Source organism: Manacus candei, unplaced genomic scaffold (assembly GCF_025592945.1).
Source record: "Manacus candei isolate 608988 ecotype Guabito, Panama unplaced genomic scaffold, ASM2559294v1 h1tg000008l, whole genome shotgun sequence".
In the NCBI taxonomy this organism is placed as follows: Eukaryota; Metazoa; Chordata; class Aves; order Passeriformes; family Pipridae; genus Manacus; species Manacus candei.
The window spans coordinates 6,488,223-6,626,048 of NW_026138056.1; the positions used below are offsets into that span (position 1 = coordinate 6,488,223).

The following is a 137,826-nucleotide window of genomic DNA, read 5'->3' on the forward strand; positions in this document are numbered from 1 at the left end:
CTCCCACTTTTGCCTTCAGAGAGTTGCTCCATAGGAAGCATCACTTTTTTCAGGTCAGCTTCAGGATGAGAGGCTGCATCGGCCTTGCTGAAAAGCCCATTGATCCCTCCTTCACTGGCAAGATGCTGCTGAGATCACCAAGTGTTCCCAGGATTTCTCACTTTTTTTTTTTCAGAGGATGCCAAGAGTGGCACCCAAAAATTGTTGGTACACCAAGAAAAAACTCAACAATGAAAGAAGTCCTAAATCTGCCCTGAGAGCAAAAAAAGAAAAAGGTGTTTTTTCAGAAACAAATGCTAGTTTTTTATTCTAGAGACATGTCTCACCCAAACCTGAGGGCAGAATGTCTTATATCCTGCAAGGTGGATAAGAAGATGATATGAAGGGAAGGGAAGCAGACTTTGCTTAAAGCCATTAAACCTCTCTGCAAAGCAGGCTGGGCTCCATGGGGACCGAAAACATTACCTGTCATTTGTATGAAAATTATATGTACTCAGCAGCCTAATAATACTCTAACATGTTGCAATGATTTACATAAAGAGTAGTCAAAACAGGGGAAGAGGGAGTGAGCAAGAAATGGGGCACCTCCAAAGAAAGTGTAGGGGAGCTTGATGGTTCAGGTACTCAGGAAAGGAAGGGATTGGGAGAAGATGCATGTCTTGGGGTAGCCTATGTTTACAGAGAATTCCTCTGTGCAGAGAGGAACATGAGGGGAACATATGAGAAAGGGTGGGGAAGGATGGTCCAAGCCTGGTCCTTGTCCAGGCACTGAAACACAACACAGATGTAGTGTTGCCATGTTGTCCTATTTTGGGTATTCCCTTGTGGGCTTGGATAGGTGAGTTAAGAGGCTGTATACCATTACCAGTGGTATGTATCCATGTCCCCCTGTTGTGTAAAGGAGAGGACAGCATGTTGGGGTCAGATGACTGTGGAGAGACATAAAGTAAAGTCAGAGAAAGGGCTGAAATGGGAAAAAGAGGTGACTTTTCCTCCTCATAGTGCCCTCACATACACAGCAGTGTTGTGGCAAGAGGGGCACCCCAATACCCTGGGATGCTCCCTAAAAGCTATCTGGAGTGGGATGGATGCCACAGATCACAGTTCTGCTCCTGATCCCCTCTGTGTTGCAGGAGCAGGTAATATCCCAAGGCTGTTGTCTCCAGCACCACAAACCTCCGGGTGAAATCCAGTTATCTATTTCAGTCTTATCAGATGAGGCTGTGACAGATGTATTCATATCCCCTTACACTAACTTGTGTGGTAATCTGTGAGGCTTCCCCTGCCCTGATTATTCACGAGGCAATAATTCAGATACCCCACAGACACTGAGTGAGCTGCAGATCTTCTAAAAAGGCTTTTCATTTTCTCTCAGAAGCTTTTAAAAGAACCTTAGATAGACCTGAGACTTGTAATTTATTTTATAATTTAGATAAGTAATTATGGAGCACGATGGAATAACACGAGCGTCGGTAGGATTCTCCCAACCCCAACAGAAGCTATACCAGAAGAGAAAAGCCCTGTTGTTTCCAAGGAGCCAGTGATATTTCTTGATGTCACTATATTTACTAATTAGACTAGAAAGGAGATTATGTTTAATTAATGTGATTCTTTTTAAGATCATCCACAGAATTTCTATTTGTGCTTAACCTTCTTCTTGCTATTGCTAGCTCTCTTGCTTTTATTTCAGTGATTCTTGCTGTTTCAGAAGCACTTTACCTGTCAAGTCGCACACAGCTGCTTATCCTCACAGAGCTTAATATTTCAGGATGACCAGCAGCTAATTCTGCAAACTGACGTGTCCTTGACTTGAAAGGCAAATACCATTTCCCGGTATCAAAGCAACAGATTAGTCCCCTGAATTTTCTTCTGCATAATTAAAAAAAAATAATGGCTGCCACAAGAAAGAGAATATAATTTTTACTTGCCTGTCTTCAATATTTCTCATTCCTTTGTGACTTTAACTTGTTTTATCTAGGAGAAAGAGCTTTTAAGGAAGCAGCAACCTCCTCCTATCCCTGCAAAGCTACTACTGGTAATTTTTGAAAACAAATAAGGATTTTTCAGTTGTGGCCTAGTCTTTCTCAATAACCATTGTGACTCTTGTTTAACCTTCAAAATGCTTCTTGCATGTGCTACTCCTTCCACTCCCAAAATGAGATTAGTGCAACAATTCAGCAAAGTGTTGCGGAAACAAGGTTTTCAAGTGTGCAGGGTGGGCACCATAGACAATTTTAAGCATTCAGACTTTGGGATTATACTTAACTCTCATGTAAAACGCTATCAGTGAGGCTTTGACGCAGCTGGGAAAGCAGTTATCACTAATATGACTGTTGCTGGTCAGGACTGGCACTGAACAGCCCTTGTTTTGGCTGAGGCACCAGAGAGCTATTACAGTGCTTTTCAGTCACTGCCTGTCTTGGTAAGTGGTCATTTTTGTAATGATGACCCACAGGCAGACATTTTGACACCAGGTCATAAACCACAGCCCTCACTGATATGGTAGAAATCAGATCTCAATTGGCTGCTATTTGGGAGCTAGAGAGTTTGTTCTTATCCAACAGCTGAATTACACTTCCTAGAAAGCCAGCCTGATGCAGCAGGATGGGATATGAGGGGCTTACCCCTTGACAGAACCAACCAGGAAGGCTTCTAGGTATCGCAGATGGTGCTCTTCAACCAGTGAGCCTCAGAAAGCTTCAGTAAAGGAAATGGAACAGGAATGAGCCAGCTCAGCGATGGGATAACATGTCAGAGCAGTTCTGGGGCTCCAGAGAAAGCATGTGGCCAAACAGATGGTCCCAGGCAAAATAGCTTGAGAGGTTTCCACCTCTTGGAAGCATAAATTTATGGCTGCATTTGTTTCTCAGTGTTAGCCATTGGTTTTACAGAAAGTCCTGGTTTTATTGGTCTCTGTGTGTAATGCAGATGATCCATAAGCTTGGATTAATACTGGACATGCAATATTTTTGGTATTATGTTTAGCCAGCTGGTTTTCACTCCCATAAGCGACTGAAAGCAACAAGCCATACGGCCTCAGAGAAACTCAGGAGATGGGTCCCACTGTCTGCGCGAGCAGATATTTTGTGGAGTTCAGTGAGGGAATTTAGAAAACTTCTCATGGCCTTATCCAGTGTTCACAGGTGTATGTAGAGCACAGCATAATATTTGGCTTTGCCATGACTTATTTCACACAAGGAAGCATTCTGCTTCCCTTACGAGTAAAGGAGGAGTTTGAGGGTTTTTTTTCCTCCCAGTTAAATGAACCTGGGAAGTACCATCATAAAAAAACATCACAAAGCACTCGAGCAGCTTGTAAATACTGAGGGTTTTATTTTCACTTCACATGGTCTCCAGCAGACGCTTAAATAAGACCAGTTACAATTTAGTATGCCCATGGTTTTCCCAAAACAAAGGAAGTTCTCAGTAAACACTGTACATAGCCAGTTGAACTGCTAACAATAATTTAAAAACTCTTTTTGTATAGTCAATGCAAGAATACCAACAATAAAAGTACAGTACAGGTAAATTCACAACAATATTACAGTGAAACAGATTGACTCACATTTATGTGATGGTACAGTAGCAGTATGTACATGCACTAAAGTGCGAGGACCCAGAGGCATGCAAGTCAAGTATTGTAGGTGTATTTTACAGCTAACTCCGTAAGACTTTCTGAGGCATTCTTTTTTTTTTTTAACACATTTTTTTGTGTTTACCTGTATTCCGCTCCGTCTCAATTGATCACAAGTCTAGTGAACGAGCTTAATGGCTTTCTTCACTACTTAAAAGGTATCGCTTCAGACACTTGAAGCATCTTAAAGACCCTTACCTTTAAAAACTGATAACACTGACATTAAAATATAATAAAATTAACTTAAGACCCTAGTTTTACACGAAATTAAAAAAACCCCAACCCAGAAAAAAACCCCAAACCAAAACTGAAAATATAACAGTGCAAATGTAACCAAAAGGCAGTCAGTATTTGGAGAGAGCGCGAGCATGTATTCAAATTCCCTTAAAACTTATTTTACATTTTATTTTAAATCTTACTTTATATCATTTTAACCTTTTTTTTTGTTTTTGTTAATATACTGTATGTAGAAAAGATGGAGACAAAAATAGTTTTCTCAGCTATGAAAAAATTAAGTTATTACAGGCACATTAACTGTTTCATTCTAGAAACACCTCTGTTTCCCAGGTCGGACATTCAGCAGCTGTTTCTGAGAACATTCTTTGACCTTTCCAAGCGGATCTCCCTCCTTCGTGGCAGAGACGGCTGGCGGGTGACCTGGCGGAGGCGAGTTGCGGCCCCCTGTTCCCATGCGGAGTTAGGCCGGCTCGCCTCCCTGGCTGGGGGTCTCTGCCAGAAGCTCCTTGCTTCCGCACTCCTCTGAGGAAGTCAGGTCTCCGGTGGACTGCGACTGTGAGGCAGTAGGGGAATGTGAAGCCCATCGTGACGGTGGGCGCCGGTTCGCTGGTCTTTCTGGCCGGGAGAAGCAGGGTTGGAGGGACGGGGCTAGTGCAGAACAAGGTAGTTCCTTGGCAGCCAAGAGAGCAAAATAGCGGTTAGTGACTTGCATTAGAGGCTGTCTGGATGCGCAAAGAATTAAGGAACAAAAACTTCAAACTAAAGCTAAGCATCTGTCATGTGGCGGGACAAAAGCAAGCAGCAAACATCTGGCTGTGTGTGGGCCCCAGGAATCTGCATGTGTGTCCATGATTTATGGAACAGGTAAGGGAGAGAATGAAAGAGGTCTGAGATGAGTTGAAACAGCTGACAAACTTCCATTTGCTAATTCTCCTTGTGCTAGAAAGAGAAGAGCTGAAAAGTACATTTGCATGATAATTCAGGAAAATCCACTATTCATTCATTTTACTCTAAGTGCTGACCTGGCATAAAAGGGCTGGGTTCGGCATTTGCAAGAGGGGTGAAAATCAATGGCTGACTCCTTTTGTCTGCTTCAGAGTTCAGAGTGACATGCAGGAGACTTCTTAGCAGTGGAATAATGACTATAGGAGTAGTTATGATCTCCAGCTGGGTTAAAGATGAGGCTTACCGACAGATTTTGTCTTCTGGAACATCACTTCTTACTGCCAGCTGCTGAAGCCTGAATTACAGGATTCAGAGGTACTGAATGTTGAAGAGGACATTCACAGAAATGGAAGAAAATGGAAATTTTATTACTCCACCAACTTTCTACTGTTCAGGCTTGGTTAGCTTGCATTTGCGATTAGAAACTATCTACAGTTGTGATTTTTCACCCTAGCACTAAGTTGGTAATGCCTCTAATATTTATGGACTTTGCTCATAGTGCAGCTGGGCTTCCTGTCTCACTCTGAATGCTCCTTACACCAAGGTGAGTGACTGTGGGAGCAAGTCTGTCTCATAGTGCCAAAGCCAAACTTCTGAATCTCACTGCATACTTTGTGATTTATAAAAGCAAATCAGAGGAGTTTGTCAACCTATAGCAATGTGTACACTAAGCAGCAGTCACTGGAAAGGACAGAAGAGTTCAATAAAAAGAAGTCTCAAAGTCAGAATGCAAACTGGCAATAAATGAAGAGAGAGACCAAAAACAATACAGTGCAAAGGAAAAGCTCTGGTACAGTAAGGCACAGGGAAAACAAGGCAGCAGTAGAACAATGCAGTGGAGATACAAGGATTCAGCACACTGTTTCACATGGAGAAAGAGAAACACAACTAGGGATGGAGAATATTGGAGTAGGTAACATGATGTGATTGGCAGTGAACAAACAAGGTGATATGCCATTGAACCTCTCCATTGGAGTGGGAAGACCAAACACGAAGACAAAAACATGACAGAAAGATCAAATTTGAAGACACAGAGCTGAGGTATGAGAAACGGAGCTGGTGAGACGTTGTGGGGAGAGAGTGCATTTTCAGACTTGAGGAAGCCTCAGTGAAGGGTCAACCTTGGTGCCTTTGGGGCAATGCGCAGCCAACAGGGAGCTGTGCACCAGTGCTTGAGCCAGACCTATGTCCACCTGCTCTCAGCACTCACAGAGAGCGAGGCCAGTGACCCATTGCAGGAGATGGTCAGGGGGCTGTGAGTCCTCAGCCTGAACCACTTCCTACCTCTCTGTGTCCTCACCTCCCACTCCATCCCTGCACCATAAACTTCACGACCCTTGCTAAAACAAGAGTAAGGCTGAAATATAAATCAGTGTTAACAAAAAGATTGACTGTGTGTCCTTACTTCACCTTATGCCACAGTGCCTGGGGCAACATATGGTCTGTGAAAGCTACCAATAAACTCAGATTTGTTAAGAGAAATCTATCTGCACAGCAACACTCATGGGCAGCAGAACATGGAGAATTGAGGCTATGAGATTTGCCTGGTTTTGTCTTAGCCTCTTTCTAAACAGAGGCTTAAAATGATATCTTTATAGCATTGCTTGCTTCTGGCTGCTTTATCCTAGTTTCAGAGCAGTAAATCAGAGTTAGCATGGCGATAATGAAATTTATTTCCACTGCTGCCTCCCAGTTCAAAAGCCTCTCTCCAGCACACCCGCAGATGTTGGTCAGCTTTTACCGAACAGCAGGGTTAAGCTCATCTTATCTGTGATGTACACATGCCCAGCACCACACAAGGCTGTGCTGGTGGTGGCTCCAGGGCCAAAAGTGACTGGCAGCGTAATCTTATAATGTGCTGGCTGCTGAGTCAGTCACCCCCACCTGCTGTGTGGAAATCCAGCCATGACAAGGAAACTGCAGAATGGTTTGTGAAAACCCTTCCTCACCTTCCAAACGTAGCTGCCATAGCTAGAAATGTTTTAAAAAAATTATCCTGTGAGTAATTTAGTTTGGTTGTTCCTTGTGGGTGGACAGGCAGCACTTCTTAGTCTGAACACTGAAAATGGGAAAGATTATTTCAGCTTCAGTTTCCAGCTATTTCCTAAGCCAAGCTGTCAGCCATGGTGGCTATGCCTATACTAATAAAAAAACCCAAACAACAGTTTTCTCTTTTCTCTGAGGCAGAGTGAATGGTCACAGCTCATGTCTGCACAGCGTCATCCCTTCACTGTGGCAACTGCAGCCATTGGCCAAAACTAGGCCTGGAACAGCTTAATGAGCAAAAGTGACTATTAGCCACGGGGTGCTGGAGCACCCTTCCCAGCCCTCTCCACCTGCTGCTGTAGCCAGGGCTGGAGGGGAGGCACCCTGGGGCAGCCAGAAGCCCTGTGCAGTGCTGTATATTTGTCAAAAAAAAAAAGAAAAAAGGTTTGATATAATTCTGAATCCCTTCCCAACCCCTTTGCATACCCTTGTATTGGTTTTAAATTTTGCCTTAAGTGTGACCTCTTCATAGCCCGTGCTGCTGCAGGACACGGCAGATGAGCTCCTATCCTGAGCGCTTCCTGACTGTGACACACAAAGGACCCCACAGGGATATTGGGTGGGCACTGATACCTCTGGAGCTGTGATCATTTATTTCCCTTTGTTAACCCACATGTTCAAAGATGACCGCTTTCGGAAAGCTCTGGAAACAAGGTAGAAAGGACTTACAGCAGTGAGGCAGGCAGGGTTAGAGTCCCCAGGGGGCAGTTAATAAGACAGTTTGGTTCTGGACAGAACAGACAGAAAAGAAAAAGAAAGCAAGTAGTTGGAAATAACTGTTTTAATCGATTATTTTTTTAAAGTGAAGATTTCATGTCAGCAAGAAAGAAGTCTCCAGATGTTACTACTCATTCAGATCATGTTACCACTGCTATCACAGGGAAACTAATAATCAAAAATAAAAGATAAGCCGCTAGCAGAAAAAGATTCAGAAAGGAAGGAAGCAAACAAACCAATCTTTTACAATCCCAGCACAGTCTCAGAAGAGGAATAGCAGTAAACAAAACAAACATTTCTACTCAGCAGAAAGTTATCCTTTGCCAACCTTGATTAAGGTAAGGGAAAACCACATTACTATGAAAGAGGAATAAAGCTGTATTTTTCCCCTTTGTTTAATTTCAGGAGAGAATTTCCATTTATGAAATCTTTAACAATTGAAAAAGTGTCCAATATTTTGTGTTACTCATGCTTGTGTTGCTCAGGTTTCATGACAGCCCATTGCCTAACCATTTTCCCTTGTTTCTCTTTAACAGTGATGCTGGATGGAAGACTCAAACTAAAGCAAAAGCCCTTTAATTCTGACAACACCTTCCATAATTTTTCACATTCCTCCTTCCATGCTGAGCAGTTTAGTGGCAAACATGCAGCAACTTGGCAAGCAGAGGATGCAGCACCTGCCCTCTCCTCTGTGGGTTTGTGTGGATGGTCCTTTCACAGTGCTGTCTCCAGAAATGAGTCTGACCCTCAGTCCAGGACTGTTGTGTAACCTCCATGATCTACACCCCTGCTAGTCATGGAAGTAAAATGTTCATACAGCTCTTACGTTGTTGCTTAGGCAATGCTAATCTGCATTTTTAATAATATAAATCCTATGATATGCAAGTAAGATAGTGGTTTAATGAATTAGCAGGATAAGACACTAATAGGCCACACTAGGTGGAATAAATTTACTTGTAGGCAGCTCTGGGCGAGTTAGAAAATACAAAGTTATTGCTACTCTGTATGCATATACACTCCCATGCTCACATACTTATGTAAGTAAATACATGAATATATATATGAACTAGATTTCGTATTTGCAGCAGGAATATAAAAGGATATTATGTAACTAAACAACTCAGAAGCTCAAATTAAAGAAAAGTCACCAAGAGGTGTTGCATGCAAGTTTAAAAGTCATTTAATATACTGTGCCACGACTGCAGAAACCAGAAGGCCAGAAGGTGGTAAGAAGGTCACTTATCTTGGCCAGAAATCAACAGGTGAGGGGGAAGCAGAGCAAGGATCTACAGTAAGGTGGCAGCGTCTTGTCAATGCTTCCTCAAGAACAAACCTGCCTCCTTCATGATCATCATTCGCTGAACTGCTGCGCCTGGCTTTGTACAAAATGTACCAAATGGAATTTGTACAAAGTGTAATTTATGAAGTAGGCATAATCCACAAATAATCCAAGGCATCTGCAGAGTATAAACTTATTTGTGGTTTTGTTTTCAGCAGCAAACCCATGCTCCATTGAGTATATCTTTCACAGCACCACCCCACCTAGGAAAAGCTAAGCTTATCCTGTGAACGCCCACCACCTTCCTTTTCAATGCACAGTCCTGAGAAATGACAGGATCACCGAAGAACATAACCTGTGCATCTAGATAGCAGTCATAACAGCCAAGTAGGAGCTGCAAGGCAAAACAAGTCTTAGCTCTGAAGATCAGAAATCAAAAAAATCAGCAGAAGATACTGAGAATTCACAAAAAGGAGCAATTTTCTGCCAATTTGATAGTCAATGAGTTTTTGCTATATAGCATTGACCCAAATCTCTCTGTGCATCAAACTCAGGTACTGACGCTAGTTGCATTTTGCCAACAACAATTTATAATGATGCAGGATGACATCCGTTGATATATTTGAAATCTGCTGAGACATTTAGAAGATACAGGAGGGAATCAAGAGTTTCCAGGGATGCCTTGAAGGCAAAGCTGAGTTGAACCTGCTAGAGTTCAACACACTTTCTAAAAAGGACCAGTAATGTATTCTCAATATTTCAAACTAAGGAAAAAATAGAGATAACTAGAAAAAGTCAAATAAATGAGGCTACTTTCCACTTTTATTCACTCTGACGTATGTGCAAAAAGACCAGTTTCACTCACTAATATTTATAATGTGCATGTGGTTTCTTTTTTTTTTTTTATGTAAAAACTTCCCAACTTATATCTGTTTAAACTGCATATAGGGAATATACCCTCACCTTTGGATCCTCTGTTAAGCAAAAAAGATCACACCCTCAGAGCAGCACCTACAAAAGAGGAACTGACTGCATATTGACACTAGCACAAGGTAAACTGCAGACCAAAGGTTCCAGCACTCAGGTTCCCACAAATCCTTCAAGCCAAATGTTGAGTTAGGAAACAGGCTTTGAACCTTCCCTTCTGTGGCTATCTGAGACAGGAGGGCTAGGAGTCTGCCCATTGAAGGCAAGGTGGGATGTCCGGGGTGTACAGGGATCAAGAAGGAGCTGCTGCCCTGCAGCCAGGGCTCACCAAAATGATCAGGATGTCAAAGGGGCAGCACAGGGCAGAGAGGATGACAAGTGCCTGTCCCTGCTCTGGGCAATATAACCAACCAGCAGGGCACATGCCATTTCAGCGCTGCACCAGAAAGGCAACATATAGTGGTAAGAGCTGGGCATAATTCAGCTTTTCCAGGCCTTCTCAGAGTTACACTCTCAAGGGCATGTGGGTTCACCAGAAACAGGATGTTTATACACTCATAACTGAAAGCTTTCATCCATCATGACACACTCTTTTTTTGTTGATTGCTCTAGCACATAATTGTACCTGAGACTGACCCCTAACATCTGGGTACACTTGCTGAGACAGATGATGACTGTTACACTATTGATGACAAAATATCAATAAGGAGTTCTTAAACACTAAGTAGGTACGTGCTTAGACTAGTTGATTATATGTATATATTTTTTTCTTTTTCTTATTTTTGTAAGGCAGCAGCAGTTAGTAGCAAATTTCATGCCATTTAATCACATTCACAGACCTGAGCCAAACTTAATCAGATACATTCAGAAAACGTATGCTGAAGGCCCTGAAGCTTTGGTTCAGGGTATCGTAGAGACTGTTACTCACACAAACTTGTTAACACCTGTTCTTGTGTAGGAGAAAGCTACCTTTCCATCCAGCATAAAAGAGAAATTTACTCCAACCTGAAGTCCCTAGAGCATCTGTACCATGTAGTGTGTTTTGTGACAAAAAATCCTTACCCCAACCATTCAGAGCAGAACCATTTTTATCCTAGAAAGATAGAACTCTTCTGATGTTTTCAGGCCAAATAAGCTGCCAAGGTAGAAACTCAATTCTTTAGTGAGTCCTTCAGTGACTAATCCAATAGTTTCATGACTGGAACTCACTGGTGGTACCACGACAGAACTAAGATATTTATTGTAAATACTCACTAGGACTGCAAGAGATCTCATAATGCATTTGTTCAAAGAAGAGTGCACTTAGCTATAGGAGGAAAAACAAGCAAACTCATTACCTCTATGGACCCTGGATCTACTTTGACAATTTCTCCTGTGCTGTTGTCATTGCTAAGATTTGGTGGGCTGTGTGAAGGTAGCCTTCTGTCTTCCTTTAAGGCATGCTCCAAAAGTTTCTTATTCAAGATCCTGGCAGCATTTTCTGCAAGCGTGTACCCTGGAGGAGCAGATAAGTCCTGCCTGATACTTGTCACCTCAGTCCCTTCTTCCTTTTGCATCTCTGTCCCCAACCGGAGAGGACTGGGTGATCTGCCACGGGCATTTGTACATGACTCCTGCAATGGGCCCAGTTCTGGTCTGGGTTCTGCAGACCTGGACCGGCTGCTGGATCTGGGGCATTTTTGGAAGGTCTCATGAAATATGGGGCTGTGGTCAATAATGTTGAACAAACTGGAGAGTCCATCATTGATAGTGGTGTGGACAGGACTCTCCCGTGTAGTAGTTGATCTTGCCCAGGCGGATTCACTGAATCCTTTCTGAGGTGTGCCAGGTGTAGTCCGGTTATTTGGCTGGTCTGATTTGGGAAGGATTTTCCTTTGCAGCTTTGGAGAGCCATATTTGGGGGAACAGCACGTGCGTTCAAACTTAGCCTGGACCTTTTCAATGACGGGGGTCACCTGCCTGCTTCTTAGGCTCCTGGATGGTGAAGAAACAGGTGTGGACCCCCCCTTTGGTGTCAGACACTTGTGTGGGCTGCTGGTGATATTGCGCAGGGTTTCTGTTTGCAAGCCAACGCTGATGGTCTGGGTGGTCTGTGTCCCTGTCGTTCTCATACCATTGGTTTGACACGCAGTGTCCTTAAACTGAGGCTCCGTGGAGTTGGAGCGTATTGCGTTTCGGACAGAGAAAGCAACCTCCTTCATATCATCACTCATGTTTTTTGACATCTCCAAGCTGTGCAAGGGTGAGGCAAAGCCCACAGTAGTGCAAATAGGACGTTCAATGGGATGAAGGCCATTCTCCAGAAAATCTTTATGATGTTTGGCCAGGTCACAAGACCATCTTCCAAACATATCTGAGGAAGCACCTTTTGTCTCAGTGACATTCCCCATAGCTTTGGTCACAGAAAACAGGAAGTCTGGCTCAACCTGGTTTTTCCCTTCACTGCCAGCTATCACTGAGTTATCAAACCTACGGACAACCGGTGGGCTGTGAAACACCCGAACTCCCATTTTTTCGGTTACTCCGTGATTCCTAGTTGGCTGCTTTTGGCAGTGCTCTGGGCTGGTCATGGTGTTAGTTGTCATAGTGACACTGGTGGTGAGGTACCATGATGATGCCTGGAATGGATCTGAAGCAGGATCATTCCCAGCTTTCCCAATTTCTGTCCTTTCTGCCCAGCCTTCTGTAGGCTTCTCAGTGGCCCCGCCATGGTTCCTAGTGCTATTGTAATCCCAGTTTTTGTTGAACTCCTCGATGTATTTCAGATCATCGGGAGACAGGGGAGGGGTTATATCGTCTTTGCTGCTGGATGAAGGCAGGTTTTTTTCGGGTAGAAATGGAGAAATATCCATCAGGCGCTGAAATTCTGACATGGAAGAAACGGACATTGCCCTGGAGATGGGAACGCAAGAGAGTCACTCATAGGCTTGGAAATTGTCACAGACTGACTTTTTTTCACTAGCAAATTAACTCTGGAAACCCAGCTTTCACTATCTGCTTACATATAAAACCACTTCAATCATAGAATCATAGACTAACCTGACTTGGAAGGGACCCAAAGTCCAACTCCTGTCCTTGCACAGGATAACCTCAAAAATCACACCATGCATATAAGAACATTGACCAAACGCTTCTTGAAATCTAGCAGGCTTGGTACTATGACCACTTCCCTGGGGAGCAAGCTCCAGTGCCCAATCACCCCCCAGGTGAAAAAGCTTTTCCTAATTTTCCTTCCTTTGCCCTTTCTTTTATTGAAGTCCCCTTCTATTATCTTTAAAATAGCTGTGAATGCAAACATTGCTGATGTGTCAGTAAAGGTACCAAATGGTTTGTTAATGGTTCTTAATTTACTGCTTTCTCATGGATTACTGCTTGGCAAATGTCTGAATATGGAACAGTAGGATGCATTTAAGAATTATACCATTCATAGAAAATGAGTGTTAGTGACAATGCAAGGCAGACTTTTCAAACAAGTGTGGAGTATTTCTGACTTGCTGGGAAATCAGCAAATCCACTCCCACTTCTGAGACTGCCCAGGCTGCACAGCTGGTGCGTAGTGATGTGGGACCTCCAGCTGAGATGCTGTTACATTGAACTGGCTTGGTGAGTTGAGCTCATGCTGAAATTCAACCCAAGGGAATCTCCAAGTGATAATGCTGAATTCTTGGCTTTCCCGCATTTCACTCACTCATACAAATCACAGGCATTCAGATGAGTTGCCCTACTGCTTTGTTTAAAAAAAAAAAAATCACACAAAAAACCCCCTATCTGAACAGGACTACATAAAAATGCAAGTAAGTGTAGTTATCAGAATCATCTCAATGAGGTAACTCAAGCTATGTGAGAACTCAGCAAGTAGTAGTTTTCACGTATTAGTGATCTGGAGGACAGAGTAAAGTCACACTGTGAGTTTTTAATCAAGAGCTCCAGCTGCAGTTGGGGTGTTTCTGTTAGGCAGTCAGGTGAATACAGTTTTTAAGTGGATCTCCAAGTCAGAACCTCTGGTTTGCATTGGTGGCAATCTCAGAGAGCATGGGTTGGGTTTCAGGATCTACAGTTTTGCACTACTCACTAAGGTAGGCGTAGCCTTCCCTGTAAGCTGCAGCTTCATGTACTTTCCTACAGTGTGATCTTTGTGCACTACAGCTAAATATGGCCCAAGTTATTCAGAGTAGAACAGAAGCATATTGCGATAAATTAATCCCTGGGTAAATCCATTAATCTGGCTAGCAGGCCACTTAGGAGGCGGCACAGCTATGTCTCAGGTCTGCGGTTTGGGTGCAGAGAGCTATAGTTCTGGTACCTGAATATTTGCTGGGTTTTTCCCTGCAAGTTTTACTCACCTTTGAAGATTTCCTTTGTGTGTTTCTTCCTCCTGAGTAAAAACAGAAACAAAATAGAATAAGTTATTTCTGAACCATTAACTTATTCGCTTCCCATTAGTTGCACCAGGTGTGTTTTGTCTCTAAAAAGTATCTGATTTTCTCTCTCATAAATAATTTTAAATTGCCAGTGAAAATATTCTTCACTTTATACATAGGCAGTAGAATGGGCAATCCCATCGGGATAACACACTGCACAGGTAAAACCCACGTGGCAAATCTACAACAGCCTTGAACTTTTATATGCCCATGCAATCAAATGGAGGTAGCCTCCAAAAGGCTTTTTTCCACGATATAGTGTTTTGGACCATATATTTGTGAGTGAAAGTGTTCTGTGGAGGTAATCTATATTATATGAGAGACCTAGCTGTGCTGCAGTAAGAGATAAACCGAGGTGCTTTGACATAATATTTCATTATATGTTTCTCTAGGAATCAACAAGTGGCACCAGTCGATACTCATTAAACTCATCAAATCAATGCTTAGGAAGACTGTAGCTTCTTTCACAGGGGGAATACCTGCAGCTTGCTAATGGAATTAAGATGCTTTTATGGCAGTTATTTCCCTGTGACAATTCCCATCATGAGTTGAGGTTTTAAATAGATGCTTCTGAAGCAATTGCTTTACAGTGATTTTAACTGTTTGCTTATATTTCTAATAATCTATAGGGATTACAAAATATGATCAGGATAAAAAGAGTATTAATACCTCTTACTTTTATTTGATCTCATGACAGCAAGCACATTACCAGCACAGAAGTGCATTTCAAATTGGGACTATTCAGAAACAGCACTGCTTAACTCAGCAAATACCTTCTGGTATTTATCCAGAGTCAGGAAAAAAATAGTAGTAAACTGATCCTCCTTCCATTCACTGTGGTATAATTCTGGAATAACACTGGTGTCTTCAGTGGAGTTACTGCAGAGTAAATCTGATCTAAGTGAATGCATGATCAGGGTGAAGGCTGGATTGACTTCTGCAGTTAGTACCAAAGAGAAAATATAGTGGAGAGGTAGAGTCAAGCAGGCTGCAGTTGTCTCTGTGCATCCTCAGTTAAGCTATTCATTAAACTGCAATCAGTCTCACTTGAACAAACCCTCTGAGGGAAAATTACTTTGCCCAGGTTGCCCTAAAACATACTTTGAAGGAAAGAAGTTATGCAAATATCACTAAAGACCAAATTTTGCTGCCCACATTTTTGTTAATGACAGTAATGTCTGAAAAACAGAAAAGGGAAGAGAGAGGTCCCTTGTCTAAATATCAGACTTAATCTGAAAGAAAGGAAACAGCAATGAAAATTAAACACAAAACTTAGTTCCCTGACACTAGTACTGACATTCTTCACTGAGCACTTGGACATGCATGAAATAAAAGCTAAGAAAAAAATATGGGAGCCCACACTGCCAGCCATACATTTATGGCACTGAGGGAAGAAAATCTGGAATACATAGGTACCTACAGCTACTTAAAATGTAAGAAGGGCAGTCACATTTCTTGCCTCTCTTAGTATTTTTTGCTTTGCTTCCTCTCAAAAAACTTGATTTTGCAATCCTTTAGCTTTGTACAACATATGGGAATGGGAAACCTGGGTTTCATTCAGCAGCAATATAAACAGAGGACCTGGAAGTGGTGAAAATAAGCCTCCTGTGGTGCAGATTTTTGCAGGACACAGACTACATTCACTATGTCCCAATGGCATCTTTTAGTGCTGTGTTACACATGTTTATAGCTTTCTGGTATGATTTCAGGGTAGATATTCTTCTGATGAATAACTTTATTTTTTTAACATCTCATCTCACTTACTTATGCTAATCTGGTTAAAAGGCAACCACGGAAGAACAACAAGAAAGTGCCTCTCTACAGCACTTACTGCTTTACTAACAAAATAAAAGCCTGTGTTTCTTCATAAATACATACCTACTTACAACTGGAAGTGATTTAATGTTGTGTCAAATATAGTTATCATACATAATATGATGACAAAGTAATCTTGGGACCTTTAGGCTGGCTCCCACTTTCTTAGGTGATTGACATTGGTGTAATTGGCTCATAACAAGGAATGAAAACTTGTTCCCACTAAATCCACTACTGGGTGGATTTTACAGTGGATCCACCACTGTAAGTAGTGCCTGTGACACAATATCTCATTTCCTACAGCAGGGATGCTGTACCAATTTTGACACGAGAGATAACACGCCAGCATGATAAAATGTAGATGAGTGCATACTTCCGTTAATCCAGTCAAGAATTTCTCCCGCTCCAGCTGCCGAGGCCGATGCTCATCAGATTCGTCGGGGGAATCAAGAGACAGGGATTCCAGAAAGAGGTTTTCTGTGCCACTGCACCGATCACTCTCCTTCAGCTTCGACAGCGACCGATCGTCAAACTGAATGGTGTCTGAATCAGAGTAGGATCTGGATCCCATTGGACGAGGCATGTGAAGGTTCCCCTGGGTCGTAAACGGACGACGGCTACTCTCGTTCTGCTCACACAGCAAACCACCTCCTCTTCGTGGGCTCGCTTCTTTCTGAAGCTGGAGACAAGGCAAGTTAAAAGGAGCAGCAATTACTTCTGTAGTGTATGGCGTTTGGCAGAACTCATCCTTCCCCAGGAACAAGGCACCCACACCCTGGGGAGGCACCTGGAGATTGCTGCCTGGCTCCAGGAGTGCACCTCTGAGGGACACAGACCTTGCTTTACTGGTCCTTCCACAAAGGGAGATGCCTCTAGAACTTTGATGCTATTACTCATGGGATTTTGAGTGACTAGATGTGTGTATGTATAGTTTTGGTTGTTTACATGTATAGGTATACATATATACACACTGTATATATACACAAAATAATGCATCTGTCTGTAATTTGATTTTAAAGGAAACAAATCAACACAGACTGTTATTTAAAAGCAATCCTGATAGCAATACAAGTAGAGGCTCAAGGAAGGGTGAGTGATTTGGAGTCTCATCAAAACAAACACTTTTTTTTTCCTGGTCAGCAGTACAAAGGTTGGGCTTTTATGTACATCATTCATTTCCACAGGTGGATATTATGCTTAATAAAAGCCAAAAATTTTGTTTTATAAATGGTCTAGCCTTAATGCATGGCTAGAGAGTTGACTGTTTGTACAGAACAGCATCGTCAAAGGGATTAATTGTGCGTGGAAAACATCTTCGAAGAAAATGTGTATTTGTAGAAGGACCATCAAGGCTATTAACTCTACGCTCTGCAAAAGCTCGGTGAAGAGAGGATGATCCATCAGTGAAACTGCCAATATTAAAATTAGATTATCAACTTCTGATTTTTCTAAATTAGATGTTCAATTTTGCTTTTAATTGTAAATACAACAGGATGGCTAAAATAAGTGATATTTTCAATCATGATGAATGACAGCAGGAATCTGATAAGAACTCTGATGTTTTGCTAGAGTAGCATGCTAAGATTAGTGACAATAACCTAAAAATGCAAGTCATTCTTTAGAACTCTGACTGGAGACTGATAACCTACAAAACATATTAATCTTGTTACACAGGTTTGGAAAAATAAACAGACATTATGCTGCCTAATTTACATCAAACCATTTGAGGTCCCAAACAATTAAATTTGCACTTGAGCTAAAAACAGTGAGATTTTTTTATTGATTCAGGTCTACAAAAACACGAATGCATCTTCAGTGTTTTGCTCATGATATATAAAATCTGAAACAGTTTTATTAAAAGGAACTAAATTAGGGTGTCCTATAAACGCAGGATCTGGAAGGTATATCTCAAGAGATCCTGGAGTCCATTCTCCAGTATATGGGCAAGATCCAAAACAAGGAGAAATGGTAATTAATTACATGCTTTCTCTATAGATACTTTCGATTGCGAGCCCTTCAGATTTTCAGAGATCCTGTAAGAATAATGATCTAGAAACCTTTGTGAGAAAACAGTACGGATGCTGGCTCGCTCTCTGAGTAATAGACAGCTGACAGAAGAATTAAAGAGAGAAATACTGCCCTAACTTTTCAAGAGAGACTAATGATTTTGAGTCCCCATGTGTTTATACATTTAAACACACTTTTCATGCAGGTAATCTTGTGGGTTTAAGTATTTGTCAATGTGCTCTGTGTGCAATTAACTTTAGGAGCACAGGGGAGAGATATTCTCTAAGGGAAAACAAAGTGACAGAGTACTTAAAAGGAAAAAACAACAACTCTGAGCTCTGAAAAAAGTAGGTCATCATGGTTTTTATATGTGAGCAGTATTCCCATAACAATTCAGAGTAAAGTATTTTATATATTTTATACACTGGAGTGAGCTTCCCCCTTATCATACATGTATTATTCAGGAGCTGTGTGAAAGCGGACAGGCATAGAGCATTAGTATGAAATTTGACAAGCATGTTTCTGCTATCTCTTAGACTCTGTTTTTCAAACATACACACTGGTGTTGTCTCCTCATCCTCTACATATTGCCATACATGGAATACACACAGAAAACCCCATGGGAGAAGGACTTCAAAGATATACTAATTGTTTCCATATAAAGCAGGGTATGACTGCAATCTGAGAGGATATTCAACTAAACGCCTGCAAATATTTGGAAGCTTCCTGTCACAGAGGGAAATGTTTGATTATAAGCAAAGATGCAGTTATGAAGTCTTGTAGGCAGGTAGCCAAGATTTCAAATGTTATTTCTGGTCATCTAGTCCTCTGAAATTATCTTGATATAGTATTTTTTATTTCCCTTATTCGTTGCTAATTCTGTGTACAACTAAGTTGCACAGTAAATATATAGTTAAAGCCTAGAGGTTTCAGAATAGTAACAAAGAAATCAGTTCCAGGACTAGTTAAGAGCTATTTTGTAGGCTATCCCAAGATGACACTGAGAGGTTATGTCAGGCTGTAAGAGAATTAAAGGCTAGGTAACATTAATGGGGATTTCTCTGTGAGTCTTTAACCAGGTTAAGTCCCTCAAACTACTGAGGATGCATCAAAGAGATAATATTGAAAAAATACAATTTATAAGGATGGGAACATAAACCAAAGAGTTTCTGTCTACATCCCTAGTATACTGGAAAATTTTCTGAGGGTTACTTAATTCCCATTGTGCAAGAAGAATCTATAGCCATAGCTCAAAATCAAGGTTTAGTCTTGCACACATAATATCTGCGGCCTGTTTTCTTTAACTTCTTTTTGCAGGCCCAACATGGGAACATAAGACACAGACAATGAACCCTTTTCAAAAACTGATTATGAAGCTACACAGGGCTTTCATCAATTTAACCTGTGAAGCTACTCTCAAGTGTAGTGCTTGCCTCAAGTGTAATGCTCCCCAGACCGTGTGCAGGCATCTGGTGCGGTTCCATTTCTGATGTCCTAAGGACAGGAAGTATTCAGTTAATTGAAGACCCACAATTTCAGTTGTTTTTATTACTTTTCCTGGAATGTGTGACTCAGAGATGAACAATGTTCAGTCAAAAACTGTGTATTAACTCTCCCTCATTAAACTCTTTGTTTTTTGTGTGGCTTTCAGACAGGTAATAAATGAAGTATAATTTGTCTCTACTACTAAGTAGATGAAAGTATGGATAAGCATGAAAAACAAGGGGATAGGTATGCACTTCTCAGATTTGCAAATGACAGCAGAGTGTGCACAAAATTCATGTGACTGATACTCTTCTGAATATTTAGTATTGATAACTGTGCTATCAGTTAGGGCTCTTCATGTTAATTCCTGTGTTCTTTTGCTAGAGAAAAAAAATTCTGTTGAGACTGAATAGTTGCAGCAGCTGCATCTTTGGTGGCTAATTCACAGATGAACAGGCTCTTTGGCAGGAAGCTGTATACCAAATCTTGAACAACCCTGCATGTAGGCTGAGTGTTTTAGCACAAAGAGATGCACAAAAGCTCTCAAACAGAATGTGACCATGACTGTTCAGGTTAATTGAAATGAGGCAGGAAATGGCCTTTAACCTGGAGTTGATTTCTCATAAGTGGTCTTTTACAGGGATTATGAGCATTTTCCTTTTACTCCCTTGTGTATGTAAATAGATTTGTAGCATGAGAAACACTGATGTAGCCAAGGAACTCTAACTGTTCCTGCGCTGCTTTTTAATGCAGCCTCTTGACCTTGTCCTAAGTACAATAATGGTGCAATGTCTCATGCTTTCAAACAGCCACTGCTCACCAAAGATGACTCCTTACCTGCTCTATCCGCCTGAGCAGCTCCTTCTTTTGACGCTCCCATTCTCGCCGGTCTCTATCAAGCCTGTCCAAGAGCTCCACCTTTTCCCGATTCCAGTTCTTCTCACTGTGCTGGATTTGCCAGCGAAGGTCCATCACCACACTGTGACTGTCAGCCAAAAGCTTCTTGTGCTCCTCTCTTTCCCTTTTAAAAGCTCCCTTTGCATCAGAAGCGAGGCCTTTTTCTCCAGAGGTGTTCTCGCTCTTCCCTTCCAGCTGGCATTAAAGTCAAATGTTAGTAGGATGTTAAACTTTCTGATGGTAAAAGCCTGTGTCTGACAATGGATTTGAGTTAAAGACCTAACTCCACAAAGGAAATGGCAGAATTATGTCAATTCTTGGATCTTACGATCTCAGTAAACGATCAGATATGTTCAATGTGAGAAAAGTTTTAAAACCAAGACAGTGAAAACTACAGGGAATAATTTCCCAAGCTCTAAGAGTTCATGTTATTAAGGCATCATTTGTGGTCTTTCTGATGGGAATATGGGTACCACTGAAGAGACTTTTCCCAGAACAACCCTCAGCAATGGTCTTATTGTACAGCTCCTCCCACCTTCCAACAAGGGAGGGTGTTAGCAGCAGGAGATGTACGAAGATCATCTCCCCATCTCTGCAGGTTATGGTGCCTGAACTGGTCTCAAGGGCCACCTGATGCCACCTTTCCCTCCCTTCTTCAATTTCATGCTCAGGGGTCAGTTCAATCAAAACAGAAGAGCTGGGCAAAGGTAATAGATCTATAAGAAAACATAGGCTCGATCGGGTGTCAGAAGGTCTCTAGTCCAACCCCCTGCTTCCAGCAGGGTAAGTTCTAGGGTCAGACCAGGTTGTACAGGACTTTGTTCAGCTGGATCCTGACAAACCTCCAAGGACAGAGATTGCACAACCTCTCAGGTCAACCTGGGCCAGTGCTGGACTGTTGTTTGGGGGGAAAAAGTGCTCAATGGTTTTGTGTAAGTTCAAGTAAGTGAAGAATTTATCTCTGGAGCCAGACCTCTTGTTGACAACTCAGTAGATATGTGAGTGACTCAGAATGGGATGCATCTCCATCCCCTGGCTCTGCAAGTGAACTGGAGTGAAAAGAAGCGAAAATTCATTTCCTCCTCTGGAGTTAAAGTTGTCCTCAAAAAGGTGAGGCAGCAGGTTTGCTGGGAAACATATTCCTTTAGCAAGAGAGAAGGACAACACCTTCACCTTGCCCTATGTGAAAATTAAGCTCAAACTTTCTGAGCAAAGGGAAGTTCAGATTGGATTCAGGAGTGATACTTACTAGTCTCTGGAACAGCCTCCCCAAATAAATGACCAAGAGGTCATTGCTTGAGTCATTTAAAATTGCATTGAGCTGCAGAGAACATCCTGTTATAGCCACTTGCAATGACAGGGAAATCTTAAAACAGCTGTGCCCTCTACCACTAATATCCAAAGCCCAGTTGTTTTCAAATAACCGACCAAAAAAAAAATAATCAGTTCTAAAGGAGCAGCACTCTATTTTAACAAAATCGACATGACACTACTTTTCTCACGCTTTCCTATTTCTTCAGTGCAAATCTGTGGCACCCACAGTGGTGTGTGACAGGTTGTCCTGCACACAACTTCTTGGCTTGATGGCAGACCGGAGGTGCTGTGGGGCGAAAACACAGAACATTCCAGGAGAGGCAGCTCTGTGCTGAAGATCCATGATGGGAGACACCATCCTGGGAATTGTAGCTCCTCAGGAAGCTAGAAAGCTTTGCTGCCTTTCTACACACTGCTCACATGTTAGTTCAGCAATATGTAAAAATATCACTGCTAGTTTCCAAACTCACCGCTATCTCGAGGTAATGGCCTCTTGCCCCTTGCTACATCTTTCCTCTGCCTATTCACAAGTTCTCAACTCCATTTCATGGGGCTGCAGGAGCCAAAGTTGGCGCTGGAGCCAGGGTCAGCAACGTTGCCACCCACCCTTTTGTGTGCTTGTTTTAATTTTACTGTTCTGTGTGGCCCACCCCCTGTTGCTCTTGCAAGTTCCTGCTGGGTTTACTAAGTAACTGTGACAGTAAATAATCATGAATTTCAGGAGTGTCACTGCAGAGCTGAGATCAGCCAAAATAATAAGGGACTAATGAAGTAAACTCTCTACAGTTTCCCTACACCTAAGCCTGACAGAGGGCTGTTTAGGATTTGTTCTTTGTGATACATGTAAATCTTCTTTCAAGGACCTTTAATGCCCTTGCAGACTTCTCATCTTGCAATAGGAGCTCTTAAGGGAGGTTGCTGGAGTGTCTGGGGTAAATCCAAGTAGCCTGGAGTGCAGACGTAACCTTACCACTCTGCTACCCCCTGGAGAATGCTGGCACGTGCAGTAGTAGCTCTGGCTAGCGTGCTAAGTAGTGAAGACACACCAATGCCTGCGATAAATTCTTTAGCTGGTATGAAACATGAAAATGCTAAAAGCAACCTATAAGGCAAACAAATGCTCAGTTGCAATAAATACAGTGTGTATGATTATTCTATAAAACAAATTCCTTCCATTTTTTTGAATCTCAAAAAAATAGCAAAATCTTTGACCTCAACAAGACTCATTCTCTCTTTCCCCTTACATCACTGAGTTCTTCATTACCACTGGGCAAATTCTTAGCCTTTCAGTCAGCAAACAAAACCAGTGGTGGTGCTGCAAAAGGTAGGAAAACTGAGAGATGCAGTGGGAAGCAAGAACAGAATAGTGATATCCCAAGAATGTATGGCTGCCCTTCGAGGGCCATGCCCAAGCTGCCAAAATACGCTGTCATCCTGTGCTGGACCACAGGCTCACCCACACTAGAGTGCTGGACTGTGCCCCATTTAAGAAGTCTGTAAGTATAAAGATGATTTCAAAACCAAGGCAAGTATACAGTGATACACCTTCAGAGTAATTTCCTGGTGTTCAGTGATTTGGGACCTAAAACCCTTTCCAGTCAGAGGTGGTGTCTTTATACTCAGGAGGCAGTTCTTGGTGTCTATGAAAGAAGAACCAGGCTTCTGGCAAGTAGAGAGTACTTCTGCCTGTTTTGACAAAACAGTTCAAATCATGGAGGAAAGGTCATTTGATGGTTCCTTAGCATGAAAGTTTAGATGTGACTTTCTTAAACCTGATAATGGTGACCAGATGCCTCTCCATGTGTACCACAGCTTATATTCCCCCTAGACATCCTGAAGCTGGACAAGTCTTCCAAACTTTTCTCAGCTTCCAATTCCCAGAATATGGGGATTTTTCACTTGTCCAGTTGGAGGCTGAGGATTACTGTGATTGTTTATTGCCTCAGCATTATCACAATTCCATATTTTGGGAGAAATCTGATTATTTCTTATCTTAAAAACAATGTCTATGGATCCTTCTGCCAAATAAGATGTACATGCATTTCTGACATACAAGATTTTATTTTTAATGATCTTTGCAGTGCTAAAACACCAAAGCAGCAGGCAACAGTACACTGTCACCTCTGATATGCAGTGCTTTTATATCAAAAGAGTTTTCTTTCCTTTTTTTCCCTTTTTTTCCTATACAGAGAGAGTTGAGGCATCAAAATGCAAAACCATTGCCAGTGATTATTAACAAGGAGTTGACTCTCTTGAAGAAAAGGCTCTTATTAATTGACCTACTGCTTCATATAAGAGGTGGAAAACAGCAGCAGTGAAGACAACAGTGGAGACTAGACACACCTTGATCCTCTGTAGGCTTGTCAGGATGTTGGCAGCTCTACGCAAAACCTGTGGCAGGAGGTGGGTTCATCACCACCAATCAACACAACAAAATGGCATCATGAGAAGTCCTCCTACACGCACAAACCTGACAGACTTGACTATTATTTGGTTAAAGGTGTGCTATCTTTTTGCTACTGCATTAGAGACCTGCTTTTACTGTGAAATAGAAATTGTGGGGAATTGGCTAAGGAAGACAGTTTCATGTCTGAAATATTGACCAGTTTCATTCTTTTCATTTGCTTGGAAAAATGTAAAAAGCAACACCCATAGCTCAGTAGTTACCATATGTTATATATTATTACTAGTGGAGCAGTAGAGGTAGCAAAGAGCCTGGTAAAATCCCCAGAAAGAAGGGTTCAAATCTTCCTTCTCCCTGAGCTGTCCTGGTGCCAAACACCAGCCAAAGCAGCAGCCTGGAAATTTATTGCCCATACAAAGGCAAAGCACACTAGCTCTAAATCAGCAGTTCATGGTCAGACTTTCCCTAAGTTTTGTTCTTTGTTGCCATCTCGAGCTTAGGGTAAATCTATCATCGAGATATTTTGAAAGGAGTGAAAATGGGAACTGATTTTGTTTCCTTTCTCAAGTGATGCGTTGTTTGGAAATGTGTGTGCATTGAGAAGCAGCAGAACTGAGCATCTCAATCTGTTGAGAGGAGACTGCTAAAAATGAAAGCTTCTTCCTTCATTCCAGGAAAGCAGCCCACAGTACCTGAGCAGGAAAAGCAGCACTCACATCTCAATCCTGTGCGTCATAGTGAGCCTCTAATGTTCAGTAAATCCTTCTAAATGTACCACCCTCCCAACAGTGAATATTTTTATTATATTTTTCCTTCTGCTGAGAAGCTCTACAATTTTTCTCAAGATCTGAATGTACTAATTCTCCCGCCCCTCCACTCTTCAATGTGGAAAATAAGAGCTTTTATGTCATCAGCTTTGGAAATTAATTCTTGTGGGTTTTTTGCTGATTTGCTTTCATGCTGCTTCAGAAACAGTACATCTTCTGTGAACTGCTGTACGTGACATTGAAGCACCTGGTACCAGGTTTTATAGAAACACTTCTAACAGTATCGCAATGGCAAGTAGCTAGAGTTCTCTCTTCAGTGGGGTACCATCCATCTCTAACCAGGAGCTTTGAATAGCTAGTTTAATATTAATATATTGATCTATCACTTCAATATTACTAAATCACTCTGTTCTTTCCTATGCGTTACATATCGCAGCTGTTATGTGCCAAGGCACAGTGACAAGCTAATTGTTAGCATGCCAACATCAAGACATTTTTCTCTTCAATAGATACAGGCCTCTCTGCATGTCTCATTACCACAGCTGATACATTACCAGCCAACTCTTCTGAGAAAATACAGCAAGAGATTCAGTTCCTTTGTCCTCAGTGACATTACACAGTACCTACTACATGGGTACTTGTACTGGGACAACTGGAAATCCAAGAGGCAATTCAAGAGGCAAAGGTTTGCGCAGGCTTTGGGAGCAGGGACCTTTCAGGCACCAGGGTAAAATGCAAAAATATAGTCTCTTTCCTGTCTGTCACAGATTTCCTTATTCATTAGGCACTTCAGGCATTCTTTACAGGTGTGGGGCATAGGGGGTGTTACCTGTTCGAGGCGACACTTCAGTTCGGTCATTTCCACCTCCCAGGCTGCCTTGTGCAGGGCATACTGCTGCTGGAGCCCCTGGCGCTCGCGCTCCTCATCCCGCAACTCCGAGCGGAAGTCATCCAGCAAACCTTTCAGAGCATTCAGGAGCTTCCGATTTTCACTCGCCTGCCACAACAAAGCAAACAAAATGCTGACATTGGATGGTTTTAATCTCTAGTTTCATTTTTAGGAGGAAAAATGAGTGTGTGTCCACTGCATAGAAGAGAAAGTGCCTGGGCTAATTTTGCATGAGAAAACTAAGAATAGCAACGCCTTCTCTGTCTACAAGCAGCTCAGGGAAGTGGTTGAGTCACCATCCCTCGAGGTGTTTAAAAGATGTGTGGGTGTGACACTTTGGGACATGGTTTGGTGGGCAGTGTTGGGTTTAGGGTTGGACTCCATGATCTTAAGAGTCTTTTCCAACCTAAATGATTCTATGATTCTGCAATTCTGGGATTCTAGTTCTTGTTAGTCCTAGTCCTGATGCTTCATGAAAGTCAAAGATACTTAAGTCACCCTGAAAAAAGCACTAAGCATCTTTCTAGACTGAGGACATCTGTAATAATTTCTTTTTTAATACTGTAAATGAAAGCTAGAGTGTCATTCTTGAGGGTTTTTGGATAGCTAAATGTCTCATACATGCGGTCATTGCTCAGTATCAAATCCCAAATATTTGTAAACCACATATAAAGAAAAGGCATTAATTTTCAGTGCTTTTGCATTATAAGATAAAATCTTTTGGGAAATGAAGTGAGGTTCTGAGTATCTCTGCTAAGGTGTTTCATTAGTCTGTACTTCATACTTCTGCTCCACCCCAGGCAGTTGCACCCAGGTTAGCTTTGCAGCAGCACCCTTCTTGGTACCAAAGGCACAAATGCCAGGCAGGTCACTTTTCCTCTTGTAGATGGGATCAAAGAACAAACCCCTATCCACATCTTGTTGAGAGTTTCATGGTCATACTGAAAATGTTGTCTGTGCTCTTGTGCTAGCCAGAAGCCAAGAATGGAGTTAAATTAGAAGTCTAGCCCAGAGGTGACATCATGTATACTTATTCAAATCTCTAATTTCTTTTCTTAGTTTTGGCATTTACTTTCTGCACATTCTCTGAAGACTTGCATAACCTGCCATTTTTATGTTAAATATCAAAAAATGTTTTCTGCATCTTCATTCTAGATGAGTAAAAGAAAAGGTTTCCCATCATTTTTTGCAGTCATTGAATCAGGAAACAGAAACATATAACATGATTTATTTATCCAAAATTTAAATCAAATATTCCCAAAGAGCCTCTCAAAGACCAGAGGAGTAGCCAGAGATTGTATTTGACAAGTTATTCTGAATAGAAAATACTTTTAAGAAAATTATATTTGATTAGCAGACACAGCATGAGCAGAAAAGTGGGAAAGCTAACTCAATAAATTCAGCATTTAATCACCTGATTCTCATAAATGTGTTAACTTCCCTGGGAAGGCCTAACTCAAATTAGCTGTCTTGATTCTTGGATGATAGTCTAATTGATTTTATTTTTTATTTGTTTTCCCAAGTAAGGGCTTCCTGCAATTCCTCTTATCTGGTGTTTCACAAAGTAACTACACAGGGAACTTCTTTGATGACAAGTCAAGTAATAAGATGTATGCAAAGATCTAATAATTTTCTTGTGCTTTTTCCAATGACAATAATTACAAAATTTTATGTAGGCAACTAAGATGATTTCATATGTTCATCAGATTTTTGGCATCACTGAGCCCACTTCACCCACTTTTTGTAATTACTAATCATACATACCACGGTGCCTTTTTTCTTTAAAAAATAAAAAAATGTGGTCTACTTTTTCCAAGCTATTTGATACATCAGCACAAATATGCTAGATGGAGGGAAATAACTGCAGGTGCTCATTGACTGAGGTATAATCTGTTTGGGCTAATGAAATGTGATGGCGTACAACATAGGGTTTTGTAAGAAACGCACCCACAGAAGCAGAATTAATTCCATTAACATTTAATGCCAATTAGCAGCTTCCTACTATACAGCAGCAGTATCCATCGTGCATAGAAGATCACCTACTATTCAATATGCAATGAGATTTTATGTTTCCATCATGAATTTTCATTCTAATACCTAATTAAAGCTAAATTCTCCAAACATCTCAAGCCCCTTGTGTAATAATCAGAATAAGAACTCCTTTGAAGATTTGCCCTTAGTGTCACAACAGGAGCTGCTGGGTATTGAACACATCAAAATCTGGTCTCATCCTCTTTGAAAACCTCGACCCCAAATATCTGTGAAGTACTTTCATTCAAGAGCCATGTTCTTGGTTTTCTGGTGTGCTGCATAAACCTTTCTCTGGTAAAACAGTCTAAAGGCTCTGCGAGGGAAATGAGGCAGAAGAAAAATAAACCCAAATGACACTAAAGCAAGCTACATCTCTCATTCCTTTGCACACATTTGATAATTTTAGAGTCCTATAAAATTTGCTTTGCAAAGAAAGGAGTTCTGGGCTAGTACATAAAGGAACCAAACGAGCCTCATTGCAGGTTTGTAGCCTACTGGGATGAGGGCATGTCTTATTTCTGGAGGCATTACATCAATGTCACTGTTATGAGACAAGTACACCAGGTGCTCCCAGGCTTGCTGGGATTTTAAGTACCTTGCCAATATAAATCCAATTTTGGTTACATACTTTTTATTCCTGTGGAGAAGTCTCTTTTGCACAACTTTGTATTTACAGTCTGAAGTTGGAGAGGCCTGTGAGATTATTTTTTTCTGTTTTACCAAACTGGAGGGGTTTTGGAGAATAGACAAAGTACTTTTAAGAGAATATGCTCTGAAATACAAGATTAACATCTAGACATGCTTTAGATTTCTGTTGGTAAAATGGCCAAACAGCTTCTGCATAAGAATAAGTCCTGTAAATACACAACAAATATTGTTATAATCTTTCCCTTCCTTTCAGGCATGTTGTACAGCAGAAGAAATTTGGCATGTCTGTGATTCCCTGGACAGTCTCCCATGCAAGGAGATGGCTCTTTAGTACCTTAACAGTTTCCAAAATTTAAAGCTTGGAGAAATATGACTGATTCACAGCTGACCTAAGACAAGAGAATTACAAAAGCTTCTCAAAAGTTTAAAGTCTTGTATCCACAGCTCTGCAGCTGACAACAAGCCAAAACTTTGTGTAGTAAATCGCAATTAAATTCCAGGACTTTGGAGTATTTACTAAGTTGAGTTAATCACAGAAATGGGAGTCTCCAGCTCTAGAAAAGTTTTGGACCAGAGTAACTGCTTGCAGCTTGGTTATGCTTTTAATCAAATTGTTTTTTCTCTGAGAATTTCATTTGAGTATTTCACTTAAGAATTTAGCCACAGCCTGGTATTACAAGCAGTTTAATAGAGCAGTCAATTAAAAACACAAGGTCAGGAGCCTAAACAGCAAATGATAACTGTGTATTTTCTCTGTCCAGTCACAAATCTGGGCAAAAGGGAAGCTGGATCTTGGTGCAACTCACTGTAGTATATTTAGGGCTTAATGACTATTCCTTTGGGCTTTTCTCTTAGCTAAGCTTTGAAAACAAACATTGTATGATCACAAAGAGGTCTAACTGGGGATTTTCTTGACAGTCCTCCCAGCAACAACACTACTGTATTGTTTTTTAATGCTTTTTCCACTGGACAACAGATGTGTAAACTCTTTTATTCTTACTCCCCTGATCTTACAACATGTAACAGGCATTTCATCCTTTCTATTCAACTGAACCAAAGCTCGTCCTTTTTCCACAGGCTGTTCTCCCCGATCTCTTACTGTACACATAGGAGTACTGACTTAACAGCAAGCCCTTCTCTGCTGTGCCACCAACCCAACTTACCTGTTTATCTCCTGCCCATGACCAGACTTCCAGCTTGGCTCTTAACCTTACTAGTTCCTTGCCTGACCCTTTCTGCCATGTGCTCCAGCTACCAGCCAAGGAACAATGTCATGCAGAGAAAGATGAATTGACCCTTCTCAGAGACCCCATCTACTCTGCCTCTCATCAGCTAATCTTTTTTCTCACCTTTCCACTTTGCCATGACTTCATCCCTCCACACACTGGCCACATAAAAATCCCAGACAAGTCAGATGTGTACTTTCCATCCAGTTGAGTATCTCAAATCATAATAACATAAAATTAAAGGTTGCTTGTTGAAATTAAGGCCTCTAGGCTTATAATTTTTCTCATAACAATTCCACTTTCCAGTCAGTGTAAGAAAGTCAGCAGCAAGAGTGCTGGCTGAAAATACAAACCATTAAATATTAAAAGTAAATGTTAAAAATAAATGTGGGTAACCTCAAGTTACCATAAGCCCTTTCTTTTTTCTGACCTAGTTATCCCAGCCACTTCTAGACTATCTCAGAATTTCATTCCTGGTGTGAAACAAGTGCTGATGTATTTCATCTTGGAGCTTATAAGACAGAACCAGTAACTTTGGGTTCTCCTGGGCAGGTGCAAACCTTGGAGACTTTCAGCTGCACCCCTCACTCCAAATTCCCAGTAAAAGTGTTTTTTTCCCAGCTGTGGGCTTAAGGAACCTGCAGAAGATCCCCAAAACTCTGGGTGTTTTTCAGCACAGCAGTGCTTGTTAGAAGATGTACTTGCGTGAGCAGGCAAAACAAAAAATAGTGCTTAAAATGAGAAATATTTAGCAAACTCACTCATTCTTGCAGTGTTGAAATAACACTTTTTCCTGGTTGGAAAGCAAGAAATGTATTTTGCCTTCACAGGTTCATTTGTATATCATGCACTATTCACTATGAGGTGTACTAAGATGTGGTCTGTTCCTATGGATCATTTCTTTAAGCAAGATTAGCTGGAACTGCTACAATGTATATCAAAATGAATTATAAGCAATCTATTGCCCATTTCTGCTACCTTAATTGAGATTAATGCCTAAGCTCCGATTAATTCAAAGAGGACATAATTTATCTGAATATTCTTGGTCATTTTAAGAGATTTATATGGAAAGTAAGTACACGACAGAGTTTGTAAAGAGATAGCATTTTGGTTTATACTTATTTTACTAATTCTAGATTAAATCAGTCTACATATGGAATGCAAATAAATGATATGTTTCAACAGCATCTCTTCCATGGCCTTCTACAGCCTTTACAAAAGAAGAGCTTCCTGAGAGGAAGACAGTGATGGGGTCTGTGTGACCAGCAAGATAGAACCTTTCCAAACGCCAAACTGATCAAATGAATACTAACTTGGTAGTACACTTCACAGAAAATAATAGCTAGAGAATGGAGTTGTCAGCTAGTGCAATGAAAAAGGAAAGCAAAAATGTATATATATTTAAAATAGAATACGAAGCAGCATAAAGACCACAGGTCTCTACCGTTTTTATTCAAACAAAAATTCTAACTGAAGCTACATCTTAAACTATAGAGGAGGGTTGCAAAACAACCTGTGCATCTCCCAGCCTAACCTTATTATAGGATAGAGACTGTTGCCTGCTACAACATACAGAAAATAAACAAACAGATTGTACATAATCATGAGAGTGTGCGGAATTCAAGGTTAAGCACTGAAATGCAAAGACACACACAATCCCCAGGTCCTGCAGCAACTCCAGCAAAGTACTGGGGTCATGGAGAGTACATATTTGGTTGAGACCTGTCATTGTGGATCAGGCTCCCAAGCCGATGGCCCAAATAGAGATGGGACACAAGGCATAAAGATTCAAGACTTTTTTTTCATTGAATTTGTGTTTTACATAGAATTCTCACTCCATTCTATTTATTGTTGCAAATAATTCCATGTAACAGAATGATTTCATATGAACAGTTTCCATTTCAAAAATATAAGAGGTCTTTCTCTGAATATTTGCTATTACTATTGGTAGGACTGCTAGTATATTAAATGCACAAAGGAAAAAGCTAGGATATATGGCAGTGCTCTGACACACAGTCAGGGCACAGAAGATGCCAGGGAAAAGTTAGCGTGATTTTCTTTCAAGCTTTTAAACCCAAGCCCAGTGAGAGGAAGCAACTTTTACACTGTTTTCCCATCATCTCTAAGGGAAACATTAAATGCATGTGCTAGTTTCTTAAATTATTTAAAGGAAATAAAATCACATCTTGCTAAAAGCTTGACAGTAGAATACAATAGATATGTTCAGACAAGATGAGCATGTAAATTCTGCAAACCATCACATACTGATAGATGTTTCTGGGCAAACAGCCACAAGAGGAAATAGGATTTTTCACTGATAGCATCTGCCAACAGAACAGTAACCACGTGGCTTTTGATTAAATTTAAATATCAATATAATGTATGAAATCCACTGTAATTGCTGTGTAGCTAGAAGTATTTTTACAAGTATGATTTTAGGTGGTTTAACACAGGAGCACAGAAAAATGATCTCCCTTGGAAAATCTACAATATCCATTCCCAGGGCAAGATATATAAATGGTGTATTACCTGTTTCTGCTGCTGCAGTAATTCTGCAGTCTGCAGCGGTGGTCCACGATCAGTGCTCTCCATGGTGGGACGCTGGGAGAAATCTGTCAGTGGAAACACAACATCTTCTTCCTCCTCCTCTCGCTCTGCATCATTCACCTTCTGCTCAGACTGAATGCCAAAGTCTGGAAGGGCCTCAGGGTGCTCAATCTAAAATGCAAGAGAGGGGACACGTGAACATTCTTTCGCCATTTACCTTTGGGGACATAAATCTACTGAAGGACTAAAGGAAGGGACTCTCTTCCCGTGCATCTCCATGGTGGGATACATTGACTTCAACTCTATAAGCTACAGAATTAATCTTTGGGTGATATGATCAAAGAAATGATCTTTGGGTGATATATGACATGTTGCATATGTGAACACAACGCTATGCAGGCCTGCTAAATAGGAGATCTATGTAGCTGAGAAGATGGGTCTTATGCAGCATGATGGATATAATCCATCATACATTAATGAAAAACTATACAAGACGTTGGTGTATTTTCTGATAAAGATATGGAGATTGGGGGATATCCAAATCTATCACTTTATTTTCTGTAGTAGTGTGTTAGCAAAACACAACTCCGATAATGACTAGAGTTGGACTGATTATAAATTTACCAGTCAAAAAATCCAAACAGCCAAAAAAGGAAAGCTCTTTTTGTATTAGAAGATGAGCTAGTTTACACAGAAACAAATTAGTACTGCAGAAGTAAAGTAGAAGCAAATTATTTCTAAATAGCTACTCATCTCTTGTTTCTGACTCATATTAACAGCAGACAAATGCAAAGATGTTCATCTACCCTTACCTAAGAATACAAAATATTGAGTATTCAACTTAAGCATACTCCTACCAGACCTGAAATGGTACTTGTACAGCCAAATGCAGCAAACACTGAAAACCAGTAGATACAAAAGGATCAGAGATACTGAGTAAAACTACTTAATTGCTTAGCAAATGGTTTCAGAATTGTATGAACCTGCAAAACAGATCTATTGTTCTCAAGAATTTGTATAAAATGTCAGAATGGGCAAACACTTCCAACATACTTTTTTTTCTTTGGGTGAGATTTCCAGATCAAATGGTAATTCTGGGTGTGCAACTCAACACATTTGAGCAGCACCTTTCTTCACAGTGCAGGTTGGTGGGCAATCACACCCCTGCTAAGGTATGTCAGCCTGGGGATTCCAGGTTGTTAAGTACTTCTGAAATTCCTGATCTTGATTTAGTCTCTGCTTGGAAAATTATCATGATGGCGACTGGTGTACTGCTGCTGACAGTGATAGACGTGTATGAAGAAGAGGAACAAATAAGAATGATTCATTCTAAGTTCCCACAAGAAGCTGCATAATTCTGCTGCCAACATGAAAACAGAGCTTCCCTCCATCTGTTTTGCTGAATGCTTTGTAAGGAACACACTGTGCACATGATGAGAGAAACAACAGCACTCAACCCATCTAAACAGATTTGACTCCCTCAGCTTGCTAACATGTTTTTTTCTTTCAAAAAATTATTCAGGAGTCATATCTTTGAGATCCAATTGAATTTTCATTTACTACGAGAGAGTTTCAGGGCCACATGTTTGTACTAGTTAAGGGTTTCAATTTAAAGATGGGTGATCTGTAACATCTCATGCAGGACACACTTTAGCACAAGCCAGCTTAAGAAAAGCTTTGTGTTTAACTTGAATCCCCTTTCAATCTATGTGCAATTATAAAGTTGCTGATGCCACCTCGTATTTAAAGTCTACACTTAAAGAAGGGTCATCCCAGTACTCCACCGGTTGTAACTCATTTGGGTTATTCAGGTGGGACAGTTACCTCTAATGTGTCCTCCCCTTCCTCCTCCATCCGCTTGCCTCGCCGCCAGTGTTTCAGCAGCCACTTCAGTTTGACATACAAGAGAAAGGTGTCCTGCTTGAAATGCCTGAGTTCTTGCTGCAGTAGACTTTTCTCCTGACTCCAGGTCTTCTCTTCCAGTTTGTTCTGCAAAGTCAAGCTCTGCACTTCCAAGTCTTTCCTCCGCAGGGTCTGCATGTGCTCCTCCTCCAGCTTTAATGGAATGACAGACACCACGTCAATGGGGTGGTGTCCCAGGGCAGTCTCCAGGACTTGTACTTCATTGGGTGAGACTGAAATCTCTAATTTTTATCAGTAGTGAGTAGCTATTGAGTTTGGCTCAATAAGTTCCTCAGCAGTTAGGACTGCTGAGGAAATTAGAGGATAACAGATGATAAAACTTTGCTTAGACACCCGTATGCAAATAACCTGCTGTGGAATTGGATATTTACTTTAAAGATGCACAATAGCTCTGATGCTGGTTAAAAAGTTTATACCACTCATATTTTCCTCCCTCTCTTGACTGTATCTCTGTAGTAGGTTCCCAGCATAGCTACCACCCCACATAGCTGCACATACCACACCTACTAAATGCATTTGCAGACATTCACTGGAGGTGGGACCACAGCTGCCCTTCAGACAACCTGAAATATTAGTTTGCCTCTTCCCTCTCAGCCACAGACTGGTCCTCTCCTCTGTGGCTACATGTCCCTCTCCTTCTAGAAGAGCAAAACTTCTGAAGGAATCATATCCAGTATCTCTCATACAACTATTGGCTCCTCACTTCTCACAATTCATGCTTGAAGGCATCTGAATGATATATAGTAAACAGTTTCTCATTCTGATATTACTGTATCTTGGACACACACAGAACTGAAGAGACAGGAATAGGTTGCAGCTCAGCGTTCAACATGTCTCAGCTTCAGTACTAGAAACACCAAGAAAAGCTCTTTAGAGGACACATATTTATTTAGAGGACACCTCTTCCAATGCAAGGCCACCTGAAACATTATTCTTTAAACGTGACTTCTCTGTTAATATTTCAAAATCAAACCATGGCATGACCTGAACCCAACAACACTTGTACAAGTTAGTTGTACAACATCTCATGTTCTGCATGGATAAGATAGTGTTTCCACTTCAATCAAGCTGTGGTTCACATTAATGAAGAAAAGGCAGATGGAAAATGAGTACAGACTCGCTGCTTACAGATGCCAGTTTCCACTATTTTCCATTCTGTACAACAACAGACTCTCCCTTTCCTGACCAGCTCCATAGATGAAATCTATGAAAGCCACAGTACACTAATGACCACAACAATTCAAACCACTGGAACACACCCTTGCAACAAACAACGTTCACATAGGAACAAAGAATACTTCAGAACAAGGACTCCCTAGCAATAAATACTGCTAGGAAATACATGTTTGATTTTCATAGCAATATTCAGATGCTTCTGACACAGGCTATTAGTCCATACTAGATGGTTTACTGTGGACTTGCCTGCCATCTGAATGATGTGCTCCGGCATAATGCAAATTTTTAGCATCTACGCTACTATGTCTTAAAAAGTTCCTGATTAAATTAAAATTATTTACAGTAGTTGCTGACTTAACCGTGTTTTAAATGAAGCTTAAAAGTAGCCTGGAACAGGATTAGCTATAATGGTCCGAAAAACATACATGCAACTCCTAATAACACTTGGAGACTGTACACTGCTAGCACACTTTAATTTGATGTCATTAAACATTCCTAAAAATGAAATAGTAAAAAAGGAGCTAATTTTAAATTTAATTTTTACAGGAAGAAACAAATAGATTTGATGCTGATGCATGTTCTTCCTCCAAATGAAGTTATGGTTAAACACAGCAAAGATCTGATTCATTTCCACCAGAAATCCTGGTAGGTGATAAAAAACAAACACTATCAACCGGATGGGCATAGTCTGGGAAAAAAAATGAAGAATCCAGAGGACATTTTTATTCTTCTGTTTCTACTGGCTGTCAACATAAACAGCTAGCTTTGATTTTGCTGCATTTTTCATTGTTTTTTACAAGCTGTTAGGATCTAAGTCCCTGTGGTCACAAATTCTTGCAAAGACTCTAGTGGAGGCAAATTCATAGAGTATTATGCTTTTACAAAGGATAGCAATTGCAAAAAAAAAAAAAAAAGAACTTTAGGAGGCAGGCATAGCTTCCAAAAAGCTTTCATGGCCAAGGTAACTAGGAAGGAAATCAATTAACTGGTTGCCTTCAAACTGGTTGCTCCAGTGGACATCAACTGGAAATTAAAGCTAGTTATGAAAAACAAGAGAGATACCACTTGGGCCAAAAGAGATTAGTTGGCACAAGGAAGAATGTTTTACACTATGCAACAATTTGCTGAGTTTAGTCTATGAAGTAAATTTAAAAAGAAAACTTCAGTTAAGAGCCAAACAGCCTGCAAAAGTTAGCAACAGATTTTTTTCACTCTAAGAGCTAGAGACCACAAAACGATTGACTAATCTGTTCCAGCCTTCAAAAGAGCAGGGGGAGCCCATGTAAAAAATATGATTTATTCACCAGATATTAACAAGAAGGCTGGAAGAATGGAGTACAAGAAATACAAGAAAGTCCTGATCTGTATCTCAGTTACGTGTGTGTAATGACTCCCCTGACTTTGGAGAAGTGTTCGATTTTCTTTGGGCTAGGAGGAGTCAGAATAGGGCATAGTGCCAAACTGCACACCTAGAAATCAAAAGCACCCTTCTCCCCAGCTCACAGCGAGCTGAAGGGGCTGATATAATTCTTCATGCGGTATTTCATGTCTCTACCACGACTTCCTCCACAGAGGGAAGAAAGCAGAGAAGCCAGATTCACAGTGGCAAAATAGGCTTGAGTTTGCATTTCCTCAAATTCCAGATTCTTCATTTACTGGGATGAGGTCAAACAGGCACAGCCATCAGGACACGCATTCCCAAGTCCTGACAAACAAGGTCCACGTCACACGCCATGGTCATGCGTCTCTCCCAGCAGGTGGGTTTTGTATTTACCTGGATGATCCTTTCAGTAAACTTTTCTTGCTCCTCTCGGTGAAGTCTTGTCTCCTGCTCAAGCTGAGCCTGAAGCTCCTGTATCGATACATTCTGTACAGGTAAAACAGGGGAATCCCTGAGCTGATCAGTAGGACAAAGGAATAGGTTTAGCAGAAAATGTGTCTCCGTGGTTTAAGAAAAAGGAAAAAAGAAAAGAACTGCAGGACAGACATCTGCACAACTCACGGTTATCAATAGTTAAAACCAAAGCACAGTGTGCAAATAAATAGCAATGCCCTAAATATGCGTGGGAATTTCCTGTGTGGCTTCTTCTGAAAGCTAAGCTGGGATGCTGGTGTTACATATTGGATATTCCCTTCAGGCCTCTGCTCTGGGTTTACACTTGAATAGCTGAGAGAGTGCACTATCAATGATGTTTGCCAGATGAACTATTTACAGGATTACCTATATTTGGTGGTGCATTTCTTTATGATAATTAAAAGGTGTAAAATTTTAACACCTCTGCAAAAGATTAATCTAATGCATATAATTGAATCGAATTATTCATTTGCAACACTTCTGATTGGGCAGTTTGTGGGATAGCATTTATTAAACCAACTAAGCATAGAAGGTCCCTTTCTTCAGATACAAGACAGCTCTCTGCACAAGTTGACTTCATTCTGTGATTTCTGCTCAAAATAATTAATATGAAAATCTCACTGTGATAAGCTATGTAAGCCTGAGGTCTGGTCAAGTATCCCCACTTTCAGGTCCAATACTGTTTTAATCTTAATACTTTCTATGTTATGTTCTCATTAAGTTTGACATCCCATCCGCTCTACTCCTGAAAGTTACTTAACTCAAAAATAAAGACCCAAGAAGGCAGAGTCAAATGTCATTATTTATACTAGGTTAGTTAACCCCATGGCACTTTTATTTCTGATCAGAATTTTCTATGCCCTTCACTTTGTGTCTCTGACATTGGAGCTAAAACTGATTTATCTATATGAAAGTGGTGCTTAGTTAGATGCCATCTTCTTCATCAGTGTGACCACAGAAAACACTACAGCACCAAATACCTAATTCCTAGAGTAAAGGCATATTTAAAGAAGGGATTGTTTCAGGCGTCAAAGTGTAATCCCAAATTCAGCTGGACGATGTCCAACGCGCTTCAACCTCTGCAGCTGCAAGGACATAATAAGGTCGTGAGACTGCTCTCGGTTGTGTTGCCATTTCCCCTCTGGCATCAGCCCTGGCACCCATCTTCTCCCCAGGCACTCCTTCCACTTTCCAAGAGCAAAGCCAGCAGCTGCTGCTGTTCAGGCCACAGTAGCTCTTGTTGGGACTCTTTTGGTTATTCAAAATATATTTATCACTGGAACACACACTCCTCTCTTCTCCTCTAGGGAAGAAGAAAATAGGGCAAATGGAAGGATCTCATTAACCACCTTCAGGGTCGTACTTTGCTGAAAACCAAAAGTGGACCTACATACGCTTTTTGGGCACTATCAGTTCCTTCTTTACTTGAGTTACTTATTGACTTGTGCACGTCTGTTTTGTACCTGAAGAAAAGACACTTTCAGCCCTCTGAAAGGTACACACAAAAAGTGACAAAGAGAACATTATCAGCCTTATGAATTTCATCTTACACCATAATGTGTCTGCAGACATTTTGTATTGCATCAGGTCAAAATTTGGTCTCACAATTAATTTGAAAAAAAATAATTGTGATGGGATTTGAAAGTTTTGCACAATCATTTGTAAATCATCAGTTTAATTCTCTCATCCAACAAAGGAAAAATTACTTTAATTAAAAATTTCTGCTTTTTTTTTATTCTGATCAGGCTTCTTTAGGAATATGGCAAATAAGAACCGATGTACCAGTTAGTTCAGGTGTAATTTGAAAAAAAAGTCTATTCCTTCTTTTCATGAATTCAAAATCAGCCAAAATCATGAAAAGAGGATCTGGTGAAAACAGATACAATATGGAAACGTTTTTCCGTTTGCAATAATCACTGATCTTAATATGCTTCTCCTTACAGTCATACAATTACAGATTTAGATAATTAGAAATGTTGTTGGTCTTGGGATTCCTGAAGCTGGAAGCTGAATCAGAGCAGCAAAAGTTACCCAGAAGGTTAGATTTAAATTTTTCACTATTCGCTTCACACTTGTGTTTTCCAGTGAAGAATGATTTGCTAAAACGTAATTTGTTCTGCTTCAAATTAGTATAAATTTGAGTCACATAGTTATGTATATACTGCCAACACTTTATGTCGGTAAAATTAGGGCAAGAAAATTATTAATTTATGCAATTTTTTAATAAACATAGCCCATGCAAAGCCAAGATTCAGGAAACTTGGGAGCTAGGATTATGTGACAACTGTTGGAATTACAAGATTAAATTTACCATAAAGAGAGATCGACTATTACATGCACACTAAGTGCAAATCATTTCACAGCTGCTTTGCCTCTTTAAGGAGGCATACATTTTTGTACGTGCTACAGCAAACACGTTGAAAAGTCACTATGAATGCAGAGCTGCACACTTCGTTCCTTCTAGGGCAACCTGAGGACTCTTCATAGTCTATAATTATATATAATGTCATTTCTACCAGAAGCATTGGGATTTGCACTGCTCATATGAGAGATAAGGTCGCTTAAGTGCCTAATACATTGCTGCTAAACATCTGGATTGTGAATGAAGAATATATAGAAATGTATCATGCGATATTTGTGTATGCAGTACAAAAAAAAAATGTACCTGATGCTGCACTGATGGATGTTTGTATGTTTGTACGTGGAAATCAGTCCCCTATCATACAATCTGTAGGGTAGCACAACTGTGGTTTTGTTTTATTTTGGAAAGTAACACTGCTACAAAATGGACACAAAAGTTGATAACCTGTTAACTTCCATTCTTTGTTTCCTTTGTTCTAATTCAGGAATGCACTACATGATGAACGGAAAACACCCCGAATGCCACGGCCACCACACGAAGTACTGACACCACAGACACAAACTCACTACAACGAGACATACAAACACAGTATAATGTGAACTACAAGCTACTCTACCACAGGACCACAGAGACAGTTGCACTTCATCCAGAGCTCAACACCAACTAACATTTTCCCATGTATCTCAGTTATGGCATTACCAGATACACTTCCACTCCTGGCCTCTTGGACAGGCACTGCCAAACCCTTCTGCTCAGTACTTTTATCTCAGCTGTTATCGCTCCAGAACAAGCTAATACATGTCGAAGTCTTTACCTCACGAGGATATGCAGAGAAAAATCATCCACACCTGGGGAACTTCACCATTGCTCTCTCACTGCACTGACCCCTTTCTGCCCCTCTCAGTATGCTGACAGCTTTTCAGATTACTTACCAGCTCACACAATCCCATGTTTCTGCCATGACTTGTTTTTACATGATTCCCATCCACCAGGTATGACTGGGTTTTACTTGACTGTTTTCTCTGTTTTACCATAGCTAATTACAATCTCAATTTGCCTGCAAACTTAATCAATTTATACGCAACAACTGTGAACATCAAATTTCATGGAATCTTTCTTTTTAATATTTCTCTTTTGTTGTTTTGGTTTTTTTTTTTCAGGAGTGATCAAACAAAATAGGCCAGAGGAGGAAGGGTAAAATGATAGTCTCCAGCATTTGTGTGCAATTCCAAGGAAGTAAAAAGATTAATATTTTATGTCGCTCCTCTAATGCTATGTTATAATGCTTTGATATTTGGACCTTACATTTGACCACACAGTTTAGAAACTGATACTTTTTCTGACGGTTGCACGCACCAACCAATCAGGTCAGAAAAAAACTTTCAGAGCCCTTTGGAATACTTTTTACATGCAATACACATCTAACTGAATTCTCAGAGGCTGCTTCTGAAGATGTACTCTTCTCTTCGCCCCTTGAAAATAGATGACACATATTCCATTTGCTAGTGTACAATAGGCAGCTGTGCGGTTATTTGTCTGTTGCTTATATGGAAAGTCTCTGAGATTGGGAAAACACAGCACACTTTGCTCCAAGTCTTTAAAAATCCATTTCATTGTATGGATAGTATACAAAGTCTCACTGAGTTCAGTTAGGACTCAAATATCCAGATTTACATCATAAAGGGTCTTCTAAGCCATTATATTGTCAACCTTTACAGAATCTTACATAGCAAGAAAGAATACAATACATCAAAGTAAGTTATTCTTGCTGCTCCTAATCTTGGTGGGAACAGCACCAGTTTGTCTTCCTTCTTCCCACAATTTTGCGCTGGAGGAATAGTGGATATAAGACACACTACTTTCTATGTAGTCCTCACTGGTTGTTGTTGGATTGTTGGGGTTTTTTTCCCAGAAGAAAGAAAAGTCACAATATGTAAAACATTCACTGTTTCCTTTCTGGGAAAACAAAATCTTCAACCAGAGAAATGGATGTGCAAATTTTCTGCACATGGCTAGAAGCTGATGCAAAAGCCACCCAGCTGAAAAGCATGAAATTATGAAAATTGAACAGAAGCACCAGTTAAAAAATAGAACATTCAAAATATAGATCAAAATTCTCCAACTATGTCCAAAATGGATCCATACAGAAATTTTGATTCAAAGTAGGTGGTAAAGTGAGTTGGGTTGGTGCACACAACTCAGGTATTAACTTAGAGTAATGGAGATGTTTTACATTTCTTATTGGCATAATAAGAAAGGAAAATTGATAAATAGGTAAAAAATGGTCTAGAAAAAACTATTCTTCAGTGTGAGCTATTCCTATTTTATTGCTAGACCTTATGGAAAACTTGTTTTTTAAGATGTGCTCTCACTTTCTCTAGCTTATCTGCTTTTAATTTCACTCTCTTCTGGTGACATGTCATTCCGTTTAAGTAAATTCACTTTGGTGGGTTTTTTGCCATAACCTGGGAGTGTCAAAGATTTTGTGGCACTTTTCTACAGAAAAATAAATGTGTAAGTCTTTAAAAGCCAGGTATGAAAATAATACAAATCCAAAATGCAAAGATGAGTGCTTTTGCCTTTGGTGCTACACACTTACTAACGTGAAGGCAGAACTGATATCTTTTGAAGGAATGGAGATAGGAGATACAGCTCCAGTTTAGAGCATCAGGGATCAGATACTGTAGCAAACCATATTTGGTCATTTGAAAGAGTGAAATTTTTCTTCTTCAGAATGTCTTTTTGTTTCTGAATAAATAGGAGCAGACTACTTAAGGAAGCTGCTTTTTGTTTATGGATATTCCATTGGTAAAATTCACCAGAACTGGGTATTCCATTGGTAAAATTCACCAGAATTATTTACCATTTTCCCCAGTGGTTTCATAGTATGTTTGCTCCATGAAACATTACCTTTTTTAGTTCTTCTGTTTGCTTTAGTCAAAGCAATTCTTATTAGTTCACCTGCTTTTTCTTTGGATGGTAAAGAATTACTTCCCCTTCCCACCATAATGCAGCTCTGCTAAAATCATGAATAATGGATTGAATATCCACCCCAATGGGCTTGAGCCTCCCACAACAGCAGCTGAATGGCTTGTTTCAGCAAGAAAACAAAGCCCTGCTCTTAAGGCAATTTCAAGATATAATTTCCCTTGGTCAGGGACTCTAACCAATCTCCTTAACATGCAAATACATTCTAATAATGCTGTTGCATTAACAACTGCAGTGCAAAGCCCAGACAAAGGCAGATGTTTACAGTTAGGCTACAGGGTAGTTTCAAGCACGTCTGTCTGCATTTATTGTATTTAATCAAACAATTAGGCTCCCACAATGCTCATTTTTAAAAATAGAAGAAATGGCTAAATGGAAACTGCCCAGCATTGCTTGTGAAAAGTTTAGTTTAAAATTCGAACTTAGAAAAAACTAAATTTAAAAAAATGGGTTTGCTTGAATTAAGAGAAAACACTTGCCTCAGTGAAACAAAATGTGTTGTTTTCATGCTGAAAGTCCATACGCATTTCGAGGATCATCAATCAATGTTATCCATTGGCCAGTGTGTATATTTTCACTTCATAAGTTAAAGCAGATAAAGACTCATGCGTAACCATACCTGCTGTGGGCATATATAAGGTTTGAGTCTCCATTTGAAATTTCTGTGGTAATTAAAAAAAACCCTTTGGTATTTGAATAGTATTTTATTCCTGCTCATTCATCTGGCACAAAAAATTAGTAGCTTTTGCTAGTGCAGTGTATTAAAAAAAATTTTAAAAAATTACATTAAATCATGAAATTAAATTGAATAATGAAATTAAAAATGATACATTATAAAATTGTTTTGAGAATTTTTCTGCTTCACTTGTGTTTGACTACTACGGATTTTAAGATTTCAACAGGCTGACTATCCACTAAAAAGTTTCAGCATAAAGCACTGTAATATTCTTTGTTGCTCAAGTAATAGTGACTGAAAAACACCTTAGTCCTCAACATTGTCTCAAGTTAGGCCATTTCAGGCCTAGCCTTACCCATATTTTGAGCACATCTGGTCTTAAACTGGCTATTCTCTACCTTTGATTATAATTACTGACTTGTTCATTGTCAGGCTATGGTGTAAAAACGGTCCATCCTCTATTTAAGCACAGTTTGCTGTACATAGTTTGCACATCATCCCATCCTGGGAGAGGAAAAAAAAGATGTGCCAAAGTTAGCCAAATCCCTAATCTTAATAGAGGGCTTACATATATAGGCTTTAATGTAATAACAAGGCTGTTCTAGGATAAGGGGGAGCCAATAAATGACAGACTTTAAACAGAAATACTGTAAACATTTGCTGGGGTCAGAAAATCTGCCATAACTATCCACTAATATCGATTTGTTATTGCAAAGGGATCCATGCTGAATCTACCCATTTCACCACTGAGGAAGAATGACTTTACCTTTCACTGAGAGACTGGGTTTATCAAATATCCTTCCTGAGGTCATTATTACCGGTGAAAAGTGAAAACTTAGAAGAGCAGCTGCTGAGCAAATTCATGATACCCATACTACCAAGGGGTAGCTGCCCTGGTAGCTACCCCTTCTAGTTCTTGCTTTTGCTTACTCACATAACCCAGCTATCCCAGGCAGCAGTCCCCTTTTCCCAGACTCATTTAGGAGTTTCAGATATATTAAGTCTTCTGCACATGTCTCTAGAATTAAAAATATATTAAAACTCATCCTTCAGTAGAAGCTACTCCAACCATCACAGTTTCAAGGTGGTTTTGGCTTCCCAGTGGCCAGCAGAAAAGTTTTTCAATACTCAAAGCCTGGCTTTACGGAGACAGATTAGAACTTGTTTTCTTCATGACCAATTGCAGCGTCTGGACAACCTATGTTCATGAGAAAGCAGCTAAGGAGATGTTTACCGAGGCACACATGGCCTCTGCATGATGAAGATTCAAATAAAAACTGACAGATGCTTTTGACAAATGGAAAAGAACTCAACAACCCAAACAATGGAGAATATGCCTTAAATAAGCTTTTTTGGAAGCTGCAGGGTGCTGTGTTCCCTGTTGAGAATCACCATGCACACCAGCATCAAACCCTCTCTTGTGCAGACTACTGCCAGGCAAAATGCAAAGTAGTCTCTATCTGTAGACTTTCCAGATTTAAAATATTCACCAAGGTGAAACCTGGAAGCATGATCTAACATCAGGGATTACAACTTCTGGAGATCTTTCATTTCTATACTCAATTGGAGCTGGTCCCTGAGCTATACTTTTACCCTTAGCAAAGCTACTGGGAACAGGGTGATGAATTCAAAGTCAGGACCAATTTGCTTCTCTGCAACTGCAAGGGGCAAACAAGATCAACCACAAATTTCACAACAGGGGTGCTGAGCTTGGTCCAATTTACTCCCCCAACCCCTGGCTTCTGTTACTCATCTCCTGGCTAAGGCGGCAGGAGGCAGTGAGTAAGAAGGGCTGCTTTGCTGACCTCTAGACTGAAACAGCCCTTGTCTCCTGGCCTGTAGAGTTTAATGTCTCCATCAGCTCTGCGGTGTGGGTCGGTGGTGGCTCGCTGGTGGTGAATCTCTTGCTCCTCTCCACGATCTTGTTTGAGCTGCCACTCCATCTGATCCCTCAGTTTGGACTGTTAGGTGCATGGGCGGTTTATAACAAAAAAACAAAAGGACAGGAGGGAATAAAGAAAACAAAAATGGGTAAGGTAGACGACTGGAAAACTACAAGACAAAGAAAAGCGTGAACAGAAAAAACAACTTAAATACAGTGGCATAAGAAAGTGAAGAGAACAAAACCAAAATGAGGATGAGCAAAATGATGGGCTGAAACATCTGAAAAGCAAAAAAGAGAAAGAGAGGAAAAAAGAATGCAAACACTGGTTATGAGGCGCATGCAATGAGGATGCATGAGTCAAACCAACAGCAAGCATACAAGTCATGAAGGATATGGGACACAAGGCTCTTCCTTCCTTACTTGTGCTGTGCAGAAAAGCCATATCCAGTGTGGCAGTTGTGGCAGTTTAGACATGCGCCCATGGGCAACGCTTTAGGCAAGGCAGTCCTTCGCTGGCTACAGAGCTTCTCACCCGCTGCTCGGTTAGGGGAGTGAGCTGTAAGCAGGCTTTTTAAAACACATCACTTAGAAAACTGCATTTGGATGGGTTCTTTTGGCAAGGCTTTTGAGAACATGCCTGACCCTTTTACAAGAAAGCATAATAAAGACCTCCTCACATTTCTTAGCAAGGCTTCTAATTTACATTCTTCAGAATTTTTTTTTTAATTAATCTCCTCTTTCATGGGGGCAACACTGTCGTTACAGACAAAAACAAGACAGATCTCTCTAACAGCAGTGGATTAGCTTTTTTGCCATGAGGAACCGCCTCTGAATCAAAGGAGTTGTGCAAATAAATAAAAGAAAAAAAACCTATAAAGTGTTTGTTTAACATTACACACTTCAATACATTGCGGATCTGAAATCATAACAAAGCAGCTGTGAGGAAAATTAGCTCTGAGGTAGCAATGCCAGAAAGAAAGAGAACAATAAAACAGAAAGAAGGCAAATAAAAGGCTGACCTACCTGGAAGTCAGTGATTAATTCCTTCCCCAGGTTACCAATGGGAGAGTCTCGGGACATGGATGTCATTGTAGACAGAAAACTGGAAGACTCTGTGAGATGGGGAAGAGGGGAGAGGTCCTCCATCTGCTCCTTAAGGCCCTCTCCAATGTGATCAACCTTCTCCAGGAAGGTCTGCAGCTCCTTCCGGAAAGCTTTCATCCTGGTGTTGACAGTGTCTAGAAGCTCTGGCTCATGTTTATCTTCTCCCCTTTCCTCATCACTTCTGAAATCCTGCTCGGTGGATGGGCTGCTGGTTATGTGCACTTTTGCATCATAAATCAAGCTGTCTGTGTCAGTGATAAGGCGGTCCACCGTCCTTTCAAGCCGCTCAGCCTCACGTTTGATGTTAATTAAAGACTCGGTGTCCTCTTTCACTCTCATGAGCTCAGTGGAGCACAGGTCACTGATTTCTGATGGCTTCCCACTCCCAAAACCTGATGTCTTCTCATAAACTTCTTCAGAGTCACTCTCACCCCCAATGGGCCCCTCTCTCTTTGGCTGCAGTGGACGACCATCTTCGCTGTCACTCTCTTTTTTCCCAGCATCGCTGTCAGCATCACTATCCCTGGGGCTGGAAGTGCGCAGGCCCAGGTGAGAGGCAAGATCATAGCGCTGGACATTGGACATGAGGACCCTGTTCTCATACTGGAGCTTCATCACTTTCCCACTCAGCTCATTGATTTGTGACCTGGCTGACTTCAGCTCCTCTTGCAAGGTCCCACCGCACTTGGATGCTGCGTCATCCAACCAGCCTGGCTCCTGGCCTGGCTCAAACTTGAATTTATTCAGCTCATTCGTTAGCTGCTTGTTGTGATCCTCGATTTCGGAGATCGACCGCCTCAGCAGCTCTGCTTCCTCTTCCACAAACTGCAGGTGCCTGCGCAGCTCCGTGGCTGACTCCACGGAGTCGCCGTAGGGCGAGGTAGGAATGCTTGAAATGTGGTCCCTGCTGAGACACTCTTTTTCATATTGGCACCTCATATCCTCCATCTCAGCTTTAATCCCCCTGTTCTCCACCTCCAGTTCCACTATCTTTCTGCCCAGTATGTTGGCTTCCTCCTCCACCAGCTTCAGACGAAGTTTCAGCTCAGCCTCCCTGGTGCTGGGTGGGCCCCCTGCCTCCCCGGTAGGCAGGGGACTGTCCACATCTCCATAGATGGACTTGTACTTCTGGAGCTCCTGCTCCAGTTCGTCCTTCTCCCTCCCCAGTCTAGCCATCTTCTTACGCATCAGTGCAGCCTCCTCTTTGGCAAACTGGAGCTGGCACTTCAAATCAGCACTGTCCTCCTGCCAAGAATAATCACCCCCCACCCCAAGATTATATTATAATAGAAGCAAAATCAGCAGCTTATTTTCCAAAATCTCCACCTCCCCATCCTCTGCACTGTATCTGTTAGGTATGCAAACAATACACAGACAGAGCTGAGCACACCACACAGTGGACACATTTCATGGCTTCGTCTTGGTTAAATTGGCAAAGCAACTTGACCAGAGTTAAAGAGGGGGGAAAAAAAAGTGTGCCTGTGCAGGTGTTCAGTGATGCAAGAGTGCCAGTGCAATGTTTTTTCTTAAATACTGATCACATTTTGTGGAAAATAATGACTCAAATGAAAAGGCTCCATGATTTGTTGGCACTTTTTGTTACATTTATGCTTGATGGCACACTTATTCCCCTTTAGCATCATGAAACAAAGACTACACAGATGAATTTGCTCATCATAATCCAAAATTTTGGATTCCTTCAGACAGAAAGCACAAAAAAGGGTGTGCTAAACTGCATGGCTGCCTTGTAAAGTGAAGACTTTAATTACTATGATCTCATAATGTTGTGAAATAGATGGAGTTCCTAACTAATTTTCCAAATAGGAAGTAACTGTTGTCTCTGCTGCTGTTATTATTAGGATGGAGAAGATTGTGATCTCTGTTTCTGGTATGGACAACTGTTCACAAGGGAGATTGGTGAAAACATGTGAGAAAGGAAAGATAAATTCATTAAACTGTGTTTACATCCAAATACATCCCATGTGAAAACCTGCATTTTTCAGGAAGTACCAGGGTATAAAAAGGTTTTGTTTTATTTGTGTGTGTTGGGCATTTTAAAGCACTGCATCTCAACTCAAATGAAAACTCTAGTGTGTATTGTGCTGAAATAAGAGACAAGGTTAAGTAATTTCTAAGCCGATGAACAATTTCTTTGCATGAATCACTTTCATGAATTGTCATGGAGATACAGGCACTTGGCCTCGAAAGAGACACATTTATCAGCATTAGCAGTATAATGGAAGGCAGGCCTTGAAAGATGATCTCTTGAGACGGTAGATTTTATCATTGTTGGTAGGCCATGTGGACATATGTGCAATTTTCTATGGAAACTTCATTTCAATCCCCGGAGCACTGTTATCTTTCACAAACACCATTTTGTTATAATTCCTAATAATGGAAACCAAATCCAGAAGAAAACATCACTGACTTTAATTGTTCACCCAGATCAGGCTAATGAAAAAAACTAAAGATTACAAAACTAATTACGGCTCAGCAATCTGAGGAAATTATTTAATTTCTATAGCACACATCCTAGCACATTAGTGACAGTGTTTTCTATGTTACCTAGATCAATTTCATCCCTTTCTATTTAGATATATACTAATTATGTCTTAATTTCAGCTATTAATAACTAATAAGGAAAGTAATTGGTTATATACTTCTGAACTCAGTCAGCTTTCTTATTGATGCTGCTTGCTGCAGGTTGGGACTTAAAAAAACCTTAATAGTAAAAAAGTAACTTACATGTTAATAACATATTAGAGGTAAAAAATAGTCAAAGTTTCTGTTAACACTTGGTTTTCAGTGATAACCAAGAATCAAACATAACTGCAATCAGCTTAAGGGTTGACTGACTAAAATTCTGGTTATCATGTTTCTGGCACCAGAAATAAGAGTTTTGTATGAATTCAATCAAGGTGCATATGATCGGTTAGAAGCAGAGCCTCTAAAAGATGGGCTTTCTATCTTCTCTATTGTCTCCTTGCATACACATTCCTCTTTTTCACACGTATATTTGCAAATTGCTCTTCTCTTTATAACTCAAAAGTGCAAATTAAGTATCAGATTAAAACCTGGCAAAATTCCATGCAGCCTCCGCTGGAGTCACTCTGAATTTTGGTTGCTCTGGCTGAATAAGGCTGTATGATTAAAGCACCATCTTTGGTCAGGGCTGTACAACACATTACCTCTGTCTCTTCTACCATGGAGAATTAGTTTTTCCCCACAGGTTTTGCTTTTAGGGAAATACAAAGATCACAAGGAAAGTTACAGCCAGACCAGTGCTGCACATCAGAGCTCACAGATGGGGTGATTACTCCTGGTTATTTATTTATGCTTATAGCTAATTGGACATTTTTCTTATTCTGTCTTTGTAATCCAGCATTCTTTCCCCCCGCTTCTTGTCTGCCTTTGGGTTCAATGCCCAGCCTTGAGTGGCACTAGGCGGTGCCTTGCACCTCCCCAGTTGCAGGCAGCTGAAGTGTTGTCTGAGGGAAAGGCAGCCTGCTGGCACCCCTCTGCTCTGCCTGGGAACACCAGGGGCCAGCTCCTACCCAGGGGTCAGAGGGAGCTCCAGCCAGACACCCACTGCCTTTCAAACAGTATAAATAACAGTCACTGTGTCACACTTGTGACAACACACTCAGCATTTTGAAGCTTTTGAAGAAAAGGAAAAGGCTTCAATGAGTTTAGGGTCAGGGCCCCAATGTTTTTGCTCAGCATCACTGCATGACTCAATGCATTTGTGGAGTTAGCATGTTATTATAGCAGGACAAAGCTACTGTTAACTTCTTTAACAGCATTACTTTATTGCAAGGTTTTGTCTTAGCAAATTCTTTTTCTTGAGGGGGGGGAATAAAAGGATCAAATTTTTAAGTTTTGTCTTTTGCAAGTGCTGAAAGAAACAAGTTTTTTCTTTAAGTAAATACAAGCCTCACACAAAACAACAGAACTGACGGATGTTAATCTTGCCTACTAAATATGGATCCCATCTGGAAAGGTGAGAAAGCTCTAGATCTTCCCCGCTTCCCTGCCAGGGAACACGACTATTGAAAATCCTATTCCCCAGACAGCTTTTTTCCAAAGGAAAAGAATGGTTAGGAGAGATTTATCAGCCAGATCTAAGCATGCCAGAAGGGTAGGACTCCAACCTTCATGCACCTGTCCCTCAGAAACTTTGTGTACAGAAATATCAGTGATTTCTTGATCAGTTGAAACCAAGTAGAAACAGTGAGAGGGTGAGACACCCACACAGACAAGTAGAGTTTTGACATATAAGGCAAACTAAGGAGAGGCCAAATCACCAAAATTAAGAACAGTTCATGACACAAGTTCATAATAGTTCATAAGATAAGTTATATCATGGACGAAAAGAAAGGGAAAAAAATTTTTTTTAAAAAAATAGCCTTTCCATCTTTTTGGAGAAACTAGAGGCTTAAATCCCAGAGGCTGAATCCGGACTGTGGCCTCCTGATGTATTAAACATCCAGTATGCGGATGCTTTCCTAAAAGGTGTACATAGGACAAATCATATAAAAAGAAAAGAAGGAACAGTAGTGTAAAAATGTTCCATCAGTCATGGTGGTCATCACAGACTTTAAGAGATCATTAAGGATAAATGGGAGTTAATGATTACTGATAGTGATTATTTGCATGCAAATGCACCATGGCTCTGCATGGTCCTTCAGAAGAATGTTAATGGGGAAAAAAAGCAGAAAGAAAAAACCAAGATCCCTCCCTACAGAGTCTGCAGTCTAATTTAGACAAATGTAGAATGTGGAGATAAAGAAATGAAACGTACAGGAAATAAATTAACTTCATTATGCAATGTAAATGATGGCATGAGAATGAAGAGCTGATCAAAAATTCCTCTATATGATATTTCTTTTCTGCCAAGAAGACACAAAGCTAGAAAGAGGCCAACGCCATCTCCTCTACCACCACCACCAGCTCAAGGGAACTGCCAGGCAGAAGATGGGAAAGCAGTTTTGGGGTTGCAAATCTGACGACAGGGCAGTATGACCAGCACCCAAGCATCTGGCTGAGTGCCAGCACTCCTACCTTGCGCTGGAGAACCACTTTTCTTTGTGTTTTGCCTGGTGCCTGGTATTTTCCAAGAGGCTCCGTTTTGCAATTCTGCTGAATAAAAACTTTTTTCTTCAATACTGCTAGAGGTGAGTAAGTGCTACCATGAATTCTGTTTTTACACGACTTCAAGACAATCAGTCTCGTGTATTATTTACTTGATGTGCCCTGCAGTGTGTGCAATGTTCCAGTTAATTTTCATGATGAATTCTCAGTAAGTAAAAACACCGGTCTTGTCATATTCTATACATATCTGTAAGCATGTGGATGCACAGAATCTAAGTTTGTGGTTGCTTCTCACTCACAAAACATATAATGGGTATTTGAAATAACTCTGTCTATTTAGGATGGTTGTCCCTCAAGAGCAGCATTTTGATCCTACTGGGCTATATCTGTACCAACCCTTTTGGGCCATGCCACAGCACCCAGTGGTTGTTTGACCAGGTTGGGCACTTGCTGTGGTGCACTCTGATCTCCACCAGAATACATCTCTGAATGGATACCTGGGTTTGAAGAAGGCTCTAGGTAACGCCCTAGAGCTGGGAGATAGCTAGGACATGTACCTGTAGGCTGGGCCATGTCAGTATATAAGATTGTTTCTCAGTCTTTCCTACCCTAAAGAATTGGTGAAGATAACTGAGTGGCCACCTTGCAGAGTGCTGATGCAACTGTTTTCATTTCCAAGCCCAAATCCTTTCCTTGCATGAGTTACTATGTGTGTGTGTACAGCATAAAAGTTTTTCTCCCCGTGTGGCTTCTGGGATCACTTCCCCACATTGCAAGTGGTGCTGAGCTCACCCTTGGTTACTCAGTTAATTTTGTGAAGTCCTTTTTAAGGCTTCTCAAGGCAAATTACAACTACTCTTAATGCCTGGACTTGGGCAGAGGAAACAAGCACAAGAATCCATTCCCTTTGCACAGCAATGTATTTCCAGGAATGAGGAAAGGAAAGACAGTGCTGCCCACAAACCCCAGTGGACACAATTGTGCCTTCACATAGCTTCATCTGTAATCTGTATGTGTGCAGACACGTGTATATATTTCATCCATGTATTTTACAGACTTGAAGAAAAAATAAACTCTCTGACCTGACTGATGACTTAAATAATTCCCCATAGCAGGCACTGCAGGAAGAAAGCCCAGTGCCCCATTTTAAGGTCTGATTAAACCATGTTTGTATCACCTTGGTGGGGACACTCAGTCTGCCATGTCCCAGGAAAGCAGGTTGAAGCCTCTCGGCCACCACAATCCCCCGCTCTGCTCACTCAGCTTCCTGTCCTACCCCTCCAAGTTCAATGTATTGTAGTTACTAATTATGGTTATTATTATAAATCAATGGATTTTAAGGCTAGACAACCCATAGGTCTTGGCTGCATACACTAATCCTGCCAAGGGGGCAGCAGGGGAAGTGCATCCTTTCTCTAATGAAGGTACGATGTCACTCTTGGCTCCTTTCCCAGAGAGGTGAAATACTATCCCCATCTCTCTGGCTATAAACAGTAACTGTACGGGTGCTGGGAAAAGCTTTAACTCCTATGGTCAGCACAAAAAGCAGAGGAAACCGGGCAGACCGCTTTCCTGAGAAGGATCAACCTACGTGATTCCAATAAAACCACTGTCCAAAGGGAGACTGAGTGGGTAGCTTAGGCTCTGTGTTGTACCTCAGATCGGGGAGCACAAGTTCATGTTCTGCTCCCCTGACACCAGAGAGATCAGACTCTGGGCTGCGACACGAGAGCTTGCGCGGTGTCGTTGCAGTGTGCGAACTGCATTCCCTGCCAAGACACTCATTAGCACAAAATCTTTGGCACTGTGTATAAATTTAGTTAGTCCCTAAGCTGTGATCCAATTACTTTGTGAGGAAAGGTGATTTTCTCTTCTTGTAGAAAACCTGCAGCCTGAATCTGTGGATACAAGCACAATGAGCCCAAGAAACTGCACAGTTTAGAGACCACGCTTGTGTCCTAAATTGCTTCTACGTTATCTCTGGGAGGTCTCAGTAGATTAAGGCCTAATTGCACTCTAGTTAATATGCCTGATGGCCCTGTCAAAACTCATAAAAAGAAATTTTGAGTTTTAGCATGTGATTTTGCTCAAAGGTGCATGTTCATGAAAACCATACCTGGGTAAATGTCTTTTTTTCTTTGTGGATTTCTCTGCTGCCTCTTCTCTTCAGGGAACTCTGCAACAGAAGCAATGCTGAGTTATTGACAAGCTAAACACAAAGCCTGCAAGTTTGGCAGGGCTCACCACTATACAATTAATTTAGGAGAAAGAAATAATATTCTCCTGAGCAGCTGGGGATTTCATTTTTCATAGTAATTGTTTAAAAAACCAAGATGATCAGGTCCTTGTCAGTGAATTTTTCAATGTACAAAATTTCCCACCAAAACAAGGAATAAAATTAGTTAAAACTTCACAGAGCGAGGACACTCCCTACCTCTCGCTTTTCTTCTAAGGACCACCTCAGTTTTTTGGCAAAACTTCCTTTTTGCATGGGGCAATGATTCATGTTTGATTAATCCGGGGCAGAAGTCCAAGAATCTTACTCACAGTGGATGTGAAACACATTGTGGAAACCTCAGAGGAAAGCAACCCCCTCCCAAAAAATAGGCAAGGACATTCATGTTTAAGCTATGTGGTGTAACATAATTGGTTAATCTGTGCTAGCAAATATACTGAGGAGCTCAGATAAAGACCAGGTAACTCTCTGGGTATTTCTGAATTTACTTTAAAAATCAGATTTGATTGGCTTTGCAAATCTTTATATCCCTTTGTAAGCAAGTTTTTTGAGACATGGAAACGATGTCATCACTACTGCTTCGTTTTCAGAAACTTCTCAGCACCCAAATGGAAAAGCATGGTTTTCCTGAGAAGTGAGAGGTGGAGCACCATCAGCACATTGCCAGTGTTTGCAGTGACTTGTGTCTCAGGACCCATGTTCAAACCAGTGTGAGGTGGTTCTGTTCAGAAAAGGCATAAATTTGACACTTTCCAGGTTGAGGTATCAGAAGGGATCAACAGGTATTTGGTAAAAATTTAGCCCAGTGGGCTATATCCCAGTCTCTGTTACCCACACTAACCCAACACTGCAAAACATGAGCCCAGTGAATAGGAAGGGAAAGGAGGGAGAGGTATCCTGTTAATTAGCTAAGCCCAGTCTCGTGCCCAATCATCAAATGACAGAAAACACAATGTGAGCTCGGGGACCAGCACACTCCCCCCATGCAAATCCTAACCAAAAGCTTTCCCTGGCTTTGTGGTTTCTGACTGTTAAGATATGCAGCTACTGCGCATTATAATTATTGCACACAAAGACAAATCTCTCCTGCTCTTTGTTATACATAGTTAAGTTTTTAAAATCCATTCATACACAGCACCATATGCCCACGACATACTACGGTTTATTTTTGCTAATCTGCTCTCTACTTTAATCCAGTGATTTCCTATAACTAATGAAGCTGAATAAGAGAAATATCTTATTCTGGATACTGAAACAGTTTAATAAAAAAAGACTTTGAACACTAAAATCATCATATGAGAACCTGTTACACAAGTTTAGCCAGGATAAACAGTTAATATTTTCTCTTTTTTTTTTCTTGATTTTTCTTTTTTTTTTTTAACGTGGTGTTATTCTGAAAGCAGATGTCTAACTGAAAGCAATTACTAGTCAGCAGCATCATGCTCTGGCATGCAAGATGCATGGTTATGGCTGAAGAGATATGGGGCATAGCCCTGGTCCTCACACTCACTTCTTTTTCACGTGACTTCAAACAAGAGCAGCTTGAGAGAAACGAGGTTGTTTGGATACTGCATTTAATTTGTAAGGTAACTCCATGCACAGTTGTAGCAAACAGCTACTAATTCTGCTAGAAGTAAAAAACCTTGTTCAAAATGCTAAAAACCTCGTTCAAAATGCTAAAAACCTCTTGCTGTTAGGTATAGGCAAAAGACTACACTTAGACACATCCAGCTGTAGAAGCTAGGGGATATAAAGACATGGGCTATGGTATGCAAGAGAAAGTAATAAAGCCTTTACTGTGCTATACAGTAAATAAATAAGGAGAAGGGAATTAAAATTTAGGTAGATGACATGGCTGAGAAATAGGTAGGTAGTGATCTGGCTTTGGAAACTGTAAGCTCTACTCCTCACTGAAATAATGCATTTCACAGATCCAGACTAACAAGTCCGTAAATAGTGCACTAGATGAGGCCTTGCTTTAAGCATTTTCACACTGTCCCATTTGGATTTCTGTAAGAACAACCTTGTGATCAGTGCTCAAGTGGGAGACTGGTTTGTATTTCCACAAGGCAGAGACTCAACCTTAGGCTGAGTCTGTTCTCAGTGTAAGAAAAAGAATGCTATAAGAAAAAGAATGGACTATTTACCTCTGGGAGTTACAGTGGATTACAGGGAGAAACTTCCCTCCCATGTGCCAGTGGAGGGCTAGAAACACAAGCATGGCAACAAGGGACTGCCTGGCCCAAACCCCCTAACCCAACACGAAAGCAAGGCAAGATCTCCATTTCACCACTGTGGGACCAGGCTGCATGTGTGTATGCAACAGCAACCAATACAGTTGCTATTTTAGTTGGACTAAGGGCAGAGGCTGCTGCTGCAAAAAGAAGTAGGTGGAACACACTTCAAGCTTAAATTATTTAAAATGCAAAATGGTCCAATAAATGATCATTTCTCTTTGATGTACAGGAGATTGGCGTCAGAAGCTGATATGAATTAATGCTAGAAGGAACATTTCTACATTACTTTTTATACTCAAGAGACCAACCAGGGTTTGCCATCTACCAAAAAGTGTTTCAGTGACGGTTAAGCAAGATTTTTTTAGTCCTTTGGTTAAAACAGTTTCTTAGGGAAGCGATCATTTGCCAGACATTTTCTACCTCTACCTCTTGGCTACCAAGGAGAGCTAATATCTGAGGGCCCAGTCTTTTAAAAGTTAAACTTCCCAAAAGATTATTGGATGTAGCAACTACAGTATTAACAACAGGAAAACTGCAATTATTTTCACTTTCCCTAGGAGCCTAGCATGGACAAGAAGAGGTGTTTTGTGTCTTTTCGTGAATTCCATTTTTAACCGGTCAAAGAAGAGTCCTGTAAACTGAGCAGTGAAAGCAAGACTACCCACTCCAGCAAGCAGAAGTCAACGCACTGGAATTAGAGGTTGAGCAAAACATGGAAATAAAGTTTGAGTTAAGAGCAATCCTACACGTAAACACATGATAGGCCCCAAGTTTTCATGTTGAAGCAAGCGCTGAGTAGGATGAGAACTGAGCTGTGAACAGGTGTCACTAGAGAAGGACTTTGAAAATGAGGGAACCAAGAGGCCCTAAGAGCTGCCGACCTGTCACTTTATTTACTGCTGCTGAGAGGAGCAAGTAATTTCGGGCACAGTCTGGCACCTGCAGGCAAGGGTGGGCTTGCTGTCAGATGCGCATCAAAGTGAATCTGCAAAATCAAGTAGTCAGTCACTGAAGTGACAATGTCTGCAACTTAAAAACAGAGAGGCTGGCTTGGAAAGTCCAGCCCTGAAGGCAATTTCTATCACTGTGACGTGTGAGGAATTATGCACAAGCATCACTGGGGCTTATGAGCTGTATAAATAATGTTCCGTGCCAATGATGGCTTGCTACCAATTGCTTTGAAATGGATAATCGCAATTTTCATTTGCATTCATTAGAAAATACGGCCTGTGAGGGATCTGACATATGCACAAGTGACCAAATCCAGCAGCAGGTAAAGCAGACTGCTTGCAGATTACCAATAACTGCAAGGCTAACGGCTTCAGAACTGCCCACTGGCTTTTCATAATAAGAGTAAAATTCTTGCTAGCTGTTGAGCCCTCTCATGTTCAAGAATGAACAAAACATCCAGAGAGACATAATCTCTGTCCCACAGAATGTGACTCATTGTGAGATCTTGCCAATGGACCAATTCTTTCATAGTGGTTACTCTCCAAGAAACACCAGTGATTTAAATGAAGGTAATTCTGCTTGGCATCTATGTGAATCGGAAGAAAATCAGATCCTCTTGTTAACAGATGGTTAGAAGGTGGATTTATCCCCAAGTGATGTAAACCAGTGTTTGTTAACTGCACCACTAATCACTGCTCAGGAACGCTTCACTGCAAGCATTTTCCAGGCACTGTGCAGGACTGCCTAAGAAGATTATAGCAGGGGATGCAAAAAGCTAGGAATCTCCGTGTTCCTTCTCCAATAAACTCCCTCCACACAAATGCAGCCCTGCTGGTCACCACAGGCAGTTTCCCTCTCAATTTCTTGCAGCTTTGGACTTACCAGACCCTAATATTGAGGGGGTGCATGATTCCCCTTCATCTTACTGCTTCAGACTATCCTTGCTTGTCCATTCTGGTAGATAAAGAAAAAACACTTTGTGCACAGCTCTGGCACTCTTAAATCACTGATGAATAAACCCTTCTAAGAAAAGAACCCTGAAAGAACTTGACCAGCACCTGCTTTTTTTAGGAGGGGCAGACTTCAGCTATCACACTGCAGCTGTTCGGTACTGTTACCTGCCCACTTGGTGAAAAGGAAGCATTTCACATTTCTGTAGCAACATCCCTTTTTTAGGTAGGATAGAGTGACTTCCCATTCTTTCTTAAGGCCTGAAGTGCTTCTAAATCCCAGGTATTCAAACGAAGTTTTGCTTTGCTGCCATCCCATGCATCTCTATTACTATGGCTGTGCAGTGAAAGTATGGTGCCAGCTTTTTTTTTGTGAGCTCTTGTATGTATCTATGGGATGGTTAATGGAACTGGAAAATACAATGACATTCTAATTGCTTTTCAATTGCTGTAGGCCATTGAAAAAGATATCTCACCAAGCCCTGATAAAGCTGAGCTTGACGCAAGTGATCTATATCTCCATTCATTCCCAAGTGTGTTTCATTCACCTGAAACCCCTAAATACTGTGATATTCATCATTCACATGACCTAGCAAAGCAAGCTATGTTTGAAATATCATAAGCATTACAGTTCAGGATAAAAGCTATCCCTTGAGTAAAAAAGCAGCAAAGCACACTAGCTTTCAGCACCAGCTTAAATTTCCCTAACACTGCATTACTCTATTGTGCTAAGCTTATGAATAGGGGCTTTGGAGGAGCCTCTTTCTTTTGCCTCTAACTACGAATACACCGCACTGTTTGTCTCCCGTGGCTTCCTGATGCCCTTCGCATGTGGACTGATATCACTGTCGTGATATTAGCTGGCTTGTTGTTTACAAATAATGTGGTGTGACAGGTCTGCGACCGTGCTGCAGGGAGGGAAACAGCAGGGTTGCACCTGCTGTCTGAAGCCCTGGAAGGTTAGACAGCAGCTCTCAGGAGGACAGGAGACAGTTGGGCTGGCTCTGTGTTCAGCTCACTGCACACCATTTCACTCAGTATTTGGTCAGTGGAGTCTGACATGGTGACCTGAAACCAATATAATAATTCTTATTAATATAATAATTACTTAGTAATAATTGGGAAAGGATATAGTCCAGTGATGTAATAATTGTTATCAATATAATAAATTAAATACTGCAACAGAGAGCTGAAATCGTAACCACTAATACGTGTATCACTGTTTTATAGAATTCTGCCCACTTTTCTTAATGACTTCTTAAGTTTATTAAAATGTATTTTAAAAGTCCCTGCCCCATTTTGTTAAGACATAAAATACCCAAATTACATCACATTTGTCACAATACATAAAGAAAATGATAATACCCTGAGACTAGACTTTCCTTTTTTTGGGGGGGTCCTATTTTAGGTGAAGAAAACCAGAAAAAAACAAGGTAGATCGCTGCAGACAACACTGCTTCTTCCCCTCCTGCTACACCAGTGCTGAGACGCTGATGTGCCAGGAGCAAACACATCCCTCCAAGCTCATCACTTGTCCATTTGTGCAGGTATTAAATGTGAGTTTCACACACTGTGCCCGTTCCTTAACCCCACACCACAGGCACATGTGCTAACCCTCTACCCAGGCACCACCTTGCTTCCAGCCACTGCCACCACATCCCTAACAATCCTGCCAGGGAGGAGAGGTGGTCACGCTGAACACAGCAAGGGAGCGCTGCCAGGCCTCTGCTGCTCCATCTCCCACCCTATCACGCCCGTAATGCCCATGGTAACTGTGGCTGAGACCAGCCGCCCCCTCCTCCCTACCAGCGTAGGAGGTAGGAGCAGCACCCCAAATTCCCCTACGTCAGCTAGCCACAGTCATCAAGCACCAGCCCCCTCCTGCTCCCTGCAAACGGGCTGGGAGCCATGTCAGCCTCCAGCCCTTTGGGAAAGAGCCTGTTGAAGAGCAGGGCTTAATCCGAGTGGTATGTGCTGCGCTGACACCACCAGAGCCCTCTAATTACCTCGTTAGTGTCATATCGTAGCAGACAGCCTGTGAAAAATGTACTGTGTACACACAGAAGCAGACCTGCCCTGAAACAGTTTGCCAACCGGAATAGTCCTCATCCTGGGCCACAAAACCTTATGGAATGATACAGGCCTGGTGCTCATACCACAGGTAACACTTCAGCACACCGAGAGAGAAACAGTGTTCTTCTCCGGGAGGGCAAGCATCCAGCTCTGCAGCCAGCAGTGCTGGCTGAGGCTCTCTTTGCCACCTCTCTGGGCAAAACATGGGTTGCAAAACTCCCTGAGAAGACGAAACAAATCATACAACCTTTTTAAATCTGTATTTTTTCTATTGTTATGACTCTTACTGCAGCACCCTGGGCAAACCAGACAACTGCTAGAAAAAGCAGCACCCAACATACCTGTCCTGCCATCCACCATCTACCTTGCACTGCTTGGTATCATCTGCATCACCCAATGCTAAATCTGGCTTAAAATAGAGGTCAACTGCCCTTCCCTTCTCTTCTCCATGAAAATCCTCTAAAATCCAGCCTTTTCTGAGAGACTGCAGCAAACACACTGCTGTCATGTCATAGGCCTCTCAGTTGGGGAGCAGCCAGCTAAGGTTGGCTTTATGGAATGGGACTGCAGGCCAGGCAGTGCTCAGAGAGGGGACTGGGAGTTTGCATTCCCAAAGGAAGACAATATGAGAGTATTTATTGCTGATCACTGCACACCCAGCCCGGCATTTCCTGTAGCACAATCTATTACAGGCATAAATATTGGTTTTTTTCCAGAAGAAGATTAAGAAGGGAGTATATGCACAGGGAATAGACATCTGCTGTACAATTGCAGAGGCAGAGTCTGCTAATTCTCTGCCACCAAGACCCTTTAGAAAGCAATACTACATAGCTGGCAGTCCCATTATCAGGATAGCCTTCAGATCATCGGAGGAACAAAATAGAGAGTTTGACAGTGATGGGACAAAGCAGAGTTAGACATGATTTTGACAGTGTTGGTAAAGGCGAAGAAGGGAGTTGAGCAAAGTTCCAAGCCCATATTAGGTCAGGAGGTTACTGTAACCATTTACAGAACTGGGAGGGGGAGAAATCACAGCTCTGCAATCTCTGCAGTGTTTCATGTATAGATGTAAAGGGGCAATCTCACAGTATCTGGAAAGAAGAATATTTTTTGAAGTTGTTTTGCAGAGAAGGATATTCAGAGAACTGCAACATCTGTGCTTTCCACACTAATAGATCAACAGCCACAAGATTGTTCCTCACATTGGGGATGGAAAGAAAAATTTTCCTTGAGCAGACAACTACGAGTACAAGCATATTCAATCTCCTCTGGATTAGAGCAACTTGCTGTTTCTATAAAGTATTAAATGAAATTCTAAAGAAGCAGAGAGATTAAAGGCCAACTGCAATGATCCCCAATGAACATGTCCCAGATAGTCCATAATCCTTGGTTGCCTATCTATTATTTCACAATTTTAAGGATGCTGCACTCTGAAAAAGCGGTTTATAAAAATAGAGCAAGAAGACAGCAAATTCACAGTTTGGTAGCTGGTGACATGTTTGAACCTCAGATAGCTTCTACATGTGACACACTTTCCTATACATCATTCAACGCACACAACCATTTACTGTCAAGCAATGGGTCACTCCCAAGACATCCATATTCAGCAGGCCATAGGAGTCACAGTTCAAGCACAAATGAAGTTAGTTCTGCTACAAGGCCATCAATTATAGAAATGAAATTCAAGCCAGAGTGTAGCAACTGTAATTAAGAAACAGCGAAGCCAGGGCAGGCACAGGTGATGAGAAGGGGATAGAACTCCTGCAAATACGCCAGTGCAATGTCCACCCACTCTGCAAACACATTCTGTGAAGCAAGAATTCCCCTCATGGAAGAAAAGTGCTCGGCTACCTATGAGCCAAACTGCAGCTGGAAATGACCAGAAGGCAAAGAAACCTTTAGGAGACAATATGATTTCAAAATCCGCATTTCCTTAGCAAAGGAACCAGTCTACAAAGACATTTCAGCATCAACGCTGTAAATATCAAATGAAAAACTCTACATGATGCATATAGCTTCACAAAGATGTGCTTAGAAAGCAGTATGACAAGCCCAAGTGGTAACACAGTGCTTTAAACATTAAAACATTAAAAATGCACAGAAAAACTATAAAGGTTCCACAGATGCTAACAGCAAAATATTCCAGTGCGAGGCATGTTTCTGAGGAGACCCCAGTCTGAGCAGATATTTGGGATATCCTTAACTATTTTGCCTGCTCCTGGGTCTGGACTGTGATTGTCTAGGAATCCTTTCTGATTGTTTGTGGCGAGCTGAGGTGACTCTGTAAGTGTGCAGCGGCTGCACTCTCTCACGCTACTGCTGCTTTGAAGCCTAAAACGAGCTGCCTCAGCTCCTTGCTGGGATTCGTGGTCACTGCCTCTGGATACAGAGGAATGCTCTGACTCGGAGGGCAAAAGCACAAAAGGGAAGACAGTATGTGCATTACCGGATTTTATGTGGAGAAGGGAGACCCGGGAGAGGGTCTCAAAGGCCTCAAAAGTCTCCGATCTCTGAGAGCAGCTCCTAGAGAGATGGGTGAAAGCATGGGGTGAGAAAATGCCTCTCGGTCTGCTCTGTAGCTCCCGGGAAGGACAGACAGCTGTTCCACCCCTTGACCAAGGAGTTGACTGCCCCAAGCTTCCCCATTGCACTGCCTCACTGCTTCAGAGAGCTGGTTTCTGAGGAGGCAAAGATGCTCAACACTTGCCCAAAAGAGGATTTTGTGGTTTCCACTTCGTTGTACTCATCTTTCTCTAGATGCATCCTGTTTGGGGCCTAACTCCTATACTTTGCTTTGATACAGATTTGTTATGAAGCACAATGTTTGTCTGTTTATTTTTTCAATATAGAAGGGAAAAAAGGATGAGCCATTTATATTCCCTTAAATCAGAAAAAGGATTAGTTTCCACACTTATTCAGGAACTTATCCCACTGTTCTCTCTGCCTCTCTTGCTAATATCAAAACAAGCACGAGAAGCCTAAAATAGTAACATGGATACACTAAAGAAAAACCCAAACAAAACAATAATCATTATGCCAAATAACATACGCCATTGGCATATCCTTGTGTTGGGAGAGCTGCAGTCAAACAACTAGGACTGGTTTCAGGAGCTGTTTGTGTGTAAGAAGCCTTGTACCCTCCAGAAAGTGAAGGACCTACCAGAGCAGTGCAAGAAGGTCACCACAGCCATGACCAACACTGAGTCAAGGCAGCAAGCAGAAAGGGACCCTCTCTGCACTGTGTTAGGGGGCTTGGGGAACTTCTATCATTCCTCTCCTTTTGAGGGAATGAATCTGTAAACCTAGTCACATTGTACACAGTATTTTTATTATGATGATTATTAAGATAACAAATGAAGACTGACAGCTGTTGGGTTTGATGGCTTTCTCTCAAAGGCTATAAAATTACATAGCCTTTATAATGTAATATAGCCTTTATAATATAATGTAGCCTTATAAAATAACCTTTGTTATTTTATATACCTGGTGTAAAATGTGTATTTCGCTGAGAATATATACAGTTCACTTATGAAGAGTTAAAATCTCATTCCAGATATCTGAATTGTGTTGCTGAACGTCCAAACCCAAATATAGAATAAAATATGAGTAGCACTGTCGACTTTCCAAGTTCCTGAAAGATAATGCCAGTCGGTGTGTCCTCAACTGTGTACCAAAACACACGGGAAGAGATTATGGATCCCTTTGCAGAGCTTGTTGTTGTTGCTGCCCTCGGTAAAGAGTTTTCTGAAGATGATTTGAGAATCAGCTTCTGAAAAGTCATTTTTAGACAGTAACTCCAAAGTCCCTCTAATATCTGTGTATTTCTCATGGTGAAGTACATCAGAGCAGGAACATACTCCTGTGCTTTGTATTTGATTTGCCTACTTCTAAGAACTTCTTCATATGCGGAAAGCTTTGCAAAGCATTTAGGAAGAGCAAAGCAGCAATGGCTTGCTTCTGCCAGGAGCAGGACTGCAGGCTGAGAAAATAATCAGGGGAAGTACCCTTTTATTATACTTCTTGACCAAAATGTAAAGCAGACACTTATTTTTTTAACTATAAATCAGCATATGAAGTAAAGGGATTTAACCATATACAAATAGCTAAATATCAGATAGCAGAGTAGAATATATTTCTGTGCCAAAATCATACCAATCTCCACTTTTTTAATGCTTTTTCAAAAAAAAATATCTCACATTTGCATTAACTTTAGTGCTTGGACTAAGGCATCAGGTAGTGTAAGACTCTCACTGCCTCCACTGAAATGTGTGTTTTTAGGAGAGTGGACATCATTAATCCACAATTACTGTTCCGCTGTGATTAACAGTAAGGCAGCAGGGATGCCTGATGACAGGATGTGATCAGGTCACATCCTGAAGCCATACCGAGTCTGACTGGGAACATTTTTTTCTCCCCATTTTTTCTTGCTTTTTTTTCCTTTATTTTCCCCCTTTCCCCCTCCCCCTCCTTTCCCAATTTTTTTCTCTTTTTTCGTTTTACTTTCCACTCTTTTTTTCTTTCTCCCCCCCCCCTACCCAAGCCTGACAGAGATTAAGAAGCATTTGGGTGATACTCTCATGCACATGGTGTGACTATTGGGGATGGTCCTGTGCAGGCTAAGGTTGGACTCAACGATCCTTGTGGGTCCCTTCCAACTCAGAATATTTTGCGATTCTATGAATACAAATTTAGGATTATTCTGCAAAGCCTGAAGAAAAAGCAAGTGGAGATTTGGCAAGGAACTTTATAAACTTTCACCTCTTTTCCCTGACTAGCAAAGCAAAACAAAAGGGGAAAGAAAAAGGAAAAAAACTCAAGCCAGCAACCTAAATATTCTTTCTCTACCACTGGTCAATGCAGGGATTCACAAAGAGCTGTTACTCTCCCAGGAATAACAAAATGGAAATGTCTGGGCTACATCAGTGGAAGAGTTTTTGAATTAAAACATGGCAACAAATAGCAGAATAGGCTTTATCCCAGCCTGGGTGCAGAAGATTAATGACTACTAATAATATGTATGTGCTAGAGTGAATAATGACAGACCTGAGGAAGGACTGGCAGAGACTGACAATTTTTTTAGATCATTATTTCTCAGATGACTAAAACTATTACAATGAAGAAATTCATGCGCTTTTCATTTTTCTAATTAAAACACAAAAACTGTTTCTCTCTACCTCTTAATTCTCTGCTCTTTCTTTCTTTTCTGTGTCCTCAACCACCTGGAAAAGGCAGCTCCTCACAGGTAAGCTTTTTCTTAGCTGAGGGCCCACCCTATCTCAAAGAGTGCTGCAGTGTCAGTGCTTAAAGTAAGGGTACAAATAGCTGCCTTAAGGATTTCCACAGCAAAAGAAACACATAATTTGAATTTCTGGTGGCCCTAAAGCAGATATCCTGAGGTCGCTACCTGGGTATGTGCTCTGCTCACTGACCAAAAAATAAAGGGAGTAAAACTGCTTGTGGATGGATCTTCCAATGTGCCTGCTCATTAGCAGTGTAGATTTCATGTGATCATAGTTCTTATGGAGGATCTCGATCTGCTCTTAGAAATTTCAGTGTGATGATTTTCTGCTTTGTTAAGAAATCTGAAGTCCTCAGATCTCTTTGCTAGCTGTTTTCTAAGATCCTGGCAGTCTTGACACGTAAAACATTGGGACAGGGAGAGCAAATAAAACCACAGGCAATTACCAGCTCATCTCAACCAAGCATCACTTTCAAAACTACTTTCCCTTCCTTCACTACCCTACCTTGTCAGGCTCCCAGGAGCCCTAAAAGGAGCTCTGAGATAAACAGAAATGGAGAAGCACCCACTTTTTCTCTCAGTAATTCTATAAGACATGGAAAAGCCCAGCTCTCCCTCTCCAGACTTTGATTCTCTCCCACTTTTTGCAGTGTTTTGCCTCTAAATGTAAAGCAGAAGGTGCAGTGATCTTGTTCTTATAACCAAAGGAGCTTCGAATGGGTATATTGAGACTTTTTTTAGAGCCCATCGTGGTTACCACACAGGGTAGGATGAGGGCATCAGACTCCACTTACTGGGATGAGCGAGTGAGGGGTGAAAGCCCTCAGAGACCCATAGCATTGCTTTGAAAAAAATAAAAAAAATAGAAAAAGGTAGGAAATAAATCAAGATAAAGTTTGCAATGTATGTAAATAGTCTGAAAAATATTGACTGTTCAACACTTGCACATCTGCAAATTCACTAAAGAGACATGAAGTTATAAAAAAAAAAAAGGATCTAAGTGAAGCTTAGAAAACTTCACCCCACATGCTCATTGTTCTCTCACACAGATGTGCACACATACATGAACACACACCTTTTAGTAGTGCTTCACCACCATTTCAGCATCATTGCAGCCAGGCACACAGTGCTTTTCCTCTCCCTCTCCCTTACACACACATGCCTTCATGCTACTTGGTTTACTGATGTCAATGCAGGAAAAGCTTTTCCTGGTCACCCCAAATGCCTTGAATGACACCCCATTTCCTAATCTGTCTTAATTGTTTTCTCCTTATTTTGCGTATAACTGAAGTATGAATTTCTAAGGTGTTTTCATTTACATGGGAAAACTGGAGAAAGCAGTTTGTGCCCCAGAAGGAGACAAAGAAACTTGAAGCAAAAGCAGATCTAGAATTAAGCAAAATAAAACTCTAACTGAGATTATTACTGTTAATGACTCGGAACTGAAACTTATTTGGATGAATCCCCTTCAAATTTTGCATATTCATTTCCCTAACTGTCAACATCAAAATGGCAGGTTTAAGTCAAATAGTCTATTCTTATAACAAAACCAAAAATGAAAGCTTGTTGTAACCTTAAATTCTAAGGTTGTAACCTTAAATTATCAATCTTATTAAAAGGCCTATAGTTACCTGAAATCTCCTTTTGCTTTTCAGATAACAAAACTACTCACACTTTAGGAATAGCAGATGATTGATTCTGACTGGTGCTTAAGAAAAATACTTCTGTTTTTCTAACCTCATTTACTGCCACTCGACTCTGTACAACATTATGCACACTCAGTATCACTTGTTGCTATGATTCCACCAGTGCCTTGCACACACTGCAAGACGAACTAAGTAGGTTCTACCTTCCTTCCAAATTATTCAGCAGGGATTCTCTTTAAAAATAAAACTTCTGGAACACCATTCAGCTACTACTGAGACATAACATTAAAAGATTTCTACCCCAAAAAATAAGAGAAAAATAGTATCTAAATAAAACTCAAAAACTCCAAACCGCCACAACCAAAATTCAATAACCATTTTTATTTCTGCAAAGCAAAGTGAATCTGTAGTGTTCACAGCTATTCATGCTCCAAAGTTGTGCTGCACATATTGATGTGAGCGGATCATTATTCATCGTGCAAGGCATCCCACTGCCCTCACTTCAGTAGGAATTGCAGAATCACAGTCCTATTATGGGCAGACCCAATATTTATGCACACTTGTCAGATTCCACACAGCTCCTGAATGACATGCTCTCCTCTGGTCCTGCTTTTCTTCTCTTTAGGTGCTTCTTTCTTTCCTCTGCCCTCTAACTTCTATGTGGCTTTTCATAAAAAGTGTGAATTTAACCAGCAAGCCTCTCCACAAACTCACTTGTAAGACTGTTCAGTTCTCACAAGGAATGCTGGATGTATTCATTGAGACTTTAGACTGAAATATTCAGTCACACAATAAACCTGTGAGGGAAGGATGCTCGCTAACCAACACTATAGAGCTAAGATCAGAGTAAGAGCTGAGGGAATGGAAGAGACTTTTAAAACTTTGCAATTTCTGTCTGCAAATAGTCTGCTGAAAATACTCCAGGCTACCAGCTGATTGCAGTGCCACTAAGTATTTTAAAAAGCAGCATTGACAAGCTTTCCTCTGAATTGCTCTTCCAGCTGCTCTTCCTCCTAATTTTTTCTGTAAATATATTCCCTATAGATGCCAGGGGACTCTGATTTTCCTAAGAATAATAAGGGTTTAATACCAAAAGCATTGCAGATTAGCAGCAATGGCAGGTGTCCCTGCATGCTGCGTGGAGGGAGCAATGTCCCCACCACTGTTGTTGCATTAACACATTCCCAGCACCAAACAGCACTTCTGGATATATTTCACAGCAAGAAACTACACAGGGTCTAATGCGGGAATAATCTTCAGAAGCAGTATTTTCCTTTTGGCTGGATTTTAACAAAGAATGCAAATGTATATAGGTTTTTGTAGTCTGAATGTTTCTATTCAAACCTTTTGACTCAAAAGCCTTTTTTTTGTCAAATACTGATCATGAAAACAGAACCTAAAACCCAACCAGTCTTTTTCAGAATCAATATTCTGGGTACAACAGTGCAGTAATATTACCTAAGGGGTTACAGTTTTTAACATCATTGCTAGCTCTTACATTTTTCCTTGGCTATTTCAGTCTTTTTAAAATGAAAAGAGAATAACCTTAATGCAGAAAACTGTAGTTTTGAGGGGTTTCTTAGGATACTAGCTTGGTAGCATACAGTCAGATGCCTGCTCCCAGATTAGAGACAGGGTGGTAATTTCAGCTCTTCTGGTGATTTTTTAATTTTACCATTTTGTTTCCTTATGTTGTCACTGTTGATTTCCTATCTGTCAGTGTGTCACCACAGAGAGATTAACTGAAGTTTCAGACTCCACTGAAGTCTCTTTGTCCTCTCCCACATGACACATTAGCCACGCATTGACATACTCCAAACAAAAAAGGGTAACTGGCAACAAAGTGCCCCATAGCCCACACTGCTGATGCAAATTTCTCAAAATCATAAGTTTTAAACTCATTATGCTTGGATGTTTGTGCAAATGTGCCTGGATCTTTGCGCTCGGTTGTCAAAAGCTGCTAAATGAAGAAAAGTGATATTGATTTTTCTCTCTTTTCCCACAATTCAATATTTATGATGCAAACAACACCTAAACTATGTAGACTTCCTCATAGAGCCTTGAAGGGGCTGCACAGTCAGCAGAATCCCAAAGTTCAACTGCAGAGGTCAGGCAGACAGACACATAGAGAAAGGAAGAAAAATGTCATGGGACTACACCCACTTCGGAGAGGAAAAAGCAGATTATTCTGCAAGAGAGGTCAAAATTTTGATTTTTCTACAGCTCCCCAAAGCAGCAGATGCAAGCACTGATATGGTAAATAAGAATGCTGAGTTCTAGTTTAGCACCAATTTCTGTATCGCTTAACTTCTAGACTGCAGTTTGTTCATGTATGTGCCTCCCAGGGTTGTTGCAAGGATTAGATCTTGCAAGGATTAATCTTTAAATCTGGTTTTTGAAAAGGTCTGCATATTAAATGCAGAATAAGAGCTACAGTTAAGGTCACTTGATTACTCAACAGGCAATGGAAATTAAAAGATGAGCCGTCACGTCATTATCTTACATTGTGTTTAGAAAAATTTTCTCTTTATTATCATGGCATAAAATCTGTGTATAATTTGACATGAATTAAAAAGCACACAGGTATTGGAAATAGATATACCTTAGACAATTTAACAGTTACACAAATGGCAGTCCTAATTTATTCCTTGATTCCATTTGATGTTCCACCACAGTGCAAGCACGTATGTCATTTCATGTTATGGTAGCTGTCCTGGAAATGTGCCAAATTCAGCATTGGTGTTAACAGGTGCACCCTGGCATAAGCCAGGTACAGTACATGTAGCTGCTGCCAACAGAGATGAAGTTTGCTCAAAGCTCTGTTAAACTGGGAATGTGCCAGGTTTATACCTTTATTATCAGTGTGTCCAGTTCTGCTCCTCTATCTAATTTGTTGCTGTTGTCTTCTTGAATGTAAAGCATTAAATCAAAGAGAAGAGAAAAAGTAAAAAAAAAAAGCAGTATAGATAAGAAGTTCATCACAAAACACAACAGACAGCTTTGTAACTCTGAGGAGCTACTTCTCAGCTGTGGTGCTGCAGAGCTGTTCACCTCTCCTTGTTTTAAGCACTGACAAAAGACAAGGACCTTCAAAAAGAGTGTGTTGAGTTCAGTAAAAGAAGCTGCCACTGGTATGAAGGCTCAAGCAGAGAAACAGGCATGCTACAGGGGGACAGCAGTGTGTTCTTACTGGGAACCCTGTGCATCCCTGTTGACCTCCACTTCTGGACATGAGACCATAAAGGCTGCTTTGGGTGGAGGATTTTACAGATCACTTCCATTAGTTACTAGCAGTGGCTTCCCCAATAACTTGTAGAGTCTAAATTCCAGTGGGACAGGCTGCAAATGCTAGGACACCCCTCCCCCCCCCCAAAAAGGTTCTTTCCTTCATCTGGAAATGGGTACACAGTGAAGGTCTAGCCCAGGAAATAAAAGTTGTGTGGTTTGGAAACCCACAGTAGGGGAGACTCCACAAAGAGTTGTAAGGCCAACATAGTGATAAAAGCAAGAGCAACTGGGGAATTGTGTAAGTGGAGAGAGTGGCATGACAGCAGTGAGAACTATTTGGCAGTAAGACAATAAACACTTAAACCAGATTTATATTTGGAAGTAACACGACAACCAACAGTGGAATCACGCTGCATCAGGGGAAGTTCATATTGGACCTTAGGAAAAGGTTCTTCACTGAGATGGAGGTTAGTCACTGGAACAGACTTCCCAGGGAACTAATCATGGTACCAAGCCTGTCAGAGTTCAAGGAGCATCTGGATGACACTCTCAGTCATATGGTTTAGATTTAGGTAGTTCTGTTAGGACCTGGGATTTGGACTTGATGATCCTTATGGGTCCTTTACAACTCAAGATATCCTATGATTTAACAACCAACAAGGCTAAAGTTTGCCCCAGCTGCTGTTGATCCAGTCCATAACTAAATTCACTGTTCCATGTCCTACCAGTTCTTCCAAGCCACTTCTGGAAAAGCAAGAGACTGTGTTAGTCAATCACATCATTTGGTAGGGAAATGCACAATCCTGGGGCTCTCTGTCTGTAATCTCCACATCACAAGAATAGCAAAACACTCTTCCATCTTATCTGCAGACCAAAGTCTGACATTAGTCCTATGCTGGCCTGAGCCCTCAAAGCTCTCGCTGGATTCCCAGGGGTTTTCTGCCTGAGAGATGATTGATTAATCCCCAACCATCTAACAGAAGGTCACCAGCACACTCCATGCTCTCCTGAATACTGTGTAATCACAGGATTCAATTTAAAGTTTCTAAGGACAAGCAATTGGCTCCTCAGACACTGATCTACGGAAACAGTAGGGTGCTCAGCTACAGAATAAAGGAAAGCAGGAGAGGGCATTTCAGGAGCCTATTGCTAATGAGCAAACCATCTGTCTGTCTTCTTTGTGAAAATTAGCTATTTATTCTGACATTTCCTTTTTCCCAAAGAGTTTTTCTGCTGATGAACTTATTATTTTAAAATAATGTAATCTAATTTTAATGCTAGTACTGTCAGAATTTTTTTAAAAAGCAATAATGATAACTATAGTTATCTTAGCAAACAGAAAAATAAAAATGTACCACGCCCAGAGAGAAAAGGTGCAACTTATCCAAGCTGTGAAGTCCCACCACAACCAAGCCCCACCGGTGATAATTATACTCATTATTGAAAAAAACCCCATGGCTAGCTGTGAAATGAATGACCAATACTGAATTCTTCATATGGGATCATTCTTCCATTCTTCCATAACAAATGAAAAAGATGCTGAATACAAATTACAAAAAATAAAAGGTCTCACTGTTGGTAAAAGCTTAACACAAATGCATAAACTGGGATGGTCTGCCTTACCAAATTCCTCTCAAAGGAATGCATCCCTTTCAGGACAGCAGACTGTCCTTGAATGCCTCTAAATGTGAACACCATTTAGCAGAAATGTAAGAAGAGGATACAGAGACTAATCGAGCTGTCCATCCATCTTCCTGTATCATGTCTCTACTGCAGACATCACCAGCTGCTTCCCAGAAGAGGGTAAAAAGCCTGATGATAAGTTAATAGGGATAGTCTTCCCAGCTAGGAAGTCTCCTCCTTACTCTTACCAGCTGTAGACTAATTTCAAATATGAAATTTTGTGGCCCTTTCAGGACTTTCCTTCAGATTTTTTTTTCTGCCTTTTCAAGCAGTGTCATTACAATCTTAAATCTGAGCAGCTAGGTAATACCAAGGCACTTTTAGCAAAAGAGAATATACTATAATGTAAAAAACCCGAATATACAAAATTTTAAAATGACATCTGATTATACATGATTGGATATTTTTGTATCCGCACTCCTTTTGATTGTTGTCTCAAATCAGCAAGCATGGACCAACTCAGACCTCACAGGTGAAGTCACAGGGAAGGCTGTTTCTTTGGATGGGCAGGTAGAACTTGATAGTATCTCTCCAACCACATTTTGATATGAATTTTAATCTCAGCTGAGCCTGTATTTCTTTATGCCAGGTAGTAAATGAAGAAAGCTGCATTTGGACTCACATTTGGACTCATATGTTGACTTTGGTGAGACAAACATTTACCCCAAATGAGCACTTTGCTAAGGAGCTTTGTCAGCAGCGGCATTTTCTGATATTTAAACTGAAGTTCAGTTTGCCAGGCTTAGGGAGTGAGAGACTTATTGAAAAAGGACTGACACATCCTGCTGCCATGAAGGTCTTGCAAGAACATACTTCTCGTAACTACATGTGGCTACTCTTTCTTTATCCTGATGCCATTCCCATCAGCCTTTCAGCTATCTGTGACATATAATGAAAAGAGGCATAACGAGCCTTGAGCTAATACTAACCCAACATCTTTGGGATGTAAAACAGCCCTCAGAGATCAACAGTAACACTAAATAATATCAAAATGTACAAATCAAGATGGTAAAAGAGCTACATTTCTTTTAATATTTTATGTTTAATAAGTGCAGTCCCACATAGCAGGATCAGACCTTTGAATTAAGAGGGAGCAGCTGGTCATCTCTGGTTTGTACAGTGTGCTACCTATGCTAAAGCACTGCATAAAGTTAACAGTAGGTAAAATTTTTCTTTAATCAAGCAACAGACGACATCCAAACTGCAAATGCTGAGGGCAACCAAACTGGCACAAACTTCTCTTCTGATGATAAAGCTTGAGCAATTCTTGTTAAGCATCTTGAGTATGTCCACTGATCTCTAAAGGCACTGTGGACAATAAGCTCCAAGCAAGGCTGCTTCACTGGAAGGAGACTACAAACCCTCTGTTGTTAGCATTCATCTGTTTCTCATTATTCCAACAGAATACAAAGTCTGAACAGATCTGGAAAATTGTCCTTCCTACACAGACATTTTTTCCTCCTTATTGTCTCTCCAAGTACTGAAAATGCAGCTGAAGGCGTGAACAGCTGCGATACTGGAAGCTTCAAACATGCTACTTATGCAGTAGCGGTGCTGGAACGGCCAGAGCATGATGCTACGCTTTTATCAAAAGGATGATTTTTGGGAGGGAACTGATAAAGCAGATTTTCCTGCTCTTCTAAGAAAAGTAAGTGCTCCAGGGCCATGTGTTCGTCAAACAGGACATATATTTCTGGTTTTACAATCTAGTAGAGGACGATAAAGGCCTAAAACCTCCACAGTAACTCAGAGTATGTGTCAACAGCTCTATACTAAGACTTTCCTTCTGAGAACATTAAAAGTGTGACAATTTGTTTGTTTGTTTTTTTCTTCATTGAATGATGAACCTATTACTTGGGTGTAATTGATGACAATGTGACATGGTGGGAGGACTCTAGGCAGCCTAGTTACCTACTGGTATCCACTACCAGATGGTTGACTTTATTGGTCCAAGACTGACTGACCCAGGAATACCAAGACTATTGTTATAAAAAAGCTACACTTCAAAAAATGAGAAAAAATTAAAGAACAAAAAATAAGGGTGTTCTGACTAAAGGTTTTATCAAAATGAGCTTAAGGACCTGGAAAGGATCAAAGCAACACTGGGGGAAGGAACCCAAGCAACCTAATCACTGAAATCAGAGCATGACAAAGGAGTTATTGTCCCTGGAGGGAAACCCAGGAAGAGCTGAGGGGAAGAAACTTTCCTTCTGGACTTCCATGGGAAAGATGGAGGTTACTGCCTAAAGGGGTATAGGGCTTGTTATGGGATGTAGGGGGAAGCAAATAGTGTAAAACCTATCCAATTGGCAGTTTGACACTTTTGGAAGATGAAATGCCATATTTTCTAGATCCACTTTCTTAAAGTGGACAAAAAAATAATTTTAGGGAGAAAGACGGTGCAACTAGGCAGTCCTTACATTTATTTTCTTTTTCTACTTGTAATTTCTTATATATATCTCCATGCACGTGTCCACAAGGTCATAAAGTACACGATGGCTGTATGTTCTACGCATCATATATCTGCATATTTTATTTATAAGGTTGAATAAGACAGCATAGATGCTTTTACTTATTGATTACAGTCTTTACTAGTTGTGTTTAATTTCACTTAAGCATCTCTTTTTGACGTTAATGGGCTACAGTCAGGTTCACCTATTCTGTGCTCACACTGAGCACAGAACGAATTCTAAGAATGAAAATTCACTCAGAGAAAAAGGATTGAGGCCACTATTGCATAAAATGAATGGGAATCATATACCTGTTTCCAAAACTGGAAATCCCATTCTGAAGTTCCTGATGTTCTAAGCAGGAATCCAACACAGTCTCCTAAGGTTACTTCAAGTCATGAATGTCAGCTTATAGAGGGACTGTGAATCAAGAATTGTTCCAATGGGTTAAGAAAATACACAACTTCGAAAGACTAACTGAATCCCTCTTCATGTAAATCACCACTATAGTCAGAACATGAGGAATCACAAGGACATTCTGGCCTGAAATTAGGCTTTCAATACAGAGCACCAAGTGTGAATGGAGATATAACTAAAGGAATTTTCTCTACCTCTGTGTACAGTGACTACATAATGGTGACTTATCTCTGATTGCTCCTCAGAGGCAGCTCTGCTACCAAAAGGTGCCCCAAGACTGGCCATTAGCAGCAGACACCCCTCGACATCACCATGGCAGGAGTACACTTTAGCAGCCATATGCAGAATCACAGTTAAAACTTCAATCCACCCACATTTTTAAACGCTGTATTCACATAAAAAGTACAAAACATCAAGAATGAAGGGAAGTAAACTTAAAATAACAGAGTTACCATACCAAGGTATGAGCACACCTTGGTAAACCCCTGTCTCAGGTAGCTGGGAGAATTCAGGAGGCAAGTGACAGTTGGGAACATATAGTGGGTCATTTCCATCCAAGTGAGTGTGGTGTCTCATGGCACATAAGGAAGGGCAGCACCATGACATTCATGCCGTGTTATTCAGCTGGCTGAAGCAAAATGCTCCTTCGGCTTTCACAAGTGCTGTAGGTGTTACTAACTTGGATTTGCTTGGTTTTGCTCTTCTGGGACAAGGACGTCCTTGAATTAGCCATATATTTGGGAAACAGCATAACAAGTTATTTGAACCACAGCTGCTGATCTTAGTTCATTTGTTATATGCACAGCTTTCTGGAAAATGGCTGCAACAACCTCTGCCAGAATGTAAAAAGCAACTGAATAAAGGACAAAAGCCAGGGAGGGTTTTTAGATCTCATTACCACTGCGCCGGTGGTCAGCAAAATTCTTGGTTTACAGAGGTTCTTTATCATTACCAAATTAAGAAAGAGAGTTTTTAGGGAGAACAGTGCTGCAGCCATGTTACAGGAGAAAACTGGAAGCGAAGAGATTAAAACATTGCTTGCCTTCTCACAGTTGGCAACATGTTCCCCTGACTCACGCATATGTAGGAGACCTGCCCACGGTCTAAATCTATGCAGGAGCTTTGAGCAAGACCTTATTACAATCTCTTTCAGTGCATGCCCATAAACAAGGTTGTCTTCCCAGCATAAATCTTCTACATTATATTTATGCTTCACTGCATGTCTCAGGAAAACATTAGAGGGTTTATCATTGCTAAAATTTCAGATATACTACAGCAAATGGTTCAGAAAATTATTCATTAGCTGTTAAAACTGTTTATGTAAAACTCATTTTTAAACTGTAGAGTCTTTTTGAAAGAGAAGCTGTCTTCTGCCTTTTCTGTGAAGTATTTGGGATATTTTGGGGCCACATAAAATTATAGTAATACGCTCACAAGCAAGGTGATGAAACCTAACATTTTATAATGGTGTCTCTTATAGAAAAAGTGTTCCAGAAAAATTTGGACATACCTGCCTCTAACTGAAAGTTTTATTTATAATAAAAAAATATTCCTAGTTTGACAGATCTTTATTTCACCCCTTTATATTTTTAAACAGGTTTTCACTTTAAATCAGACTTTCAGAGGAACAAATGGCTTCAAGTTGAAATCTTTAGTCTTTGCTTTCAACCTTCCCTTATGAAAAAGAATACCATGGAAATAATGCAAATATCGGCCTCCTTGCCATAGGTCAAAACCAGAAAAATGTGAAAGCCTTAACTTTTTATATAATACTCCTTCTGTCTGCTACATACATTAACATTTACGATGGAAAATGTTGAAGACCTCCCACCTCCAGTTGTTCAAGAATTTCTTGTTTGGCATCCACCGCAGACGATAACAGATTTGCTGGAATACATATCTCTGCATCCTCACATGAATACTCTGTCTGTTTGCAAAGGTCTACGGAACAGGCACGCCAGAAAGTGAAGTTTGTTAACAGCTCCAGACAGTTCTCACTGGAGTTTCTGTGTACATCTAATACACAGCTCACATTCACCTAGAGAAGACCATATGCAATTTCTCTACACAGAGTTGGAATCTGTGCAGTGGATCAAAAGATCCTTGGCGTTGATATCAGTAATTCGCTGCTATTCCATATCCTTGAATATTGGCTCCAAGGAATAGCCTTCAAGAAAGTTCAAACCTTTAGTTTTTCTGCCTTTCTCAACTTTTTGGTAAAGAACTCCCCATATCACCTTTTCCAACTACCAGTTGAATTCCCACTGAACAGAAAGAACATGAGTCATAAGTACACATATGAAGCATACCAAAATCCTGAAGAACAATGGAATTGCATCTCACCACTAACCTGACAAACAAGGTTCTTTGAAAATCAGTGATCAAACCCCCTTTGTTTGACTTGATTCAACCATATTCATGCAATAGGAAGCACACACTTCCTTCTCGGGCAGACTTTGATTTCCAGATCATTCATGCCATCACCTACCCTATGAAATGTTCAAGGACCCACAAAGATGGCCTGTGAAAAGGGGAGCACTAGATTTTATATAACTCCTGTCCAAAGGATATGAAAACTTGGAGGACATTTTTTAACATGTTACAGTGAACAAAGAAAAGAACTACACGTATCTCTGCATGGAGCTTGATCCCTCACTAGATTTGTCTTTTCCAATCCCAGCACAAAAAGTGATGCCAAACAGTCTGTGCTGAGCTCTGCCACACCATATCCCTTCCTACATGTCCTGGAGAAGGAGGTGGGCCTAAGTCTGGCATTGAACAGCAGCTCTTCCCTTGCACAAACCCAGAGCCCAAATCCTCTCAGTGATGCTGCAGTCCACTAGTGACTGCAGGTGATGCAGCTATTCCTCTCACATACCTACCCACGCAAATCCTCTTTGCTTCAACTTTGCTGGGAAGGTACAGAGCAGCACTAAATCCTATTTTACTACAGTCAGGATAAGGCTTATATATCCATGATGTAGAGTAAACCTTGCTAAAAAGGCTTATTAAAACCATGCACCATCTAAAAACTGGACTCTCAGATTTCCTAGAAACTCTGTAACATTGTCCTTCCTTCATTTGCCATTGGGAATAAACATTAAAAGTAAAGGCCTTTCAGTTGAATTACTGACTAGATGTTCATCTAGCAGTTTCCATTAAAAAAACTTCCATAAGTAAGCAGCAAGATGATATATCCCACTGTAATTTATTTTGCCAGAGAAAATTCACACAAACCACTGCATTATTAGGATGGACTATTTTTAATTAAAGTTCCTGAGGAAAAGATAAACATCAACTAGGAAAAGCCAGCCATGCCTGGAAGCTATATTGAGAATAAGAAAATAAAATGCCAAAACACATTACAGAAATGGACATTTGACATTTGAATGAGGATTTCTAATAGCTCAGATGAAGGAAGAACATGAAGCTGGAGTTTCAATCTAGGGTTGATTTAGATGCAATCCCTTCTGTTAGGGATTTATGGCTGTGAAGCTTCTCAATATCAATGAGTATGTTTTTAGCAAGGTTATGCATATCAGACTGAGAGACACCTGCATGTTCCCTTTGGGAAGCAAGTTGGGGATGATCATTGACAGTGTCTGACAGAAGAAGCTTCTGCAGGAAATCCCTTCAAGCTAATGGGACCCCACGTAAATCTCCAAATTTGATGTGTACTTAAACCCTGGATCCAGTGTTGCCTTCATTCCTAAAACTTGTGGTAATATTTGCACTTGTATGACAGGTCTGGTTGCTCACTTCATACAGATGCATGCCTAGTCTCCTTTGAGTCTCCCTAGATCCTTGCCCTTCAGTGACAATCATGTAGCAGCGAGATTCACAAACTGGTGACTTGTTTATGTTGTCTACCCAACAAGTTTTTCTGTAATAGTTTCTGCCTCCGGCAACCCTCTGTGCCAGTATAAAAGTCACTTTGTCTTAGACTAGGGGAGCAAAGTCAGCAGCAGAAACAATTTTTCTACAGTAAACACCGAGAAGAAATGATGAGGGTTTAAAGATTGCTGTTAAAAGCTGTGATTTGGAGGGCAGCCAATGAAAGGATACTCAGTTCAGGCAGAAGCTCTTTAGGCACACACATGTACTACAATCCCAATCTGAGAAACAAAATAAATATCAAGCTGCTTTCAAACATATGCCTGAACAAACTACTCTAGTTGCAGTTAAAGAATAAGAATTCGTTGCATAGTAGTTGGGCCTTGAAGACCACTGGCTATCCTTCCTCAAGAGATCAGGAATAAACAAACAAACAAAAAGTAGTGTATGTTTTAAATAATCCTGTGCCTTGCTTTCTCCCATCAGTAAACCTGTAGTAAATCACACAGAGAATTCCATGATGTAATTTATTAACTTTTGTGAAATATAATAAGGGTCTTTGACTGAAAACACTTTGATAGTCCTAAACACATTAATAAATGTCAGTAAACACTCTGAAGTATCTTCTTTCATTTTTGTGAGTATGAAAGAGCTACTTGTACTTTAAGCAGTTATATTGGCTAAAAATTTGTGTAAGACTACTCAGAATTCTTACATACACAACAGCGCTGCACATTCATGAATTTTTTCTCAAGGACTGTTTTCTTTCCTGCATCTGTAATACTAACCAATGGTACTTCAAATTTATTTTTAGCATGTGGTTTCGTCTTTCTTAATTTATCTTTTCTCACTACTGGAACTCGGTGGAGACAGTCCTTAAGCTCGACAGCATTAGCAGTGAATCTACCTTGAGCCTGAAACGAGTCTCAAGCTGATATTAGATAGGGCTTCCTGGATGTGGCTCACCAGCAGTTTACATGTGGCTATTCCTTGCCACACCCAAATATGAAAACAAGGCATCAGTATCTGTTTGCACCATTGCAAGAAATGCTATAAACATCATGAGATCATCACAGGAAATTCACATAGTAAAAATGTAAGGGAATTAATAATACAAACAGAGGAATGTTTCCAAGCAAATAAATTTCATAAAAAAAGAGAGGGGCAGTGTCTTCCAACCTCTGTTGCATTAAAGAAGGAATGCCAATTACAAATTAAAACCAGAGTGCTTGTATTTCATTAAGATGAGGAAGGAAATTTTGTCTGCCTTCTGATAGCTGTTTGTGCCAGCCAAAAACAAATTTATGGTGTAATTGAAATTACATTCCTCTTCTGCTACTCACTTGCTTCTGCTGAGCATCATTATGCTGATACAACTTATCATGTTTTATATCTGAAAGAGCTGTTCTGTTTCCACAATCCCACCCTTTGTAACATTACTTTCTAAAAATCTGGGCACTAAAATCTCCTTTCCTGTCCTGGTTCCCTTTCATGAAAACTCTGCTGACAATTGTGAGACAAAATACAGAGGATGCACACAATCTCAAAACACTATTAAATCTTCAGACATTTAAGACATACTTTCACTGTCACAGGCAAATTTTCATTTTGAACTCTTGGGTCCAGTGTCTCTCATCTAGCAAATGCTCCAAAGAAGAGTAGAAGAGGGACAGTAACATGCAGCTGATATATCTGTAAGTAGGGAAGCACCATGCATCTGCCCCAGGCACCAGCCACACGGAGGATCAGGCAACTGCAAGAGGAATATTTGTACATGTAGTTCCCCCTGATGCTCAGGAAAGAAAGGAAATGAGACATCTCTTCCATTCCTCCTGGCAAACGAAAGAATTATCTGCTATCGAAGGCAGAACGTGGTGGATTGGCCGGTGCCCTCAGATGTGTAATTGTAAGGTGCTACCTCCACTGATTACAGCAGAGAACAGTCGATCTGTGCCAAGGAATACAGTCTGTTCAGTAGAACCTTTTCTTACTCTTGTTTACAAACAAGCCTTACTCCATGCTGAGATTTCAGGACTGGTAATCGAAAAGTACACTAAACAGATTTACCTTGAAGGTCTGCTTGATCAAACAGGAAGCCCCAGACTCTGCTTTAAGTACCATTTTCAAGAACAGAAATGCCCTTTAAAAGTCGAATGCTCAACCTCATCTAGTCCAGATTTTAGTTTGTTACCTGTTGCCACAATGCTGAGCTGACAGTCTGGAGTTGACATAATGGTACCACATATGAAGAAAAGGGACTGTGGTTGCGGCATGCCACACTGTATGGGTAGGAGTAGGCATGAGACTCTAATCGTGGGGTTTTAAAGCCAGCTGTTGGGAGTATCCACAATTACAAGATACAAGATCTTGATATTTATCTGGCTACAACCAACATACTTTATTAAACCTTAGGCACTTGTTTGGTGTTGAATATCAAACCAAAATAGCGAGTGCTTTGATGCAGATGTCTTAGTCTGAAGGATTCATTAGGTCTTTAAGAATAATAAACAATTTGAGACAGAAAAACATCTCTTAGTTCAGCAGTCTGCTTCTGGAGATTGTCACTGTTACCTGTGAAGGCTTGATTTGCCTTCACTACAGAGCCATCTTCTCTTTAAAAACTGCAGACAGACAACAATCAGACCTTTGACTCCTCCAAGGATCCAATCTCTTGTAAATATGTAAGTGTTGTCATCAGTTTCTCCCATATTTCAGAATTTCCATGAACTGAATGCTAAACTCCTCTAAAGCTTAACGTGGACATATTTTTCCCTACTTGGGCAGTAATGTGATATTTTACTTTGCATTTCTTCTTCATCTCACTCCCCAAGGCTGCTTTTCTAACACACACTCAGTCATTAAAAAAAAAATAATTTTGCAATTAAAGAAAGAAAACAAAGTAAAAAGCCAAAGAGTTAATACCCCATGAGCTTAAAAAAAAAAAAAAGAACCGTAGGTAGCTACGATCATTCTGACATCTGCTCACTTCTCATCAAATTCTCCATCTCCTATCAAACTATCAAAGAGGAAAAGATAGCTTGTCACTGCTATGCATGTTATACAGGCAGAGTCTGACTGCCTGGCTATGATAGCTAGGAGTGTTGTCAAAAAAAACCACAACTAAATGCACAGTCACTAATGATTTCATTACGGTAAATCTTTCATTTGAAAATAATAGTCGGTACTTTAATGGAGAAAATGGAAACTCAATAAATCCTTAATGATTCCTAGTCTTTTTTATGCTAGCATGGCAAAAACAATTCTTGGAAATGTCAACCTGCCAATCTGGTTTAAGATTTTAAACCTTTATGAAGAAATTCATAGGGAGACTAGAAATATTTCTGTTAATGGCTTTGTTTGAAATGTCTTGATTATGGATAATCAGCTATGAGTAGTTGCAACACAAGAAGCCCCTGAATAAAAAATTAAAGCCAAATCAGTAGTATCTCCGGGCTTTCTATTCCTCATTCCTCATCACAAAGCTCCAAGTGGTTACTGCCACATCCTCCTCACCCAGCAGTTCTCCTTCTGAGACAGGAGTAAAATGAGCCTTTGGTGGTGGGCGATTTATCTGAACTATTTCCTCTCACGACTGTCCAAGAGGAAATCTCATATTCTCCCCTTTCTCCTCTCTGAGCTGCCAAGTAAAACTCAACTCCGGACCTCAAAGCAAGAGCTAGAGCAGCCAAGGGAGGAGCCAAATCAGTTGCAGACCGGGAAAGGGATGAAAAGATGGCTTCAATTTTAAAGATCAGATTGTAATATAACAAGAACAACAATCTTTGCATCCTAATTAGTGCTCCTGTTCCCTTCAATTATGTCAGCTGATGACCTGGAGTAAAGGTGCCAGGATCCAAACAACATTCACATTTAAAAGCAGTTAACAGACTGTCAGGTTCAGTTGTGAAAATGCCTTTATTAGTAACCGGTCTCAGTGAATCCTAGAACACACTTTCAGTTTTTATACACTGATAATTACATGCTGGTTGGTTTAGGAAACTGAAGATAATGTGCAGAAAAGCTTTCTTTTTCCCTCTCTCTTGATTTGTGTTCACTATGAAAAATCATGTAGTAACGTTGCAAAGGCCTTTCTGTAAATACCAGACTCTTTGAAGAGGTATTGTAGTTCTTGTGCAGCATTTCACTGTGGATACCTGTGGGGTATTCTATCCACAGTCTTTCTCTTGCTGTTACTTCTAAGGAAAGCATCCGTGAATACATGAAGTGTGTGTGAAATGTCGATGCAAGCATTGCTTGTCCTCCAAAGGCTCCCTCTTCCTTCCCTTTGACTAAGAAAATTACTGCCAAATTTTTTCCTGATCGTCTTGTAGCAAGGAAACAACAATACCAAAGTTCTCTACAGTGTTTATTCATACCCACTCAGAAAGACAGCAGTTCTTGTGATGTATCTCTTTCTTCCAGAAGCCAAATAACACAAAACTATGTTCAATGACAGGCAGCTGCAGGAGTGGCGATGGTTCATCTTCCTATGAAGAACCACAGGAATGCTTTCCATTTTTTACATTTTACCCCCAAAGAATACACAGTTTGGTACCTATGTTTATTCTTGCAACAGTTGTGGCCAAGAGAAGCAAGAGATATCTCTTAATTTGTGTTACTTGAATTACAGTCTCCTCTATGGCTGTGTGAACTGCTGGACTATCCACTCAAACAAAACAGAACAGGCACAAAACTTTACCCAAGAGAGAAATCAACACTGTACAATCAAAACCACCCTGACTTTAATATTCACTGACATATTGTTTTCCATTTTGTTTGGTTTTTGCACCTATTGCAGTCAAGACCAGAATGGAAGTAACCAATTTTCCTACCAAGGGAATGTTCTTGCAGTATTTTCAAGGAAATTGAGAGCAGGTGGAACCATAAATAGAAGAAAATACTTCCTGTTTGAAGATTTTTGTGCTTGCCTGAAGCCCTGGCCTAAGGGAGCAAAAAATTCTGGCAGCAGCTGTAAAATAACTTTCCAAATGGTGAAGCTCAGCTCCCTGTGCCAAGGTGCGTCTGAAGTCCTGCCCGTCCCAGCTGCCCCTAATCTCAAGGGCTGGTTTGCATATACTAGAGAACTGTGTGTTCAATTTAGCGTGCACATCTGCAATATGCAGAGGAAAAGCCTAAGGTGAAGAAGGAAAGGCACGAGCAGAAAATGTGAGAATCCCACCAAAGAGGGACCTGTAGAAGGGGAGGGAGGAAAGCTGATCTCTTTGGCCGCCTGAGGAGATGCAGGACACCAAAAGGGAGGAGTGGGATGTGCTGGGCTTTTCAAAGCTACATTCTAACTCAGCTTTTTTTTTTTTCTTTTTTTAAGGAAACTAAAATCTTAATGTCTTTTTCCTTTCCCTTGTGAAGGTAATCCAGAAACTATAGTCACATACCCTGACAGCTGACCAGAACAGTGGAAAACGAGACCTGTCCTTATACAACTATGAAACATAACGGTCAGCTCACAACAGTGAGCTCCTTCCCACAAGGGATTTCCACCATTTCACATCCTTATAAGTAATGTAGAACCTGCATTTCAGTTTGTCCCCAAACTGTTGTGGGAACCTTTCCCTATAATTGCCCACAGTTTATGATACCTGTGGCAGCAAGCACTACATCTTCTGGTTTGGGAATAATCAACAAATTAATAAAGTCATCATAAGCATGGTAATGAAAAAGCAGAAGTATTCCTTTAGAAAGGAGGGCCCTGGGAACTGCCAACCTGTCAGCCTCACCTCTGTGCCCAGGAAGATCATGGAACAGATCCCCCTAGAAGCTGTGCTAAGTCACACGAAGTACAGGGAGGTAATTTGAGACAGCCAGCACGGCTTCACCAAGGGTGAGTCCTGCCTCACCAACCTGGTGGCTGGATGAAGTGACTACATCAGAACACAAAGGAAGAACTTCTTATGTTTTCTATCTGCACTTCTGTCAGGACTTGACATGGTCCTCCACAACATCCTTCTCTCTGAATTGGAGAGATATTTATTTGATGGGTGGACTGTTTGGTGGATGAGGAATTGGTTGGATGGTCACATCCAAAGGGTAGCGGTCAATGGCTCAATGTCCAAATGGACATCAGTGACAAGTGATATCGCTCAGGGGTCTGCACTGGGACCAGTACTGTTTAATGACTTTATCAATGACATAGGTGGAGGGATCGAGTGTACCCTCAGAAAGTTTGCAGACAACAGGAGGCTGAGCAGCACAGTTGACATACCTGAAGGATGGGATGCTATCCAGAGGGACCTGGACAAGCTTGAGAAGTGGGCCCATGTGAACCTCTCAAGGTTCCACATGACCAAGTGCAAGATGCTGCACCTGGGTCGGGGCAACCCCTGGTATCAACACAGGCTGGGGGATGAACAGATCAAGAGCAGCCCTGTCGAGAAGGACTTGGGGGTGCTGGTGGATGAGAGGCTGGACATGAGTTGGCAATGTGCACTTGTGGTCCAGAAAGACAACCATATTCCAAAAAAAACATGACCAGCAGGCTGAGGGAAGTGATTCTGCCTCTCTACTCCAGTCTGGTGAGACCCCACTCTGTGGTCCTCAGCACCAGTTAGAGATAGTCCAGAGGAGGGCCCTGAAGATGATCAGAGGGCCGGAGACCCTATCCTATAAAGACAGGCTGAGAAAGTTGGAGTTGTTCATCCTGGAGAAGAAAAGACTCTGGGGAGACCTTATGGCAGCCTTTCAAAATTAAAGAGGTCTTAGAAGAACAACAGGGACACACTTTTTAGTAAGGTCTGTTGCAATAGGACAAGGTGTAAATGTTTTAATCTAATAGAGGATAGACTTAGATTGGACGGAAGGAAGAATTTTTTTATGATAAGGGTGGTGAAACACTGGAACAGGTTTCCCAGAGAGGTGGTAGATGTCCCATCACTGGAAACATTCAAGGTCAGACTGGGGCTCTGAACAACCTGATCCAGTTGAAGATGTCCCTGTTCATTGCAAGTGGGTTGGACTAGGTGACCTTTAAAGGTCCCTCACAACTCAAGCTATTCTATGATTCTAGGAAGGACCAGACTCTTGAAAACTGAAAGGAGAAATGAACAGAAAAAATTCCTCAACTACTTTTTATAGAAAAATATATTCTACGTAATGAAAAACATTAAAGACAAAAGCAACTTAAAGGTTTTCAGATTTGCATCTGCCTTAGAACTGTTTTATCTTATAATTTAATTACTTCATTCCCTCCTTCATCCCTTCGAAGTCTGCTGGTTTTGATACCACTGAACTCAGGGATGGGAATTTATCCTGAACTCTGCATACAGCAAGAATGAGGAGAGCTGCCTTCACCAATCTCTGCACAAGACCCACTTTCTCTCTGTACAGCTGACTGTAGAGAGCACGCTACAGAGATTGGACTGTAACTATTTTGGAGTGATCCCTGAGAAAGAGGCCTTAAATAGACTAATACGTACATCTGGCAGTCTCAGATGGATCGTTGTACTTCTTCTGCCCACGTAGACATCATGTTGATGTCTCTAAATATCAGCACCATTTTCCCTCCCCAGCTCTGGCTACTATAATTGGAGCAAGACCTAAAATTTTCATACTCAGATAAGAAAGAATATCTTGTAATGTTTATATTAATTTGTGCTTGAGCTTCCATCTGACAAAATATACAGTAAAAAGAAAAATAAACACAGAAATCAGAAATAATGTACCCATTGGGGCAGACTGTGTCATTTTTCTAGAATGAATGAACCACCATTATGGGTACTAAAAGGAACTTCAGGCTTTCTCACATCAAGGTACATCAAACCTAAAACTAAATCAAGCAAAGGCTTTGCCATGCTTCCTCCCACAGAACATATACTGTCTCCTTCCCAGGCATTTTTCAGCAGGCTGAGTGTAGGAATGAGGTGGAAAAGCATGATGACCTTGCAGTGAGCTCCCCGCTGATATAACTGCTGAGAATACCAATGGGAGTGTTGGGATCATTCCTGTGGGGATGAGAAAGGGGCTGAAGTACTGCACATGCCACTGGTTTGGCATGGATTAGGTTTTTGAAAAGAGCAGGATGGGTGAAAATATCTTCATCTGTGGCACAAGGAAACAGATTATTTACAGGGAGTAGCAAAAGGTGCTGATTTGCTTGAAGACTAACAACTGCTTAATTCCACCTCTTTGCCACTTAAACCCTTTTCCTGACTTGCTTGCACCAACTGACTCAATTTTTCCCTTCCAGGGGAACAGAGAACTTCTTGACAGATCCAGGCAACGCGTGGTGCACTGCCAAGCTGGGCTGTCTTTCAGCCAGTAAGGCTTTGGACAGTGGAGCCAGGCTTACCTGCACAGTGCCAGGCGTAGGGAAGGGGGAAAGTCCAGTGCCATAGCATGTGGCAAAGCAAAACTTGCCAAGAGGGTCAGATCTTTGCCCCTCATTCATCCTCTGACAGTTTGAGTAGTGCGATGTTAATAATTCATAAGTTATCTGTGCAATAAGTTACATTCTCCTTTTAAAAACAGAGCTAGAGAAGCAAGTGTAAATAATTAATTTCAGAAGAGATATAATCAATTAACCCTTTCAAAGAAGGACAAAAATCTATAGCTCTGGATTTTTTTCACCTTCCTAAGCATTTCTGGACAGTGCCGTCCCCACGGGTGCCAATGCGCCAGTGCAACACATATTCCTACGGGCAGCGTCATCATAACAAAAACCACAGGCAATCTGGAGAATTTGTTAAGAAACTATGCATCTCACAAAGCTCCTCTTCTCACCCTGACAGACTGTCTCTTCCTCTTTTCCATCCCGCTACCCAGAGCTCCAGATGCTGGGATGAAATTACCGGCGATGTGAGATGAAAACAGTTGGTGCCTGCTCACCGTGAGCCAGCCAAAGGGTGGCAGTGAAGCTGTGCCTCCCAGCAGTGGTGGCACTGGGTTTGATGCTGATGTCAGCTTGCACTGAGCGCCAAACAAAGGGAGCTTTTTTACAGGTTTATACACCCTTCCTCCTTCAGCTGGAGCTCCCTCATATGCTCAAGGCTATGTTCACTTAGGATCTGTGCTGGCTCCTCTGAGCCCTGGATGGAAAGCAGGAAGGACAAGGATGAGATGTCTCCAAAACTGCAGTGCCCTGGTACCCACCTCCATTCCAAACACTGCATACAGCATGATGCTTCCCCCATGAATCGTTACCAGATGGTGGCTGATCTGAATTTCACCAGAGTGGAATGATATGGGATATTCCTAATCAGCTTCGGTGTACATTTAGCTGTGGATATTCTAGCTTTAAATCACAGCTTCTGTTCACAGAACAGCAGTATGCGGCAAAAGTTTGCTTGTCCTGAAACAGTCTTGCCCACACCTTGGCAAGAAAAGCAAAGAGTACTGTCTTCACCTGGGACTTATGCCCCAGTTGAAACATGATTTAGAATATAGAGAGCATACAATTATTTTTTTGTCCCAGAACAACACTTGAAGGATTTGCTACCAATATTTTGCAAGGGTTTGCTGAAGAAAACCTTTAATTGTGTTACGGATAAATTAAGGGAAGGAGTGAAAAATAAATTCATATTTTTCAAATGAAAATGTCACAGAGGCTACAGTTTGTTTGCACTGTCACTGCTGAAAGCCCATGTGACAGACAGCAGGATTATTTTTGGTAACTGAGTGGAGGATGGGGAGACTGATACACAGTTGGAGCTTCGTGGAGGTTATCTCCACACCAGTCTCTGCTATTGAAAAAGTAGCAGTCTTTTAGCTACCAAAAGACTTCTGCTATGTAGAGACTGTAAGAAAAATGGATGATCCATGGAGCATAAAGGAATTTCAGTTACCAGAAAAAGAAGGTATCCTTATAACTAACCAGTACCTGGACGATCATGCAGCTATGGTAGGTCATTTTTCCTGCTTTAGCTGCCATCACTTAAACATAATTTCTCCATATGCTAAAGCTAGGTGTGGTCTTTAAAAATATTTGGGAGTAATGAAAGGGGTGAGTTAGCTGAAGCCTGTGTCTGGGATGAGGTGATCTGCTCAGGCAGAGTAACAGAAGAACAGAGGGTTTTGAATGTGACAAAATTCTGGACGTGATCAGCAGAATCGCTATTACTTTATCTCAAAATCACTCACTTCAAAAATTATAATCGGATTTGGAAGTAGTGTTAGAAGATTGCTGGCAAGTGTGGAAAAATAGCAAATACCTAGAAAATAAAAGACTAGCCAAAGCTTGGTGGCAATTTATTTGGTAAATCATGAATTCAGAGGCAGATACTGTTTGGAGAGGGGCATTTATAAGCATAAGAGACCTTTATAAGCATAAAAAATTTTCAAAACATTTCGAAAATTTCAGGTGTTCTTTTGTTCAAAGATATTTTAATATTTCTAAAAAACAAAGTGGGCAGTGTATTAGAAGATGTATAATATAATTACTTTGAAAAAGAAAAAAAATCATGTTACTGAGTTTGCTTCCTAATTATTATATTTTTCTAGTCCAGCCAGATCCATTCCCATGTGTTCCCTCCACCCTGTTTGTTGGTACCGATAAGGGACAGGCCATTTCACTATCTGTACAGCTCCTGAAATGCCATAACAAGTATAAATCATTCACTGTGGTTTAGGTACCAATTCATTATTTATCACAGTAAAAAAAAAGATACTGGAGACAAAATGGTGCTGCGGTAAAACTTTCATGCAGTTAATGGGGTAAGTTATGATTATTGCACAAGACTTCATTACTTATAACTGTCACAAGCACTAAGTTCTAAGAAGGGTTATTGAGTCAACATGGTGTTCTTGCTTATTCCTTTTAATGTTGCTTGAATCTTGCCCTGTTTCTCATAAACTTTCCATCATGTAAACTCATTGATAGCTAAAAAAAGTCATACATTACAAAAATCAAAGATTTCTCACAGTATAGCCCTACTTCAGTGAGTAAACTTCATTTGACAAATGACTGAAAAACATTATGGGATACATTAATAAACATGTATGAAGTTCTAGCTAATGAAAATATGGGTAATGTTTTATACAAACAAGTGTGTTTTCACTAAAAATAATTTCTTCACCATTTGTGTATCACTTCACACCATATCTGTATATTTATATAAGAGAAAAAAGAGAAAATGTGATTTCAGATTGGAATAATCACACTTTGCACTCATGTGGCATATATTATGCCCTACTTATAAGGTTCATAGCAATGAAAATCAGTGTCACACTCAGCTCCAAGGAGTAGCCTCCAGATTTCATTTTGCTATATTATGTTTATAGAGCTGAATTCTTCCCTTGGCAAAATGCTCTCCACCTCTAGTGATGTTAAACAGAGTAGTGCACATGCACTGAGAAGCAAAATTTTTCTCTAAATAATATGCCTGAAAGACATTTCATCTTATCTTCTATAACTCTATCAGTTTTATAAGCTTCTGAATGCACCTTTTCACTCTGTTAAAATGAACAGATATTTTAACAAAAAATTTTCTTTGACTCTTAAAAGCAGCAGTTCTTGAACTGTGCCTTGAAAATCAGGTGCTGCAGGGGAGGAGGAGAGAGTAAGCTTGGGCATCACAGCATCCCCATTAGCAAGTAAGCCTTGGATGAAAGAGCCTTTAGGGATGCCACTGCCCTAAAAAGCCCACAGGTAACCTGGGAAAGCCCATTTATAGTACGTACTGGTTTTCATCTCAGTCTGTGTCCTGGAGACATGTGTTGGAGACATTACTAATGGACAGTAGATTTGTACTTCTCTCCTCTCATGCAGAAATGAACGGGAACAGTATTACTTGACTTCCCATTTTGCGTCTATCCTTCTTTGTAAAAACACCAGTGAATGTGAGCTGCAGCCATCATTCTCCATCAACTAGAAGTGATTTCCTGAGTGAACACGCCCAGAGAACAGCACTTGTGTCTCTAGTGGTCCCAACAATCCGGAGGCCTCAAAGCACAAATGATGTCAACTGAAGTTAGGAGCTGACCAAGAAAATCTCAGTGTCACATGGGAGGTGGCTGCTACGCCAGAGGTCCTTGCAAGACAGAAAACAACACCTCTGGTTGCTCCCCCTCCAGTCCTTTTGCTTTCAGTGGCAATAAGAGAGGCTGTCACCTGCTCCGTACAGCGAACACGCAAGAAATAAATGCCCCTTTCTTCCCAGTTACACAGTTCTCACTCTTTTCTTGCTAAACCATTTCACAGTACTTACATCAAATCTTTCAGCAGCTGCTACTCCTGACCTTATTCCTCCCCTCTCTTTGTCTGGTCTGGCAGGGCTACGCTTCCCCAGCAGTGTCAGTGCTGCCACAGCTCTGCCTCTTCTCTCTACCCTGGCTAATGCCAAACCCAGACAAAGGACATGAGAAAACACACAATTAGCAGCTGCAAATAAGCAGCTGACTCATTCTCCCCATGGGGAACAGGAGCAGGTCCTGCTGCTGTCTCATGTGCCATCTCAGTGCATTTTCTACAATAAGTAGCAAAAATGGTCTGTTCTTCCCAAGGTACAGAGTTTTTAGAGAAAGGATTACTCTGAGAGGTATTGCTTACAGGGCAATTAATGACCATTGTACATAAGGGCACTCAACACTTGCCAAGCATGACTTCATAGCTGGTTACACTTACACTAAAAATAGATCATCTATTTGGGAAATATCTTTCCAGAGAAAATATAAGGAAGAAGTTCCCTAAAGATGCCTTGGTGGCTCCAAGGAAATGATGTTTTGGATGAGTTAGATGTTGAGTGGAGATGTTCAGTTCTCAAAGAAAATCCACTTGCTACTGTCAAGCCTTTGAGAAAAGTTCTGGTTTGTAGATGCTCAGAAGAGAGTTGCTAAGGATTTTGCATTGGTGCAAAGGAAAAGAAATTTTGGAAAAAAGTGTTCTGAATGCTTGCTAGTTGGTTGACAGAGAGAAATTCTTAACATACACCAGTATTTCTCAGGAGATGCATTAGGATATTAGGAAGGGGGAAATGACAGTTGCAGAGATGTTGCTGAGGTAATTTGTTAGTGATGGAGTAATTTTTTTTTCTCTCCTGGCAGCGTATTGACTCAAATGGCAATGTTAATAACCCAGACAACAAGAGAAAAAAAGCAAGCAAGCCTTGGCAGGGATACGTGTACTTACTGAACCTGTGAGGGCACATTGCCTTTGCTTCTAAAGTTGTAAGGAGGAAGCAGCTTTCGTAAGTCACAGAAAATCCTAGCAAATTCCTAGAAGGGATCATTCTCAGAGACATTCCAGGATATGCTACAAAGAAGTGTTCACAGCAGTAGGAAAACTCTGAAGCTCTGATGGAGAATGCCACAAAAAAAGTATCAGATGGCTGCCCCAAACCAGTTGAAAAGTTCATAGGGAAAAAAAAATAAAAAGAAAGGGAAGATATGAAAAAGGAAAAGTGAAAAAGTAGGTGAATGTAATCATGGAAAAAATTCAATGAACCACAGTGCTGCAGCAGTTTGACTGAAACAGAAAAACCTAGTACAGTCAGTAAAGTTAAAAAATATTCAGTGAGAAAACATTATTACCCAGTGAAAGAAGCAGCTTCAAAAGAATCAGTGGAAGTATTTCAGGAAAGAGTAGCAGATGATGAACCTACACCGTGATAAACAAATAATATCTTAAAAAAACCCATATGAAGTATTATGGAAAAGAAAGCACCATATAAGCTTTTGGCTAACAGGACTGAAAAAAAAGGAAGTAGAGTGGCATGAGTAAGCAAAGCAAATGCCAGGATACTGATGAAGATGTTCAGAGAAGAATGACGTCTAGCTGGAAGACATCAGAATTGGATAAAATCCACAAGCATTCATTAAACATCCTTAGCAATTCATATCTTAGCTCAAAACACAGGAAATGCAGCAAAAGGCTGAAGGGATAGAGCACTCTTATAAAAAAAAAAAAAAGGAAAAAAACAAAGGGAAACAGGTGGCATTACCCTAAAAAACCTGTAAGTGATTCACTGATTATGTGACAGCTCCTTACAGAAATATTCAGTGAAAATCAGAATATTTTGATGACGGGGAGTATTTGCAGATACCAGAACAAAACAAGAGTCTAGATGTGGTTTCGATAGATTTTGATAAACTTCTGCAAGTATGTCATGAAATGGGAATCTAGAAGCACCTGGGACTGGGGAGGGAAGTGCTTTAGCAGCAGGAGAGAGAGGGGAGGGGAGACTGTGAAGGATTATTTGCAAAGGTAAGACCCACTGAGAAATATTATTTAGTGACAAAGAGGAAAGTCTATCTTATACCTATTTATTACAACAACTTGAAATTACATGGTCAGTAGGAGGCAAAAAAATAATTTCCCAGTTAAACCTGTAAGGTTTCTTTCTTAAGGAAATAAGAATTTTATTTAGATAGAATGAGTCTGTATGCATTTTACACCAAAGAAATCCTGTTAAAAGTATCACAGGAGATGAAAACAGGTACTGGGATAAAAAATATGCAACAGCACTAAACATGATAAACGTTTGAAATTCTTCAAGAGATTATGGTAAAAACTAAAGGTGGTTTTAAAAAAGAGTGGTTTTCAGAGATGTGTACAATTACTAAAGACATTTCAGCATGCAAAACACGTTAAAGGTAATTAACATACATGCCATCTACTGCAGTGAGAAACTGAACCCGAGGGAATTGTACAGCAGACCAAAGCAGAAACTAGCACTGAATTAAGTAATAAACATGAACATGGATGTGAGAAAACCTTTTTGTTGATCAGGGGATGAAAAAGGAAAAGGGCTGAGAATAGTCAAGGATATTACAGGAAATAAGCATATGTTTGCAGTGAGCTATATCAGAGAGTGAATACTGTCTAACTGGGCCTAAGGCAATGCTCTAGGACTGGTTAGGAAAAATGCTCCTTCTAACTGTCAGCTTTTAGATAGACAAGATGCATAGTCAGCATGGATTGGGAAGAAGCTACATGGCCTTTGGGTCACTTTTCTCCTGATATATAAAGCACTAGCTTTCCCTCTGGCATGTCTGTAATACGCTCCTTTAGAGCTTTGTACATATTAAATGTTTCTAAGAAGGCATTGCTTCTGGTAGTTATTTGAACGCATCTTGAGTCAAGACTAGTTTCTTTTTTTTAGCAATGTCGACAATGTTGCCAACACATACTTATCTGACACACACACTGCTGTGTTTCTCCAGCTTTTGGCTCATCTGTCCCAGTATGACCTGTCAAGGACTCAAACCTCCATCTTCTCACCTACTGTGACCTTGTGAAATTCCGACTGCCAGAGAAACCACAACTCATGGCATGAGAAACCAAATTATCTCTACTGCTACTACTACTACATCTTATGATCCATTTTATGCCCTGCTGTATCTCCAGATCAGAAGAATACATCCCATCATTCTACCTGCTATCTTTCCCTTTCCCTAGCTCCCCTCCAGCTGCTGCCTCTTAGGGTGCAAAGCCCGCTTCGAAAGTAAGGGTGCATTCACTTTGCTTCTCAATGCAGCAGAGAAGAAGCAGAGTCAATGGAGCTTCCCAGCATGGCTAGACTGTAGCAATCTAAGCAGCAAGGCAAATTCAGCCTGGTTAGAGCTACCTTGAGACTTCAGCACTGATGGACCTCTTTTTTTCCCCACTGGTCACCCACAGTTTAATTTCTCAAACTGCTTAATCTCAAAGATGACCAAGCAGTACTTACTGGACCTGCATGTTAATCAACAACAAGCAATATGTTCAGGACTGTCAATGAGATGGTATTTTTGTACGGAGTATAGATTGCAGACCCTGTAACATAGTACTGTCCATTAAGCACAGCATTCATAAATAATATTGAGAAAGAAGAATAGCTAAAACATCATGCAGACTTTATCCTTTGTGTCAGGTTCATAAGTAATCTAAGCAACCCTGATATTTACACCAGCTGATGACCTGTTCTGTTAGGTACAAAATGCTCCTAAACTCTTGCACTGGACCACTGATAACTCAAACGCAAGAGAAATTAAGTAGGTGTTGTCCTTATAAAACTGAGCCAGGCTTTGTGCCAGTTGACTTGCAAGCAATGTTTGAAAGATTAAAATAACGCATAATTGCACCAGCTCTCTAAATCTGACCAGGGCTCAGAGGATAAATGCCTTACCTCATTATGTTTAAATGCTCTATCTCAATCTGGTTTAAAACAGAGCAGAGGCTGTGAGATGTCAATCTGCTGTACTGTTAAGAGAACAGAAATACTGCTACACATTGGGATGTGGGCTCCAGTAAAGAGCCATGCTTAGTATTTGGCTTTCCTTTACTGTCCCCTGCTCCTCAGCTCACTTGCTTCCAAGGATCATCACTTCACCCAGTATGACTATGTGTCAGCTCCAGTTGAAATGAACCCTTTTCTCAAGAGGCAGCATTTCTGTGCCTGAAGTGCAATGTTATTTATACATAACAGACCACATTCCTGCTGCCTAGCTCATGCTGGTGGCTCCCACTGTCACCACTGAAGAGTACCAGCCAAAACGGCGGCTTGCCTATCTGAACCATGCTCTCAGAGACAAGTCATGCACACCTCATTTGACTTTCAAGTAGGTGGAAGTCCCAGTCTGTGCAAAGGAGAGCCAGAGCTAGCTGGAGTCAAATCAAAGGGTTTTGCTCTAGTAGGAAGAGAGGTTTTAAGAAGGCAATTTAAAATGGGACAGAAGCCCTGTGAGAAGGCACAGACAAAAGCCACATCATCCACATCTCTATTGCTTCTAAACTATCACTGCATTTGGGACATGTAACAAAAGAGACCTTTTGAGCAATTGTACAAGCAATATTGGAAAGCATTTCATGTCAGATCTAGTCTAAGAAACCTGTGCATCAAATTTCCCATCTAACCCACCAACATTGCTCTGCATGCCTTTCCTGACAATTGCTTACCTCTTTTAACTTGTCCAGCTCATTTTGCAGCGTCTGCTTGGATACCTCCACCTCAATGATTTGCTGCCGAAGGACTTCGTTTTCATCTTCTGCTTTCACACGCTTCTCCTCCACACTCTCCAGCTCGTGGTGCAGTCTGACAGAAACATCTTTGGCTACCTGATAGGAAGAGCACAAATGCATGAAGATCATCCATGGGGAGCAACAGCTACAGTATGTCTCTTACAGTAAAAGCATATTACAGCCCTAGAAAGCCAAGAGATTTTTAATTCAATTATGACACTGTTGATGAAAGCCTCCGAGTTTTCCAAGTTCCAAAACGAATATTCATTTCTAATAAAGAAATCCAGAATGAAAACACGTTTGATCACCCATCTCCACATTATGCTAAGACAATGTCAGAACAGTGGGAGGAAACAAGCAGATACCAAACCTGCCCATCAAAGTTCCAGTATATCACGTAGATAAAGCAAAAGATAGGAATTGTGCTGTAAAGCTGACAGGTCATCGATCAAAGCAACATCCATGCAACAGTCATCCACCCAAATTTGCTGCTCTAACAGCAATCATAACTAAGCAAGAGTGATATGAAAGCACAGAAATATATGATAGCTTAGGTTTTCTGAGTCCAGCCTAACAAGGATAAACATATACTCCAAAAACATTTGGAAAGGTGATACATCATGCAAAACGATGAATTATGGAATTACAACATATATACAATTATATAAGGTTATAATTTGGTTTTTTTATCATAAAAGACAAAATTAGGTCTGATATTTTAAAAGGTTTGATGATTTGATGTGTTACTTTCATTTCCACTGCTGACAACAAATCGTTCCAATTTCTGAAGATTTTATGTTTTGCATTTTTAAGTACAAAATGCTTAATAATTCCAGTGGTAAGCAGTCCCTCTCTACAAAAGTATTTTAAAAACAGCTACAAGATAGCAATATTAAAAAAGATGAAACTAGACAAACATGATGACTATACAAAGCCTAATTTGGTCTTGAAGGAAACACTTCTGAAAAATATAAAAGCTGTTTATTAATATTATTTTTACAGGGATTTGTGCTTTTATGGAAAGAGCATTTTGATTCTCTCTCTGTCTTACTAAAATATTATAAGTCTGTTAATGTTACAAGTAACTCATAAGACACTAAGAAATGCAGCTTTGACTAGTTTTTTTTAAGATACTTGGCATAAGCAAGAAGTGAAAAGGAAGGAAACAGCATGGATTGGAAAAAGGTATCAGGTTTTGTTTATACAGTATTGAAAAGCTAAGGTTTTCAGTAAAAAAAGATCCTTTAAATTTTTCAAAGGCTTAAATGTAACTTGACTTTCTTTTATTTTGAATATAAACACATGTTTTTTTACTCAGTGACACATCTTTTTATGATGATAAGTTTAATATTTGTTCTCCACCACAGCAGAAGGAAATTGGTCCTGGCACTTGGAGAACTACTGCTTGTTTCATGTGTCACCCTCACTTCCATTGCAAAGAGCCACATCACAGTCTGCTCTCTTTTGCTGTGTATATGAATCGCTCAACCCACCTTTAAATCTTGTTCCAGGCTCCTAATGAGCTCTCCATCCACATGGCCTGTTTGTGCAACTTTCAAGCTTTTCTGTTCTGCTTTCCTGAGACGATATTGCAGAATGCGGCAATTCTTGTTTGCCCGGTCCAGCTCTCGCCGGAGCTCCTGCAGCTGGTAAACATCTTCCTCTAAATAGCTGTCACGCATTTCTTCCATTTCAGCCCGAAGTTCATCCAGCTCATCCTGTGAGAAGTCAAAACAGTGCTCCATCATACCTCTAAATCTCACCCATGGGAGCAAAATAGGAAACATGCTCGCTAGGATACCATATTAATGGAGTGATACAGATTGCAACATGCAGCTCCAGAAGTCACAGGAACAGAGGTTTTAACCCAACATTGACTAATTAAACTGAACTAAATCAATGAATACTTGTCATATCTCTTACAATTGCTTTAATAATAAAAAGCAGACCTTATCTGTCTCCTGATACAGGTAACACCTTCATTTTACCCTCTCCACTTAAAATTAAAAGTGCATAATACTTTATCACTATTTGAACTGTTTCCTTGCTTTATTGAGACTACAGTAAACCTACTTAACCAAGTACCTCAGCATTTCTGTGAGATGTGCCTTTTTAACAACCAGCATTTCTCAAAAATGAAATTGTCCCTTGAAAAATTTAATAAATCTTTATACTATGTACTGAACTGCTCCATATGAAAATGTTGTTCCACCTGAGCCTAGCACTATGCACAGGCTTCATGACACAGGCTGTGTGCAGGAGAAACTGGGTTTTTGTTGTGTGCACACACATTTCAATAACAGGACCACGGGGACAGAACAAAATCTGTGCCCATGGGAATAACTTGGTCATTCTTTTCTGGGCATCATGAACTGCCCCAATTCCACATTATACCATGAGTGGCACATGCAGGCTAAAGTCAGATTTAAAGATTTGCGGCTGAACAGGATAAGCTCCATCATTCCCATTTGTTTAATCTGTGCGTGACTGAAGCTCCAGAGCTTGAATTGCTATAAAGTCTTCCAAGCACAGGGGTACAAGGTATTAAACTACTGCATGAGAGAAAAAATATGACTCTACAATCTTTGAACAAAATCAGAGGGAAAAATCAAGAAAAAGAGCCGGGACAAGAATATTTGAAATGAACTATTAATTTTTGTATTTGATGACTTGTATTTATATTGATTTCTTTAAAATTGCATTTGCTATAAAGACCAAACTTTCTGTGGAAAAAATAGCTTAAATAAAATTCCAGGAGAACTTGCACTGGGGTTAGCTGCATTGTCACCTCACTTCAGATATGTAAATGACACTTGAAATACCAAGGTTGTCTGGAGAGCATTTCACACTTGAAATACCAAAGGTAGCAAGAGAATATTTCACACTTGTGTCAGGTGGAGACGGCACTGCTGTGAAGTTAGTACCCTTGAAAAAGCCCCTCTCCCCCTGACTGAACCATCCCTGGCCAGTCCCTCCATGAACAAATCTGCTATACTCTCCTGGCAGTTCTCTCAACCATTCCCCCTTACCATGCCCTAACCAGACTGATGTATTAATCTTGCTTCACCAGAGCTTTGGTAACAAATGCAGGGCAGATATTGTCTCTCAAGAGTTCTGACCAAAGAAAGATAGGTAGAACTTCTTTAGCCTTGTTAGCATAGTTAAGATAGAATTACAGAACCATTGTTACCAAAATCCCATGCATATAGAAAACCTCCAGTATTTATACAGCTTTGGTTTAATTTCAGTAAGTTGAGACAGCATAAGCCAAATTTTGGGTACGCACAAGGACAGTTATTTCCAAAATTACAACTCTGGGCTCACCAGCGAGGCTTTACTCCACCAGTACAGCCCACCTGGGATTCTACACAGTTCTGCCTAGATGCTCTGAAAGGACAGAGATGTTTTCTCACAGGCCCACTATATCACTGTACATTCTCAATATATTCAGATTTCTGCTGCAGGGGCATCCTGTCCCACAGTCTCCCTGGGTCAGGTGCAGGAGCAGGATATTTGTGTGGATGGATAAGCTGAAGGGTTCTGGATCATGCTCACACCATACACTGTCTGAGAAGGAATAGTGTAAGCATAGTCACCACGGTTACCCTTGCAGCCATGACATCCTTAGAAGTTTCAAATATATTAATTAAGCACAAACAGCAGACAGCAAGGAAGCAAATGAGCTCTGCAGACCCAACCCAGCAGGATTCTTTCAAAGCAATTTAAGGTCAAGGCCCTATATACTCCTCCTCAGGACACAGCCAAATACTCTGGCCAGTTTACAGACAACACACTGGTGAAGTTTTGATAAGTGATGCATATTTTAAAAAAGAAATATGTAGCAATGCGTACTTGAGTGAACTGGGGACAAGATCTACTTTTCTTTTCTATGAACACGCATCACTATGCTTCACATATATAGATACTTTCAAGAGTTAAAGTTTACCCAGTGAAGACAGAGACACAGAAGAAAACATCGAGGTTTTAGAAGCTGATTAGAGAGTAGCAGTGGCTTTTGAACATAAGAAAAGGAGTACACTTTTGCATTGCCAGTTTATAAAGTAGGTATTTTGGCTAAGGTACTTGTATCAGTACAGCCCTCTGGGATGAACAGGATCAGAGTTATTTCTTAGGGATGTCTGCAGACTCAGGCGTTGAATTTACCTCCACTAGATTCGGGTTCAATTAACTTTTTAATATCATCTTCAGAATGCTAATGTTAGATTAGTAATTAGGTTGTAAATTAAAATTCTGGAACACGAATCCATAATAAAGAAAAACAACTGTCATCACCAAATTAATGGGATCTGGTTTACAGTCTGATGCTTATGTTTAAGAACTAAGCAATGACTTTCATGTATAAAGTGGCCTGCAATTATAATGTTATTGCTTATCTCAAACTTCCTTCTTTATCAGGTTTTGTAATTAGTAAATCTGGTTGGTTTTTAGAGACAAATAATAAACAATATTTGATTTCAAAGCATTTATTGTAACCAAATTTGGAAAGTAAAACTCACATAATTTTAAACAACCCAATCCCTGAAACAATCATCCCATTGAAACTGAATATTCTCAAATTCCTTCTGTGGGCATAAGAGTTCTCCCAGCCTTAAAAGTCACTGTGTCTGTCAGTTGGAGACTTGAATCCAGTGTCTTTCCTCCCACCAAAGAAGTTCCCCAAAGAGTTGTGAGCATTGGTATGAGTAATGTTTCAGGAGATAGGACAGTCTTTAACCTCCTGGAAAATCAAAGTTTTCTCAATCTCCCTTATCAGCACAACTCTGATAAGTTAGTAATTTTTTTTTTTTTTGCTATGCTTGCCTCTGGTTTTGGTTATAAATACCAGTTTGCTTTTCTCTAGTGTAATTTTGCAGATAGACTAAAATTTATGATACAATGAAGGAACTGTACTTTAAAACCTCACACAGCTCTCCTCTCAGATATTTTTGACCAAATTGAACTTCTTTTCCACACTTAATTTTTTTTCTGCTCTGAAACCTTTCACATAGAACTCAGACTGTGTCTCAGCCCCTTGTATTTAGACATACAGCACCTTTGGAGGAGCTTTAAAACAAGGCACCATACACACAAACACAAGGACACAAACAATTCTGACTGAATAAGGAGCAGAAACCTCACTGTACAGGCTGCATGCAGCGTCAGCCCATTTTCTGCTATATTACTGCAGTGCTTGGGGCTTGAACGTATATAGTCTGTCCAGCCCAGTGAGAAAAACACCCAGATTAAATCAGACAGATTAAATCTTTTTGAGTAGCAGCATGAAGTCCTATTTTTATATCTTTATATATATATATATATAGGAACATGTCACCTCTGGAAAATCTGGCTCAGATTTTGTATGTCAATCAGCGCACAATTATGGCTACTGGAATAACCTTTTACTCAGTTTAACATTTAGTTACAATGAAGACATAATCTTGTTTTCAATACAGGCCACAAAAGCAGTGAAAAGGGTTCGTAACAGCTTATTCTCCTTGGAAAGTATTTGTGATTCTGCCTTAGACACTGAAACCTTATGTTACCATCTCTGGAGTCAGAACTGTTACAATTGGACCTAGAAAGCCAGAACAGTTTAAGCTCCTCTTCTACAGCGATCCGTGCACAGAAAATGAAGGAACCTAAATTAAAGATCCGTGGAGGGGAAAATTATAACTGAAACTATGATGGTCCTAGTTACTAAACTGGCAGATCTGCTACTTTGAAGGAAAACATGTCAATCATTTGTGAAATCAAAGGTAAATGCAGCAAAGCCAAAACCTTAAAAACACCAAATGTAATAGTTTGCAAAAGAGGATGTTCTGGCTGCAAGGCAGATGGAAATACCAGATAACCCAAATCCTTGACTTCATTAAAATGTATTGTTCTTATTACTATTATTATCATGAGTGAGAATGAAAGCTCTCTCTCTCAGGAAGCATTGAGCTTCATATTGTGGATTTTAATATTGTAAAACTGAAGAAAGAGATCAGAACAGGCACTTAAAAGTAATTACAATGAACAGGTAAGAAAGCAGCCATCCCTCTTTGTTCATCTAAAAATGGAGAGCCTGCTCCCTTCCTTAAACAGGGAGGACCTGCTCCAGCACCCCAAAGTGGCAATTGAAATTGGAAGGTTAAGTGCTGGCACCAGAAGCTTCACTCTGCTGTAGATTCCTGTAAGGGCTGAGAGCCTCCTCTTCATCTCTTCTAATTTAGTGGTAATTATGCGATTACTTTCAATAAGAACAGCACCAGGCAGAGAGGCCTGGAAGAAAGAATAGATTTTTTTCTAAAAAATAAACTGCTTTTCTTTCCTTATGTCACCCTGATCATCAGAAAAAAACAAAAGGAAGTGTGGGAAAGAATATAATTTTCTAACTGGCAGCTCTTCTCAAATTTGCAATAGAAACCCAAGTTGTACCAGCTCCTGAGTCTAACTGCTTAAGATTTCAGGTGCTTGGCCCAAATGACTTCCTAATCTCCAGCTATTTGGAGTGTGATAGGAATAACCCACCTGAGATTCATGGCCCTGAACACAGGGCCATGCTTAAGCAGCTGATTTTTGCAAGATTCCTCCAGACTTCATTGCAAAAGAAACAAAATTAGGATTCCCTATTTCCTTGTCAGTCTACCAAGCCTAGGGTCACCTACCAAGGTGAACTGACTGAAAGAGGAAAGCCTGTGTGCAGTTTCCATCACTGTGTAGCCCAAATACCTACTGATGGGTCATTTCTCATCTGAACTGTGCAAATTGAAGACTTGCCTGTCAGAAGAGAAGCCATTATCTCATTAATACCTTTACTGATGACATGCTTGTTTATTACTGATTTAATTTATAATGAAGTATAATTATGGATAAATTATAGGAATATGCCTTGTTTATGATTCTTGGGAAGGAAAAAAAAAAGAGAGAGAGAGAAAGAAAAAGAGGCAGGCCATGTAGCTATTACTCTAAGTAACCCATTGTCATCTGAGTCATGCCCACTGAAATGACCAGGAATACTTGCATAACTAATGGGCTGTGTCTACCGGCCAGTCTGGTTATGATCCAGGTTTGAAAGTAAATTTTCCAATCATCTCCACCAGCTGCACACTCACTCTGCCCACAGAGCATGCAAGAAACAGATTCCTTCCAAAATGAAATACAGACATACACTCCAAGGGTGCACCAGATTTGCTCCATTATTTGAGTCCTCTGGACAACTGTAAAATATATGCACAATGGGGATGTTTTGTTCAAGCAGCTAGACTAAATGCACTCCAAAGTAAGTCCCCTAAACTGCATATAAAGACAAAGGTAGGGGCATCAGCACCAGTTGCATTTAGGTCAGCCTGCTGATCTACCCTCACTGAGCTGAACTACTCACTAAAATAGAAAAAGCTCTTAGCTCAAGAGCATGAATAGAAACTAAATAGTGGAACCTAACAATTAGTTGAAAAAAAAATTAAATTATTATTAGGGAGAAAAGATGTGCAAAAAAATAGCATAAAAATACACATGGATACTGGATTCATTACTATGTGTTTACAGTTATGCATATTAGCAAAGTATTTAGGTTTCAGTGAATTAGAACACATCAGTGTCCAGAAGTTTTATAGTAACTCAGAAATATCTGCAAACTAGGAAGATGAAAACACACAAAATCAATAAACTGTATAGTATTCAATAAAATGCAAATGAAGGATGAATGTCTCTGTTAATTTAGCCAAAAGTCATGTGTATAGATTATGTCAGGACTATTTTCTAAATATAATATTATTTAATATACATTTAATGAAATGAGGGGAGAGTGAAGAAGGGAGGAAGAGTGGAAATTATGTGGGTAGCTGCTGTTGCACTGGTGAATCCAGAGCTTCTAGAAAGTCCTTGTTAAATCCAAGATTCACGAACTGTGATTTTACATAATCTCTGTTTTTGTATTTTAAATATCGCAAACTGTCTGTACGTAGGAGATGCTGCTGCTAAGGAATAAACACATCCCCCATATCACTTTACAGCAGAACTGCAGTAGGAATGAATATGCTCTAAAAGGCTTTGATTGGGAAGAAAGCAACAACCATAATTTTTGCCTCTTGCAAAATATGTTAATGAACCTGAAGTCCCTAGGCCCCTGATGTTATTATATAGCTCTCAAATCAAGCTGCTTTACAAGTCACACACCAATCTGACGTTTTTTGAAGCTTGTGCACAAAACAAGATGAGAACTAAAAAATTGTAGGACCGTGAGCACCTGTTGACTTCAGGGCTGGTTTAAGTCCGTGGGATCTGAGAGTGAGAGGAGCATCTGGCAGCTTTTCTGCTTCATTCAAGCATCAGCCACAGTATTGTTTCAACACACTTCCTCGGCTGGGGCTGATGAAGCCGTTTGAGCACTCATCTGGCTGGTGCAACACTGACAGCATCTATAGAGGGCCACCAAGGCAAACTATTGCCTGGTGCATCACACAGCTAATCCCCTCCAGGCAGAGTAAGGGCTGACAGGGACACAGCTGGGGCTAACAAGGCACATGGCCTCTCTGTTCTTCCCCAAAGTGACATCTCCCTCCGACAGCTGACCATCCCTCTGGCCGAGCCCAGCCATGCAGGTTTTGTGCCCCAGGCAGGATTATCACCTTCTCTTTGAGACTGCCAGTCACCAGGTGGGAAAGGCAGCATGTCAAGTGGAGATGGGAGATAAAAGCTTTATTTTTCTAGCCCTGGTAATCGTCACTAAACACAAAAAAATTGGTCCCATCACTTTGCATCACTTTTGCTCTGCAAAACCCTTTGACATCCACAAGTCCCTGCAGATTAATAAAAGAAATCATGGGATTACTTATGAGTTCAGCTCAAGCCTACACTCAAAGAGTTACAGTTTCAAGGGAGTCAAGAAATACAATGTAACCTCATAAGACACACCTTGTGATTTTAAACAAACATGAATGTCGTTGAGTGTATCAGAGTGGAAAATGGGGTCTGGGGTGGTCCCTTATTCAACTTATATCCAGAATATGTCATAGATACAAATGAATACAGAAAGAAGAAAGACAAAACAAGATAAAAAGACTGTTATCTAAAAAATCCAAGATAGTTGAGAATGGATTTTTGTGGCATGCATTTTGTGGCAGCATTTCTGGCATATTGAACTTACTCCAACACAAGCACAAAGAGAAGGCCAGGTAAAGCAAAGCATGGCAAACACCAGTTTCATTGTAAGGGCTGTAGGGAGTGTCATGCCTCACGTAGGAGGCTGCTGTAAAGAGAAAAGGGGCATGTGTTGTGACTAAAACACCAGTTTCTGCTGGCATGTTTATTTAATTAAAACAGCCTAAATTAAAGTTTGGCTGAGACAAAGCAAGAACATGTTTAATTGCTAAAATTTGGGCCCTCTTCCTCAAGATCCCTCATCCTTTAGAGGGCTCTATACCACGAAGACCTTCTTTTCAAGTTTCCCAAGGATTTGCATACTGCATGACACTTCTCCATGTGCTGGACACTTCAAAGTGATCTTGAAAAGCAATCACTTGTGTGGGCAGTATTTTGCTCCTAAGAGGACTGACTAGCAATAACTAAAACTTTACCTACCACACTAGCAATTATCAATGACCTCCTGGCTCTACAGAGTGAGGCACCACAACAAAATTTCTCTCTTCAACATCAGCAGATAAGTGATACCTTTTAAATGCTGCTATAGTATTATAGTCTTCCCCCATAGGTACCAGAAATAAAGTTACACAAAAAATACTTGAAACTGAAATCACTGATGAAATTTCAAAGAGGTAGTAGAAGAGAGACTTCTCTATGTAAACACTTCTCCTCAGCCACTTTACCTACAAGTTTAGCTTTACAGCTAGTTAGCAATTGCTGGAAACAAAGCATCATCTAGAATAATGACAGCCCTGGAAATACATAAGATGAAAAATTGATATCAGGTTGAAATCTGGCTCATGGTATATGAAGTCCAAGAGGTTTGCATCAACAAGAGTTTGCTCTGCAAAAGCTTCCGTGGAGCATCATGGGAGATTTTCTAGGACTTAGCGAGTAGAAATAAAAACAAATGATTGTGTTTGTTTTGTTTTGTTTTTTTATTTTTTTTCATTCTGGGAGCACTTTATTCTCCAGTAATCTTTAGCACTAGGTCTATGTGTGTGTATATATATATATAAATTTTTCTACAACCTGTGTTATACATAAAAGATATAGGAAAGACCTTATCATGCGAAAATTAAATTTCCCTGAACAGACTTTATTCTGTGCACTTACTACTGCACTCTAGCTGCAGGGAGGGATAAGGAGGAGTGAAAGCTACAAAATTTGGCATATGGCCATGCTCAGAAAATTAACAGTTTCTTATGGGATTTATCTAATCATTTGTCTATTTACATAGACAGCATCCTGGTTATCCCTTAGCCCCCTCTGGAGCAACGCAGCTCACTCCAACGTGAAAAACACACAGAACAAACTCACAAGTAAACAACTCAGGCGGTGCTGTGGTTTTAATTTGCAAAAGTTTTTTATAGGTTTTCCTAAGAAAGGAAAATGAGGTTTGAGAATTCTCCTGATAATTTTTACACCTCTCCAACCATTCTGAGAGAAGCAAAACTCCTAAGACCTCCTGCACCCAAGGGGCCAAGGAGAGCAGACAGTGTACTCATTTCCCTCAGAAGAGGCAATAGTCTTAGCTCATAGCTTTCCAGGTACTGCCCACTGGAAGAAAGGAGTCTGTATTATCCTACTGGTCTCAGAAAAAACTGTAGCCTGAAAAAGCCATAGCCCAAATCAAAAAAGGGTTGGGACACAGTTGCTACAGATGGTGAAGACATCAAGGTGAAAGACCTGAAGACACTGTTGCACAGGGTGAAAAACTTGGAATGACACAGAATAAAGTTTTTTACCTAGGATTTGCCAATGTCAACCAGGTCTCATGATCACAGAGTCCCCCAAGTGGGACACCTTAACAGTGGTCAGTCCTAGAGAATTCAGAAAGACTCTTTTTTCAGTTTCCTGTAGTTAAAAATCACTTTCAGTATAAAGCAAGAAGGCTTAACACATACTTTGTAATGTGTTAAAGTTTAAGTATTACACTTCTGCAAATCCCGTAATTCAAAGAGATGTTCCCAGACTCCATGACTTCTAATGGCAGTGCAATTCTAGTTTCATTATATCTCCTCTTACTTCTGGGTTGTCAAGCAAAACAGAAGCGTATGATAAAGGTTCTCTGTGCTGCTCATCTTTTTATAGACTATTACATTTCCCTACCACACTCCACAGTTTCTCATCCAATGATTGCTATAAAAGCTTTGCTATGAGCCAATAATTTTTATTGGTCTAGTTCTCTACTATCCTTTTCTAGATGACCAGCAGTGCCCACAGTATTTCAGGTACACTCACTGACCTGTGTAACAGCTACAGATCTATAAAACATTATCAGATTTTCTTCATTATTCTCTCTTCAGTTCCCACTGAAATCTAACATAATTTTTGCCTGCAGGTTCTCATTGCTCCTTTTTTCGTGACGCTCATGAGTTAATGCAACACACTTAAACAGAAAAATGCATACTCAGTCCTTCTTCCCTCCAAGTGCATCAGATTTTGAACACTGAGATTTATTTCCCATCCTCTGTCTTCATTTTTTCGTTCCACAGAAGTTAAGTTTATGATTAAGTTCTGTCTGGTCTTTGCTGAGTTTGACTTAAGCTAGAAAAACTTAATGTCATCTGAAGATTTTGCTGTATCATTGCTCGTTCCTTTTTCCAGTTCACTAAGCAGCACCAGACCCAGCAAAAAACCTTGCAGCACCCCTGCTGTTACCCTTTTGCTATGCTGAACATCATTTCTTGTCCCTTAGCCAAAACCCCTTAACAAGCCTAGTTTGCATCTTTACCACTCTTCTCTCCCAAGGTTATACACCAAACTCCAGTCCTTCAAGTAAAACTCATGTGCATTTTCACGGTTATTTTGCTTGACAACAGGGTGTTTCCAAAATCAGGGAACAAAGATTGTTCTCACCAGACGCAGTCAAATGGTACAGTGGCTGTGGTTATGTGATTATCTCAGTTTATCTTATTTATAGATCTTTATGGATGTAGCTTCTTTGCTGTGCCAAAAGATGAGATTATAAATACAGTTCCACTAAAGGTTCCCACAGGTCAACCCAGCTCAGAGCATGCCTGAATTGAACTTTTCTGTTTCTCCAAGCATGGATGCATACAGATGTATTTTTCTACCTGTACCAGGATGCAGTGACACTTTTTATTGCTGCTCTTGTAATTCTGTTAGTACTTCACGGCGAATGGGTTCACAATAAACAAAGCGCACAATGCTGTCATCCTTTCCACATCAAGTGAGGGAACTGGTTGTTTTGGTTTTTCTTAAAGGGTCATACTGAGGAAAACAGTTCCTGGAAAGCAAAGTCCTGCTAACCAGTAAAGTGTTTGTGGTGCTTTAGAAACAGTCAGGGTATGCTGAGCTACCACCACGTCAACCAAACGTTAACATTACCATGGTACATGTTGCATCGGACTGACGTTCATCTAGTCCCCACAAATCGGGCTATGCAGGGAGCCGCGATCATACGTTTAAGTCTCTTATTTGCCCTTAAGCCGTGCCGCGGTCCCGCTTCGCGGGGGGAGGGGGAGGTGAGGAGCCCAGCTGGCTCTCCCTGCCCCTGTCTCTCTCCGGCGGGTGAAATTAGGCATTTGGCCTGGCGGGGGCGGAGGGTCCCACAGAAGGTGACTCCAGGAAGCGTTAATCCACCTGCTACCCCCAGCGCGGTCCCTGCATTACCGGGCAGGAGGGGGTCGCGCCTCTACCGCCCCCTTCCCTTCCCCACCGCGGGTCCGCGGGCGATGCTCACCTTGAGGTACTCGTTCTCCGAGCGCAGCTCCTCCACCTCCCGCTGCAGCTCCTCCGGGCCCGCCGGCGGCGGCTCCGCGCGGCTGGGGGTTCGCCCCCCGCCCAGGGCCGCAGGCAGCGCATCTCCACGGGAGCCAGGGGCCGGCGGAGCTCCGCGCCCGGGGCCGGGGCCGGCGCGGGGCGGCTCGGCGGCGGGATGCGCGGCGGGATGAGCGGCGGGATGCGCGGCGGGCGGCTCCCGCTCGCGGTCGCTGGAGCCGGTGCCGGACTCGGCGTCGCTGCTGGCGGCCGGGGCCAGGCGCTGCTCGTCGGAGAGGGGCTCGGAGGGGCAGTCGGAGAGGTCGGAGCTGCTGTCCGTGTGGCCGACACGGGCCAGCGCCGCTGCCACCGCATGGCCGCTGCCCGCCGCGGCGCCCCGCTTCGCCTTCCTGCCCTTGCCGGGCGGCGGGGCCGCCTCGCCGCCGGGCTGCCGCCCCGCGCCTCGGCCGCCGGGGCCCGGCTCCGGACCGCGGGCCGCCCGCTTGGCGCAGGGGGCGGCCTTGGCGCCCGCCCTGCCGACGGCGGTGCCGGCGGCGGCCGCCTTGCTCCCCGGGGCGGTGGGGCGGCGGGAGAGGCGGCCCGGCGCTGCCAGCAGCCCCGCGGCCGGAGGGTGGGCGCCCGGGTGCGGCGAAGGGGGCGCCCGGGCCGAGAGGCCGGGGGACTTGGGGGGCGCGGGCGGCGGCTTGGCGGCGGCGCGGGCGTGCAGGTCCTTGAGGAAGGGTCTGGCGGGCGACGGGGCGCGGTGCGGCCGCTTCTTCTCGGCGTGCGGGTGGTGGTGGCCGGGAGAAGGCGGTGGTGGCCGCAGCGCGTCGCCGGGCCCTGGTCCGGGGCCATTCAGCGCCTCCATGTCGCGGGCCGGGGGCGGCGGGGCGGCAGCGGCGGCCGCGGGGGCGCCCGGCGGCGGCAGGAGCGGCGGTCCCTGCGGGGCACAGGACGGGCAGCCTCCTCCAGCCTCCCCGCTCGCTCTCTCATCACTTCTGTTTCTTCCAGCCACAGCCCTCACACTTTTCTTTCTCGATCTCCCTCTTCCTGCCCCCCCACCACCTCCTCCTCCTCCTTCTTCTCCACCTCCTTTTCGCCGCTCGCTCCCGAGCACTGATTTGTTTCAATAAATCGAGCCCCAATCCCCCGGTGGCAGCCGTCTCCTCCTCCCTCTCCTTCCCCTCCCGCTCCCCTCTCTGCCCGGCTCAGCTTGATGCTGCTCAAGTTGTGATGCAGCCCAAAAAATAGATCCTTTTCCCTTCGATCCGAGGCAAAGGCGTGTTTTCCCGGCTGCCTCCGCCTCCACTTGCAAGCCCCCCGCTCAGCCCACCGGCGCCGCTAACCCCATCGCTGCCCCCAGCCCTGGCTCCAGCTCCAGCCACCGCCTCCGCCCGGCTCCTGAAATAGCCCCGCGGCTGCCGGGGCCGCTCCGGCGCGGCTCTGCCCGCCTGTGCGCAGGATCCGCCCCCTCTGTCAGCCAGCCAGGCTGCTCTCCTCCCGCCCGACAAACTACTTTCCTCGCACGCTTTATTATAGGGGCGCCTCTGCCCGCCGTTTCCTATCAGAGAGCCTCATTTGGGGAGAAATTTTAATTTCCCAGCCATGAACTGTATAGTGTTGCCCGTTTATTGTTTCTTTTCCCCGAGCTAAGACTTCATGAAAACGCTCTCTCCAGGGACTGGCAGCAACAAAACAACACCCACTGCATTATCTCTCTACTCAAGGCAGACACAGGTTCACCGAGAGGCAGAGCTGTGTATCCGACGGCATCAGCAAGTTCCTGGCTGTGGCTAAACTACAAAAGGCGTGGACCTGTCCTTTTGGAGCAGGGGGACATGAAATTACAGCTCTTACATTTGCAAAGCACCTGGAGAGTAAATGAAAGGGAGGAGAGGCTCAGGCGTGGGAAAGAGGCACAGCCTAATGGGGAGAGCAGAGCAGCTCTAGTCGGGATGTTTCCGATGCCTCCGCTCGGGCACAGCGGGACCTTGGAGAAGCCGCGGTGGCTGCCTTATTTGTCAGACGAAGGCGGTGAATGCGTGCTTAGCTCCTGAAGTCCTTGGGAGGCTCAGATCACCCACGTCTGAATGGTAGAGACTGCAGCGTGCCCTGGGGAGGACAGTCCCGGGCATTTTGGGAGGGCAGCAACCTGAAGCACTCTGTCCCCCGCTCCGCTCAGCTAGGATCAAGGCATTTCGCCGAAAGGCAAAAGCCCCAGGAGCTTCTGGAGCCTGAGGGCACCGCGCACCACGGGGCGGGTGGCCAGGGCGAGACCACGCGGCTGGCGCTGGCAGTGCCAGTCCGGGGCCGGTGCCAGGCCACGTTGCCCGGGGAAGGGACGGGACCGCTCGGATATCCCTGGCCTCCGTCTCCCAGTAAACGATTCCTACGAATAGGCAGCACCGGCGCTGCCGCATGAGTATGCAACAGGTAGTCCTTACTTTGTAAAGGCTGCAGAGGTGAAAAAAATAACATTCAAACCAGAGCTGTATTTACAGGTCTCCAGGAAGTGGGAGCAGCTCGACGGCACCGCCCCGGGCAGCCGGCGTGTGCAGCGCCAGTCGGGAGAGCGCCCTGATGAGCGGCCTGCCGGGGGGGCGGGAGTCCAGGGCGGCTCCAGCCCCCGGGAGAAAGCTGGGGCTTAAGGGCGGCAGCAGAGAGGGGCCGGTGGCCAGAGTCCCTCCCTGTCCCCGGCGGAGGGACAGATCTCCTCGGCAGGGCGGTGTGGTCCTTCCGCGAGTGGGCAGGCGATGAAAGCCCTGCTCCGGGGCAGCCAGCGGGCGATGTGATGCTGTTGTTGGGTGGGTTTTTTTCAATCTATTGACAAATTCAGCTTCTGTTAGTGCTCACATTTTCCACCCGTTGGCACTGCTGCCGGACAGTTCGGTTCCCGCATCCAGATGTGCCTTCCAGGTCACACGGCAAAGTACCTTTTGTGGTAAAGATTGCACTTGCTGCCGCCGATAGGTACATCTATTAGAGCTACCGGGAGGACTTAGTTGGGCCAAGCCCTTTAAAAATTATAGAAAATACTCTGAGGAGAGGAAAACACAACAAACCCGCTGACAGATGTAAGCCCCCTCATTCTCTCTCCGTGGGCAGCATTACTAATTTACTTGATTGGGTGAGATAACCAGAAGCAATGTGAAGTGGCTGAGTTGATTTAGAAGAATGGCTTATGAAATATATACTACTGTTACATTTTAATGATATAGCATTTGTGTCAGGCCATCACACATTATCGGTGTTTCCTACCAAGCTGTGGTGCTCCTAGTCGGTTTGCTCTGGGTTTGTTTGTTTGTTTTGGTTTTGGTTTTGTTTGTTGTTTTTGTTTTTGTTGTGGTTTTTTTGTTTGTTTTGTTTTTTAGTGGGTTTTTTGTTTGTTTGGTTTTTGTTTTGGCAATACACTGCTGGTCAGTTCAAGTAATTCTCCTTCACAAGAATGCTAGAGAGTGAAAGAGATGACAAGTGCTGTTTTTCACAGTGAGAAATAGTAATTATTATGGAAACACTATTATGGATGTTGTCCTACCTGAAAGATGTCAGAATGGTTGTTTTGTGATACTATACCCACATTCTCACTTAGTTTAGGCTATAAATTCCAAGAATATATGGGAATTCCAGCTTCACCAACTAGATTTTCAATGTGTTTATGTCTGTGATGAAAGGGGAACCACTCTGATAATTTATGAGTACCCTGTTTTGACTTTGCCCCATGAACAGAACGGTTCAATTCAAAAGGAAAATGAAAGGAAAAGTATGGCTCAAGATAAGCCACTTTTCTACAAACAATAGCTGAGGGACAGTGCCAGGCTTCTTTGCACTGGAGGGAAAAAGAATAAGGAAAGTGAAAAAAGGAGTACATTCACAAAAGGCTGGGAATTGTCTGGGAGAATTAATCTGAGACACTTGAGTGCCTGATGGAGCCCAGTTTCCTGTGGTTGCCTTGTAAATTTTACTTTACAAATACATGAATACATATATTTTAAAAAAATCTTATTTATCTTTTTTCCCCACTAAATACTTTGTTTCAACTGCTAAATGCTTTATGTTTAAGATGTCTTGTTATATCACTGTGCATCACTGACCAAAACCTCCTGCAGGCAAAGAGGACTAAAACTCATCCTGACTTCTGAGGAAGTGCCCTTCATAAATAGAGACTCAGAATAATTAAAGGCCCATGACATGGCAGGGTGACCTCAGATCAGAAAGGAGACTGGAGAGTAGATACTTCTCTAAACATGTACCTTTGTGTTCCGTTCATCTTCCTCTCATTGAAACATACAGTAATGTTTGCTGTCCCAGGCAGCTCCAGTTCAACTATGCATCTTAATAAAGTGATTTATTTACATTAATGCTCAAACAAAATTGGGCTGTGGCACTGAAAACATGCTGCAGTCACACCAAGATCCCTTTACATTGTGTTGGCAGTACAAAGCATCTAATAACAAAGAAATGCAGCCCCTGTAACCCTCCCTGGGCACGTGCATGTCTGGGTGCAGATGGCAGATTTGTGTGGTATGAGGCCAGCTGTAGTATTTTGGCTGTGTTCCTCTGTCCTCTGCTGTCTGAGCAATGCCATTTGGAGATCCTTACAAGAACGGTGTAAATAGGCATGGCGTGAATGAGAATAAGACCCTCATATGAAAGCTAAGTACATACCACAGAAATCTCCATTGGGTTAGGCAAACGCCCACTAAGGATTACTGTTATCATATTACTTATTTATTTATATCAAACCATTTTTTCCTTTACTTAAAACTTGCTAATGATTCTCATAGGAACATGCAGTCACAGACTATCATGACCACCCTAATTCTCCTCTCTCTTTCTTTTTATTTGCTTGTAATGTCCAATTGTTTTCTCTTATCGTAAGTTAGTCATACCCTCCCTCGTGGTGGAACAGTTTCTTATATGCTTGTGTAGCTCTTAACATAATAGGACGTCTGGGTGTTGGTTGAATAATACAAATAATCAGACATAACACTTTTACGACACATTTATTTTGGCAATGCTGATATCCTTTGTCTGATTAATGCTGACATTTGATAACTGAGTTGTATTTGCACAAATAATTATGAAAAGTAAATGCTAAGCCCGACTACTTAGATTAGCTATCGTACATCTTACAAAGCATAAGACACCGTTTTTGGCAGTGCAGGACTGTTTAAATTCTTTTCTAGGGCTGAGGCACGAGAGAGTTGACAATTGCTTAGAGAAGATGTGAAGAGGCTCAATCTAAATGCAAATCTGTGCCTCAGCCAGCCCAGTTTACAGTAGCCTAAGCTGTTATTTTCTCCTATTTCAAATCCCTATTTGAGATTTTCTTCAATGACACCATAAAAGCAACCAACTTATAATGGCCAGGCTCGGAGTTATAAGGGAGCACTGATGTTTACAGAGCTAAATCAAAATAGTAAATGAAGACACAAATGCATCCATGCAGGCCATATGTATGGATAAACCAGCATCAATCGGGTTGAGTCTATCATTATTGCCCCTTTATATGTTGCAGATCATAAGCTGTAATTTCTTTGTGGCCACATTGTGCTCTGTGATTATACCATCCCAGAGGAATCCTAATCAGGGCCAGCAGGTGTTACAGTGACACGTTAACAACAGCAACGAGGCATAGCTTCAACAGAAAAAATGTGTGACATCTTCAAGCTCACAAATCCCTTTTTTTTTTGTTGCAATCTCTCTGTCAACTGCTATCTCTCCCTGGGGAATTCAAAGCCCCAAAGACCTTTTTTAAAGCTTTATTCCTGGTCCCAGGAGTTATATCTAGATTGTCACGGCTTGCTCCTTATTTGTACAAAACCTGATTATTAAAGGTCTCAGTTCTTTACTGGAGCTTCTGTCCTACAGTAACAATATTACTAATTGCCATAATTCAATCAGGGAATGGAAATAATTACGTGACTAGGTCATATAAGGGACTTTAGCAGTAGAATAAGAGTATCGGCAGACTTAAGGCACATTCATCCAAAACTGTCATCCTCCAAATCCCATCAAGCAAACCCACAGACTCCTAACTTTATTGATAATCTTAATTTTGGCCATTAAGCTTCCTGGATGAGCAGAGCTTTTTCCTTGTACGTGTCCACACCTGCTCACTCAGAGCCAGCAATGGAGCCCCTAGGTATCATGTAGTCACCACTAAGTCTTTCTACAGGGATTTCTGGTAGGGGTTGGAGTCCACATAAAACACAGCTCTGACAAGAGAACAGCAGCACCTCACCTCTTGCAGAGGGCACGGTAGCCATGTGTCAGGGCAGTAAGTGAGAAGTCTGGCTTTGAAGCCTTCCTCAGACTGCAGGAATTAAAGACCAAACTCCCAAATACCAAGGGGCTGTTGGGGCTCGCTGACTGCTATCAGTAATTCCTGCTGGTGCTAAGACTTTGTGTCTGTGTGGGATCAGGCTCAGGCTAGGAAGCAAACATGGCTCTTGCACCCTTGCTGGGGGGAGAGCTTGGGTCTCTCTGCGCAGGCAGGAGGTGGTTCCCATAGGTGAGGCCATCCTTCCCTTCCCTAGCGCAGAGCTACCCCCTCTCCCAATTCCTCCAGCCCTGCCCAGGCTGAAATCTACAACCCCATTACAGGTGGGTGTTCCCAAGTGTGCACAATTCCTCTTTCAATGTTCAAGGAAACGTCAAACAGCCAGAATGCAAAGTCCTATATGCTCAGCACCACAAGGCAGGGTTTTTTCAGTGTAGTGTTTGCTTGTGAATCACAAAAGTTCATGCTGAACACTGACTTGGTCTGTTACACACTGTCCCATCTTTGCATAGGACAGCAAACTGTCATGTCCAATGGGAAAAAAACCCTCAAAAATTAATATATCATGCTATCATACTAAGGGGCATCTGTGAACCTCAAACACTCAGGAGCACATGCCATGCTATTAGAGTTACTGCCTATTTTAGAACTAAACAAAGCAAATGTGGTTTCCAATATTAATAAATTTGTACTTTTCCTTCTCACAAACCACCTACCATGTAAATAAACAGCCACATGCACACTTTAAATTTATCATCTGCTCCACACTGTAGGCACAAGTACTTAGGATCTGCTAGCAGAGAACTGTGTGTCACTCATTTTCCAGGGATCATTTACTGCCTTTCCATAAGTCTCTCTTTTAATTGATACAGTTTCTTTTGTCCCTGGTTAACTCCTAAATGCAACAGGTGCAGTTCAATCCAGGTGTTTTTTTGGGGGGAAGGGGGAGCTAGTAACTATGCTCAGTCAAGACTTTGAAAGTCATAAAACATTTCACTGTTTTGAACCCCTGGATGCCTGATGACATGCAAAAGGAAGAGACTAAATAAGTCAAGAATCATAGAATCATAGAATATTGGAAAAGACCTCCGAGATCATCAAATCGAACCCTTGATCCAACACCACCGTGGTTACTAGACCATGGCACTAAATGTCACATCCAGTCTCATCTTAAAAACCTCCAGGGATGGTGAATCCACCACCTCCCTGGGCAGCCCATTCCAATGTCTGATTACTCACTCTGTAAAAAATTTCTTCCTAGGCACTTGGCCCTGTTGAACCTCATCCTGTTGGAATCAGACCATCTCTCCAGCTTGTCCAGGTCCCTCTGAAGAGCCTTCCTGCCTTCCAGAAGATCAACACTCCCCCCCAACTTGCAAATTTGCTAATGGGACACTCAATCCCCTCATCCAGACTATCAATAAAGATATTAAACAGAACTGTGCCCAACACTGATCCCCAGGGGACACAATAGTGACCGGCCGCCAACTGGATGCAGCACCGTTCACCACCACTCTCTGGGCTCTGCCCTCCAGCCAGTTCCTAACCCAGCACAGAGTGCTCCTGTCCGTGGGCTGCCAGCTTTCCCAGGAGTATGCTGTGAGAGACGGTGTCAAGGGCTCTGCTGAAGTCCAGATAGGCCACATCCACAGCCTTCCCTCATCCATCAGGTGGGTCACCTGGTCATAAAAAGAGATCAGGTTGGTCAGACAGGACCTGCCCTTCCTAAACTTGTGCTGGCTGGGTCTGATCCCTTGTCCATCCTGTAGGTGCTGTGTGATTGCACTTAGGATGATCTGCTCCATAACCTTGCCAGGCACTGAGGTCAGGCTGTCGGGCCCGTAGTTTCCCAGGTCCTCCTTCCAGCCCTTTTTGTGGATCAGTGTGACATTCGCCAACTTCCAGTCATCTGGGACCTCCCCAGTGAGCCAGGACTGTTGGTAGATGATGGAGAGGGGCTTGGCAAGCTCTTCTGCCAGCTTCCTCATCACCCTAGGATGGATCCCATCTGGTCCCATAGACTTGTGGGGATCCAAGAGGCTCAGCAGGTCGCAAACTGTTTCCTCCTGGATTACAGGGGGGCTATTCGGCTTCCTGTCTCTGTCTACCAGCTCCAGAGGCCAGTTGTCCTGAGGACAGTGTGTCTTACTGTTGGAAACTGAGGTAAAGAAGGTGTTAAATAGCTCAGCCTTTTCCTCATCTTTGAGAACTATGTTCCTGCCCATGCCCAATAAACAATGGAGGTTTTCCTTGTCCTTCCTTTTGCTACTGATGTATCTGTAGAAAGACTTTTTGTTATACTTAACAGAGGTGACTAGATTGAGTTCAAATTGTGCCTTTGTCTCTCTAGTTTTCTTTCTACATGACCTAACTATTTCTTAAACTCTTCATGAGTAGCCAGCCCTTTTTTCCATAGTCAGTAAATTCTCTTTTTTCCCCTGATTTCCTTCAAAATCTCCCTGTTCAGCCAGGCTGGCTGTCTTCTCCACCGGCTCGCTTTTCGGCACACTGGGACAGCCTGCTCCTGTGCTTTCAAGACTTGCTTCTCGAAGCATGTACATCCCTCCTGGACCCCTTTGTTTTCAAGGGCTGTTTCCCAAGGTACCCTCTGAACCAGTCTTCTGAGTAGGCCAAAATCTGCCCTGCGGAAGTCCAGGGTAGAAGTTGTATTGCTGGTCTTCTTTGCGTCCCTGAGTATGAGAATCATTGAGAATCAAAGGCTGGCTCTAATCACAGGCACCAAGACAGGAATAGCTCATTTTGGGTCTTTCTTCATAAGTAGTGGGGAGCTGGCACAGAAAGATAGCATTAATTTATCAGGTATTCAATGAAGAAAAAGAAAGATGGGTCGTATAATTGTTATTTACTGAAGACGGATGCTTTTCACAGTTCCTGATTATTGAAATTGATATGCATTACTGGATATATTGTTTGTAAAATATAGTTTGATAAAATATCAACACCAGAAATACTTCACGGAATTATGAAACATCGTACAAGCTGAAGAGACAGACTAATGAAATGACTGTTTGTTGGCAGTGTGATTAGTTTGGATATTCTGCAAGGGAAGTGTCACCTTACACTGAGCAAAACATCAGTTGGAATATTATAAATGATCTATTTCTAATAGTACAGTTGACTGAAGAAAGCTGCAGAAAATATCATATTCTGCACACACACACATAGCTCTGATAACTAACCAATATCCCAATATAGCAAACATTCAGTAGGATTAACTTCCTAGATATATCTGTGCCAAATTTAGCAATTAGAGTCAGTATTTTTCCACAGTGTTTCATTCCCACTGTATTATTTCCTCCTACCCTTAGCACCTCTTCAACTACTTCTTTTCTGACCGTGACTAAGCAGGCTGTTCCCAGCAGAAACTAAATCCCAAATTTTTTTCATTCCCACTTCAATTCCTCCTAAGATGCCATGAGCAGACATGCCATATTCTTTATTTTATCTCTTTATAGTCATTTCAATTAATCTACCTCCAATTGATCCTAAACCTTTAGGACCTCTGACTTAAGTGCCAGTTCCCTTCAAAGCTGTTTTTGATTTAAGTCTGGTTTTTGAGACAGCTGCTCCCTAGTTTTCTTCTTGCCTCTGAAAATCTCGAACAATTGCTTCTTACAAATACTCTGACTGTGATGGTTTAGGAGTTGCTTTGTCCTCAATGCATCTGCTGTTCTATTAGGGCTCAGGAAAGCTGGTTATTGAAGTCTGCTTCACAGTTCCTATGTTTCCACATGGAATTTCCTCTCCAACTCTCCCATCTGAATTTAGGGCACATCATTGCATCCCCATATGACAATCAAGCTCTTGATTATGCAGCACCTTTGAGGCAAGTGCATAGCTACTTTCTGCAGTTTAGACTCATCCAAGAAGGCTCCACGATAAGTTGAGAAATCAATGATTTTTAAGGAACATGCAAACTCTCACTCATCAGTGATTAAGTACCAAAAAATAAAGGCCCAGAAGAAGAATAATCAATGAGCAGGAATGCCATATCCTAACATAAAGAGAAGTATAAGCAAGTAAGATTGATTTTCATACATCAGAGGGATGTTTGGAAAACAGACCACTGATTGTAGGGAAAGACCTACAATCTCAGCACAACCTAAGTCATCAAAAACACTACTAGTGGTATATTCAGGGTTCTATGCTCTTTCAGTAAATAAGGCATCAACTTTAATTTTTGAATTTAAATAAATATACTAGCACTTCCTATTCAGAAGTTGAAGAGGAAGCTTTGCTTACTTCCTTATCTTGTAGTGTATTACAGTTTGTTTCTCATCAGAAGCAGAATGGATAGTGTTGTTGCCCTGCACCTGTAATAAGAGATTCAACAATAAAGATTTTCACTAAAACAGGGAATTAGTATTCACTGAAAAATATTTTCAGATCAGCAGACACCTGTAGCATACACAAGAAGTGTCCTTAGCACTGAATTAGTAGGATTTCAAAAAAGGCTCAAAAATTTGACATCTATTGTATCTTTACAACACTTGGGCACTTTTCTTTTTTGAAGCTAGATTGAAGCAGTTCTTTATATTCATTACATTTATTACGAGAAATGCTGGTGTTTTAGAAAGAATAAGATACCATATGATAACTAATTGATTTAGTGCATTTCAGGTTGCAGAGTCAAGCTCAGAATTGTGTTGAAGTGTCTTGCCAAGGCAGGCAAAATAAGGAGGAAGAAAAGTTTTCTAGTAATCTTAACTTGTAAGAGAGCTTGGAGTCTGTTCTCCAGCTTCTGAAGGACGAAATACCTCTTTGTCAATTTTTTGCCTGGCAGTGGAATTAAAGTTCTAATAGTCTTTATTTAAAATTGTGAGAGGACAGCACAGTGCTAGCATTGACTAGTCTTGTGATGTTAAATGTACATGCCTTACCTGTGCAATAACTAGGCCAATATTCACACAAAGATCTTTTTACATTAAAGACAAGATAAACCAAACCCTCACTTTATTGTATATGTATCTTGATCTGGGAGTGATTACAAGTTCACACTGCCATCTTTCTTACACTGGCACTGCGACTTCCTAAATTAGTTTATCCTAATCCTTGGTAAGAACAGGCACTTGTTGCAGGGATGCCATGGAGTAGGTGTTCCAGGAGTGTTATTGTTGCGGCAGGAGTACGAACCAGCCCCCTTCACAGCAGGCTGCATTTGCTGGCAGAGGTTCTCACCCTGACCATAACCCCTCAGCCCTGAGCTGGGAGAAGACAGAGCTGGGGTTCAGTTTTCCACCCTTTCTCCTATCTGAGCTGCCATGGGCTTGGCTGCCTTGCAAGGGTTTTTGTCCTCCATCCCCAAGAAGGGACTGGTGAGCTGGGTGGTTTGCTTATCTCTACCTAGCTGGGCCGTATGAATGATCTGGGAGTGCAGGCTGGAGTGTGAGCTGGAGTCCTGCATGCGCTGGCTCTGCTGCTTATTTCCCTGCAGAAGGTTAAATCCATTAACTATGGTGGCACAGCTTGTGACTGCTTGGGAAAAAAAGAGTAGGAAGATTTCCGCTTCCAAGAGGGGGTGTCAGCACAGAAGTGAAATCACAAACCAGCTACCACTCTGAGTACAGAAGATGATTCAGCATTGGATGTACCATAGACATTAATCTGAAATAATAAATGAAGCCATTGAGACTTCCATAGAACAACTAACTTCCTTCCAAATACCAAGAGCTTATGAAATGCACAATAAACAATTTATTTCAAATTTTCTGAAGAGTTTTGATAAAATCTGACTTTGGAGGTTCTCGACAATTCATCTTGTCATGAGCCAAAAATTTACGGCAAGGTGGCAAGTATATAGGGATAACTGGCAAAAATGGAAAGCTGTTAATTGTTGAACTTGTCAAGGAATATCACAATACAATTGGCAATTTCAACCTGTTTACTTGCAATTTAGAAGATAAAGTGAACATCCTCATTCACCAAAGCTGCTCACAGTAAAATACCATTCTGGTGGCTCAAAACTATGACAGACTCTAGGAAAACCTTAACGAAATTATGTAATAGACAACCTTGTGGTAAATTAAATTTAGATCCATGCAACACTGGGGACTAGAGATGAGCAAATAATTTTTTCAAAAATGTATTCAGCATATTTGGGTTTTGCATATGCTTGCAAAATGATGAAGAGACACACCCTTTCCAAGTGGATGAAGAATAGCCAGGTGATGGAGGGCAGGAAGGAGGAAGGGGCTGGCAGAGGCTCCGTGAGACACTGTGGCTGTGTACAACACCTGCTGGAAGTGCCACTAACAAATCCACCCCACATATCACAGACCTCTGTCATACTAGCATGTCCCTCTGCTTTCTGTGTTCAGTGGTGCAGAAGCCCTTCACCCCTCTAAGGGTGAGCAGTTTTGCTCTGAGGAGCGGTAGCATAATGTGGCAATTCATGAGAAACATGGCAGTGCAGTTCCATTTCAACAACAGTGAGTTTACATTTATGCCACCTCTCATTTTTAATTCATGGATACATTAATTTTGTATCATTTGCATCATAACTAGAGCCTTTTCTGCAAAGGGAGGAACACTAAGGATCCATTATTTTTATTTCCCCCCCCCCCCGTATTCTGCTTTGCTGTTAGTCACCTTCTCTACATGAATCAATGTTATTTTTCCCAAGAAACAGGCATGTGGGATTTATTCAGGCATAGCACTGATATTAAAATTGGGACACTTCCCTTTAGCAATAAAGGGAACAGTGAACAATAGTATAAAGCACTATAGCATGACAGACATCACTTATCACCAGACTCATACTTTTTGCTGTCCATTAAGAGCAATGGATTCAGATGTGGCAGTGTCTCTGCATGCCACACAACAGGTTGCCTCCTCATTTCTTCTGGACTTTTGTACTAAAAATCTTGGTTGCCACATTTCAGAGATGTTTATCTATTTTTATAACACTTCTGTTCTCCACTGAAGACCAAGAAAGGTCCAAGTACCAAATTGGTACTTGTTGCTAATTATTTTTAAGTTTATCACAGTTTGTAAGCTCTCTTTAGTTCCTTTAATTTTGGACTCTGTACACCATCCTTTTTCCATTCAAGACAAGAGTTCACTATCTCAGGAGGCAAAGCCATGTACTATTTTAACAGACTCCACAAAAGATGAAAAAGTTATTAATGAATCCTGTGGTCTAGATGAACAGCTATTGTGCTCATGTGACTGCATGAAATACAAAAAGAGGATAAAAAGGCAGGTTCATTTGCAGCATTTAGATTCTCTTCTTTTACGATGCTTTCCCTTAAGCACGTCCCTGCATTTGTTTCCCTCTCCCCTTCCCTCCTCTCCCCTCCCCTCCTCTCCAACTCCTGCTCATTTGAAGTATTAAAATCTCCTTTGTCCTTTGGGCCACATTAGTCCTCTCTTCAAATCCTTCTTGCCTGCAGCATAGTTTTAAAGGTCTTATCCTCCCAGCTTTGTGGAGCTACCCATGCTTCCTGCTTCTTTCCAAGCATAAAATATAATCAGGGTAAGAAAGATGCTGTAGGCCCACAGAGTTTGAAACCATTATATTTAAGTCTGGCAGTAGGTCAAGGCAGAGATGCAGATGCAAAGCTGCATTTTGGTATATATTTTATGCCTGATCTGTAGTAGAGGTGAGCTGGGTAAACTACCTGTTGAAACCTCATGTGATGGAAAATCTCGTTGCAGGGAAATATACCATCAAAAAGAGAACAGGGAAGGAGGGGGGAAAAGGTAACTCAGTGAACTCATTACCTCACTGTGGGATGAAACAAGGTGACCAGGAAAACCTAATCATGGGTATTTGGCAGTGTTTTCCTACCTTACCTCCTTAAGAGCAAGTAACACCCATTCACATTCACAGCCCTTCAAATAAAGTTACTTTTCATGATGGATACAAAAATATGGCTTCAATCTCTTTTTTCTTTTTTTTTTTTTTTTCAAAAATGGCACATTAATGGTGTTTGCCCTTGAAGAATTTTCAAGAATATGTACTGACTAGTTTGATGCAAAATTAGGAAAAGACTAGGAATTCCCTCATTTCATATAATATTTGTACCATCACAACAGTCCTTCAACCTCAGAGATCAGCCCCAAAGTTAGAGGTCAGATTCTCAGTCCTTATCTCAATGGTTTGGTAATGTTCCTCTGAACAGAGGAAAACATAAACTATTGGGAAAAATTCATAGGAAAATATAAGCTGCAAACTCAGTATTCCCAGATGATATGCTTTACTTTTTGTTCTTTGGTATCTTGGTGAATTTGCCCATAAATATGTGTTGCTACTGCATGTTTTATCTGATATGGGATATTAAATAATGCTAATATTTTTGCTGGGTATCATTTGTCTCAATTAGTATGCATATTTGAAATTTTACACTGTATTAAATGAAGAATATAATCCAATAAAAACTATCAAATGTAAGGTTAAGAATTGAAATCTATATTGTTAACTGAAGGCTACCCCACACTATAGAGCAAAGCGTTTTAAAGAGTACTACACAATACATTATGGATCTAAGCTTTTCAAAGAGGATATGCAGGATTAGGGCTACATTTAAATCCAAACATGATAAAAGGAAAAAAATAAATAGGCAAACCAGGACCACTTTACAGTGATGTTACGCAAGAACTTACATAGGAAAATAATTCAACCCCTGGTTCTATCTTGTTATGGTATCAGGAGCTAAAAAGGTATTTAAAAACATAATTTTTTTTTTTTTAACTTGTCCTCATCTGATCTGATACCATAAATATCAAAATACTTTAATCCAAACTGTATGGCTATTGCTATCACAGTGCAGAGCTCATTTTGTTTGTAAGCCTCAGTACTGCATTTTCTGTTTCAGCACATTTCAGCTTCTCTTCAGTACCAGCTCAGCTTTGACATTTTGGGAGTTTGTGACTACTGAAATGCTGAGCTTCGTGACACTTTTCAAATAACTGCAGCATTATCTATACTATATTCTATTTTTAAGTTTGTGACAGATATTCTCAGTACTGACTCAGTCTTGAAGTCCCTTGCATTTTCAGGGAAAACTGCTAAGATTACGCTATCCTTTGGGACTATGCATACTGCCTACATAATATATATCTATTTTGTAAGCAGCTTATGGTAGGAACCATGTATTACATAAAGTTGAGTGTATAACCAATGCCCTTATTTAGTAATAATAACCCATGTTCTCACTCCTTCTGATTCCAGTGCCTGGTGGCAGACTGCGATTTGTTTGTGAGCAGATGAGTGGTAGCACAATAACATCTACGAAAATACACTTGTTATTCCTGCCTTTCCCATTCAAAGATGAAGGCAGTAAGCAGCCAGCGGCATAAGCTCTTTGGTAATCAAAATGCATAAGAGGCTTCTAGATCCTACCCGTGTCATTCCATCTTCTACCTCCCCAGGAAGAAATGCTGTAATGGAGACGGCAGCATTTTCCTCAGGAGGGTACCACTGCTCCCTTCCTTCCTTCTCTCCCTCTCTCTCTCCCCAGTACTCCCAGAGAAATATGTTGCCTTTGGAAACTCACATGCCAGAATATTATTCAAAGATTCATGGTTCCTGATTCTCGCTACAGTTCGCTCTTGCGGCTTTGTTTACTTGGCAGAGTGAGGGAGGGAGGAGGGAACTGGATTAGCCTCAAAACCCCACAACAAAAGGCAGAAAAGCGCTGCCTTAGGCATTTAATAATCTGCCTTTCTAGAGAATTACTGAATATGCCGGAATTATCTCCTGAAAATCTGGTGTATTTTAAAATAGTTATTCATAGCACTTAAGAAGCACTTCATATCAGAATAGATTTGAAATCAACAGGAGTTTTGTTCTTATCTGGTAACCACTGTTACATACCATAAGAGAAGAACAAAATGTTCTGGGTTTATCCACTTTACCTTTAGAAGCCTAAACATTACACTGATAAAAATAATCAGAACCACTGGGATGGGAGCACTTGGAAAAATAAAGGGAAACAATTCAAATTTTTTGTCAAGTGAATAATTACCTTCCCATTTGCAAAGACCTTTACAGATGACAGGGGACTGCGCTATTTCCCTGAACATAACGTGGAGAGAGGACTGGAGTCTTGGTTTCGGTTTTTGGTTTGTTTTTTTTTTTTTTTTTTTAAGAAAGGAAGAAAACTAGCTACTCTTTGCTCATGGCATTGGACAGATACCATGCAGTGGCTCAAAACGCTAATTTGTTTAATTGCATTAGTCCACTCCCCTCCTGTTAGGGGAATTCAAGTTTCAATGGCAAATTCAATGTCCTAATGAGATTATGGTGATGTTCTCAACATGAGGCTGTGGGGTGGCTGTAAGATGGGCAAAGGAGCCACACGTTTCCTTGGTGACTGGTTGAGTGGTTAACCCAGGTAAGACAGGTTAGAGGGAAGAATCAGTCTGACTGACAGCACTTCATCCTTTAAACTTCAGTTCATGGCTGAGCAAAGCAGAAATAGTGCCAAGCAATGACCATGGGGAAATTACCCTTGTTTTCATCTCTGTCTCTTCCAGCTGATGTCAGTAGAAGGAGACAAGACAAAGGACCTCAAGCTGTGGTTAAGATCATTAAAACAGAAGAATATAAAGGCATGGACATGCCTGTACCATCTATTAAATATTAATTTCAGTTGTTATGCTGTTTGATACTATCGTTATTATTATACCTTTAATCCATTTTATATACTTTTATTCCTTTTTTAAGCTCCTTCATAATGAAGGTGCCTTTTAGTCAGCTCCACCAGCTAATCAGATTGCTTTCCCTTCATTACTCACTTTGAGCTTTTAAAGCCTGAAGCCTAAGCTAACTGGAATATATGCTCACGATTTAAGTAATGTGGAAGAGCTGAAACTATGCCAGAAACAAAGCACATAGCTACGTTTTTATTGCTGTCGTATTGAGAGCAGGTGAGATGCTTTTGAATTAGGGGACTATTTAATCGAAAATGTGCCCAGTTACTGTACAGGAGTATAACAGATGTGTTTATCACTCACAAATTTCAGTGGAAACGACTAACAGCCTTTTTTGCCGTTTGTCCAATAAATTGTGTTAAGACAAATGCAGGGCAACAGTAAAGAGATTGTGTCTGTCAGCAGAGACAGACAAGAATTTTGGGGGGTATATTATTTTTTCCCAAGGCAAAGATATTTCTGAGTCAGAGGACAGTGTTGCCCACAGGCAATTAAGGAGTCTATAACCTACACACACAGATACCCCAAGCCTGGTTTAGTTCACAGCAGTGCAAATCTAGAGAATTTCCACTGCTGTCAGTTAAGTTAAGCTGTGGTCAAAAACACTCATAAAGGCAAAATTGTTCCCTCTTTCACAAGACTGTGTATGTGAGGAAAGATTGGAGGTACAGACCTGTGGGTAAACCTGAGTGAAGGGCTTCAAAGACTACATGAATCCAAAAGTGATAGGAAACTTACTCTGACCACTGAGCACCAGTGGCGGGTGATTTGCCTCTCCAGTATGTGGCTGCTGCCCAGGAATGTGGTGGTGGGGAAGAGCAACCTGGTGCAAGGGCAAGAAGAAAGGAGAGACCATTACTACGTGAGACCAACAGTAGCAATTTCTAATTCCTCTACACTCTAATTTAGTACAACTGAGAGTGTCATCAATTGCTGAAATCTTTTCACTATTTTTAAACTGTAGGGAGCAAATGGAAATCACATTTTAAAGATGGAAACTTAATTAGGGTTTTTGAGAGCTAGTCATATGCCAAAGGAGAAGTGACAAGGGCAGTTCTACATTCCTTACCTCTTCTCTCTTCTCCTCTGGGAAGGTTTCTGTTGTATCTGCTGCCGGTCCACAGAGTGTTTCCTTTATTGTGGATTTATCTGTGATGACTCCCGGCAGATCAGTTTGATGCAGCCAGTCATCAGCAGTAAAATGGAAGAATCAATAGGTTTTTCAGTTTGTGTTCTTGTTTCCCTCAGCACTTTTAGGAAAGGCTCTAATTCTTACAATCACATCTTGACCTTGGTTCCCAAGAAGATCTATTTTTGAAGATAACTACACTGTTATCAAAGTTTCCTAGTTATATGTGTAGCAGCTTTCATCCAGCTAGATTCAGATTAAAGGTTCCTGCAACAATTAGGCCGCTGAAGCCAATGGCTGTCACAGCAGTGGAGCCCTTATGGCCCCACAAGGCATGTTGGGCATCTGCTTGTGAGGACCGTAGGCTTAGTGGCCCTTCCCATGACAGCTCCTGCCAACCTTGCTCTGCTGGAGTCACACTTTTGCCTCCTAGAAATACCTTGTTACCCCCGTCATGATCAATTGTCTGTAGTCAGTTCTTGACCTTCTTCAGTCCTTCAGCCCAAATATTTATGAAGTGAATGGCCACTTTTGCTCATTAGGTTCTCACAGTTCATGTGGGCTGAGAGCAGTAGCTACTGTTGTGGCTGTGATGCATATCTGCTGCTCCTCCTCTTTAGCTCTGGAATTTTTTTTTCTGAAAATTTTTCCATCTCGGCTTTCTTCAAGTTTCTTTGTTGTGTCCCGTGGGTCTAGAGCTCAAGAGAAGTTGTTCTGGTGTACTTCTGAAAGTTCACCAGGCTCAGTAAGTTAATAGCTTAAGAAGTTGAGAGGCTGGGGAGAAGACGAGATATTCAGAGCACCTTTTTAAGGTATTTGATACATAATCAAATACAATCAAATATTTTGATAAATAAATTAGGAACCTAATTTCTCTTGGCTTTCCTAACAGTGAAAGAGATGACTCGTCCTGATTCCATTTGGTGGAGGAACCTAATTTAAGCATCCAGATTTAGATGAGTTAAGTATATGATGTGATGACTCCTTCCCACTCCTGTTCATTTTTCCACTGCTCACATGGCTGGGAAATTCAGATGTATGTTACTATTTTTTTTTTAGCAACGTGATGTGACCCCTTATTGTTAATGAGAAGAGATTAATCTTTGGAAATGTGAGGATGAAATTACACTTTCAGGACTAGAGCCACGAGCTAATATAATCATGTAGAGCCTAGGAAAGAGCTATGGAGACACCTGAATCTCAGATCTGAAATTCAAGTCTATAATGAGAAAACCAGAACATTTATTAAGCAATTATTTAAGTAGGCTCAGGGTCACAATCCTAACCATTTCTGCTTTGGCCAGGAACAGAGAATAGTTACAGAGTAAGGATGCAAACGCAGACCTCCACCCACAGTTTCAGTGGGAGAAAAAGTCATCTTCCCGCTGGGTTTTGCCATTGACTAATCCTGCGAAATCAAGAATTTTTATTTGCATGGAGAGGCCTAGGAACTAAAATGAGGTCTTAAAATGCAGCCCCAACAGTTTTTGGAACTGAATTTTGGGTGTGTAACTTACACTCATGACAGTCTTTGGCTGTACTATGTTTTGAACACAGCTGCAAGCACACATGTAGTCATTCCCTTAGAAACATCCATCTTGGTTATGGAAATACTAGGATTATTAGAAAATAACTACTAGTCATTATGAGAAATCACACTCATCTGACCAGAAGGACTGTGAAATATAGGTAATATTTGGGAAAATTTAAAAAAAAAAAGGGGTATTAAGGCAAAGAAATGCCAATATATACCTTTGTTATGTTGCATCAGCATAAACTATAAATAGATGGGAGAAAATGCTGTCACGAATCCAATTCAGAACTTGAGGAATTGCCTAATTACAGCTCTACCAGAGGTGAGTGGTCAAGGACACCACTCTTCTGAATGCCAGCAACATTTTCAAACTACTTGACATATGCTTAGGTGCTCGGCCATCCACAGGGGAGGAACAAGAAAGTATAATGTAATGGCCTTTAAGTAGGTTCATCCAATTGTCGTGGTTTAACACCAGCTGGCAACTAAGCACCACATAGCAGCCACTCAGTCACTGTCCCCCTGCCAGTGGGACAGGGGAGAGATTAGGAAGATTCAAACCCATGGGTTCTGATAAAGATAGTTTAATGGAACAGAAAAGGAAGTAAATAATAGTAATGATAAAAGAATCAGAATATACAAATCAAGTGTTGCACAATGCAATAGCTCACCACCAACTGACAGGTACCCAAGCCAGCTCCTGAGCAGCCAGTTTCCCCTCCCAGTTTATATACTGAGCATGATGCCATATGGCATGGGACATTCCTTGGGTCAGCTGGGGTCAGCAGTCCTGGATGTGTCTCCTCCCAACTTCTTGTGCCTCTCCAGCCTTCTCACTGGCAGGCCACAAGAAGCCGAAAAGTCCTTGACTTACTCCAAGTTGCTCAGCAACAATTGAAAATATCAGTGTGTTATCCATGTTACTTTCATACTAAATTCAAAACACAGCACTGTACCAACTACTAGAAAGAAAATTAACTTTATCCCAGCTGAAACCAGGACACCAATGTAGAAAATACTTACCCACATTAATGCATCTCCCTTTTGGTTCTACTGTCTTGCTCATCACATGGAATGTCATGTCAAATATTGCAATACTAAGAAAAGAGGTTTTACTAGTGTAATTAACATAGTTTCAACAAAAGCTGAGGGCTAGTTTTCTGTGCCACCACAGAATTAGCCCTACATATATATTTCAGAAACAACCAAAGTACATACAGGTGGTCTTTAGTTGAAAGGTGCTTTCACTTATATGCTACCCTTTCTTCCTTCCTGCCTTCCTTCCTTCCATCCCACCCCCTCTAATTCTTCTGCTCCCACTGCAGTAGTGCTCTGGAGGCTCCTGGCAGTCCCATCCCATAGTTATGAAATGTGCATGAGACTTTCATGTGACAGCTCCTTGGATCCTGACACAAGCATCTGAGCCCTGCTTGCTCACTGGGGTTGCCAGAGGAGCACTGGTGTGCAGCTTGTGCAGCATTCAGATGCCCCCCCCTTTTGACCAGCAAGAGGCTGTTTGATGGTTCATTTGGGCACACCAGGAGCTAGGCTCAGCTAGTGTTGACAAGATAGGCATCTCCCCCACTAATTCTGACAGGCTGACAATACAGGTTTAATACTAAGGAGCACAATTACTTCTCCTTGTACCCCATTAATATTTGTTTGATTAGTCTCATGTCTTCTTCCTTTGCTCTCCCATCTAAATTCTCCCCTTTCACACTCTCATCTAAATTCAATCTACTTGTGACATACTCCCATCCATTATCCATTCTCTGTTTTCTCCTCAAATGCTCCTCTAATTCTCTTCCCCAAAGTAAGAGTGGCCAAGCGCACCGAGCAGTTAAAGCCCAGATAAGTGGTTACTGAGCTTCCAAGTCCTCCTTAACACAGCCTTGTACAGGGTTAAATGAGCAAGAAGGGGACACAATGGCTCATGCACTCAGGGGAGAGGTCAAGGTGCTAGCCATCGCTGAGACATACTTTCTAATGAAGAGCTTTTAAGGGAGATCAAAGATTAGGTTGACCAGACGTGCTACACTTGCAGTGTGCCAGAGGAGGAAGGAAACAGGTCCAGCTCCCTGAGGTCTATCTTCACTGAAGCCCCTCACAGGGGAGGGATGAGATGTAAAGAGAGATGGAAAGCATGAGGCACCGAATGGCACAAGTGACACAGGGTAGATCTGACCCTCAGCTGAATTACTGCCTGGTGAGCAACATTTGAGATTTGAGGTTTTGACTGTCCCACATACCTACTTATATTTGCATCCTTCCTCTTATTAGTTTTAATTACTCTTATGTTTTGCTATAATAGGAAGATGAGGACCTTAAAAGACACACCACTTCCAGAAAGCCATTACTGCAGCATAACCCCCTCCTCTCATGGCAGAGCTGGGACAAGTCAGACTTTCTCTGAAACCACTGACTTCCTAAAGTTTTTCAAAAAACTGAAGCAAACAAAAAAGGTCCATACTGATTTGATGGGAATTCAGTTTCTAGATGGTAGCTGATTAGAACTAGATGACTGATTCAATTTTCAAGCCTGATGCCTGTTGATCAAGCTGATAACTAATGTACTGCAGGGACTGCTTTCTGACCTATCCAGAGATGGGCAGGCACCTGGAGGCAAATGTCTAATTTTCATTTAGACCCCTACATCAGACAAACCTCTTTTTTTTTTGCTTTTTTGTTTTTGTCTCTCTAACACTAATATTTACTTATGATGCTTACTTAGAGCCCTGCAATGCATAGCAAAAGTTGGTCTTATTGCAGAGAAACTGAAGTTCTCTTTTTCTCACTGACCAAATTGTATGCTGTGTCCATTTGGTGGGAAAAGAGAAGTGGACAGAATAGATCTCTTCCATTCTCCTTTGGGTTTCATTATCAAAGACATTTTCTATTTCAGTAGACACCCAAACTTTCTTTACGAGCTGCTAGCACAGTCTAGCACAATTGCCACAATTTAAATATCTCCTATACAAATACATTTTATCCATCAGTATCTTATGACCCAGGAAAACATAAAACTCAAATTACTCATTAACCTTAGCTTCCTGAAACTGCAATTACTGCCCTGTGCACAGTCAGTAATTGAATTGAATGCGGGTAGCATGCAAATGCCAGCCAGTGCTAGCTACTGCTAAAAAGCTAATCCTGCACGCTTACCAAAATTGCATGTGGCATACAGACAGCAGGTAGTAAAGCTAGAGTGTTAGAAAGGAAAATGCATAAAGTAGCATGTGCAGGGATTAAGGAGATGCAAAAGATCAGACTCACAGGAACCCACTCAGTGGGAATAAACACAACATTATATTAGCTCAGGTTTACGGTTACAGTTAATAGCATGCAGACTTTCGCACTGAAAAGCATTTTCTGAGCGGATGGTTTCACCACAGAATCAGATCTTGTTTTTCTCCCTGCCTTTTGTAATTCAAGATGCTAGCTGGCATTTTACATAGCCTAGTGTTCCTTGCCCCAACTGTCAAAAAAGAAATCAAGACATTACAAATAAGGACTGGATCTAACACAGTGAGATTCAGTTTGAAGTATACTTGCCTTTCAACGTTGTTACTTTCTATTTTTTTTCTCCCATTGAATGATGAGTGTATGCTTTTCCAGGTTTGTGGAGAGTGTTTTTACATTTTTCAGCTTGATCTAAGTGTAGATGACCCTGGTCTCTTGCAGCTACATTTAATATCTCATCATGGCCCTTGCAGAAATCTCTCACTAGCTGGCTAAGTGCATTTATCATGAAATCTCATATTCCTCTCACATTTCACTTGTTTTGTCTAGTTCCCTGGTTCCAGCGCTAATTTCTTACTTTCTTTCTTTGCTACTTGAAGGTGCTCCAATAAGTAAAAAATGCCACTTAAGAGCTCGAACGCCACAGTTTTGAACTCATACAAGGCATGCCTATGCTAGCACTGGCTGGCATTTGCATGCTACCTGCATTCAATTCAATTTTAATTCAGATAAAGATCATCCCCTCTTGCTGCACCTTGGTTCACATCATAGAACTTCATGTTTTATGAAAGGGATTTCTACTAGAAGACCCTAAATCACAAGCTGTTCTTCAGGAGTGCAAGTAACAAATTCCAGCTGCTATCAGCAGTCACTGCCTGAGGACAGACTGGAGCAAGGCCAGAGCCATCTCTGCCCTGGAAATGTCCAGCACCAACACAGTTTGACAGTGCCACTCATTTTGGATCACATCACTTTTTAAGATTGACATAGCATCCATAGCATAAGTATACACAACTTTCTCCTGTTTATATTTGGTGGTGCCTCGCAAGAAAGCCCCTACAGAGGATCTACAGCTACCTAAAGAAAACAATGTTATATTGATAATCTTTTTTTGTAAGCGATGCCTCTTTAATCTGACGTTTGACTAGTTGTCTGGTTCTCCTTGGCTAAACTTGTCTCAGCCTGACTGGAAACCTCGGTTTAGCTTGCTGAGATGTAACAACATTTTTTTTTCTAATGATCAGACACATAATACCCATTCTGTGTAATTTTGCATATTTTAGTCATGTGATGTGATAGTTTTATAATGGTGGCAGCTGGCTATTCTACGTAGAAGGATGTATTTGGGACTCGAACATACAGCAACCAGTGCAAATATATAAGAACAATGGCAAAGCATGACAGCAAAAGCCTTCAAAGTGGGAACACTGGATGTGGTCTAGACAAATCAGTCCTGGACTGATAAGAGGGGGCTTGGGATAACACTAGGGATGCAAGTACTCACCAACGGTAAATTAAAGATATTCACAATTTGGAGCTGGGCAAAACCGGAGTTAGGAGTAAAAGAGAGCAAAAGGCATTGCCCAACACAGGTAAAATGCACTGTATATTGTAAATGCAGATGTAGTGTACTTGCAGACCAGTGAAGAAAGAATAAGGTCTAATAAAGTGTCAGTAAACAGAAAAATAGCCCCAAGTGGAACCTAGAGGGAGGAAGAAGTTGCCAACATTGTATTCCTCTTGGCAAAGAGGAAGAAACCCAGTCATCGTCACACCCCACTCAGTGTGTGCGCGCTTGTGTGCTTTTCTCTGCAATAATTTAAATTGATTTTTTTTAATACAGTGAGAAATATTAATTTAGTAAGATAATTGGGACTGTGAAATTTAGTAACTGGACTAATCGAAGTAAATGTTTATTGCATTTTATTTAAGTCTACTAAAATGTCAGTTAGATGAACAATAAATTCTTGGCTTCTCAAGTAAGGCTTGTCCCCATTTTTGCTTACAACGAGATTTTGAGAAAAACAAACTGATTTCAATTAAGATGTATTTTGTTGCCATTTTGAGTAATCCCTGTCTGGATGCACAGGGTTCACAAAAACCTGCAAAGGAGAGTTATTTGAGTTCAGATTTGTATCCAGAACAGCACCAGTAGTGGAAGTTAAATGTAACCAAGCTTAAACTTCTAAATATGTCAACGTGGGGATTTTCACTGCTTTTAAACTCCTTTCAGTCTGCTCTTAAGATGACAGAAACACTGCAACCTGCCTGTGCTTCCCTTAGAGTGGTGACTATACACATCTTGTGCAAAACCCACCCATCTTGTCTGCCCTCCCACACATTCCACGGAAGAGAGTTCTCTAAGGGACATTGGAGTGACATCATTTTGGGATAGTTGGTAGATACTGTAATCAAATAATAGAAGACATGTAGAAAAATGTCATGGAAGAATATCTGTAATATTCAGCCATCACAGACTGCATGAAAAGGGAGATCCACTTCATCTAATTTACTTAGATTTATAAAAGCCATTCAACCACATCTCTCACTGAAGGTTCTTAGAGATACTAAGATGCCATGGGACAAAAGTCCTCTTCTGGTAAAACTACTGATTAAATTATAAAAAGCTATTGTGTAAAGCAATGCTGAAACCCCATTTTTCAATGCAGTGCCGGCCTTCTTGAAAAGAGATGGTAAAAGAAAATATGTACAGACAAGGGCTGTAAGGATGTTTAAAGGTATGAAATGGAAGCAATAACAGGAAGAACTGAAGATAACAGGGCTTGCCAAGACTGTAAAGGATATGACTGATGGAAATATTTGATAAAAGATCTTAAAATTATCGGAAGTTATTTTACCATAGAAATGGTGAAAAGGAAACAATTGTTCATCTGTTTCTTCTGGTAAGAGAACGCTGGGGGATGAAACAAATTAGCAGATAATAAATTCAAAATAAAGAGAAGCTCTTTTTCCCATAGTGTATTGTTATGCTGTAGCAATTGCTACCACAGTATATTGAAGATATCAATAAACAACATGGGTCTAAAAAAATGCAGGCAATCGGACCAAATCTTGGAAGAAAAATCCATTGTGCTATTATGATTCATTAGCTCAGGGACAGCAGAAATTTACCATCAAGACTTCCTGCCTAGCAGGGGACAAAGTTTATTTTCTTTAAATCCTTGCTTATTTGAGGATTGCAGTAGGGAAAAAGTCTCCATTTTAAGTTTGTCTATAATGCGGGATTAAGTTAATGAAGCTTGAGCAGCCCCTTCCATTTCTCTGTTCTTAAAAATCAAAACTGCATTGGAGCAAGGAAAGCAATTCCCTTACGCAGAGGTCATCACTGGCTGCAGATGGATGTTCTGGTCTCCTCTTTCTCTCAGTGGTTATTAGAGCTCTTTGCATTTTGTCTCCCTCCTGATATGCTCTCCTGATTTGCCCCTAAGACTCCATTAGGGGTAGCTGCAGTAACCTGCAAGAAGGACTGTAGTCAGGAACCTGTAGCATAAAGTAATTTCATAATTTGGCAGGTAACACATTTTGACCGTCCTACCGCCTTCCTTCCTTCTTTTCAAGCAAGTTTAGACAATTCCATAAAGCCTGTGTTTACACTGCTACTGTGAATCTGCATCACTGTGCCTGAGAAAAGTGCCTGATTGCTTTCTTCAGTACCAGCCAGCTTTTAGGGACCCAAAATCTTATGCCACATAGGGAAGGTGTCTGTAGAACTGTGTGTACTAACACACTGAGACACACATGGTAGATTTTATAATCTTTAAATGCCACATGAGAAGGCTTTAGAGAACATGATAAGGAATCTGGGTTAGAGGAAAATATAACAATTTTAATTTTAAAAAGCATCTTAATTCCCTCATGACAGCAAAAATCACAGCCAACACCAAACAGGATTCCTCCTTTCCAAGAGCCAAAATCATCTTCAGGAAATAAAAATTCAAACTTATAACTAAAATAAAAAATTTCATAACTATCTGTTAGGATCTAGAGGAAGTTGGACTCTTTTGTAAGGGCTGGCACTTAGCCAGACTGACATAAAATTTTGTTTAAATGGGATTGACCTTATAATCCTCTGTAATAGAACAGTATCTTCAAAGAATAATGTATAGAATCAGATCTCTGAAGTACTTGATAGTAACATATAAAGTTTACCTTTACAATTTTAAGGAAAAGTAGTCTTCACCAGAGATAGTTTACCGATATTTTGGCCAGAGTTGGAAGGAAAAATAATTTCACTCAAGACCACCTAATCACATAATAGTACAAAGAACAAATTTTATGGACAATTCTAAAATTGCTCCAAAAAAAAGAACGAAAAAAGATATTATGAGTTCTGATAGATAGAAAAGTAATAAATCACACTGGTTTTTTTGGGGGTACATTTTGATTAATTTATTAGGAAATTAAGAAGGCCCATCTGGATACTTGATATTGAAGGGGATCCTCAAGAAGTACAACAGGTTGCACCTAACATGCAGATCACTGGAAGTTAGCTAAAAATATCCTTTTTGTCAGAAAAGACACTTAAGCAAACATAACTTTGCATACAGAAAGAAAAGTGTCTTTTTAATCCTTCAGTATTTCCTTCTTCTACCAAAACAACACACTTGTGCATTTCTTTAGCAATATTTTTAGTGCCCACAGCTATACACCACTATTATACTTTAAGTTGTTGCTTTGGAAAAAGCAGGAGTTTTGACGAAAGAGACATTTACACAGTAGGAAGCAGTGAAAAGGGTACCCTTCATCTGACGGGGCAGGGAACACCTCCACTGGTGGAGCTTCACTGACCCCTAATGGACAATCTCCACCAGTGCACTGCCCTGGCAGGAATTTCAAGTCATGCCAGAAAACCTAATAATACTCGAAACTTCTTTCAGCCTAATATGAACTCTGACATCTCAGCTTTTCATTATTTAGTGCGAACATATTTATGCCACCTTCGTATTTGACCGTTTGAAATGTTCTAAGAAGCCAGAAGGAAGAGAAAGGTGAACAAACACTATGTTTAATGCAGCCATTCTGACAACTAGTTAGGAGAGAGCAAGGTCAACTCTTTAAAAACTACAGGTTTTACATCTTTCAACAAGAAATAAAAAATGTTAAGGACTAAGATCTCCAACTGACCCATTTAAACTGTTTTAAAAGGAAGAGCTGCAATAGGCACAATCAAGAATCTGTATAAACTATGGCAGTAATTTGAAAGACAGAGTTCAAGTATTTATGCCTTTTCTCTCCCAAGTATGACTATATCTGCCACCAGGACAGCAATGAACCGTTTCCATTACAGGGAAAGGATTCTTTGCTTCAGCAAAGCTACTACTGTTTCCACTGAATGAAAAACTGCCAACGCAAGAAGGGAGAACGAATTCATGCTGGTTGGTGCAGTTTCTTTTTGACTTTCACAAACTGCAGAGATGAACTCATGAGAATGAACTCCCAGTATAGGAAAGCAACTTTGTCTAGAAAAGGTTTTTGTTCATGTTGTTTACTAGCTTGGTAGCTCTGCTCCCCTTTTCCTATATACCTTGCTTTCCTTCCCACCTCAGAAATGTACCTGCTATAAATCTTCCAAACTAGTGAGATTTTGACATGCAGAAGGTAATGGCATGGAACAAAAGGATCCCAGAGCTGATGCTAGCACTGACAGCTAGCAGAACAGTCCCATTTAGAAAAACAATAGCACTAGACTGTAAGACAGCTACTGGCTTCCATGGCTAACTGGATTAACCAGAAATCCTTGCCTAAGTCAAAAAGACTCACCAAATTTCCAATCCTGCTTAAATCTAGCACTCTAAGTAATGATCACTTCATGACACCCCTTTCACAAACAATGATGATAAAAAGGCAAACCAATTAAGGCAAGTCCTTTGCTGCCAGAAATTCTTTGCCCTTCAGTGTGGTGACATAAATTACAGATTAAATTAATTTAATCTCTGGTTGACAGAGCCCCTTGAGAGGCAGTATTGAAGGGTAAAGGAATCCAGGAAGGCTGGACATCCTTCCAGAAGGAAATCTTAAAGCCACAAGAGCAGGCCAACCCTTGTGCTGCAAGACAAGCCAGCAGGGAAGACTGGCCTGGCTGAACAGAGCTTTGGCTGAAACTCAGGAAGAAAATGGAGAGTTTATGGCCTTTGGAAGAAGGGGCAGGTAACTCAGGAGGACTACAAGGATGTCATAGGTTATACAGGGAGAAAATTAGAAGGGCCAAAGCCCAAGTAGAACTTAATCCGGCTACTGTCATAGAAGACAATAAAAACTGTTTCCATAAATACATCCACAACAAAAGGAGGGCTAGGGGGAATTTCAATCCTTTAGTGGATGCTTGGGTAAACACAGTGACAAAGGATGATGTGGCTGTCGCTATTCCTCTAGCACACACAGCAACAGTGCATCATTTGAGACATCCTCAGAAGGCAGTGGTTTTCATTTTTTCCCATATTGTGATCAGGAGACAGAAGAGAAATTTCCAGTCTTTCTATGTTCCTGTTGTTCGCTTCTGAAGAAATAATCTGTTAATTCAACCCACTGGCTGAATGCCCAGGTCTAAAAGTTTATGGACACAATCAAATATTATTTCAGTCTCTTGATAGATATAAACTTTGGTTTTGGTACAAGACACAGTGCTAATCTTACATAATACAGTTTCAGGAATTTACTCGATTAAATCCTAACTATATTGAAATCAGCAGCAAACCATCATTCAGTGGCCACGATCTATAATTTTTTCAATATTTCATTATTTCTGTGATTCAAGAAAGTCAAGAAACCACCACTACTTCGGAGCAGATGTTACTGTCCTATTTCTGACACTTCTGTGATTTCTGCTTACCAAAAGACACTCCCGTGTATTTTCTTCCATCATGAAGAAACTGCCAGGGACTAGAGGACCTCAGTAGCATCTGATGAATTTAGTGGTAAAGCATGTATTAGAAGGAAACAGTCCCACACACTCCCTGAAGAGAGGG

General features: G+C 41.2%; 1 protein-coding gene across 12 annotated transcripts; it reads right to left on the reverse strand.

Annotated features, from left to right (window-relative positions):
• Nucleotides 1-3,313: 3,313 nt before the first annotated feature.
• Nucleotides 3,314-108,437, reverse strand: MTCL1 (microtubule crosslinking factor 1). Of its 12 annotated transcripts, XM_051772639.1 has the most exons (17): nt 107,961-108,048; nt 96,619-96,843; nt 95,063-95,221; nt 53,413-53,472; nt 51,267-51,344; nt 46,125-47,450; nt 45,022-45,177; nt 37,110-37,232; nt 34,061-34,291; nt 32,219-32,407; nt 25,725-25,892; nt 20,351-20,605; nt 16,395-16,700; nt 14,129-14,160; nt 11,123-12,677; nt 7,532-7,589; nt 4,423-4,541 (listed from the first exon to the last, which is right to left on the reverse strand). In XM_051772639.1, exons 2-16 carry the CDS (start codon nt 96,814-96,816, stop codon nt 7,551-7,553), a joined length of 4,875 nt encoding a protein of 1,624 aa, XP_051628599.1. In that variant the 5' UTR covers nt 96,817-96,843; nt 107,961-108,048; the 3' UTR covers nt 4,423-4,541; nt 7,532-7,550. The 12 variants fall into 12 exon arrangements, with proteins under 12 accessions (XP_051628557.1, XP_051628580.1, XP_051628572.1 ...); XM_051772597.1 differs by lacking the exon at nt 7,532-7,589 and having other exon boundaries at nt 3,314-4,541; nt 37,110-37,202; nt 107,961-108,420; XM_051772620.1 differs by lacking the exon at nt 7,532-7,589 and having other exon boundaries at nt 3,314-4,541; nt 37,110-37,202; nt 51,267-51,341.
• Nucleotides 108,438-137,826: the final 29,389 nt, after the last annotated feature.

What these genes read in the sequence shown, in the direction of transcription:
- MTCL1 (XM_051772604.1), bottom strand. Translation starts at nt 96,816, where the DNA reads ATGGAAGAAATGCGTGACAGCTATTTAGAGGAAGATGTTTACCAGCTG. An exon ending in GCCTGGAACAAGATTTAAAG is followed by an intron (nt 95,222 to 96,618) that starts GTGGGTTGAGCG and finishes TCTTCCTATCAG; the next exon opens with GTAGCCAAAGATGTTTCTGT. An exon ending in AGGGCTGTTTCAGTCTAGAG is followed by an intron (nt 37,233 to 45,021) that starts GTCAGCAAAGCA and finishes CCTACTGATCAG; the next exon opens with CTCAGGGATTCCCCTGTTTT.